The sequence below is a fragment of the Spea bombifrons genome, chromosome 4 (genome assembly GCF_027358695.1).
Source record: "Spea bombifrons isolate aSpeBom1 chromosome 4, aSpeBom1.2.pri, whole genome shotgun sequence".
Classification (NCBI taxonomy): Eukaryota; Metazoa; Chordata; class Amphibia; order Anura; family Pelobatidae; genus Spea; species Spea bombifrons.
The window spans coordinates 82889920-83034098 of NC_071090.1; the positions used below are offsets into that span (position 1 = coordinate 82889920).

The 144179-nt window shown below is 38.8% G+C and overlaps 5 protein-coding genes across 5 annotated transcripts in view; 1 reads left to right on the forward strand and 4 right to left on the reverse strand.

Moving 5' to 3' along the window:
- Positions 1-15467: 15467 nt before the first annotated feature.
- On the reverse strand, positions 15468-40541 carry CEP152 (centrosomal protein 152). The gene is made up of 28 exons (XM_053465508.1): positions 40441-40541; positions 39880-40008; positions 38847-38953; positions 38485-38554; positions 38083-38397; positions 37468-37636; positions 37254-37394; positions 36853-36992; positions 36538-36738; positions 35307-35454; positions 34786-34877; positions 34477-34631; positions 33701-33911; positions 33395-33523; positions 32169-32299; positions 31195-31323; positions 30543-30678; positions 30094-30285; positions 29612-29863; positions 29266-29397; positions 27957-28568; positions 27575-27680; positions 26999-27190; positions 25644-25725; positions 23685-23788; positions 22597-22753; positions 22400-22503; positions 15468-16577 (listed from the first exon to the last, which is right to left on the reverse strand). The coding sequence occupies exons 2-28, from the start codon at positions 39970-39972 to the stop codon at positions 15694-15696; spliced, it is 5184 nt and encodes a 1727-aa protein (XP_053321483.1). The 5' UTR covers positions 39973-40008; positions 40441-40541; the 3' UTR covers positions 15468-15693.
- Positions 40542-44895: 4354 nt separating this feature from the next.
- Positions 44896-71988, reverse strand: SHC4 (SHC adaptor protein 4). Its single transcript, XM_053465509.1, has 12 exons — positions 70929-71988; positions 64170-64240; positions 60791-60854; positions 58548-58667; positions 57538-57591; positions 55991-56042; positions 53914-54037; positions 51560-51725; positions 50842-50902; positions 49003-49134; positions 47963-48195; positions 44896-45083 (listed from the first exon to the last, which is right to left on the reverse strand). Exons 1-12 carry the CDS (start codon positions 71478-71480, stop codon positions 44952-44954), a joined length of 1761 nt encoding a protein of 586 aa, XP_053321484.1. The 5' UTR covers positions 71481-71988; the 3' UTR covers positions 44896-44951.
- Positions 71989-84929: 12941 nt separating this feature from the next.
- On the reverse strand, positions 84930-101163 carry SECISBP2L (SECIS binding protein 2 like). Its single transcript, XM_053463217.1, has 18 exons — positions 100896-101163; positions 95217-95395; positions 94380-94698; positions 93482-93620; positions 92508-92728; positions 92217-92241; positions 91953-92068; positions 91301-91435; positions 91120-91200; positions 90810-90977; positions 90424-90565; positions 89943-90112; positions 88693-88825; positions 88228-88390; positions 87719-87939; positions 87356-87510; positions 86742-86961; positions 84930-86024 (listed from the first exon to the last, which is right to left on the reverse strand). The coding sequence occupies exons 1-18, from the start codon at positions 100911-100913 to the stop codon at positions 85378-85380; spliced, it is 3252 nt and encodes a 1083-aa protein (XP_053319192.1). The 5' UTR covers positions 100914-101163; the 3' UTR covers positions 84930-85377.
- An 8125-nt stretch (positions 101164-109288) lies between these two features.
- Positions 109289-124484, reverse strand: COPS2 (COP9 signalosome subunit 2). The gene is made up of 13 exons (XM_053462300.1): positions 124336-124484; positions 120985-121098; positions 120074-120151; positions 119514-119639; positions 119035-119124; positions 118411-118488; positions 117395-117569; positions 114104-114282; positions 113971-114023; positions 113465-113562; positions 112750-112832; positions 111829-111887; positions 109289-110106 (listed from the first exon to the last, which is right to left on the reverse strand). Exons 1-13 carry the CDS (start codon positions 124387-124389, stop codon positions 109962-109964), a joined length of 1332 nt encoding a protein of 443 aa, XP_053318275.1. The 5' UTR covers positions 124390-124484; the 3' UTR covers positions 109289-109961.
- Positions 124485-125433: 949 nt separating this feature from the next.
- The window catches only part of GALK2 (galactokinase 2), a 60505-nt gene continuing 41759 nt past the window's right edge, over positions 125434-144179 (forward strand). The window contains exons 1-4 of the mRNA XM_053465144.1: positions 125434-125568; positions 135239-135327; positions 135863-135986; positions 139894-139984. Coding sequence (XP_053321119.1) covers positions 125519-125568; positions 135239-135327; positions 135863-135986; positions 139894-139984 — 354 coding nt within the window. The 5' untranslated portion in view covers positions 125434-125518. The remainder of the gene's footprint in view (positions 125569-135238; positions 135328-135862; positions 135987-139893; positions 139985-144179) is intronic.

A 144179-nucleotide genomic window follows, 5' to 3' on the forward strand; every position in this document is an offset into this window, starting at 1 on the left:
TAAATGTTTTATATAGTATATTTTATTATATTTGTTTGGTTTAAATTTTGTTGTTCTCATTCCACAATCTCCCCTAGTTAGTTGCAAGAATGTTTTAACATTTTTATTATGTAAACAGCCAAGCATTGTTTATGAACGTGTGCTTATTTTACTATAAACACACCTAAAGTGTGTTAGAACCTGGACATAATGTACATTGTACATCTAAGCTTATCTCATTAGTACAGAAATCTTCAGTCAGAAGGGCAGGGCTGATTTTCTATATGGTATAAGCAGAGGTTCCCTACTTGCTAATTTGCTTGCAACTGTTACCAGGTTGTCCATGAAAGGAATTTCAGTAATGCCAAGTGCTGCCATATTGCCCTTGTTCACTCGAATCTAAATTGCCCCCGAATTTTCAACCAAAACAAATGAGCAGGGATTGAAATTCTTTGCTTGAAAACAAATGGGCCAAAAAAATAACTGAAACATTTGTCCAAATCCTTTTTTGGCCCATTTGCACATGTCTGTTGCTTAACACATGTGAAAATAAAGAGAACCAATGACTTTCTTCTCCAACCAACTCAGCTGTCCCTCTGACTCAACTGACTCAACATCAACTGTGATCTGACTGATTCTTTATTGGTGATAACTTCTCATGGTCAGTGATGTATTCATGGGTGGTGTAGCCCTAGGCAGCTCTCACGCCTCCTTCAGCTCTCTCTCTAGCTACCCTATATCAGTTATTTATAGAGGGGTCTTCTCTAGCATCTATTCCTTGCACTGTGTGTCCTCTTTGTGTAGGAAAGGCAGGATATGATAACATAATCTATACTCTGATTTATAAAGTTGTTTGCCCAAGAGAGGGAGACTATGGAAGTCTGTACCTCCTAAAGCAGACATCAGCAATGGTCCAATACAAAGGAGATCCACAAGCAGCCCACTGGGAGCTTGATTGGCCAACACAGAGATCTACCCAGGATAGAGTGAAACAGATGCTGCCACATATATTATCAAGATGCCCAAGATAAATTACAAGCCAATATAGTTACTAACACATGTAGTTACAATGGTGATTGTGGAGTAGGAGCAGAATTACGGTTATTTCTGTTTTACATACATAGTCCTAATTTGCAAACGTTGACTCAGAGCTATAGATATGCCACAACTATATGCAGAGAATCCTTCATAATAAGAGAAACATCGACCAGAATGTTTGTTAAAGACAACTTCCATGTTCAAATGTTACATTTTTCAAGAATTCTTGCCTGACCCATTTTTCATTGGGATTTTGGATGTCAGAATTCCCTGAGGGCTTAATATTCCTTTCTTTTTTGGTGTCTTGTCATCGCTCCCTATTTTCCCTGCAGCATGATCATCTTATCATAAAATTGTACTTGAAGTAAATTATGATCATTGTGCTATGTAGATAAAACTTTAAAGATCTGTATAACTAGGTCAGCTTGATATTGCATTTGTACATCCTATACAGCTTCTAATGGGCTACAGATGTCAGGAAAGAGAGGATTTGGCAAACCCTCGGGCCTACGGTTTAGATAAATTAACCCAGTTCAAAGAAGCAAAAGAGTGCAGTAGTTAGTTAATTTATAGTTCTCTTTTAATATCTTGCGTTCTTTGTGTATTACTCTGCACATATTTCTTGCACTCCAGTCAGTTAGAAAGAGCAGATTCTCATCCATTCTCAGATTCAGCTTCTTTGTACAATAAGTATTGTAGATTTAAAATTAAAAAAATAGGCAAATAATCATATATAGTTTTATTTGCAGGAACAATCTGAAATTGTTTGATCTAGGAGAATCCATTGGATCTCATTGCATTATAGTCCTTTGTTTGGTTTTGTGGAGAGAGGGTCGAACAAGATGACCTCACAAAGCTCAGTGTTTATGGCAGGGTACAATCTGCCTTTAGGGACAGCCTGGTGAGGAGTTGCCATTGAAGGACATCATATGTTGAAAAAGGATTTAAAGTCCACCAGCCTCAATCATTCCAAGAACCCAAATCTGTTGACCCAGAAGAAAAAAGAAAATCCAAAGAGATATTTATTCATGAGCATTCCCTTCAATACAACCAAGAAATATTCCTCAGCATGCCTTAGACCTTAGTTAAAGAAACTTAGCCTATGCAGCACTGACCATTTGTCAAGATTTGGTTAACCTGGTAAATTTAAGCAATAAACACCGTAGCCCAGCTTTTTTCCCCATGTGATATTAGCAGCATCATACACCTTGCGGCAGACGGCCAACAGAACCTCATTGTACTGCTCAATTGCATTTTTTTTGTTTGCTGCTAAAACAATGTTAACACTTTGTGGTACAGTATAATGGAAGTAATTAAAAGAAATATCCTTACTTAAATGCTCTGATCCTAAAGTGACCTAAAGTGATTTAAACTTTTATCCTCGATTCCACCCTTGTTTATACAATTGCATCATTAGATATAAGGGATTGAGATATATGGGTGTGTATTTTACATCTTGCAGAATATATCATTTTTGTGTTGCTAACTCAAGTAAGGGAGGAAACCTTTCTCCCTTGACACAATGAATTCCCATGTACAGTGAACTGCAACAAACAGATGTTCGCTGTAGGGAAAAGGACCATATTCTAAAATAATGACCTCCCATAAAATACTATAATGTGTGTGTGTCTTTAAAAGAAACATTTACAAAGCAAAATATTTTTACTTATATGCAAAATGTGTTTTGCACACATATGCCAGGCATTCAAGTAGTTAAAAAATTGATTGTTATTGGAAAAAGCTGTACGATAGAAAAAAATATGATAAAAAAAGGAAAGCAGCCACTAAATGATGATGCCCTTGGTCCATGGCAGTTGTCACTTGGGCTCCCTCACCAACCACTGTAGCGCTAAATTGGAGATTTGTGCAGTCCTCGATACAGACCTCAGCTCCTCTTTGGAGTCCTGCAGACCACCATCAGCAGGTGGAGAAAGGGATAGTGGAGAGGTCTATGCAGGTAGCATCCCTGGGGCCCAAGGGACAATCTTGTTCCAAGCTCCTTTGTGTTTAAACACAACTCGTTGTGGCACAGGCATAGAGAAAGATGGCTATTTATTTATGCCAGGTCATTCAGATGTTTCCACTGGGAGTCTTTATCGTCCCGTGGATATTTTATAAAGGAACATGAGTAGATTGTAGTTACTTCAATGGTCATCCCTGGTGACCTTTCAGACATATACCGTACCTGATTATAAGACAACCCCCCAAATCTGAATATTAATTTAGGAAGAAAGAAAAAGCCTGAATATAAGACTACCCTATAGGAAAAAAGTTTTACCAGTAAATGTTAATTCATGCAAACTATTTTTTAATAAAAGCTATGATTGAGAAAAATATTTTGGTTTTATTTCCTTCTATTTTCCAACCTGCCCCCCAGTTATGCACATCTGCCCCAGAAACGCCTTATACCTCCTATATGCCACTGTGCCCCATGATATGCCTTTTAACCCTCTAAATGCCACTGTGCCCCATGATATGCCTTTTAACCCCCTATATGCCACTGTGCCCCAGAAATGCCTTATACCCCCTATATGCCCCTGTGCCCCATGATATGCCTTTTAACCCTCTAAATGCCACTGTGCCCCATGATATGCCTTTTAACCCCCTATGTGCCACTCTGCCTCCAGAAATGCCTTATACCCCTATGTGGCATTAAGGGGGTTAAAAGGCATATTATGGGGCAGAGTGGCATATCCCCGGCTGTCAGAGATCAGAGTTCCCTGCACCGGTGCCGGGGAATTCTGATCTCTGACAGCCGGGGAAGGTCTGCGCGATGGACGCAGACAACCTCCGCTGCTAGCCACACCTCCTTCCGGCTGCAGCGTAAGTTGTCTACGCGAATTGCGTAGACATCTACACGCTGCCCCGGTTCCACACCAGGGACTCAGAAGCACTGGTAAGTGGGGCGGGGGGAGGGAGACAGGAGGATCCAAGTCTCCTGCAGCTGCGAGGGATCTGGATCTTAGTCATCTCATAGTCAGACCTATTTGAGGTCTGATTATAAGACGACCCCGATTATAAGACGAGGGGTATTTTTCAGAGCATTTGCTCTGAAAAAACCTTGTCTTATAATCGAGCAAATACGGTAAGATTCTGTGTTTTCATGACCTAGTACAAATTCCCATCTATATCTAGTCTAGACCAAAAAATTCAAGCAACCAACACAGTGATTATAACGCAAAGACAAGAGGTTCATCAGCGGTGCTAGAATCTTGTAAAGGTTATACATAAACATATGTACATTTTGCTGAAAACACAATGCATCGAATGAGTTATTTGAGCAAAATAACGTTCTGATAAACCCTTACTGGACCCACAGCAAACTGATCTAGAAAACTATAAGCAGGAGATTGTTTAGACACATGTATCATTGTAAGAAGGGGGTTTACAGAAAATCTAACACAATATTTTAATCTCCAGTAACAAACATGTTAATGTGGTCTGCTTAGCAGATGGAGAACGTTGATTTGCCAACAATTGTTACTCATTTGGAAGCAATGCAACAGTTCATTCCAAAACTTAAAACTGAACAAAATATTTCCACCAAATTCTTAGTTGTGACACTTTTCAGAAAAAACAAATCTTAGATAAAGGTTTTTAGTGCAATACAATAAACCTGTCTCTAGCAGCCATTCAGTTATTTATTGAATAATTGTTTTGGCAAGGTTAGACTTTGTTGTGTAATATTCATAATACTAATAAGTTAAAATCAAAAGTATAGTCTTATTAAATATCAGCAGAGTACATAATGTGTCATCTCTCATTTCTCTAACACTAACTGAAAACTTCAGTTCTCATCTTTTTGTACCATATCTAAATGATTTTATTTTTTTCTGTACATGTGTTATTGTCTTAATTCAGTGCAGTAAAAAATCACGGAATGCTATATATTATGCTTATACAAAAATGCCATGCTGGTATTTTTATTGTTTTCCCCCTATAGAAAATAGGTTGGAATTGGAGTACAAAGAAGAATAGATGAATACCTGGGAACGTCACAGAATAGGCTACCTGAAGCTCTCCTTCTTCTAGGGAAGGGACTTTACATAAAGACAGTGCCAGCTCAAGAAAGCCTTGAGTGGGGAAAGAAGCAGGTGAAAGCAGATGGGAATGGTGGAGAAAAATGAAGCTGACCCAGAGACCCAGGAAGGGAAAGTATAAAACTAAGCAAAGAGCATACATCATTGCCCCTAATACATTCTATTAATCATTTCTGTGTCCCAGATAAAAGAAAGAGAAAAAAAATAAAATATGCGAGTGTGTGCTGTTATATTGTGTTAGAGGAAATTAGTGTGTTAGAATGTGTGTTAGCCTGTGTGCAAGTCTGTCCTAGGCACCCCCGGGCCAAAAGATGCAAGCCCTATGTAAACCTATGTTTTCTTAGATTTAGATGTGGAAATACATTATATGTGTGGAGTAACGTTATATTATATATTATAGCCTTGCACACCTATAGGTAGGGGACACCTAAGTAATCCGGCACCCAGGCACCAGTAACTTTAGGCTCACCGCAGGTCACTCTGAGCTTCCACTTAGCTCTTGTATAATAAGATCCATAAACTAATCTTATTAGCTACCATAGATAGATTTAGTTTTGGTATACAATAGCAATTGACCACATTGCTTTTCAAGATTCCCTCACTTTCCAAGGTCTGTCAAGCAACATCATTATACAACCTCCATAAAGTCTGAATTTCTTAGAGAACCACCCCTTTTGGGCCAAAATGAAATTATCTTGCTTGCACACACATTGTATCCTCGGGATTAGTTGAACCTTGTCATTTTTCCTTGTCATCATTTGTTTCAACTCTCATTCTGCTGGATGAACTCTTGGACAACTCAATCTGTCAAACAATTTCTCCATTCCCCTAAAATACACAACTGAGATGCTGTATAGAAGGAATTCTGCCCACATTACGACATCACGTCACCAAGTGAAAAGATAATCTCCCTGCTCAAAGGAACTCTTAGATACTTTCAGTCTGGAGGGTAGGGACATAAAGGTATGCTTTTTCATGTTTATTGAGACCATATAATCTCTTGGTCTGATTATAGCAAAAGCAGAAAAGATCAATATCATTTTGAAAATTTACACTCTTAGGGAAGTATTCAGTCTTTGAGGTCTAGAACTGGTCCGAAACTGAATTCCGCCTTGTTCCAGAATCGAAGTTAAAATAGAATCTGTCTCCTACCTGATCTAGATACAAAGTTACCCATATCTTCACTTGATACCAAGTGTAAACTGCTTGTTGCAATGCCTCACGTTTTAAAAAGGCTCTGTATTGTCGTGTCATAAAACATGCTTACACGTTTTCTCATTTTAATGCTGACCCAGACATCTTGTGTCGGCTATTCCTATTGATGATGTAAATAATTCGGTCTTCCTCATAAATAAACTTTTTGCCATCAGCATATTCTTCTGGAGAATGATTGTCTGTATTTTCCCTATGAACTAAACTTCTGGCCTCTATAGATGTCAAAAGAAGTCTTATACCCTGATGTCTCAGATCCATATTCAGACAAAAAAGGTCACCAGATTCAACTTGGACTTTTTGTTGCATACGATAACCCTTATTATTATCTCAATAAATTTTGAAAAAGGATACCAGTATTATTGCTGAAGACAGGAACAGCTTACACTGGCCACAAGCTGCATTAGCTATCCAGCTTCCAATCCATGAGATCTTTAAGAGCTCAAGAATCCTCCACTGGTATTGTGGTATTTCAAGAACAACTTGCCATAGATCTACCTTAGGAGTGTGTTTCTGGGTATGTTTGTGAGTGTGGGGAGGGGTATTTTTTTGTGTGAACATGAGTATTTGGGTGTGGGTGTGTGGGTGTGTGGGTGTGTGGGTGTGTGGGTGTGTGTGTGTGGGTGTGTGGGTGTGTGTGTAGGTATGCGGCCCATGAACACATACATTCTTGATGAAGTGTCACATTGCAGAGAAAACGTGGACATCCCTGGCATACTGTATCTGAATGTTGGACCCTCAAGGGGCAGACAGCAGAGAGGACAACAGCATAGAAGTAAGGGGTAGGTGTAATGGTGCGCTGTGTCCAGCCTAGGATAATCCCCAAATAAAATATCCCACTGTTTGACCATTTCAACTCATTAACTGTATTAGTCATCATGAAGGACTAACCCCAGTGAGCGTCTCCAGTGAGCAAGAAGGGATGAGCTGTAAGATTTGTAAGACAGCTTTCAAGGAATTTTACCACATTAACACAGGACCATCTTGGAACTTTTTGAAGGAGAACCTCACAGGCTTTGGCCTTTCATGAAGTATAGTGAAGTCAGGGAATTGAAATGCTTCAGACATGCTTTTCCCTGCATCATGGGCAGCTGTATCTTGCTGTTCTTGACATAACGTTCTATAGTGTGACAAATAGGATTGTACTGGTAGCTTCACAGAGGCATAATGTAACAACAGAACAGAAAGAAAGCATTACCTAATAAGCTGGACCAGTGAGAAATACTAAGAAGTACAAACATGAGAAACAATCTCACACCAAAGGAATAGTAGCAAGACAGGCACCACCAGCAATATTATCAATGTGAACATTTTTATAAAGGTATCCAGACTGGATTTCTTCTCAAACACATGGAAAAGTGTATGGAGGAAAAGAGGGGAATTGCATAACACAATACTGTCTAATACATTCAAAACATTTTATTTATTAAAATGCAAATGACAAACAAAATGTGCAAGAGAGACCAACTCTCATATATGTGGGTTGCCAGTCACGGTGCTGCAGCAGCAGCAACAAGAGGGAAAACACCCTCCAAAAACTCCAGAGTGGAAAGCTAGGTAACAGCCGCCGGTGAACAGTCTATCTGATGGGCTCAATATCCACAGAATTAGTAACAACAATAAATAGCAATTCATCACTCATGCCCTATGCGTTTCATCCCAATACCCTGACTTCTTCAGCGGACATGCATTAGCATAGACATCAGCGCAGTCCCAGGGCTGGGGTTTCCGGTAGGCCAGTCCGGCCCTGCTGGGAAGTAAATTCTCTGTTGTTAGTAAATGTAAAACATTATGCTGTGGAAGGCTTTAAATTCCAAAACACATTATATTATCAAGTAAAGTATGTCTGCTCCATCAGTGAATCTATATTGGTTCAGTGCTAAATATTAGAGTACTGTAAGCCATATGTAAAAGAAAACCATATATAGCTATATTTCTTGAACAAGCAGAATCTACCTGGCAAAACTGTCTTCCCTTTCATCTAATTCTTCATATGTATTCTTGTTTTGGTATACTTAATAATGGAGAAGGTTTACATACATACTTCTTTAATTGTAAAATTTAAGGACATAGCGTACATATTACTTCTATCTTGCCCATCCTTGGGAAAGGAAAATACCCAATAGGAAGAGGATACATCTAATTTACACCATACATTGATTAACCTCCTACTAACAGTTACAGTATTAAATGGAAGCTACAGCTAAACTATTTCTAATCACCTATGACCTATAGCAAGGAGCACATGGCAGTTTCAGCACACAGGTTTAGATTTAAGATGTAATACTCACTAAAGTGTGGAGTGCTAAAGGTGTCTATGGCAGCCACCCGCATCTGGATGAAATGTAGAATGGTTTACATCTTAAAGTTTATGGAAGGTATGAAAATATTTACCTTGCATGTCAAGGTTACAAAATTCTCTTTCATGTAGGGTTCATTTTTTATTTCCATTTTAGCAGCTCTGTCACATTTTATTTACAACATATATCAAAATCATGGGCAGAGACAAAGCAGAGATGGAGTTTCAAATATCTAAGTGTATTTTTCAAGAAAGCAGTTTATGCCACACTGAAAGCAGTATTTCTGCAAAGTGTCCGCCATATGCAATATTTTGGGGGACCCAAGAAGTCACTTGAGAAAATGTACCCAATGTGTAAAAGTTAGTCTGGTGGCTGACAGTGGTGTAATGGAAGCCTTCACAATGTGTGGACAATGTGCACAAGAGATCATTGCTTATTCTGGTATTCTAAGTGCATAAAAATACATCAATTATCATTCATTAATGATCAATGTGGTCTGTGAATAGCAATAGCTTTTTATAGCAGTTTTTACCTGTTTATACCAGTGTATTTTGATGAGAACAGGCCAAGGTGGCAAAAGTTTGAGATATAAAAACTGGCCACAGTGGAAGACTACACAAATCACACACTTTAGCTTTGTTAAACCCACACATGCACTTTATGGACAAAAGTATCGGGACACCTGACCATTACACCAATAGTGACTTGCAGTATATGACATTGCATTCTTAATAGACAGACATTGATATGTAGTTGGTCCTCCCTTTGCAGCTATTACAGCTTCCACTCTTCTGGCAAGTCTTTCCCCTCTTCAAGCTTAGGAGGCCATTGGGACTCGCATCTCTGCATCATTGAGGAAGGTAAGGGAGCTGGGAGCATGAAATCGTCAGACCTTTATCTAGATATATATCTATCTATCTATCTATCTATCTATCTATCTATATATATATATATATATATATATATATAATACACATAAATCCCAAAACGATTGTTGACGGAAGCAAACGTCACTCTGTAAATGTGGGCTCTGCATAAAAACATTGCTTATAACTCAATAAATTGTAAACACCCAGGAGCAGGGCCCTCCTCTCATATGTCTTCTGGTCAGTATGTTTTAACACGTGTTAAAGTTTTTGACAAGTTTGTTAAATATTTTCACTGCTCTACATTGTAGCACTACGGAATCTGTCAACGCTATGTAAATAAACGTAATGAACCTATGTCTAATTCATTAACCGATCACATTGAGAATCACCTGAGGCTTCTAATATACACATTGTATATTCCATGCCTACAAACACATGTATCATGCCATGTACAAACTGAACAGATGGAGACTACAACCAACTGAGCTATAGCATCGCACATAGAAGTTGGACAGAAGTATGTACGTGAATAAATATTTATAAAACCAATTAACCCCTTTCCTGCTGCAGGAATTTCAAATAGATTACAGAGCAGATTTAGAGAATAATTCCAGAAATGTAAAGAAGATTAGTCAGTCTGATGCCGTAGTAAACCGTGTCTTGTGATTCATACCGTATTAGGGATGTGGAGAAGACCCCTCCTGCTCTGATCTGTAGGTTTGATTCCAGAAAAGTATTAAGACCATACATTCGGGCCCCTCCTGCTGCAGCACAATCATTGCCAAGTGCAAGGTTAGCCAGTTATCCAGATGCTAAGGCGTGGGAAATTTCTTTGCAATGACAAAATGCAGCCTTACTTAATAATCATTGGGCATCTGTGAAATAAACAATCACATTTAAGTGTAAGAAAACGCATATGGCTATAGTTTGTCTTTTTAAAAATAAAAAAGTCAGCATACTTTAACCTAAAAAGAGAGAATTCCCTTGAACACTTGTCTTTAAATTTGCATTTAATGTAGGTAACAACATTTTGATTGACAGCATACATCACATTCAAAGACATTGTTACAACTTATTTAAGGAGTATGCTACATATAGACATGCCTGGAATTCCCGGGGTTAGCAACTCTTATCTTAACCTTAATAGGCTTGAGACAATGGCTCATCTAGACCTTAATTGTCTTTAACAGCAGTGAATACAACATGGTTTGCAATAGCCTGTCTAAAATGTAATTCTTAGAATCTAGGCAATGGCCACTAAAAATATGCTACGATTAAGCTATTGAATGGATTCCATGGAAAAAGGTGCATGTTAAAAATTTCAGTAATTTTATGTAACTTGTAACTCGTTTCACCAGGGACCTCCTTACCTTTTTTGTTTTTAAGTCCAAATTGCTTAGTCCTGTTTTCTCATTGTACAGAGCTACAGAATATGATGGTGCTGTGTTAATCAATATTATCACATTAGTATTTGTTATTTATGTAATATGAACAGGTAACCCTCATAAGCATCACTTGTGAAAATAGACATGTTGGCAATTGTTTTTTTTTTATTTTTAAATATGACAAAAGCCATTACCATGCATGAATGCTGATACATAGACCAAATTTCTTAGTGGTATTTACTAATACTAATTACATTTTTAAGTAATCACTAAAGCACAATGTTTACCTTTACTGTGCACCACTACTAGCTCAAAATCACATCTGCACACAAAACACAAACTTGCATATAATATAATATAATGGGCCAAATTAAGTTTTTGACAAAGCAAGCAGTTGGGAAAGGCTATGGTTGGAAGCAGTGTTGTATTAATCTTCAGCAATGTCCTAGGCCTGACCTAGGGCAGCACCCCAAGCCACACCTTTTTCACAAAAACCGCTCTTACCGCTCGACGTTGAGATATGATGTCACATACCACCGCGGCACACATTAAGGACGTGCAGTGCCTGGGAACAATATACTATGGAGATTATACCAGCTAGGCACAGTCCTCCATAGCATAAATGGGCTAGTTTCGGGAGATCAGAGATTTCTCTTGAAAACAGTTGATTAAGCAGCAGCTACCAAATAGGGCAGGGGCGTCCAACCTGCGGCCCTCCAGCTGCTGTAGGACTACATCTCCCATAATGCTCTATCAGCTAAGGGGCTGGCTGAGGAGGATGGGAGATTTAGTCCTGCAGCAGCTGGAGGGCCGCAGGTTGGACGCCCCTGAAATAAGTCAACATGTCCTCAAGTTTAGTGACAGAGGGGCTGCTACCCTCCCAGACCTGCCACGATTGGCCTATTTGGCAAAATAAGTCACCGGTTTCAGACACAACATTAATGCCCTTCATATCTTGATTGACTGATTTAATCACGGTCTATAACCTGCACAAAACTGAGACAGCCTTCATTTGGTTTTCTTCGTATTAATAGCTGGTTTAACACTCGATTTGTTCAGTATAATTATATACATATTTTTATTCTAAAAGTTACCGTTGCTAACTGATCGCTTGCATTATTTACAGAATATACCAAAGTTCCACACCCAACTGGAATCACAGTATATACATAAACTGGGCAAAACAGCAACCCTGGAATTTGCGTCTAGGTTTCCAGTGTTAAAAGCTGGAAAAAGGGTTGGGTGGAGTCTAAATTACGAGCAATTGTTCCTTGTTTATGACAGAAGTGTGTACAGGCCAGGGAACACAAAGCTGCAAGATCCAAATGATGTAGGAAAATGATAAAAGTATTGCATGGACCGCATAAACCCTGAACTAAGAATACTGCCAACTTAATGTAGTCCAAACATCAAGTCCTCATTTAACCTTTCATATTATAGCGGTCAGATGTCCCTTTTAGCTTATAAAAATGCAGGAGAACAAGTCAACGCTGTGGTGTATATTTTTCATGTAAACTCACTTTACCCTATGCTGCATTTTAAGTATCAGGATAGCACATGATCTGCCACTTTACCCCCCCCCCCAAACCTCTTTATTAAACACAAAGCATGTAACAAAACACCACCACTACATATTCGGGGACTCTATTGAAAGCATTTCCCACAACATTCTGCCACCTTTAATTGGGGTAAAAAGTCACATATACAATATCTTATCCTCGGATCACCAAGTGCTGAACCGATTCTCTTTTAAACAAGCCTTGTGAACGGAATAAAGTGTTATTCATCAGCGCATGTAGGTGCCAACAAGCTGAGTTTGGGTTAAAATCTTTTGTAATTAGGCGCTGCCCTCGCATCGGGCTGTCCCATAGGACCGGGGTGGGGTCTGTAACATTGACAGCTCAGGGCCATGCAATTATCGTATCCCTTTCCCACTTGGGTGGAGAACCTTCAAACACAGGGCGAGAATTCTTCTCTAGGCTTTATCTACGTAAATGCAAACAGCTGGAAAACCCTGTGTCTGTACTCCTTAGCGAATAAAGAAACATTACATATGACTGTGCTAGTGATTAACTTTGTCCCACACATAGGGCAGGAACTCCTATTACTAAAGAAGGGATTTGGGCTTTACTGGTTGTCTAGTTAATTGTATGAAAAGTAGCATCTGCTTACAAACAACCCCTTGAAAATAACCAACTGTATTGCAGTGATTCTGAACATTCAGATGGGGTCCAAAAGGACTCAAAGACTAATGTGAATAGAGAGGAACCCAAAAATAATGGTTAATTTGATCTACCCACTAGTCCTACAATGAAATGGCTGTTAGAGGAATTGATAGTCTGGCATTTCGCAGAAGGAAAATTATGTCACAATTGTGTTTACCTGGGTGTTGATGGATGGAGACATAAACCGCCTGTGCTGTGGATAAGTGAAAATCTCACTGTGAGCCCTTTTCAGTAGACTGTTCTGGATGGAAGTTGGAACCAGCTGGAGTGCAAGTCCTTCTCGAACAGCCAATTGGCTCCATAATGTGAATGACTCAGAATGGCACTGAGGGACTGCCACCTGTCCACCAGAAAGCCTGAAGTTATTTCATCAAAATCCTCTTTTCATGAAGCAGGCATCATATTATACCTCAATTATATTCAGTGACCAGTGAATATGCGAGACCAGTAGATGTTTTTATTTCCTACTGTAATCTCAACAGAACCGCTTTGTAATTATAGACTTGCAGCAAATTGAACCGGTAATAGCTGGCAATACCAAATACTGCATTTAGAAAATGATATTACACTTGCATTAATCGATGATTGCGTAACAGGTTTTTGTGTCAGAAATACAAAATGCCAAAGAACTCCGTCCACACAGAAGCAGAGTTTATACCAAGACAAAAAAGTTAACGGAACTTCTCCAATAACACTGGCAAACGTTGACGACTCCAAAGTTACTTTTACAGGACACAGAATTAAGGTGTGCAGTTTAAAATTAACAGGCTGCTTTCTCTGGGCCACCACCACCTGATGCTTACAGTTTGGGATCTTTTCATGCGACTTGCATTGACCGACATCAGAAGAAAACGGATATGACCGCAAACATTGCTTTAGCTGGACTACAACTCATATCACTACTGCATAGGATCAGAGGTCAGCTGAGCATTATGGGAGTCATAGTTCACAACGAACTGAAGTGCTGCAGTTAGTACATCACCCCATTCTCTCCACATTTTTTTTCCAACTGTGCAGACAGCATTCAGAAAGTTTTCTGCCAGCAGCTCACCAGGAGAAAATTCAGTCAGTCATGATTCATCCAACAAGTCTAACTTTTCTCTTCTATACAAGTTCTGCTTAAGAATGTGCTTGCCAAAATTTCTGCAAATAAAAAAAAAGGACATTTTAATTAACACATGTGCAGATTAGAGGGACATGGAATGAACATTTTTGCATTCAAAAAAAAATAAATAAAAAAAAAAAAAAATCACTGTTTCTTTTTTTCCTGATTAAGGGCTTATCTATTTAATTGTAATGAAAGCAAAGCGTAACTGGCAAAGATTAACGCATCTAAAGAAGAGGCTGGATGAAATAACATTAGGAAGCAGTAAGGAAAAAAGCCTGGGAAAACCTTCTGCTGGAAAATTCTGATTTCAGCCTTCTGGCTGTACCTCAATGTTCTGCCTTTGGCGGACCCTTTGTTTAAACCTCCACCAGGGCCAACTCTAAGTCTGTTTTACCCTAAACCGAAAACTCAATTTAATGTGCAATGTCAGGGTATTTAAACCAGCTCCCCTCCATAACTTTTTTCATGCTAGCATAAAATGTGGACGGCATATTCAGAAGTACCCAACATTAACAACAAAATAAAATGCAAAAGTACCAAGTGGGCTATATAAGGGGCTGGCAACAACAACAAAAAAAAAAAACTTCCATTGGATTTTTTTTTTTTTTTTTTTTGAGCATGTTCTCAAATTGAGAGAGAAGGCAGAAAGCTTACATTACTTCAAGCTGCTTATGCCCTGGTTATGTAAAGAAAGAACTAGATGTATATTCTGGTGTTTTAAGACACAGAGGGGTAGCTTAAGTTGTAATTGTTACATTAGGGCAATGCTTTCGTTATAACTTAAAAGATTATAATGAATGTGTTAAAGACACACACATGCACTAGAGAAAAAAAAAAAAAAAAAAAGTATAAAAAGCATGAGACTTGCCACTAATATATGCGACATCTGTGGGCACCCACTGTCTGCTTCATATTCCTGAACATTATCAGTACAGTGCTAAACAATTTACTAGCAAAACAATGAGTTGCGCAAATTGCATTAATTGAGCAAATATAGCATTCTCTAAAAGAAACCGACAGGCCAGTCCGGGTCAGGGAATAATTTGATAACAATTTTCAGCTCACTGCTAATCAACGCTCGTTTAACGTAAAAAAAAAAAAAAACACATTAGAAAGGCCATGGATTGCTGCCGAACAAGGCATAAAAGACTACTGAAATGTATGTTTAATTATTGCAAGTGAAAAAAAATGCAATTTAACACAATTACGAGTGCAATGCTAGTGTGCTGAAGTCGAAGAACTAGCTGAGTAGTCAAAGTAAATGAAAAAGACTGAAAAGGCTGCATCCAACAAAGTGGACTAAACTAAATTTATAACAAATCTTTAATAAAAAAATCTATAAATAAAAACAATCATAAATATACATATAAAAATAAGTCTTAACACACAGATCATACACATACAGGTAGAGGAAAAGTTTCTTCATAACAAATATGTCACACAATATTAATGTTATAAATATTCTGTTCGTTTTGATAGCTACACAGTTTTTAAAGCCCAACTCGGCAGAAATGAACTTGCCACAGTGAAATTCCATTTATTCGTTGAAGCTATCAAAGTTAGTAAATGGGCTATCAAATCCACTGTCCTGTTGAGGAGATGCAAAATTCTTCAGGAGTTTCCTTGAAAGTAGTTTACTGCCACGACCTACATCCAAATATAGCTTAGATTCTGGACAGTTCTCAACAGATGGAAGATGGAGTCCCACGTTAATAGAATGCTGTGTACCAGGATTTTGATCTTTTCTTTTTACTGTGCGTGCAGAGTAATGCTGACCTTCATATTCCCTGCCAACTGGATCATGAATTCCCTGCACAAGAGAACATAAACCTGATGCGGTAAAATTCTCAAGAGTATTAGAGATATGCGGCGGCACATTAAAGCTATTTAACGAACACTGTGCAGACTGTGACGGAATCGGCCCTTTACTGCTGACACAGCTCCATTCGTTACTTGCATTTTCATCTCGCACAGGGGTTTCCTGAAGGTCAAACCTTTGTTTATCCAATTTAGTCTTTGGTTCATCACAAAAGCGATAATCTTTAACGTCTTGTAAAAAAGATGGTTCGCCGTGACCATGATATGTTCCCTGAACGCACTGTGCTTTGGAATCAGAACAGCTAAAAACGTGTGCTTTTTCTGAAGATGTTTGATTGGGGAACGGAGAAGCCACAGAATGTAAGACACCCATGTGGAGATTTTTGGGGTCTGGGTGATCCATATCAAGCTTCCTTGAAGCATTGTCGTTTTTGGTGGCAGGTGGTTCCTCAGCATCATTGACATCGCCCCCACTGGTCTTCTCTCTGGCATGCTTTTTGATTAACTCGTTCATTGTGTTTTGCTCTATATGTTGGTCTTTTCGTCTGTGGTTTGTCCAGCCTTGAACACTTTTCAGCGAATCATCTTTTTCTTGCTCCAATGCTAACAAAATACATAAAATATATTCAGTAGAAGATTTTGTTGCATAAACATCATAAACTAATCAACATTAGGTAGACGCATCATTACATCCAGAGATTTTCTTCTTAAGCCACATCACCTCTTATGCAGTTAGATTAGAACTTGTCAAACGTGGCACACAAGAAAAACACTCACAATATAATTAATCTGTGCAAAGCTGATGCTGAATTAGACCATATATGTCTGCAAAGGCGAGTGCATCAAACCCCCTAACGCTTCATGTATATAAAAAAATACATATAAAAAGGGCCAACACGTTTTCTGAAATGTTATGTATATGCCAGGAGAATTCTTTATTTTGTAAATATATGTTTATTGTTTTATCAGAACAACAGAACAGGAGATAAGTGGGGAGGGAAGACAAAAGAAAAAAGGGATGGGGAGAGGGGTCCATAAGTCCACAGAGCACAGGCAGAAATAAAGCCCAACGCAGTGGGCCAGCATTGTCGAGCACAGGGCATGCACAGCGGCAAAAATAATGCAGGAAATATAACACATTGCATACCAAAAGTAAAGCAATATATGCGTACATGGGCAATAAAATCGCGGCAGCATACATCCACCCTGGCATAAACAATAGGCCGAATAGAGGGCCTCAGGGGCCAATCAAAATAGGACAAGATGGAGGAAAGCGAGGGGGCGCAGAGATGTAACATCCCTGACAAAACAAGGGAAGGACACGGGGAAGGATGGCACACAAAAAGGGAGACGAGAAGGTAAACAGGAAAGAGAGAGAGAAGAGAGAAGAAGAAGAGAAAAAAAAAAAAAAAAAAAAAAAAAAAGGGGGGGGGTAGGGGGGGAAGGGTGCTCCCAGAAACCAGCACAGCGCCCCACCCCGGAAACGACCCCTCACTCATGCAACAGGGCTCGAACGTCGGAGCTCCCAACATATTCCAGCCAATAATACCACGTCTTCCGATACCTCTCACTTTGATCATCAGAGGACATGGCTAACTCCTCCAGAGACCTCATATGCTCCACCTTCAGGACCCACTCCCGAAACGAAGGTGGCAGAGGATCCTTCCAGTGAAGCGGGATTAAGGCTTTCGCTGCGTTTAAAAGGTGAGGCACTATCGACTTCCTATAGCTAGAGACCGATTGGTCAGTATGATGCAAAAGGAAAAAGGCTGGCGAAAACGGCACCTGACGGTCCGTGAACCGGGGCATGAGCGAATGGATCTGACGCCAGAATGGAACAATCCTCGGGCACTCCCACCATAAATGAAAAAGTGTCCCTACCGCGGAGCCACACCTCCAACACGTATCAGGTACATCCGGGAAGGCAGCATGGAGAACATCAGGGGACCTATACCAGCGTGTCAGGAGCTTGTACGAGGTTTCTTGCAACTTAGTACTACGTGAGCTCTTATGGGTAAGGAGAAAAATCTTGTCCCAGTCATTCGGGCTTAGAGAGACTTGCAGTAGCTGCTCCCAGAAGCCTTGAAAGCGCAGCGGGACAATGAGTTGCGTCCGCAAAAGAAGTTGATATAACAACGAAACACCATGCGGAGGGAGGGAGGAGCCAGTGCACAGGAGCTCAAAATTAGTAAGAGCACGCGTCATGGTATGTTTGCGAGCCGATTTAGTGAAGAAACTCAGCAATTGACAGTAGTGAAATTTATCGAGAGTGGAGGGCAACCTGCCCGGTATGATCGCATCCAACGGCCTCAACCTGCCATCAAGTAAGAAGTCGGAAATAGGAGCCCTGTCCGTCAACGTGGTAGACAAAAAAGGGCCAGCAGCCTGTCCCTGCGGGAAGTCAGGATTATTTCTAATGGGCGTCAGGGGTGAGGGATACGTCGTCAGAGAGTGTGATAAATGCAGCGAGTGTAACGTGAGAAGCGTAGCTTTCACAAACGGGTGGGTGCGGGCAAAAGCTCGGGAATGATGGCGCGGCAACCACAGGAGATGATGCAGGGGCACAGAAATTGCCTGGGCCTCAATGCCAACCCACAACTTGTGTGCAGGACGGTGGGACCACTCCAGGGCCCGCAAGAGGTGGCAAGCCTGAAAGTACAGGCGGGGGTCCGGCAGACCCGCGCCTCCACTCAACTTAGGCCTGCACAAGGTCGCAAACTGGATACGAGGGCGCCCACGAGACCATATGAAACGCAAAAACAGGGAACGTACCGAAGCAAAAAAGGCCCGGGGGATCTCTATCGGGAGAGACTGAAATAAAAACAAAAGCTTAGGCAGGATAGTCATTTTGAGCGTATTAATCCTCCCAAACCATGAAATATGTTGAGGAGACCATGCGTCGAGGTCCTTCTGAATAGTAGACAACAAGGGAGGGAAATTATGGCGATAAAGCTCTGACAGGTCTCGCGTAAGCCAGACCCCCAAATACCTCAGCTTTTCCCCACACCATTTGAAGGGGAAGCTCGAACGCAAATGCAGAGCGTCATGCGTAGCCACATTAAGATTCAGGATCTCAGATTTCGAAGTATTAATTTTGAGATTAGCCAAGTCCCCGTATTCCCTGAACTCACGGAGGATAACCGGGAGCGTGAGCCGCGGCTGCGTGATAACAAATAGTAAGTCATCGGCGTAACCCAGGACCTTGTGCATGACGTTACCAACTAATAGGCCCCGAATATCCCCGTTCTGCCGGACGGACTCCATGAAAGGTTCCAAAGAAAGAATAAACAGTAAGGGGGAGAGCGGACAGCCCTGCCTGGTCCCATTCGTGATAGAGAAGGAGTCAGTTAACACTCCATTAACGCGCACCCGGGCCGAGGGGCGGGAATAAAGGGAGGAGACCCAGCGCTGCATATTTGGACCAAACCCCATATGATCCAAGACCGCAAACATAAAGGACCAATCCAACCTGTCAAAGGCTTTTTCAGCATCTGTTGACAGGAGGATGGTTTCAGTCCTGGAGGAGATTGCGTAATGCATTAAATTCACCGCCCTAAGCGTACTATCCCGGGATTCGCGTCCCGGAGTGAAACCCGTCTGATCAGGATGGACCAGGTACGGGATAAACCGTTGCATACGCGTGGCCAAAATTTTGGAAAACAATTTAAGGTCTGCGTTAAGCAGGGAAATGGGGCGGAAACTACTGCATTGTTCCAAATCCTTGCCCTCTTTGGGGATCAGGGAGATGTTAGCCATCAAGGTGTGCGGATGAATATCCCTCCCCTCCAAGATAGAATTAAAGGAGCACACCATCTGCGGCCCCAGGACATCTAACAGCTTCCGGTAGTAAAGCAAAGGGAGCCCGTCTGGGCCAGGGCACTTCCCAAGCTTGGACGCCTTAACCGCCACCCCCAGTTCAGCTATAGTGATAGGGGCTTCTATACTATCCGCCTGTTCCCCCGACAACTTCCTCCTCAGCGTTCTAGAAAGATAAGCACGTATCGCAGCAGACCGGGCAGCCTGATCAGCAGACGAACGGGAACCAGACAGATTATAGAGATTAGAATAATAGTCCTTAAAGGCGGACATAATCTCATTGGGAAGCCTGCGGTGGGAACCATCTGCCGAACGTATCTTAGGGACATAACATGGCCGGCAGCGAGTTTTCAGGGCTCTAGCCAAATATTTACCCGGTTTATCCCCGTGCTCATAATAAAGGGCCCTCAGCTTCAGAAAAGAGCGGCGTGCTTTAGAGACCAACAACGAAGAGAGGTCCCTTCGCAAAAGAACCAATTGCTGAAAGGCCTCATCAGTAAGAGAATCTTTATGGGCCTGTTCCAAAGTCGCAATGTCGCGGTAGAGCTTCCCCATGGCCGACTCAGCAGCTTTCTTGCGCTCAGATCCGACCTTTATTAAATGACCGCGCACCACGCATTTATGAGCCTCCCACACAGTAAGAGGAGATACGTCCGGGGTAGCGTTGTCCGCGAAATAGTCAGTCAGGAGGGAATGCGTGTCAGTCTGTACTATCGGGTCCGTAAAAAGTGATTCGTTAAGGCGCCACGTCGCCGCTGCAGGACGGGTCAGCGCCGAGGACAGAGACAAAATCAACGGAGCATGATCCGACCAGGTAATCAGACCATAACGGGCAGACAGCAATTTGGGGAGATGGTAGTACGGCAGAAAGAGATAATCAAGTCGAGTATAAAGTCTCCTGGCCGTAGAAAAAAAACTGTAGTCCCTATCGCAGGGGTGAAGCGCTCTCCAACAATCCACAAGCTGAAGATCATGAAGCAGAGCCTTCATTTTGTGGGAGACATGCGGGGGAGTGCAGGAGTGCCCTTCGGAAGTATCCAACCTGGGCTCAAGAGCCACATTAAAATCGCCGCCCAGGATCAAGAGACCCTCTTGGAAGGAGCGTAATAGACGCAGAATCTTAGAAAGGCAACGGTGTTGCTGCCTATTAGGGAGATACACATTAGCAAAAGTATAAACAGAATCCGCGATAGTGCCCTTGACAAAAAGAAACCGACCATTAGGGTCAGACATATGAGCCTTCTCGAGAAATGGTGTATGTTTATCAAAAAGAACCGCGACGCCTCTAGATTTAGACCCCTCATAATTACTGAAAAACCCCATCGGATAATGGGCATTAAGTAAGGTAGGTGCATTGGGCGACCGAAAGTGAGTCTCCTGAAGATAGACAACAGACGCCCTATGGTATTTCAGATCCCGCAACAAATGCGAGCGTTTTTCTGGAACGTTAAGGCCCTTCACGTTATAGGAGACGACAGTAAGGGCATGACGTACACAAGGGGGGCGCTGCGCCTGCACAGGAGCCATAGAGGAGGGAAGTATAAAATAGAGAGAGAGTACCGGAAAGAAGAGAGAGAGAAAGGAAAAAAAAAAAAAAAAAAAAAAAAAAAAAAAGGAAACCCCAAAGGAGGGGAAAGGGGGAGGGGGGGGGACGACGAAGGTTACAAGGAAAGGGGAGGGGAGGGACGGGGGAAAAGAACAGACAACACTTGGAGTGAGTACCGGGCAGGAAACGGGCCACCCCACGGAATGTAGGACAGCGACCGCGACCACCCCAATAGTATGGGACACTCCCGATGCAGGGGGGAAGTACCAACCGCCCAAGGGCGGACCGAAGAAGTCAAAAGAACAATGAGCAGGGGGATCCCGCCGCCACCCATAACCTGCCGAGCGAGAAGTAGATCCCGCACAGGTAGATGAAGAAACAAAAGGGAAAACAATGTGAACAGAACGTGACACAGTAGCATTTACTGGCAAGAGATAGGACACAACCCAGGTAACAAGGTAAATGAACATATAACAGGAGGCGAGGCCTCTTGGCGAATCACCTAACCGACCAAACGGATGACCAGAGAATTGCTTCGCAGGAGCAGAGAGAGAGGGAGGAGAGGCAGCAAAAGGGGGGACACAAAAAAAAAAAAAAAAAAAAAAAAAAAAAGGGGGGGGGGGGGGACAATAATCACTGAATGCACTCTCCCCCGTCCCTCTCAGCACCACAGGAGGAAAGAGGCAATCACACATGTGGTGTAGAAACCGGAGCACAAGGCCCCTAGCGAGCAGAGGCGACCAAAGGTCCCATGAACGTGAAAAAAGAAAATAAACCCCCCCCAAAACAACCCCCCCAAAAAATGTGTAAATGTAAGTGCATGAACCACAGGAGGAACGAGGCAATCACACATGTGGTGTAGAAACCGGAGCACAATGCCAGGAGAATTCTGATATTAGCCCAGCTGAACTGTAACAAACAAAAGGTTTATGGATATAAGGCTCTCATTTGAAATAAATTATAAACCGTAATAGAAAAAAAATATTATAATAGTAATGTAATTATATTATATTAAAACATTTACTCTGGAAAGCACTTATTCAGGAAGTGAAGCTGCTTGTACCTGTTCGCAAGTTTTTACTTTGGCATTTTTGAGAGATCGGGGTTTCTAGAACTTTGGCCATTGTTGCAAGTTTGCTTGCGGCATTCATTATTTTCTTTTCAGCACTGTAAATAAATAAACATTGCTAGTAAAAACAATATACTTTATATTAGTATTCCATTTAAAGCAATACATCTGTTTTCACATGAAGGTCTTACCCTTCATTCTTCCCATCATCCTTCAGGAGTTGTTGTAGGCAGGTCAAGTAATATTTGCGCATTTTGCGAGCAGTTTCTTGGCGCTCTCTTAAAACCTCAGATTTCAACAACTCTGCTGCTCTCACCTTACTTTCGTGAATGTAACGAAGCATATCATCTGTTGGTCAAAAGAAAAAAAAAAAGTCAAAAAGGTGTATTCCCCAAGCAAAAAAAACCCCACAAAAAACTACCTATATTATGTGTGGTGCAAGTGAAAAAAGTCATGCATAGTATAACACTAGAACATTTAACATTTTCAGAGTGTGTGTGTGTGTGTGTGTGTGTGTGAATAAATACATGAACTGGTATACAGTCACAAGATTTTTTTTATAGTGTGTTGCTGATCTCTAATAATGAAGACTGGAGATCTTCACACAAAAACTCAGGTTTTCAAAATCTATTATGCGCACAGTTATTTGATTAATGCTGAGGTCATGTGATCAAAAGGAATTTTTCCATCAGGAACAAGAAACTAATTTAAGGAGTGCAAAAAAAAAAAAAAAAAAAAAAAAAAAAAAGCTTACTAAAAAAAATATATATTCAGTTTGATATTTGGTAGAATCCAACAACCTAATGCAGCTGTTCTTTATAAAAGTTGTTTTTCTGCCTTGATGAAGACCCATTATATTGTACCAAAATGCTATAAACAATTCAATTTAAAAGGAGCTCTCACACACATTGTGCTTTTCTAATTTGTAAATATTTCATAATTAAATTTATTGTACCAAGCTGTAACTTAGGACCCGGAAAAGGCAGGTACATTTTAAACACAAACTGGCAAAAAACAACATTAATTCCCTTATGTTACATGACTACAACATAGAATGAAGCAGTCCATAAGAAACACACATCTGTGGGCAGAATTTGTTCATCCAAACGTAGGTAATATTTCTAATATCATAGACACATATATAGGCGTTTTTATTCGGCACAGAAGGTTGACATGCACAAGAAAGACAAATAAAGCTGTACATAACAAAATCCAGACAACACAGTGGCAGTAAGGCTAGGAGTGTTGCAAATGTACCAACCAAGGTCCTTGTACTCACTTTTAATTTTGTCTACAGCTTTAATGTACTGAGCTCGCATTTCTTCTAAGGCGTTTCCTCTGCAGAAAGCACAGCTGTTTTCAGAGCCTCCTTCTGGCGGCAAGCTAGATTACACCCAAAAAGATACACTATTATTAAGACATTCCAGCGCATGCTATATCAGTGTAGAGCTGAAACAACGAATCGATAAAATCGATAATAATCGATAACGGAAATCATCGATAACGATTTCCGTTATCGATTAATCGAGTGATCAATTCGTTGTTGGAGCACTCGGCTCCTTTTACTTACCTCCGCGAGCGTTCCCCGCTTCTGCTACACGCTCTGCAGTCTCCGCCTTCTAGCTACGTGACGGATGTGACGCGTTCCGGAGGTAAGTATTCTTCATGTCTATGTGCACGGATCGCACAGAGCCACTCGCACAGAGCGAATCGCTCTGTGCGAATGGAGCCACTCGCACAGAGCGGTTCGCTCTGTGCGAGTGGCTCCACTCGCACAGAGCGGTTCGCTCTGTGCGAGTGGCTCCACTCGCACAGAGCGGTTCGCTCTGTGCGAGTGGCTCCACTCGCACAGAGCGGTTCGCTCTGTGCGAGTGGCTCCACTCGCACAGAGCGGTTCGCTCTGTGCGAGTGGCTCCATTCGCACAGAGCGGTTCGCTCTGTGCGAGTGGCTCCATTCGCACAGAGCGGTTCGCTCTGTGCGAGTGGCTCCATTCGCACAGAGCGGTTCGCTCTGTGCGAGTGGCTCCATTCGCACAGAGCGGTTCGCTCTGTGCGAGTGGCTCCATTCGCACAGAGCGGTTCGCTCTGTGCGAGTGGCTCCATTCGCACAGAGCGAACCGCTCTGTGCGAGTGGCTCCATTCGCACAGAGCGAACCGCTCTGTGCGAGTGGCTCCATTCGCACAGAGCGGTTCGTGAGTGTGGGTGCAGGGCAGAGTGGGGGTGGGGGTGCAGGGCAGAGTGGGGGTGGGGGTGCAGGGCAGAGTGGGGGTGGGGGTGCAGGGCAGAGTGGGGGTGGGGGGTGCAGGGCAGGAGACTGGGTGCAGGGCAGAGTGGGGGTGGGGATGCAGGGTGTGAGTGTGGGTGCAGAGCAGAGTGGGAGACTGGGTGCAGGGCAGAGTGGGGGTGGGGATGCAGGGCAGGGTGTGAGTGTGGGTGCAGGGCAGAGTGGGTGCAGGGCAGAGTGTGAGTGTGGGGGCAGGGCAGAATGTGGGGGCAGGGCTGGGTGCAGGGCAGAGTTAGAGACTGGGTGCAGGGGCACAGTGCAAAGTGCTGGGTGCAAAGTGCCAGTGCTGGGTGCAAAGTGCCAGGGCTGGGTGCAAAGTGCTGGGTGCAAAGTGCCAGGGCTGGGTGCAAAGTGCAAAGTGCTGGTGCAAAGTGCTGAATGCTGGGTGCAAAGTGCTGGATGCAAAGTGCCAGGGCTGGGTGCAAAGTGCAAAGTGCTGGTGCAAAGTGCTGAATGCTGGGTGCAAAGTGCTGGATGCAAAGTGCCAGGGCTGGGGCAAAGTGCTGGGTGCAAAGTGCTGGGTGCAAAGTGCCAGGGCTGGGTGCAAAGTGCTGGGTGCAAAGTGCTGGGTGCAAAGTGCTGGGTGCAAAGTGCAAAGTGCTGGGGCAAAGTTTCTTGAACAGTAATAGTCCACCTCTTTTCAGAATGTTTGGGGTTATTTTGTTTCATAAATATTGTGTTTGGGTTCTTGTACTTTGAAAATATTGTTTTTTATTACATCATAACAAAATAAGAATGTTAATGTAAATTTTAAGTTGTTTTTTAACATCCAGTTCATTAAATTCTTTTAAATAAACGAAAAATTTGCATATTGTTTTTTTTTATCCGATTAATCGATTAATCGAAAAAATAATCGGCCGATTAATCGATTATTAAAATAATCGTTAGTTGCAGCCCTATATCAGTGCATCACAAACATATCACCATTAGTATAATACATTACTTAGAATTACCTTTTCTGAATTTGGATGGATTTTATTTCTTCAAGCAGCTCATCTTTTTCTTGTCTTAGCTTCTTCATATTGGCTTCATTTTCTGAAGGAAAAAAAAGTCATACACACATTATGTACAACATACATACTGTATTACACACCTTTTAGGATTGTGGTTAACCAGACATTTCAGAACTAGAGCAAAAATCTAAAGATCTGGAAAAACACTTCATATGAAACAATAAGAGAAATATCTACAGAATGCAACCAAAAACTATAACCCTCAAAAACAAAGATCTAATTTTCAATATATGTTTTTCAGAATAATGGAATAAACCACTGAAAATGTTTAACATTAGAAATCCAGCTATCCACATATACACAAAATAAATGGTTGGAAATTATGCCATAAAAGTACATGGAAGAAGCATACCGTCCCACATTGGCGAATATTGTCAACTTTTTTTCTTAAGCAAATGTGCATGTTATTTTATCAATTTTGATGTACACACCATGGCTTAAGACATAACTACAGAAATACTCTGCATAAAAGGGATAACTACCAAAAATGACGTGTGAAACTGATAAAACTAGCATTTTTAGTAAGTTGTGTACTAAATGTCTGGGTTCTAATAAATTTAAAAGACAGAAGTTGCAATAAAATGTATCTCCACGCTTTACTAGTGGAGAAAAGATTTTTGAACCTATTTTCTTACCAGGATCACAATGTAAAGAGATGTTTTATAGCCCGTTATCTGTGTGCCAGACTGTTAGTGGTATTAACATGAATGAAAAGGGATAACTGCTTAAAACGGGGACCCATTGTGTCCGTGCTCATTCACTTTGTAACAAAGCTGGTTTGAGCTCCCTATTAAAGGTTAAATGGGGTTAAATGAGGGATATCTCATGGCAAATGCTTGGCTTGGAAGCCTTACCATATTTTAGTTTTAGGACTCTCCTAATGGGGTAACCTTGATGTGGCAGGTGAGCATATGTGTTTTGTTAAAAATACAAAGTATAATTATATGTATATACCCAGATTTGGATTTGAACATTCTAAGCTTTGGTCAGAAGCTGCAAATGCAAAAAAAAATACAGAAGGGAACACGCTTATTTTGTGTTTGTATATTCAGGTTCTGAACAGACCTTTAAGTTTAGCACCCCATCTGCCACACAGGCGCCTCATTACAGGTGCCCAAAGTGGGCTTTAAATTGCAGGAGTCTCAGTGTGTAGATAGCAGCACAGTCCCACTGATTAAGCTCCATGGAAAGCAAGACAGCCATGAAAAATTAGATATGAAACAGTGCCGTGTCCTAACATTACCCAGTGTCAGGGTGGAAAAGCCTGCTGGTGACATTTGAGAAGACTCACCAACCTTTAAATTGCTCTGCCTTGAGCTTATGCTCCTTTACAGCATGTTGAAGATGCCGACACGCCTTGTCCAGTTTGCTCCGCAGTTCATAACACTCTTTTTTGGACTTGTCAATTTGTCTTGAGCAAAGCTCACAGCATTTATATTCATGGCTGTCCTCTTTTCTTTCAACATTTGCCAAAGTGTGAGAGCTTCCTGCAAAATTCAAAATTCCATCATTAATGCTCTTAACATGGCTAAGGTGTCAATAATCCACCATAACACAACGTACTAATCAAACTTTTTCCCCACATATAAACTCAATTAACAGGAGACTGGAATACCATAAATAGCAGCAGGGATTTCATTGCACTTTATTCATACAAAGCCAGCAAATCCCATAGAGTCATTACAAAATGGAATGGACACGAATCAATTGACAATACAAAAAAAAAGCCAACATTGACAAATCAGCCAGCCTGTTAAGAGACTTATGTCATCTGCACTCATAATATCTGGAGCAAATCTAATTTTTTATGATGTAATGTTTGTTGGACGATTAAAAACATTTGTATATACAACATATACATTATATATTACCATTGCTTAGCCTCTCCAAATGGCTCTTTGTCATCCTTTGATTGCTTTTGTTCTCTGCAGAAGATCTTTCCTGCTCACTTGGTGCCACATTATGCTCGCGATTTGTCTGACAAACAGAACACTGGTTATAGCAAAACCCTATCAACCAAAACCAGCATCTGCGTTATGTCAGTACTTGGTTGCAAAATTATTTAATCATGATTTAGGATTAGTGACTTATAAACAAATTTATAGACACAATTTTGGATACAAACCCTCTTTGAGTTATTCAGTTTGTTACAAAGGTGAAATTACTCGACGATAACACCGCCAGTAGAAAATGTATTCAACATAAAATATTTTAGTGACTTTCCTACCAAGGTTTGATGTTATAGGTAATTACCTGAATCCATTCAAGCTTGGCCTTTGTCAGAACTTTGGAAACAATATCTTTTATGGCTTTCTGAAGGCAACTTCTCAGCTTCTCAAGGAATTTTGAGTCTAAAGTACTTGACACGCTGAATCTCTCGTTCACACGTTTCTCAACCAATTCATCGTGGATTTCACCCAAAATAAGATCCGTTTCAGATAAAATATTAGCCTCTTGGTCACGTAATCGCTGTGTTGCTTCAGAGGACCATTTTTTAAAGCTTTGATTTAATCGATCTGTCATTTCAGCCTCTTTTTGCGCTACCAGCTTGTTATTCTGTTTCTCATAATCTTCTTTGGCTGACAGAAGAACTTCATTGATTTTAGTCTGATGCGTGTCTAAAAATGCACGATAATGTGCTTCATTTTTGGCCTGGATTTTTTGAATGTCCTCATGTTTTTCTTTGTCCCACTGGGCATGTGCTTTTGCAAGCTCAGCGTTTAACATCACCTGGTATTCCTTGCTTTTCTGCTCAAGTTCCCTTTCCATAAGTGTCATCTTCTCCTCAAATTCCTTCTGCTTTAGGTTATCATTATCACCCCTAATTCTCCAGTTTTCTTCAGCTGATGTAATAGCTTCAGATATCTAAGAAAGATGCATACATTATGTATTAAAGAATGACAAACCTTCTACATAGAGACAATATACACACACCGTATGTTTAGTTAACATCTAAAATTCCTGCGTATAGACAAATAACGTTATATCTTGTCGATGCGTTTTTCTTAAAAAGGAAAACTTTGTGTTGTCTTTCGAAACGCATGGGGATATTCTGCAGAATCCCCCAATTTCCAACCACATCTCCCTGAATGTGATATACGCACACCCAGTGCTGGCTTTGCAAACACTGCAAGCGCAGAAACTCCCCCGTTATTTCAATGGATGCATATTCCTGTCACCTATTGGATGCTTCAAGAGCTGGACCTTCTACTACAGCTAGGTGTTTTTCCCAGTTTTGTAAAAATGCATAATAAAATACTCAGTCTAAATGAGTCATTAAAATCCACCCTATGCTTTTACACACTATGCAGTGCGTGGTATCTGCAGTGGAGGTTCAGGATTGAACCTAGTGGCACCACGTTGAGGCAAAAGCATGGCCATCTAGGTTAGGGTTGTTAAAGCAGAAAAAGAGGGAGAATGACTGCAGAATGCTGTGCCATGTGCAAGAATCCAAGAGGCTTAGGGGGATCTCAAAAGGAGACATAAAACCGAATTAGTAAACCGCACATTGGCTCTTGCATGACCAAAACAGACAGCATTACCGACTTGAAGTCTAAAGTACCTGCTTTTTTACATCAAGTTCCTTCTGTTTTTCCCATTTTTCATATTCAAGTTTCACATTTGCCTTGTATTCAGACAAGCTTGTCATTTCGTGCACCCATCGAGTACGAGCTTTTGTTAGAGCCAACTCTACCTATGAAATGGCAAGAAAAAATAAAAATTCTAAACAAGATTTTCAATAGAAAATCTGAAACATCTCACCAAGATCTGCAAGATCTTCACAATCGTGCATGGAAAAAATGTTTAGCTTAAGTTTGAAGCTAATCTGTTTCAATGGATGTGTCCATGATAGCTCAGATACTTCAAACTGATCAACTTGCGGAAGCAAGTGTAGTCTCACCAAATACCTGCTTAGCAATATCCTCACGATGCTGCATTTCAAGTTCCCTTCGGACCTCCCGAACAGCTCTTTCTTTGTCTTGAAAAGCATCTTGGAGTTTAGACTTCAGTTCCGCAGTCAGATCTCCATTCAGGATCTCATCTGTCTGAACAGCCTGGTTGTCTAGATCTTGCACCACTTTAGCTTTGATATCTTCTAAAGCTTTATCAAGCTTTTGCCTCCACTGATTTTCGACATCTTGTACAGTTTTTTCAGTGATCTATAAAACAAAACAGTAGAGATGCTGACATAAATAGGAAATTATGAATAATTCTTATGAAATAAACAGGAAAAAAAAACACATACAATTACTATCCGATATAACAATACAATTGATGGTTCTACTGTTCCCAATTTGACAATGCCTTAAGATAAAGCCACAAACAGCACCAAGTAGAATCTTTGTATAAGTCAACACAGAAGTCAGTGAAAAGGCAAACCGTTCTGTACCTGCTGCTGCTCCTTACTCCAGTTTTCTTTTGACAACACCATTTGAGCCTCAACACGTTGCTTCAGCTCTATTTCTTTTTCGCTCTGCCATTGAGCCTTTGCTTCTGACAGAGTTGATTGGTATTTGTCCTCAAGCTCTGTTTTTAGGGTTTCCAAAGACTTTTCAGACTCCTTTAGTATTCTATCTCTGAGCTAAAAGCAAACAAATCTTTATTGAAAAAAAGCTAATCACATAACTGCATAGCACTGAAATATTTTCTTTTTAACTATGTGAAACTATACCCTGTGCTGTTGAGCTGGAACAGGCATTCTTACTGTAGAGAGTTCTTATAATGGCAGTGCTTAGTTTGGTATAAGCCAAGCATGGCACCCCAGGTCCCAAACTACATATCTTTCAGAAAACAGATCGCCGCACGGCACTGCTCATATGTCAACTGCACAAACAGTACCTTTTCTTCATTTACTTGAAGGTCTCTCTTTAGATTCTCTCGTATAGTATCTTCCAAAGTATCCTTCTCTTTACAAACTGCTATGTAGCACTCCTGCACGGCTGTCATCTCAAGGGTCATATCATTAATCTGGGCTCTAGTTGGGTATGAAAAATCAAATCACCATCATCGAAATACAGAATGTGAATATTTAAACAGTCATGAAGGAAAAATGTAAATGTACTCTATATTTGATGCATCCAATCATCCTTTTCCAGAATAAAAAAAATAATAAAAATAAATATATATATATATATATATACATACATACACACACACACACACACACACACACACACACACTCATACCCTTTATGACTGGTTTTCACACATTCCAAGCAATCTTTTAACAGGTCTTTTAAGAACCCTGCTATAGCACTTATGGTAAAACGTGCCTGTAAGTGACAAAGAGCAATGAGCTCAGTGGCACATTCTAAACTAACACCACATAAGGTTTAGAGAGGCTCCTTTGGTGTTGCTTGCAAACAATGTCTGAGACACTTACTTATTTCAGTTCGCTCATCACATTGTATAATGCTTAAGCAGGCATGCGTGTCACTTAGGAACATTGTGCTGGATTTTTTTCAACATATATCAACAAATAGCCCCTTACTGTAACTGGGATATTCTCTCTTCATAGTGCTGGCACAACTGTTGCTTCTCCAAAGAAAATCCCTCTGAAAGCTCCACTTCTAAATGTTTCTTAATATCTTCATGGTGCTGTTCATATGTCCTCTCACACCTGTAATAATGTGTAAACACTTCTGATGTCACGCTTGTTTGGAGTGTTTTAATATTGCCAACAAAGACAAACTGTATAGGTTAGTGAATTGAACTTTTTATAAACTTGTTTAACTCAACATGCTGATGTGTGGAACAAAAAAAAAACAAAAAAAAAAAACTTTCCTAATGTGAGGCTTTCACCAAAATGCAGCATGTTTTCTTTGAGCAAGTTGCAGTTGTTTGCGATGTTTGCAATATGCAAGGTCAGCTGTACTTTTTTTGAGAATTGATATACTATTTACTCCTGATTAGAAGCTTACTCAAGAGCTTTTAAAGGAGGAGGGTTAGCTGGACACCGATACATACTGGCAAAAGAACAGCAAGTGGAAATATTTTACACCAAATATTAAAAACTATGTATTTTTTGTTAACCTGCTATATCAGATTTGTGTTTGTTGTGCTGTCTTGATTGACACAGCGATGATGATAGAGCAGACGATAAAGGGTCAGCAACTGAAAGCTGCAGGAGAGGTAATGCAGTCACGATCAGGGGTGAGCGTTTGAAAAATTGATTTAGACGGTACAGTGCTGCTTTCTGAACCAGAACAGCGAGGGAATTATTATACTGGCTGTCAAGAAAGGTAGACCCGTCTGTGCCTCCTGGCCAGAAAGCACACATTATATTGACGGTACACATGAGATGGAGAAGCTGAGGCAGTATTACCGATTGTACCCATTTGAGTATTTCTTATGTTTCACAAGCTTAGAATTTAAACAGTTTGTTTTAAAAGCAAATAGGTTTGGAAACGGAATAATTTAGACAAAATACAATTTGCTTCTATTATAAAAAAAATGTAAGCTGACCTCTGTATGGCTTCCTGTTTATCTCTGTCAAAGTCCTGTATCATTCCTCTCATTTCATTGCAAAGTTCTTGGTTTGCCATTTTCATTTTCTCTTCATTTTCTCTAAGTCCTTTAATACACAGTAAATGCTTCTGGAATAACAAAAGTACAAGTGAAGAAAATGTAAGTAAAATATTTCCTGAAGTTATATCCTGTAACATCAAGCAGACTTACAGTGTGGGAATATAGGCTACCCTAAAGAAAAAAACAATCACATTATGGGGGGGGGAAGAGACAAGTTTTCCAAACCCCAACAGGCAAATGTAGCAGACATTAACAGGTTAGCTAACATGTCATCTAACAGTTTTCGCATTCAACCAGCTCTCCAGCTTCATGGATTACCACTTTCACAGAAAGATTATTTATTTTATCTATTTATTTAACGCCAACACTCCACAGTTCATACAATAAGTGTATTCAATGGGTAAGACAACTAGGGTAAACCAAGACAAACTGATGCATAAAGAGGGCCCTGCTCGCAAGCTTACAGACTAGAGGGAATGATGTGAGGAGATGCATGGTATGGAGAAGGAGAGAGATTACATGGGGGTTGTATTTGTTGCCACAAAGATGGTATGCTTTTCTGAAGTGGGTTTTGAGATTTTTCTGAAGTATTGGGAGGGAGCGTGAGGGAGAGTTCGAGGAGGTATGGGACAGCATGAGTCTTGTAAGCCAGAAAAGGAAGGGGTGATAAATGAGGAAAAGAATGTAAAGAGAGTAGGGGAGTGAGTTGCAGATTAATTGTAGCCATGTGGGAAAAAGTTTCACACTTATATTAGTGATAAATGTTAAAAAGGTACAAGTAGACCTGCATAAAGAGCTTTAACTAAGTTACAAATACACCAGTGACAGGATTCCTTCCTCACCCCAAAGCCAGGTTCCACAGAGGTTAAGACAAGGGTAACAAATGGCCCTTTCGTAAAATAAATTGAGCAGCAGGATAAAGAATACATAAATTGCTTTGCAAATATTTACTTGTGCCCTTTCAGGTTTTCTGTCGTCTTAACCATTACTCAAGCGACCACTTCCGGTTAGTTAATAAGCCCAGTCCTGCTATATCAGTGACGTTTATAGTGATATATAGTGATAGTACGTGTATTTTTAAAGAATTAAACCAGTAAACACTCCATTGTGGAGAAAATACTTGTTAGGGTAGCTGTACAAAATACAAAGTGCAAGCATCATACCTCAACTTCTTGTTGCAATAGCTGCTTCTCATTTTGAAGTTTCTGAATTTCCTCTTTAAGTGCTTCACTTGATGCCTGACCATATGGGAATTCTGGATCAAATTGCTTTTCCAAGCTACCTGTTCTGATCTGAAAGCCAATAGGAAAGCAGGTCACTACACAACGCACCTGAAGCCAACCATAATTCAAGTACTCCATGGTGCCTTAACCAATAACAGTATAAAGACCTTATACATTTAGGACATCTCAGGACAAACAAACCAGCAGTGTTAGAGGCTAGACAGTGGTGGCCAACAACAATCTTACCTCACAATCTCTAGCTTTTTTCTCTGCTCTTGCCAATGACTTCTCCAGTTCCTCGGTCTTTAAATGGCATGTCTTCAAATCAGACTGTAGCTGAATAATTTGCTGGCGTTTGGATTTATTGCTATTTAAGCAACGTTCAAGCTCACTTTTAAGTTCATTAATTGTCCCATCCCCAGTGAGATCCTTCTTAGTTCCATTATTGTGCATTACTCTGCAGAGTCAAAATATCAGATCTCACTACACATGATCCATATTACATCGCACTGATTTTGATAACCGTTCAGAACTTAAACAAACATACTCATAAATAACATTTAACTGTGTAATGTTTTCTGGAATGAAACAAGATAAAAAATGAACGTAATGAGTTTACATAGGAACATCAAGACATTTATACTCAAGTAGTTTTTGGGAGTAACAACTATTCTACAGCTCTAATACGTCTAGTTTTTTATTTTGTTGTTTTTTTTTTTTTAGAACATTTGGCAAGATGTTAAAAAGGTGTCCATCAGAATAAAAAAGGTTGTACAATTAAATGTTTTTTCTGATAAATTGTTTTGGCCATAACCAGTAATTTTACTTTAAAATGGCAACATGTGAGCAATACAAGTCTGGCTTAAATAAACTCTGATCAGATAGGTATTGACACATTTGGCTTCACTTTTGGCAAAGCAAGTTTGATTAACACACAGTGTACACACAAAAAAAAAAAAAAAAAAAAAAAAAAAAATTGTCAAGAAGATGAAGAAAAATGCTTACGCATGAGTAACAAATACCTGTGGAAACGAGATTTTTGCCAGTTCACTTTTTTAATTCCCAGATCAACATACGAGTCAGACAGTTCTTCTTGTTCTACACTGTTGATGAAAACGCCCATATTCGCAGCAGATTCATACATTGTAATTTGTTCCTTCAGTTCAATTATTTCATCCTGAAGGAGATGATTGGAGGTAAAAAAAAGCTAAATAATATCCAGTCAGGTTTATCCCAGACCATCCAGTTTATTTCAATAGCACAAGCCATAAGGCAAAAACAATTACTGGGGAAAAATAAAAAAAAAAAAAATAAATAAATAACTCACTGACCTGCAATGCTTTATTCATGCCATCGCTTATGGCTTTTGAAGATTGTATCTGTTGAAGCTGCAACCGTAACTGTGTTGCTTCCTGTAGAGAGCCTAAAGCAAATTTAATTACAATTTTTTTATTTATTTATTTACTGCTTCAATAATAAACAGCATTTCCTAAACAGCCACAAGCCCCCCCTAAAAGAAAAAAAAGTAAAAACACAAAATACCAGTGAATTAACTCAACCATAATCAAGCTATTTAAGGCACTACCATGGTCATATCAGCAATGTTTGGTTTTTTTTAAATTAATTTAACCTGAAGGATGTCGTTACAAAACTATATTTTAGTTTGGGACAGGAAAAGAACACAGCCTGTAGCTTTTATATGCCCTTGAACAACAATTCCCATTATCCTCCAGCTGGCACGAATATGGGAGACTCAGACTCATAATTAGTGTAATCAAAGGAATGAAAACCTGTATGTAAAGTTATCAGATAGCTTGAAGAGTCTTAGTTGTACAATAGTAAATAGTGTTACCTGTCTGTAAAAGATTAGCGCACTGCTTCTGACTTTCCTCTAAGCTCCTAGACAGCCGGTTTATTATTTCAGTCTTTTCCAGTTTGCTTTCTTCCTGTTTTCGCTCAGCCTGCTTCACTTGAGTCTCTAATCTGGAGCATAATTCTTTCTGTGGATAACAAGAAAATTAGTACTTAATTTATAAGCTAGAATAAGAAAAACTTTTGCACTCACAAAGACATGTATTCTCTTTTCAGACACATTTATTCCTAGCAAACTACCACTCTGATTTGCATGCAGTATCGTGGAAGGTTACCTCCACAATGTGTCTCCCATAAACGCACATTCGCTAGAAATACATGAAGGGAAGAGACCTCTATAGAGTTTAGGACTAAAAAGAAGTAAATATATTAATCATATAACAAAAGGCACATTTCTTGAAAAACTGGAGGCTGTAGTTGTAGTGGACCATTTGGTCGCTTGGATAATGAACGGTGGTCTAAGGCCCCGCTGACAAATGAAGCAAACATTTAATGTATTGCAGCCAGTTTTCTGACTTGCTGGCTAACTGGAGGTCATATAAGCAAACATTAAGCACTGTTTTAAATCGCTTTACCTTGCAGAATTGTTTATAGGTAATGCCACAGCAACATAATTTAATTGTTTTTTTCTTTGCGACCCAGGATAATATTTTGTATGTATGAATATTTTTATAAACAATTCCATTGCTCACGCCCAGTGAAAAAGTAAAGTATATGGAACACTCTCTCAATGTGCCACTAGGAAGATAAAACGGGATACTATGATGTCTGTAATGTGCAATAACTATGTGCAACCATAAGGATCAGCAGCAATGGAGGCCATATATAATCCAATATTTTGGGCTTTACAGGCCAACAAAAATTTAGGGTTTGTTTCAAATAAGACACAAAATTGAACACTGCACAAATATACCGCTAATATATCCACAAATTATCTGAACATACACAAAAGATGTGTGCATCCTTGTTAACATCCATATAAGTGTATGCAAATAATGCTGACAATTGCACCTCAAAGGTTTAATACTAATACGCAATCTAATTTGCACTGGAATTGAGCTCATTTATTCACAATGCTGCCCTAGTCTAGAATTTAAAATACAATAAGGTTCTAGGCTAGCTAGCAGAAACCTTAACACATGCTGTTAGATAACTATTTTAATATCTAGTAATACAAAAATGTTAAGCACAGACAGCCATGGCTTCCAAACCTGTTGTAGAAGGGCAGCGTTAACATTATCCAGCTTCTGTTGGAGACTGAACACTTGCTCTTCATGCTTTTTTGTAAGCACTGACACAACCGCTTCATGTTGGTCTCTCGCTCGTTGTATTGAATCAGAACGACACATGTCCAGGACCTGCTGCTGCATGCTCTCCATTGCTACCTTGGCGACTTTTAATTCCTTTCTCAGCTATGGGACAAACAATGACATATACTGAACAATAAGCAAAGTGACAAAATCCTTTCCGTTTTCAAACATGTGCATATATGTAACCAACATTTAAAACCTAATGAAACCACTGACCTGATCATCATTCAATGTTAAACTCTCAACGGTTTTCTCCAGAGCAGTCATCTGCCCTTTTAACTGGACTTCCATTTCCTTGCCATTCTGAATTAGTGTCTGAGACTCCTGCAGGCTGATTGCCAAACCGTCCTTCTCATCTGAATAAGATAAACATGTTATGCAGTTACATGCACAAATATATAAAAACACAACACATTTATGATATGAAACTTAGATCTTACTATAATTAAATGTGTTAGATTTAGTATAGATACATTGTATACACAAGGGACAATTTTACATTGGTTAATATTTAATATTTGTCAGAGCCAACATAATATCCTGACCAAGTACATCTTATGCATGTTTTTCTTCAAATACTGCATGTGCTCTCAAAATAAACACAAAAATGGTACTACCTTTAATTATTGCAAGCTGATGATTCAGATATCTTATTTGCTGCTGACTTTCTTCCAGCTTCTCGCTTAGTTCTTGAAGCTGTCTACCTCTTGCTTTGTACAGCACTTGAAGTTGTACATACTGCATATTGGCTGCAGAACCTCAAAAAGAAAAGAAAATAAATCAGATTTGAATCATAGCGTTAAAAATAAAATACGACAAAGCAATATTTACTTTCACCAGTATCAAGGAACTCTCTTTGCAGGTCATCAAAGCGATCATCTCGCCTTCCTGGATCTAGTTTTAACAAATCTTTCCGTGTCACATTCAACTGGTATGGATTGTACGAAACTTGAATAGACTCAGTAGGTTGGTTGTTTATTCCTTCAGGGGTCACAAATCTCTGCAAAACAACTAATATTAGCCACATTTTGCAAAAAGCACATCACAGACACTCAAAATTATTAAATTATAACAACCAACGTCTGCTGATTTTATCTGCAATTGAGCTGACCGTGCATAACGCATAGGCCTATTAGTATGCCGGATTTCAAGAAACCACTGATTTCAATATGCATTGTTCAGGTTCATGTGAGCTATTCTTTGAGCAGAAGCTCTAAGGATTTAACCCTTTAATAATGTAAAGTGAACTCAGAGATGAAACCGCAACTCTGCTGCCAAGCATCTATTTAGGAAATAATTGAAATATATATATATATATATATATATATATATATATTTGTGCCCAAAATCTTAAGTCCATTCATAAGTCCATTCATTTGAATAAGCAATAACACTGTTCTCAAATAGTATTCTAATAAATATCAATTATCAATTGTAGCAACAAACCTGGAAAGCTTCTTTATTGTGGTCAGGAAAACTTTCACCCTGCTGACCATTAGTGTATGGTTTGAAGTCCTCTGGAAGATGGTACAAGTCACTATTTGAACAAGGGTCTGGCGCATCAAAACGATTTTCCGTATGACAATCCTCTCCAGCAGACTGATCATTTGCACAGCCCTTTGAATAATTGTATTTTTCTCCATACATGGTCTCTTCATCATCATCATCATTGTGAGTATGCCATCCATTAGGAATCTGGTCTCCACCTTGTTTGCCCACATAATCTGAGCAATACTGGTTAGCGGGATAAACATTGCTATACTGTTGACAGAAGATAGATTTTTAGTTCTTTGGGTCCTATATAAAATTTAATTTAGTTCTGATTTTTTTTTAGCACTTGACACTTACAGGCAACTTTTGTGGATTGGGAATTTCTTCAGCAGGACCCCAGCTAGTATCAGGACGCCAATGGGGATTTCTTGAGGAAAAACAAAAACAGTTAACATAAGTAAGCTAATTTAAAAAAGAAACACTTAAAAAATTTGTTTCTAATCCACATTCACACATTTTGATCTGTGATGCACTCTTTGAGGCAAAACAGATCTATTGAAGAGATGGAACTGTAGAGAAATTTCAATACGTTTACATAATATTGTTTTGGCGAGTCGACAACAGCAAATGATTACTTTAGCATTTAGCTCTAATTAGCGAAAATTGGGTCTTTAAGATGCGTACATTCATTTTTAACAAACTCAATAAAGAATCCTTACTGTTCGGATATTTCATGGCCACTGCAGTCGCTGTAGTTGGGCTCAGGAGAAGATGATAAACTGTCATCAAGCAGGTCATGGGGCAGATCAGTTAACAGCTGTTGTAGCTGACACAAAGACAAAATATAACCCGTCAACATCCAAACACATGGCTGGTTATTTAAAGCACTATGACTGACAGCCCCCACAGGCATTTGTTCTCTGCCATGTGTATACAATGTATCACTAATAACCCATATTCTTTAACGAGCACTCTACAGTGAAAAAATTGGATAGTTAATTCGTACTTAACAAAACACACGAATAATAAACAAGAGTTGAGGACCATCCCTGTGAGATTATAACCTAGTCGTATAGCACTTTCATACAAAGTTCCTACCAAGAACGTTGGCAGATGAGGGCCCCATTAATACGTTTACATTATGAGTTAGAGATACATCATGGGTAAAAGAGGCAAAAGATAATTCAAAGTTTATGTGAAACTATGGAGTGAGTTAAGGCAGACAGTAATATTAGTGAATATGTCAGGATGGCAAATTACAACTTAAAATAGGACATAAACTTGGCTACCCTAATACCCGGTACTTATCGGATGATTTACTGGGCAACCCAGCAAAGTTTAAACTGATAACACAGCCCAAGAATATGGCAAATCCTATAATAAATTCCAATACATGTACACCATTTCATTATTATATTGCAAACGTAATGCATGGCTTGTCGAGAAGATTTCATTCTGAAACATATGCTGTAGAATAAAAAATGTTTAAAAAAAAAAAATCACATCGCAGGAAGATTTTGTTATGTGTGATAGCCTTTGTAGAGATAAAGAATCCATATACTATACATTTATATAAAAAAATATGTGGCAGATGGTACATTAATCCCTCATGTGGTTTTACAGAAAGGCGAGAACAGACACACGATACCCTTTCCTTTTGCTCATAACCTACAATTTACAATCTGAGCAGATTGCATAGCCTCTAGCGAGTTAAGAACACATTACAAACTCAATTCTTTAGCATTTGCTCACCTCCTGCTCTCTGGCATAATCCTCTTTATCATATTCCTCATCGTCATCATCATGTTGAGTCTGTAAGGCTCCGCTATCAAAATCGATAGACATTTTATGTCATACGGCAAAATATTTGCAGGGTCTTATCTGCAAGACAAGAAAAAACAAAAACACTTACGTTAAACTTTGTTATGTAAAATTCCAACACCCTGTGAATGCGTACAGAACATTATAGTACATTAATATGTAAAGATCATGCAATATTCACACGCTTTTCTCAGCACTTAAGCCTTTCTATAACTCATAAACAGCTAGTAATTAAAAGCACTGAAAACTATTAGATCATTTAGACAATAGCATGGAGTATGGGCTGGGGTGACGTTTATGCTTTAAAAACCTCGGGGGGGGGTTAAGTACAGTTGCCCACTTTGTCTTAACGATAAGGTTGGGTTACAAACAACATACACCGAAGACCCCGTACAGGAAGAAAGATACGGCTCCTAAATAAACCTCCATAACAAGAAATCTGCCATTAAATAAGCCCACGCGGCCGGTTACTCCAAACTAGCACACACTCACCAGAACAACCGACAGCTACGGCTCTTTCAATAGCTTCATATAAAACTGCGTGCGCCGCCAGCTCACGGTGCCTCAAACATCAATACAACTACTTCCCTCTCAACAGTCAAACTTGGAACCCGCCCTCTCAATCGTTAGATTGATAGAAGTCTTACCCAATGAAAACTCACATTTCTCGTGCGTCGCGCTCTTTGCGTGATCTGACTGGCTGTAGGGCGGGGCTAACACACTGCCTTTGCTTCGGTTAGTCGGCGCTGAGGAAGTGAAATTACACAGAGCGACCAACAGTCCTCAGTAAATATCAGGATGGGCGGAGCAGTGGCGGGAGAGGCGGCGGGAAGGCAATACTGAGGGAGTCCGTTAAAGAGGCGTGGCTTCTCTGAAATGCTGTAACTTGGTTGTAAATAGTGTCTAAAGTCACCGGTCTGGTCATATTTGAATAAAACATTCAGCTGGATACGTTGTACAATATTTAAGTAATTAATGTGAGGTAACAATACCGTCATTATATTTGGAGAGCTGAAAATCAGTTATCTATGCAGTAAAGTAAGAATGCTTAAAAAATAATTTAAAAAAAGACAGGTTAATAGTTTATTTTTACAATTTAACAAAATACAAAGTGAATGGACTGAAGAAAATTTTAAAATCAGTATTTGGTGTGACCGCCCTTTGCCATCAAAACAGTGTCAATACTTCTAGGAACGCTTACAGAACGTGAGGGTAGCAAATATAGTTTGGTATAATTTTTTTTAATTGTGCACCTAACATATGCTAATGATCAGCAATTTAATATGTAGGTTAAAACATAATCATTACCTGAAAGAGAAACAGCTGTGTACCAGGAATCAAACTGGATGAGGAACAGTAAAACTAGTGAGGGGAGGTTGCTGAAGACCGTGTATTGTCCATAGTAATTCATCATGGCAAGACTGAGCACAGCAACAAGACACACGGTAGTTATACTGCTTCTGTCTCTTCCAGGCAGACAGGGGTTTCCAGATGTTCTGCCCAATCTCTTTTGAAAGGAGCACAAGGAAACGGGTAATGTTAAGGACCGTAGATGCTGTAGTCAGCCAAGGAAGTACAAGAGATGAAAGACACATAATGCATACTTCTCTACAGAATCAAAAGATATCCAGCAGTGCCATCAGCTCACAGTGGGACCTTGGTATACCCATCTACTGTCCTTAGAAGTCTGGTCAGAAGTGGTCTTCTTAGAAGACTTCCAGCCGAAAAGCCATACATTAAGAACCATCAGGCTTACATCAAGAACAAGAGTCCTGGAAGTGATGGTACGGCCCCATAGAGCCCTGATCTCAAATTGAGTATGTCTGGGATTATATGAAGAGAGAAGCAACTGAGGCAGCCTAAATCCACAGAGTATTTTAAGATGGATGTGAAGATATGCTATTTATTGAGATTCTTTTATCTGATATATTTGTAAAGATCCAGTTTTAATCATGGTGTCTTAATTTGCTGAAGTATACTTATACCAATCTTTTTTATTATTATGTACATCTGGTAAGGATACATATTATATTTAATTACAAGTGTATTGTATAATTTTAGGTGTGTCTTATGTCCAGATATTTACCTGTACTATTTTAAGATGGACAGTGTATGTTGAATTTTGATCCATATATTGTATGAATGTGCTATCACTACCATTTCATTTAGATGAACTTATTTGTTATATTTATATATTAGATTAGATGGGTTGGGGGGAGCCCTTAACCGATTCTCGCACCGGGGCCCTGAGGTTTCTAGTTACGCCCCTGCTCCTCGGCGAGTTGAGTTGATGCCAAATAGCTTGATTTTGGTCTCATGTGACCACAACACTTTCACCCAGTTCTCCTCTGAATTATTCAGATGTTCATTGGCAAACTTCAGATGGGCCTGTACATGTGCTTTCTTGTGCAGGGGGACCTTGCGGGCGCTGCAGGATTTCAGTCCTTGGCGGCATAGTGTGTTACCAACTGTTTTCTTGGTGACTATGGTCCCAGCTGCCTCATGATCATTGATAAGATCCTCCTTTGTAGCTCTGGACTGATTCCTCACCATTCTCATGATCATTGAAACTCCATGAGGTGAGATCTTGCATGGAGCCCCAGACCAAGGGGGATTAACAGTTCTTCCATCTGCGAATAATCGCACCAATTGTTGTCACCTTCTAACCAAACTGCTTGGCGATGGTCTTGTAGCCCATTCCAGCCTTGTGTAGGTCTACAATCTTGTCCCTGACACCCCTGGACAGCTCTTTGGTCTTGGCCATGGTGGAGAGTTTGGAATCTGATTGATTGATTGATTGCTTCTGTGGACAGGTGTCTTTTATAGAGGTAACAAAATGAGATTAGGAGCACTCCCTTTAAGAGAATGCTCCTAATCTCAGTGTGTTACCTGTCTGAAAGACACCTGGGAGCCAGACATCTTGCTGATTGATAGGGGATCAAGTACCTATTTCACCGAGTAAAATGCAAATCAATGTATTACTTATTTGAAATGCGTTATTCTGGATTTTTTGTTGTCATTCTGTCTCTCACTGTTCAAATAAACCTACCATTAAAATTATAGACTGCTCATGTCTATGTAAGTGGGCAAATGTACAAAATCAGAAGGGGATCAAATATTTTCTTCCTTCAAGGTATATACCGTATTTGCTCGATTATAAGACGACCCTGATTATAAGATGACCCCCCCAAATCTGAATATTAATTTAGGAAAAAAAGAAAAAGCCCGAATATAAGACAACCCTATAGGAAAAAGGTTTTACCAGTAAATGTTAATTCATCTAAACATTTTTTTTAAAAATAAAAGCTATGATTGAGAAAAATATTTTGGTTTTATTTCCTTCAATTTTCCAACCTGCCCCCCCAATTATGCACATCTGCCCCAGAAATGCCTTATACCCCCTATATGCCACTGTGCCCCATGATATGCCTTTTAACCCTCTAAATGCCACTGTGCCCCATGATATGCCTTTTAACCCTATATGCCACTGTGCCCCATGATATGCATTTTGACCCCCTATGTGCCACTCTGCCTCCAGAAATGCCTTATACCCCTATATGCCACTCTCGCATTTAGAGGGTAAAAGGCATATTATGGGGAAGAGTGGCATATAGGGAGGTTTAAGGCATTCAGGAGGCAGAGTGTTGTATAAATGGTTAAAAAGGCATTTCTGGAGGCAGAGTGGCATTAAGGGGGTTAAAAGGCATTTCACAGAGCACTCTGCCTCCAGAAATGCCTTATGCCCCCCATTTAACACGTTAGGGGATCTGTGTGGTTGCTGTGGTGATAAGATCACTTTTCCTACATAGCCCCTGGCCTTGCAATTTCTTTACTGCAGGACTAAAATATTTGCTGTACAGTTAATTCTGTGATCTTGAATTGAAATATATATTTTTTTTAATATTAAATCTTAGTTTGACTAAGGTTGACCGAAGGTTGGTCAGTGACACATCATATATTTTCACAGGCTGATATTGCGAAGGGACTTGTTAGACACTGTGTTAAAGTATTCATTGACTTTTTTCCTTAGAAAATATGTTTATTGAAAATAATGAGACTTTTCCAAACTAAGAACAATGTGTTTCATGTGAATACAGGATAAATATACATTCTAATCTGTAATTATTTTATATATCCTGTATTATTTCTATATTTACAGGATACGTGAAAAATACTCTGAACCTATTTGGAAAAACATGTCATGTATTAACTCTGCAATAAAAAAAGATAATTTTACACCTAGAAATGCTATGTTAACGTAAATTATCTTCCAATTATTGGTACACTTTCTATTTATTAACATTAGAACAAAAAAAATGCTCAGTGAAATATTTTGATAAAGTGCTGTAAAGTTGTACAAATGACAGTGTGGTTTTCCATTCTGAGAGTTGCTTGTAACGGGATGTTTTAGAAAACATTTCAGCTTTAATTGACAAGGATGGAGACATTTCTACAATGCTGTATCTTAACAACACTGGCAGATCAACTCTCTGATGTGGTGACATTCAAGTCGTGTACACAAAAAATGGAACACACATGCCTTACTCAATAAACGATTGTTTCTTTATATTGGCTGATAATCTATATAGAGCGTGTTAAAAAGATATGCTTCTTCACACCATCACAACAGAACTTACCAAGATATTCATAGTATGTACAAACATTTAAAAAATCTGGTTTCCTGAACCCAAGGCACATAACATTCATTCAAATGGATTGTTGTGCTTTCAAGTACACAATTGCATGCATTTTTTATTATAGCTATTAACAATTTATTGGTTGTTGGTGGCTAGAATGCAAAAGTCCAATATTTTGAAGATCTTATTGTCTAAAATGATCTTACAGCATATATTTGTGTTTTACATTGGTCCAAGTATATATCATATTATCTCCATTTTCAAAGATCCACCTGCATCTATTTTCTGTATAAAAAAAATCAAGAGGAATGCAGCCAGATCCATTTAATGGTATGCTGTTTAGTTTAGATTTGAATCCTTTAATTTTCATATTTCCTGTATTTCCACTGGATGCCTGAGACACAGTTCACTTCCAGATGAAATGATTGGTACTTTATTTTCCACATGGTACTTAATGAGATGGCTCACACTTTCGAACATGTGGTCTTTAGTCCTCACCTAAAAGAGCAAATGACTTGAATTAAAAGGAAAGACAGATATACATCAAGATTTGTGTTCAGCAATTAATTAATGCTTAATCAATTAATTCCACCAATGCTCCATTAATGTCTGTCTCATATCACTCCTCATCTGCTTCTCTACTTTGGGAAGCCTTAAAAATAAAATTCTAAATATATATATATATATATATATTAGGGCTGCAACAACTAATCGATAAAATCGATAATAATCGATAATGAAATTCGTTGGCAACGAATTTCATTATCGATTAGTTGAATCGATTATTATCGATTATAAAATGAGGGTTTTTTCAGAGCAAACGCTCTGAAAAATCCCCCTCATTATATAATCCGTTTAGTCTGACTCACCGTCTCACAGCAGCAGCTCCTACTTACTCCCCCTCCCTGTAATCACTGTGACAACTGGCCCCGCCCCTTCCTTCTCCAGGCCAGAACCACATGGCTGTGACACTCATCTAACTGTAAGTATATATATATATATGTATGTATGTGTATGTGTGTGTATATAAATATATATATTAATATATATATATATATATATATATATTTGGGCTACTGAAGTTATAGTTATGGTTAGTGGGGTGTTTAGGGTTAATTTAGGGGCAGTTATGGAGTTATGGTTAATTGGGTGTTTAGGGTTAATTTAGGGGCAGTTATGTTAATAGGGTGTTTAGGGTTAATTTAGGAGCAGCTGTGGTTAATGGGGTGTTTGGGGTTAATTTGAGGCAGTTGTGGTCAATGGTGTGTTTAGGGTTAATTTAGGGGATGCTGTGGTTGATGGGGTCTTTAGGGTTAATTTAGGGGATGCTGTGGTTAAGGGGGTGTTAAGGGTTAATTTAGGGGCAGTTATGGTTAATGGGGAGTTTAGGGTTAATTTAGGGGAATCTAAATCCTGGGGGCAGTGAAGTGACATATCTGGGGGTATAAGGCTTATACAGTATATAAGGCATATGTGGGGAGGGCAGTGTGGCATGTCTGGGGAGGACGGAGTGGTGTATCAGGGTGTATAAGGCATATCTGGGGGTAGAGAAGTGGCATGTCTGGGAGGCAGGGTGGCATGTCTGGGGAGGATGGAGTGGGGTATCAGGGGATATAAGGCGTATCAGGCACAGTGGCAGATGTGGGAGGCAGCGTGGAGTGGCAGATGTGGGAGGCAGCGTGGCATATGTGGGAGGCATTGTGGAGTGGCTGATGTGGGAGGCAGCATGGCGTGGCATATGTGGGGAGGGCAGGGTGGCATGTCTGGGGAGGATGGAGTGGTGTTTCAGGGGGTATAAGGCGTATCAGGCACAGTGGCATGTGGGGGGTAGAGTGGAGTGGCAGATGTGGGAGGCAGCGTGGCGTGGCAGATGTGGGAGGCAGCGTGGCGTGGCAGATGTGGGAGGCAGCGTGGCGTGGCAGATGTGGGAGGCAGCGTGGAGTGGCAGATGTGGGAGGCAGCGTGGAGTGCTGTGGTAGGCAGCGTGGCATATGTGGGGGGGCAGCATGGCATGTCTGGGAGGCAGCGTAGCAAGCCTGGGCTCAAATGTGCATATATTGGGGGGCTGGTTGGGAAATAAAGACAAGAAATGTATTATCAAAGTTTTTTTATTCTGCTGTTTGTATTTAACCCCTTAATGACAAAGCACGTACATGTACGGGCTCAAAATGCATTGTTTTCAATGGGTTTAGGGACCGCCCATTGTCCTTAAGGGGTTAACACATTTGTTTAGTAAATTATTTTAAATAAATGAAAAATTTACATTTATTTTTTTTATCCGATTAATCGATTAATCGAAAAAATAATCGGCCAACTAATCGATTATTAAAATAATCGTTAGTTGCAGCCCTAATATATATATATTATACATACGCACAATTTGAAAATCACCCGTTCAAAGATACTTTCAACTTATTTGAATAGTATGCATCCATTACTGCATTTATATAATTCTGCCTGTCACCCATCTTTTTTTATATGTATCCTTATTTATTCGACCTGTCTGCCTCTTTAATATCAATCTTATAGTTCTACTACACCCAACTACCTCTTGAATGTAGGTTTGTGTACCGGGCCTTTGTTGCCTTTGTATTGGTTTGTCTCTGCTAGTTTAGGTATGTCAAACCCCAGGAGATACGTAGAGATCCGTGTATATTGTTGGCAATATACAAATAAATGACATTACATTATAGCCGCTCCTTATTCCATGATATAAATCAATAGTTGTGCAATTTTATCTTTTATCTCAAATATCAAAAATATATTGTGAAAAAAGCAAAGTAGAATGTTATCTACATTACCTATATTGATATTGACAGAGCCCCATATAGCACGAAAGCCTTAAAATCTGCACCCAAAATTATTTGACAATAAGTAAGAACCGTTTGGTCCATCTAGCTTGCCCGTTTTAACTGCTGTAAAAACCCAAACTTTAACCAGTCCTTGGTCTCATCTTAGATTATTAGAGCATTATGTCTATCCCATTCACAATGACGTATTCGATGTTGTCCTTAGATGTAGATGTTGGGATATGGTATAATGTTTTACCAATCTGGTACAGAACTATCTGTATTGTACATACAAGATAAAGCAGCCAAATCCTGATACAGTGGAGACAGCGTTGGATGAGGCTCAAAATAATCATAAAATACAAAATGTCTCTACTTGTTCTGGTCAAAAATGGCTTGAAAAACAATATCAAGCTGGAACTTTCCACCAAATCATGAATTAGACCAAATGTACATTAATACTGTCAGTAACTTTTTTTGTGTTATGAAACGTTACAAAAAAAGTGCTCTGCTTCAGTCAATACAATTCTTTTTTAAAAAAAAATTCAGCCTACATGTTATAATTTGTAGATCATATATCACTTGTACCTTGCCCTCTGGGTCCACCAGTAGCAGGTGCTTGGGTTGCCCTCCATGGAGTCCACTCAATACATACTGAGAAGCGGATGATGTACTTTCCCGAACTAGGAAGTCACCATCAGTAATCAGCAGGCTCTCTGCAACTTTCCGACTCATTTTGCCATGATACCATCTTTCTTTTTGCATGGAGCTGCAATGAGCTGTTTTGCTTCCTTGGAATTTTCTGCCAGGATCTTGAACCACTAAGGGAAAAATAACACCAAAATTTCAATTCAGGATCTATCATCTCTACCAATATTTAGCAAAATATTTCAGAAAGAGTTTTCCAGACACTGTTGCTACCAGATCACAATTTATAAACTGTAGCATGGACTAAGATTTGAAGTTTTATTGTAAAGGACACCAATGTGAAGCGTATCATTTTGTTTTCTGGACTGAAGGGAGCTATAAAAAATGAAAAATGCTTGAAGGCTACATCCTGCTTATATAAAACACCAGGAGGGCACTAATGGACTGGTCACTATGTCTCTCTAGTTCAGCTAAGTATGGATTTTGTTGTCGAGATCAGTAAAGCAAAGGGCATTCTTCACTACAGAGAGAGTTGTCAGGACAGATTGCAGGAGCGTTGCGTTCCTTGACTTAACTATACATTAAGAAGGGCTAACTCCTGTGAGCTTCTGCTGCAGCAAGAGCTTGGTTGGCACAGTTCATTGTATAATTAAGTTGGTGAGATTTCTTTAGTCTTCTTAGATTGTAAGCTCGTTTGAGCAGGGCCCTCTTCACCTGTTGTTCGGTAAATCCATGTGTTATGTTATATACTACTTGTTATCTCCTGTCTAACCATTGTAAAGCTCTGCAGAATATGATGGGGACAATTCTACAGCCAACCCCCTCTTTTGTTAAATAATCCCCAGACTGTGACTGCTTCACCGATACCTGTCAGTCAGTGATTTCTCACACTGTTTGTGCACAGGTAATATATAATTGGTAAAAGCATACACATTTGACAAAGTATTACATTTATTACAAGTGAATAAAGTGAAACATACATGATTTTAAGCTGTGGTTTCCAGATGTCTGATCAGGGATTTCTTTTTTCGACACAGTGTTGATATAACATGGGTCATCAAAAAGCTCATGCTTTTCACCAAATGTATTCAATCCACGCCGAGGAGAAGAGCCTGTGGAAAATATAACATTTACAATATTGCCATTTTAGTTAAAAGGGACATTTTGGCCATAATTGGTTAGCTTATATCAACTTACATGTATAGTTGTTTTTTTAAAAGAACTTTTGTTTTATCAAAATGGCTACAATTGTAAACATTTGGTGAAGGCGCTACAAAGAACATACATACAATCAGTCAATAGTAGTAAAACCCAACTCCTATGCTTATCACTCAATAGCCATGAGCTCAAGACCCATGACCAAATTACTCATTTGCTCCATTGACTCTTGGGTTTTTTTTAAATTGAAAGAACTTCTTCCAGTGTCGGGAGAAGTGGACTTCCACCTTCCAGCTATTGCCAATTTAACCAATAGAAGAAAATTAATCACTAGGTGCATTTGTGATTTAACCCCTTCAGGACCGGTTCTTTTTCATACCCTTAGGACCAGAGGTGTTCTTATTTATTTGTTGTAATTTTTATCATATGTTTAAGTCATGATTGCCCTTTTCCATACTTGATGAACCCGTACAAATTATACATAATTTTTGTTCAGGAAAAGTAGGGTTTTCTGATAAAATTATAGAATACAAAAACATAATTATTAGTGATAATCAGTTAAAAAATCCTATTTTTGCATATTTCCTTAAAATTCCATCTATACTGCAGATGCCTCTCATAAATATATTTTTTATGTTCAAAAGAGCCACATCCTTTACATATTACACTATATTTTTTTATTAATGCCATTGGTTTAAGGGGTTCGGGGTAGTGATTTAATAATATACGTGTACTGGTAGGGAACATCATTGGCAAGCGCTGTGGGGTCAAGTACCACCTAGTGACTATTTTTATGTGTTGTTTGATGTGATTAGCTCAGAATGTAACTCCCTACATGCATTTATTCACCTTAAACCATTGAGAGAAGACTGTTTCCCTAGCTTGCATTCCCAGGACCATATTGTTTGTGATGTTAGGAGATTATATTATTATTAATCACCATTTGCGCAAGAGTTTTGTAATTCACTATTTTGGCAAACTCTCATCAACCATCTTAGAGTGCAACAACTGTTGTATCTGTAGATACTTATAAAACTCAATGTGTGGGAGCTCCTATCTCCTAAGCAAGTCCTCAAATAAAAGGAGAAGTCCCTTTGAGAAGAGCTGATTCATTTTTAATATTTCTCCTTGGGACCAAGGGGCTTATTTTCGTAAAATCTTGCATAGCAGGTTGAAGTGATCTAAAGTACTGGACAGAAAACTTCTATGAGACTGCCATTTTCATAGCAGCTTTTGTAATGAAACATGACAGCTATTTTTAATCCATCCCACTAGATCCTCTCTTAAACCTGGCCTGAAGATCCTTCACTAGCCTAATACCTAGGTAGCCGATATGTCCTTTCAGAGGTCAAAAGAATTCTGAGAACATATCTTGCTAACTTCACCACTAGGCAAATTTTTACTAACAGTCACCCCACCATATTCCCTGACTAAGTGCATCAAAGAAGGGACAGGACAGCAAGGATTTGTCAGGATTACCAGTATATCATCTGGGAAAATCTGGAATTTTTATGTCAATATGACAGAAGATAGAAAGTTAATTCTCAGCGGAGCAGAGTTTATTTTTGTCTTGTGCGTTGTTCACCAATCTTCCGAATCGTATGGGAATTATTTAATACAACATAGGAATCCTTGCCAAATAAAGAGAAGTAACAACTTACCTAAAGTGTTGGGATTCTCTATACAGTTTTCATATATGTTTGTGTTTTTATAGTAACCCATCTAAAATGAATACAAAATGAACATATTGTAATTAAAAAAGTATTGTAACTTGCAACCACAAAACACACACCCTAGTATCCACATACACTGTATGTCTAACCAAAAACAAGCCCTGCTTTTAGTTTCTTTGTGTCACTACACTATTGCTTTAACACTTAATTGTATCACTGGACATCTGGGGCACATGTTCACCAAGTTAAAACTTCCTTTTATTACATCCTTCAGAAATGAATCATAATGAGTCTAAAAACAGGTTTTTGTAAACAAGGAAGCATCAACACAAAACAACAGAAAACTGATTTTTTTCATTAGACTCAAGTACCCACACTTCAGTTCATTCTGATCTTCAAAATGGAGATGAAGCCCTCATCTGCCGTCTATCGCTGATTCCCAGGGCAAATATTGCATTATTTCATAAATCACATTTGCTGAATAAAATGTGACAGTTTAGGTTCCAAATAAAATCAGTTTTTTGTACAATAAGCTTGAGGGTTTAATGTTCCCAAGTATAGGAGTTTTAGAAGAATTAGCCTATTATGTATTATTGTTGTGAAAACGTATTTGCCCAGTCTGGAGTAGCGTTACTTATTATTTCTATGTATCTGTGCCATTAATAAATCCTCTCTGTTTACCTCTTTGAGATAAAGTGGTTCTTACCAGAGAGCATTGTTCATCCCCAACAAGCAGAGACTGCAGGGTCTCCCTTGTTCTTCTGTCAAGAACGTTGTCAGCAGGGGGCATCTTTCTTGGTAACTCATTGTAGTAATCAGGGGCATCCTTATGTTCCAATTTGTCGGATGTATTACTGAGATTTAATATTTCACTAAATACAAAGATATAAAGTCAACAATATCATCCACAACATTACTGAAACCATTAGGGTCACATCTCAACATTATGTAAGCAACATCATGTACATACAGATATTCACACTGGACCCTGCCACAACCTGTCTGGCACTCTGGTTCTGCTACACAGGCTAGTGGACCATAACCCTGAGAAGGGCAGGTTTAAGACATCCTAAAAGACATTCTTGGTCTGGGGTAGACTTTATTATTTCTAAATTGGGTAAAAAAAAATACATGACAGTTCCTTAAAAGCCTACTTAATTAGGAAAAATAAGGATTTTGCAAAGTGGTAATCCTAGTTCCTTTTTTAAGATATCAAAATCAAGAAAACTGAATTAGAATAAGAATATAGTTACATAGTTATATATATCAACAGAGGCGTATCTAGGGTATGGCACCTATGGCTCTTGCCATAGGCGCCATTTGAAAGGGGCACCAGTGAGCGGCTTTCAAACGCCGTCTTTTATTTTTTATTTTTTTTTGATGCGGAGGAGAGAGAGGGGCGCCTAGCAACCGCTCGGCGCCCCTCATTCTCCTCCACGAGGCCTCTGCCTCCGTCCCGGTGCCGGCACCAGCGAGTGGCTTTTAAACGCTGTCTTTTTTTTTTTTTTTTTATGCAAAGGAGAAAGAGGGGCTCGCTGGTGCCCGCTGCTTCAGTGCTGAGCGCCGAAATATGACGTCATATTAAGGCGCTCAGCAGTGAAGCAGCAGGCACTGCAGCAGTGCAAGAAGGCAGAAGCCTCGTGCTCCCGTCGCTGGACCTCAAGGTGAGAACTACAAAGGGGGAAGAGGGGTTAGGGAGTGATAAGGGAGGGAGAGGGGTTAGGGAGTGATAAGGGAAGGAGAGGGGTTAGAGAGTGATAAAGGAAGGAGAGGGGTTAGAGAGTGATAAGGGAGGTAGAGGGATTAGAAAGTGATAAGGGAGGGAGAGGGGTTAGAAAGTGATATAAGTAAAGAGTGGATTAATGTGCGCATGCATTGAGTGAATGAGGGAGAGCATGAGTTAATGTGTGGATGAATTGTCTGAATGAGGGAGAGCATGAGTTAATGTGTGGATGAATTGTCTGAATGAGGGAGAGCATGAGTTAATGTGTGGATGAGTTGCCTGAATGAGGGAGAGCATGAGTTAATGTGTGGATGAGTTGTCTGAATGAAAGTGTGAATTAGTGAGTGACTGTAAAAGTGTTTGTGTGTATCATAGATGTATAATTGTGGAAGGGAAAAGATGGCACTAGCAGGAGGTTTGAGCCTTGGGGACCAAGATGGCACAGGCAGGGTGTATATGGGACAAAGATGGCAAAGGCCGGACTGTTTGGGGACAAAGCTGACTTGTGCTGGGCTATTTGGGGACAAAGATGGCAAATCTTATGTGTGTTATCTGGGTGCTGGTCAGGTTCTATGTGGGCAGTGTGGACGCCAGGGCTGGCTTTGGGGTGTGCAACCTGTGATCTATGTCTCTAATTTAGGGGGTTTTAAATATACCTTTTAATGCCGTGTTTTTATGTGAATTCCAATTGATCTATACCTGCAAAGCTGGGTTTTTGTGTTATTCTGTAGATCCATATCTGCTATGCTATGTTTCCATACATTATTTATGTATACCTGCAAATACAGGGTTAATAGGTCTTATTCAGTTGATTAATACTTGCAATGCTGTTTCCATGTTTTTATTTGATCTATACCTGCGATGCTACATTTCATATATTATTATTGTATACCTGCAAATATAGAATTTGTATGTCTGATTCTGTTTATTTGATATCTACCTTCAGTGCTGAGATCACAAGTGAATTTCAATTGATCTGGGTTTGTGTGTTGATCCATACCTGCTATCGGCAGCAGGGTTTAATATTTATATATATATATATTTATATATATCGGCAGCAGGGACTAGTATTTATATATCTATATGGGCAGCAGGGGCTAATATTTATATATATATATATATATGGGCAGCAGGGGCTAATAAATGGGTTTTAGATATTTGGACTGGGGCGCAATTTCAGTGCTTGCCATAGGCGCTATTTTCGGTAGATACGCCTCTGTATATCAATTATAGTTTCTAAACAGCAGTTACTATAACGTTCACATACATTCGTTCGAACATTGTTTTCTTAATATTGCAGAGATTTCAAAATCTAAACAGGTATAACAGACTCTTACGTGTCATTGGACTCAGTGAAAGAAGGGTTTCTTAGGTACTGTTTGAAACGCAGTTCAAAAGCTTGTCCAATTGAGCTGATTACTTCCTGAGCTTTGGTGTTTGAACATTCCAATATGTGGCATGCTAAAATAATACAACAAGTTATTAATTCATGAGAAAATATCCAAAATTATGTTCAGTCAACAGAACATATTTTAATGTTTTCCAATAATTTCAACACACCTTAAAACTATTTTTTATATTATAGTTTATCAAGTGTACAGTTCTTCACCAGCAGATGGCAATGTGGCAAAGTCTGCATCCTTTGCAAAAAACTAAAGTTATAAAATTTGCTATTATGTTTTGTTTATATATTTCAAAAGGGATGTGCAATGAGATAGCAAACTAAGATTTATTGGGGGAAAAAACAGTGTTACTTGGTCTTAAGAAAGCAAGTTGAATTGTAGGTTACAAGCTTATTGGAAGTTCCTTGAAAATTATAAATTGGTCCAGGACTTTCAAATATGCTTTCACCAATTCGCCTACTCTTACAAATGCAAATAAATGCAAATGTATGGCTATAGTTTTGCTAGAGAAATCAGTAAGGAATGAAAGGTTTAAGTTGCCCATTTTAGCAACTCTTGTGTTTAAGATATATATATATATATATATATATATATATATATATATATATATATATATATATATATATATATATATATATATATATATATATATATATACACACTCACTGGCCACTTTATTAGGTACACCTGTTTAATTGCTTGTTAACAAAAATAACCAGTCAGCCAATCACACGGCAGCAACTCAGTGCATCAAGACAACATGCTGAAGTTCAAACCAGGCATCCGAATGGGGAAGTTGATTTAAGTAACTTTGATTGTGGCATGGTTGTTGGTGCCAGACGGGCTCATCTGAATATTTCAGAAACTGCTGATCTACTGGGATTTTCACGTACAACCATCTCTAGGGTTTACAGAGGATGGTCCAAAAAGGAGAAAATATGCAGTGAGTGGCAGTTGTGTGGACAGAAATGCCTTGTTGATGTAGAGGAGAATGGGCAGACTGGTTCAAGATGACAGAAAGGCAACAGTAACTCAAATAACCACTCGTTACAACCAAGATATGCAGAATACCATCTCTGAAAGCATGACACGTTAAACCTTGAAGCAGATGGGCTACGGCAGCAGAAGACCACACCGGGTGCCACTCCTGTCAGCTAAGAACAGGAAACTGAGGTTACAATTCGCACAGGCTCAGTAAAATTTAACAATGGAAGACTGAAAGAACGTTGCCTGGTCTGATGAGTCTCGATTCCAGCTGTGACATTCAGATGGCAGGGTCATGTTCTTGAACATGACAATAAGTTCACTGTACTCCAATGGCCTCCACATGCATCAGATCTCAGTCCTATAGAGCACCTTTGGGATGTGGTAGAAAGGGATATTTGCATAATGGATGTGCAGCCGACAAATCTGCAGCAACTGCGTGATGTCATCATGTCCATATGGACCGAAATCTCTGGAATGTTTCCAGCACATTGTAGAAAGTATGCCATGAAGAATAAGGGCAGTTCTGAAGGCAAAAAGTGGGTCCAACCCATTACTAGCAAGGTGTACCTAATAAAGTGGCCAGTGAGTATATATATATATATAAACATATTTACTGTTCACACACAACTATTTTTATAATATAACTCTAGATTTGAACTCTAGACCATTAATTGCATACAAGTGTTGATCATTTAAAATGGTCAACCAAATTACCAGCAGGCAGACTGGTAATTTTAAACCAAGATGGCTGGCCCATCTGGTTTGCCCATTTATAAATTCACCCAAGAAATGATTACATACATACTGGCCACTCTTGTTCTGCACAAGTAGGTAGTCAGCAAAAAGTTTCAAATGTCCACATAAGATTCAATCACTTTAAAAATGCTGCCCATATCATACTCTAATCCCACTGGCCATTTATAGAACAATAAAAATTATTTCTATCAGTCCTGTTATCAGCACTGCCAGGCACTCCAAGATGAAATCACTTAAATCACAATTGACCACCTGTAAACAATCCTACCTCTTTGGTTAACTGGATCCTTGGCAACATATGCAACATAGTCTGTTGTATCCTAAAAAAGAAAATTGATTATTAATTTATATAAGTTGAGTTAAATTACTAGTATTTTAAATACTGTGGGATGTCTAGTTTTAAAAAATATATGGTTATGAATTATTAAATTAAATTGAATTGGTCGGCTTCAACGATGTCCCAAACAGGACATGGGGCAGAATTACCAGATTTGGAAAAAAATAGTTTTGAAATAGCAAAATGCTACTTGTACTTATTGCTTTGTAGATGAGTGAAATATTTTTTAAATAAAAGTCAGAAAAGGTGCTTTTCTTAAATTTTTCCATCCAAAGAAAGCCTGTCTTGTCTTGAAAACCAACAACATATAACTCCTGTGCGTTCACTAAAGGTGATAAGATTACAGCTAAGCACGAGCACTGCTAAATGTTAAAACAGCCTCGCTCATGAAGGGCACAAAACAGAAAAAACAACTCTGTCCTTAATTGGTTAAAATACGCAAATCTAGAGAGAGGAAAATTTGAGGCAGCCTAAATCCACAGAAGAACTGTGGTTAGTTTTCCAGGATGTTTGTTATAACCTACCTGACAGGTTCCTTTAAAAAAAAACTGTGTGCTAGTATATCTAGAAGAATAGATACTGTTTTGAAGGCAAAGTGTGGTCACAACAAATATTGATTTGATGTAGATTTTTCTTCTGTTCTCTCACTTTACATTTTGTTAAATGATTACAATAAATTATTAACATGTTCATTTTGAAAGCATTCTTACTATACAGCATTTACCACATCTGCTTAAAACTTTTGAACAGTAATGTTTATGTTAACCCCTGTTGTACTTATTATACCTAATAGAAGGTACAGTGGGGACAAATTATTACAGTGTTCTGTATTTTATTGTTCATGTATGGAGCTCTATAAAAATGAATGGCATTACGATGTCAACATTATTGCTGGCATTGAGAAGAGTAGCTCACTGGTCACTATTTTTCAGAAAAATGTTTTTTGAGCCTATTGCAGCCGGATCTCTTTTTCGTTACTTAATACATACTGGTCTGATAAGAGGTGTGATAGGCCAGAACAATTAAACTTTAATACATGCAGTATGATACATTCATATCAAAATAGTCATATATTATTTTAAAAGATGAATATAGCAATTTAAGTATCTTTTTTTAATCAGAAAGCATAGAAACAATTTTATAGACAGGGTACCGTTGCTTCTTTTTTCTAATCCGCAATGGCTCATTTATTGTATGTCTACACTCCACAATGGATTATGGAGAGAATGCAGTGAGTCACAACATGACTCATATCAAAGGAGCCCCAAGCTATAGCTCTAGGGTAAATAATACAATTGGGCAACTTTTAATTTAACCACTTCATTTAATGCAAAAATGAATTCAATGCCGATTATGTCATACTACATGAGAATTATGCTTCTATCATTATTATACAATGATGGACAATATAAGAAATTGCAATATTAAATGAACATGAAAATTACATTATAAGTATATATCTATATATTTATACTCACTGGGTCCCCACCAGAAGCAAATGAAATTGACTGCATGTGATGATTTGCAATTACCTAGAAGATATATCATACATAGACATATTAGACTTTTATTTTAGGGTCAAGAACAACTATTGTACTATTGAATAGACTGTTGACCAAACTTTGCATCAGAATTGTCCTTTATACGGTATTAACTAGAACAGAGCCAAAATGGCACGTTTTTCCAATTGAATTACCTTTTCTCATTCGTACTACTTGCATAGTGTTCATATTTATGAATACCCAGAATAAATAAGGTATTTTTTAAAAAGGTTGAACTCAATGAGCAGGTACATTTGTGTAAGATATAATTCCAGAAAAGTAATTTAATGGTGTAATAGGGATAATTAATACATTTTTTAAAAAAATGTAAAATTAAAAGTTCCACTAATCTTATAGGAGAGCATACCAATAAAGCAGCTTTTGTATTCGAGGAGAATGTGCTGTGTCAGCAGTAGCTGAGTCAGCACATTGCTTTATATGCATCCTTAAGAACAATACCATCTATGAGTGGGACTGGAAGCAAGCAGGGAGCAGGAAGGGGCAGAATGGGGTAGAGTATAAGATTCATAATCCTGCTTGGAGATGAAGAATGAAGAAGGAAGGCTTCAGGTAGCTTCACCTGGGAAGTTCCCAAGTATGGATATAACTATGCATTATGAAGGGCAAACCTCAGTGAGCAGCTCCTGCAGGAAGGGTAGAGCTGGCCCTGTGTAACACAAGTTAAAATAGTAAGGATGGTTTTAAATACTGTTCAACATTACCAATGCATTGTACAGGGCCAACTCAGATTGTTTTGCAGTAAAGTTCACTGCGTGTTTGCCTTTTAAAATACATGGTTATACCAGGGAATAAAAGTTTAGAACTCTCATGCAACCCTCCCTCGTATAAAACTATCCAACACTCACTGATCGTGTGGTGCCTTTACACATGGGGAGAAATAATCATTCAGAAACTTCATCTGAGCTCATAAGTACCTGATGACCTACCTGCTTGGTATCGGCATTTGTCAGAGTTAGGCAGTTTGTTGAGATTGTTAATATAACATTTATGCCTGAAAACTGCAAGTTGCTTTTCCCCAGTACAGAGTACAGGAATTTCAGTGGTGGCTAAAAAGAAAAAGAAACAATTACACTCTGTGTCTGTACAGTAGATGTTTTATTAACAAGGCTCTCCATTGGGTGGCTTGCACCTGAAAGCCACAATCCATGTATATCATCTAACAAATGCAGAACATTAATCCACATAAAAGATTACATTAAACAATATTAACTTGAAAAACAACATATAAGAATAATCTGTTTGAAATATATGCTTTATCCCTAAAACGGCACCTTCTCAGTACTTTTTTACAATATCCTTCATTAGTCTTCGTTAAACAAGGTTAGGGGCACCTGCCCAAAACTCTCGTTTCTAAGAATGTATTGCGGCGTAGATGCATATAGATTTTTATCAAAAGATGTCACACAAGGTAATAACTTTTTTGCTGAATGGGTTGTCTCACTGTGCTATAAACTAAAACAGTAAGTTAGTTATCAACAGGACACATCATGTGGGCACTTTTAGTCAAAGGAGACATAGAGAAGGAAAACAGTGCATATATTCTTGGCAATATGATATGTTTAAAAAAAATTAGTATTACCCTTTTATTTTTAATAGAAGTCGGGGTATTATAAGTGTGACCAAACATAAATGATTTGCATGCTTTCTTTCTAAACCATTAAACTTACACAGAAGGCCAGTGATGGGTTCTCATTCTTTGATCCTCTGGGCAGATATTACACAGGTATCCCCAACAATACTTCAAACTAATTATAAGATATGTATGGTCAGTGACCTTGGTAGTGGGGCAGCACAAAGACAGCCTGAGCTGAAGAACCTGAACACTACTCACCTAGCTCTACATGAGCCAAGCCAGAAGAGCTTCTGCACAAGAGCATGGAGCCACTAAATAAGGGACGAGCCCAACGCAAGCCCACACGGATTCTATTCCTCTATTAAAGAGGAGGCACGGGTAAGATGGTGAACTCATGAGCAGTGAGAAATGTTTTATGTGAAGAAAACTCGTAATTAAATCTTAGGTCAAAAATAATTCGACTTCGTGGACTGTACTTGGAGGAACATGCATATCTCAATGTTTGAGGTCCTGTGGATTTTCTGAATAAAAAAAAATCTATCAGGCCCAGATTCTTGGCTCACTTAGTATCATCGATTTGCTATGGTCTACGAAATGTACTGCTTTAATTCCAAAACCAGACAGATCTCTTGAATGTTGAGTTACATGCCAATTAAGACTGCTTAATGTTTCTTCCGTCATTGTGGTCATATGGAGGATAATTTTTCAAACATGCTTACAGATCACGTGTAAGATATCATGTGGTTTTTTTCTTTCTGTAAAATTAATAATTTTCAAATTGACCTTAGTTGAACTTTGGTGAGATGCATTAGGACATTGTTTTTGTGTTCAGTTAGAAAAATGCCTAACTTTAGTTTAAAGGATGTCACGCTCGGCCCTCAACAAGCATAATCCGGCAAGAGTTGTATGAATTATCTAATTTAACATAGAAGTAAAACATACACATTAGTGTATTCCGGATCTGTTTGTTACATTATTTTCCTAAAACTGTGACCTTGGGAAAAAGTTTAACATTTATCTGTGTTACTTATTTTGTTGAAACAAGTGTAGCCCACAACCTAAGAAGCATAAAAGGCATAAATCAGCAAAGAGTCTGCAGTAAGTACACCAAGGCACAGTGTTTTATAAAGCCTTAGATGTTGAAAACAAGTATTACCTAGTCGTAAAATTGCCAACAAAAGAATCTGAGGCCTCTGCTTAAATCTTAATACATCTAAAACACAAATGCCAAGTTAAAGAACATTCTTCTTCAGCTATCCAGTTTGCTATTAAATCACAAAAAAAAAATCCTCAAACCCAACAAATTACTTTGAATTCAATATTTATTGATATAGAAAGGCTCACAGATCAGGATCTTTGGGTTTTAACAAATGAAGGCAGCAAAGTAGCTATTCTCCGTGTCCTCCGATAAACACAGAGCTTTTAGGCATGCAGCAAATGATATTATACTTCTGTGTGGATGGGAACTGACAAGGTGTTAGGCTTGTTGGTTAGTCTGCTTTGGGATTTGTGATAAAATATGTTTTAACACACTATGTTATAAGTTGTTGCTAGACATTTATTGTACAGAAAATCATTTCATTTTTTTATAATTACCTTTCGCGTTTTAGTGGCTCCTTTTGCATTCGGAACAGCTTCACACAGCCGACTTATTGCTTCTCTGCAAGAAAAGTAAGATTCTAAAAGTAAAGTATTACATCTGGTTTTACAGAGCTTTTTTTATTGAATGCTGGATTAGGGGTTTACATATTCACACAGATTCCTGTGTACATGAGTGTAGGAACCCCCAAAATGGTTTGGATAAGGATTTTTACATATCCCACAAGACGGTGGGCACTTTGCTACTACTGCTTCTCTCTAAAGTAATCTAGACTCCCTCTTATTACCAGAGGCATCTATACACACACAATTACACATAGCCAAATTATGAAAAGTATACAAAATGATAGTATACATAACTTAATAACATCAAATAGTTGATGATACAACAATACTATATTATATGTATGTAATTGATTATGTTGGTTCCATTTTCGGAATAGTCCAGTAGTCATGTTTCATCTGATTTGGCAGAATAATATTGGTGTTATGAAAAAAAATTCTCTCCAATATTGATCAGTGGATCATTCTGCTAGTTGCTATTGTGAGAAACCCTCTATTCAAAGCTTGAACCAAAACTACCACTTTTATCATAACCCAAAACTTGAGGGTGGCATAAATACAACCAGCGTGACCCTAATCTTCTTCCTCAACATTGCATGAGTATAACTGCATTAAGTTGAATCTCCCATAACAAGGGAAATTCCAGAGTTCCAACCATTGTGGTCCCAGGTTAAAAGACAGAAATAAGTGAGTTGCCCAAATATAATAAAGATACTAGTAATAAATTGGATTTTTAATTCTTATACCCGCAAATTATTGAATTCTATGGAGGCCAAACAATTCAAGGGTGACTAACAGTGTAATTGTTCTCAAGTAGACTTATGTAGCTTAAAAATGTATTATGTGTTTTAGTGCACAATGATTTTTTTGTACACTACTGAGTTTTCTATCTCCTTTCTTTTGCCCACTCAATAATCACAATAACACTGGCTCCCTTTGTTCATTGTAACTCTTAAATAAGAAAGATGATATAAGAAGCAAAGAATGTTAGTAGAAAAAAATGGTTAAAAAGCGCAAAATCTCTGCAGCGACCACATAACAGAAAGTGTTTTTGTTCTGACAGAACGGAAACAACTCATCTGAACAAAGATAGTTATTTAGCAACTATCTGTCCAACGTAAAACACAGCCATATTAAAAAAAGACATTATTGTTTAGTTCTTTAAATGAGCGTAGCCTAAGAGATATCTGTGAGAAAATTACTTCTGTTCTTCAATTTTCTTTGGATGTTTCACGCAAGAGCCAAATTACAGTAAAATTTAAGGGAAATTGCTGTATAGTACGGGAAATCTAGGTCAGGAGTTTAATTAAGTACTTTCAATGGGGCATGAAACAGAGTATAGTAATATATATATATATATATATATTTATATTTATATTAATACTATAAATAATTAAAGCTAGATACACCCTTGATTATTTCATTTATGAAAATGTATGCACAAACTAAAAGTCTGTGAAACCAAATCTGCTCTGGGTCAAATCCATAGAGAAGGCGCATTTTCATGGTAAGATTTATCTGTGTGTTTGGGAAAACTGTTAGTTTTTATGTGGTTTTAAACAATTATTTAATATTTTGTATATATATGTACACCACTTTATATAGTGTGATTGTGTGCCTTTTGTTCACATATCTACTTTTTGGAGAGACTGTCACATTTCATAAAATTTTGGTTTTGGGTATTTTTTATATCATTTATTAACCTTTAAGGTCCGTTTGTGCAACTCTATTGGTTGCCGGCAGGGAGCTCCTTTGACATCAATCAATGAAGGGCAGCTTCAATAAACAATTCTACTTAATAATTTACTAAGTTATTAGCGTCTCATAAAGGAGAATGATGGGTGTGGAGGAGGCTGAGAGAATAAAATGGAGAAGAAGAAGGAAAAAAGTCAAGATTGAGATTATCTCTGGCAGAATTAATGGGGGTGTCACGGAGCTGGCTAGTCCGACCGACTACCTCTGCTGACTTGTGCTCCCTTAGCCTGGGACAAAACACTTTTCACGGTTCCCCAGTCAATAGACGAAGACTGATTTATTTCTCACACAGGGCTGGATATATCCAGCAAAATGCACATTAACATAAATCAAGATATTGGGATACAAACCACCCCCTTAATCTGCCTCCCAGAGACAACAGAGGCAGTAACGGGATTTACAATACAATAGGGTCCCAACCTCCACTATCTATTGCTGGCCAAAACCAGTTCCAGGGATGGCTGGGGTAAATGTGTGTAGTAGTGGAACTGGGGGGCAACATAATGCACCATGGGGTGGGGTCTGATATTAAATTAAAACAATGGCGGTCACTCCCTGCTTGCAGATCCTGGCTGTCTGCCAGAGATAATCCCCTCAGCAAGTAATGAAATGATATACTGCTGGGGGTAGCCACAGAAATCTTTACAAAGCCAGGGCCCATAGTCAATAGGGAGGAGGCTGGCAGTCAGGACTCTTCAGTGGCTCCAGTGATGGAGGGTTCCGTCACAGGGGGAATGGTGTAAAATTGCAGAAAAAGAGATAAAGCATGTGTACAGGAATCAGAGACAGAAAGGGAGATCAAAAGAAAAAGACTGCAAGGAGGCGGCAGTGTTGAGAATTGTTGCATGTTAGTGTTGAGTGCCTGGTTGTGTTGGTGTGAGTGATTGGGTGTGTTAGTGTGGCTAGTGTGTTTGTGCGTGTTAAAGTAAATGTCCCGGTGTGTCTATTAGTGTAGTTGTCTGTGTGTCTGCATATGTTAGTGTGTGTGTCTATGTACATGTGTGGTAGTATACAGTAAGTGTTCAGGTGTGTGTAAATGTGGGTGTTATTGTCTGTGTGTCGGTGTTTAGTGCCTGTTGTTGGTGTCACTGTCTGTGTGCATGTGAGTTGATGTGTTTGTGCAAGGTGGCAAACTGGGGCTCCAAATTCAAACTCTGTAGTAAAAGGCTTGGTCACATAATCTGCATATAATCACAGGTCTCTGCATGTCCAAAACATACCAAATAGATTTACTATTTAATTGTTTTATGGAAACACAAGTTTACTTGGTGAGAGAAATCTGTTGGACATTTGCAAGCTATCAAAAACGGGCCCATCTTCACATTTAGAATGTCTGCGTAAAAGCAAGGATTATCAGTCATAAGGTAAATGTGACTTAAATTATGGAAATTAGTTAGCATTTCTCTGAAATAGAAGAAAAAAGAAACTACTTGGAAGCTTTGCTACTGGAAATGTAATCATTAGATTATGTATAAATGTGGGAGCATATATGTAAATGCAGTTAAACATTTACTTCTGAGCCTGTATAAATTGGCCATTTCCTAGAAAACTGCATTACCTTGTAACTTGTGTTCTTGTACCAAAGTCGAGAGATCTCATTGACTGCAGCACTTCTATACAGCCCATGTACTGCAAAATAAATACAGAAACATAACCCTTCATTGTATTGCCAAATTATTACTTAATCTTAATTGTGTCTAATAAAGAAACAATAGAAAAGTAAGTTTGTCCATCCTTGGTAAAGTAATGGTATCATTCAGAATAAAGAGAGTATGCTTTTCACCATAGTCTTGATGCAAAAAACTAATGACATATAAAAAAGGCTGGTGAGATATAATCTTAATGGATAATTTTCGCTAAAGCAGGTGTATATTTACTACTGTATGATGCAAGTTGGAGCAAGAGACAGCTCACATGTCCTCCCCTGCAGTTCCCAAAATATAAAAAAATGTTTACATTTTGAAATAAAAAGAAGTTGTTTTAAAAATGGGGGTCCCCAACAAGATCCTCAATGGGAACAATTTCCACATTTGACTGCCCTCACTCCTCATGTAATTCCCCAGAGGATTTGATTGATAAATGAAAAATGCATTGCCAATGGGAGGTGCAGAACCCACTCATGCCTTCCCCTTGCCCCACTGCTCCCTGTGGGATAGGGGTTTAAAGATAATTCAACCCTTTGGTCATGCCTGGAGTCCATCATTGCGTCTCCCCTTCTTTTTATCCCATGCGGATTCAGGAATGGCCACTCACAACATAAATAAATACGCAATTAAATAACATTTAAAAGTGCATCACCTCTAAGTCAACTATGTACAGGGTGAGGTCCATCCAGTACAACGTTTGGGTGCCAAATCTTGATTCTATATGTTGCACATGCCAACAGGAGTGTCAGGAGGGTGGACATTTCACTACTCACCCTTTTGGCACCTGGAGGTGCAACACGTAAAATCAAGTAAACATTTTTTTTAAAAAACCACTGCAAAAAATTTAAATCATCTATGCGTGTCTTTTATTAAGCATATAATATATATATATATATATATATATATATATATATCTATATATATATATATAAATATATTGTGCAGAGGTGTTGTAATCTAACTAAAGCCTTCATTTAACACCCTCCGCTCCCTCCTCTGCAACCAGGGAGTTTAAGCAATGTCTCATTTTTAACTACAATAAAGAAAGAATACATGCCTTGTTTTTCCTTACAAAATATATTCCAATATGCGTTTAACATGGGAATCAGGCTGAGGCGGCCCATTACGTAACTAGATAATATAGGATTTATAGTGAGATTTGTGACGCAATGACTTATTCTCTGTCATTCCCAGGTTGTAACATTAATAAGATACACTCAATTGTAAACGCATGTTTCATATTTGTTCTCCTATTTTCTGTTGTGAAAGCGAGTATTTTAGATTTTGCTAAATTGTATTTCTAGCCAAAGAATATGCCTTGCGCAGATCTTCATTATGTATGCTAACAGTATTAGCTGCAGACGCTCTTAGCTAGCACCTCTCTAGTGTCATTGACAAAATGAAGTGTTCAGAGGAGTAGGTGAGTCACGCTCTGAGATCATATGATGATGGGTGAGGGCACACTTGCATCTTTGGCCTGTGCGTGGGAAGCTACTCTAAATTAAGATGAGAGAATCAATATAACACATGCCCAGAAGAGTATAGCTGATTTTATTTAAAGGGCTAGCTTTATTCCTACAATTTTAATAGGCCTTTAATCCGTGCCAAAGACAATAATTCTGTAGTAGTGATGGGTAAAATTCTAACCATTAGAACCCTAGTTTGACATCAGCTTCTCCTTGTAACTGACCTGACCTTTTTCTAAAGCCCACATGATTGAATATAAATGTTGAACTTTAGTTTTAGGTAAGTGAAACATATTTTCTTTCCAAATTAATGGGTTTTTTTTCATCTGAACACATACCTTCAATGCATAATCTCTCTATCTTTCTTTTAAGTTCCTTCATTAATGAAGAGATTGTTCTGTGTTTCAGTGGAAATAGTTATTATATGGTCAGGCCTGGGCTGGCCATCTGGCACAGCAGGAGAATTGCTGGTGGGCCGGTGGCCAACAGCGCAACATACATCCACGGCTGGTTAGGCCCTACTGCAAACTATGTGAGCAGAGAAACATAGCCTGCGGGTACACATATCCAGTCATCAGCCACACCTACGTCTTTAGGAGCCACTGGATTTAATGTGCCAGAGCTGCCCCACCAGAGCCAGTCCAGCCCTGCATATGGTAAATCTGTTGATGTATTGGGCTTAGTGAATGCAAGCTGTTATGATGTGTTTATAGCAATAATAAACTCTGGGAAGTGTGTTCATAAAAGGGTTTCTTAAATTAAATTAATGGGTTTCTTAAGTTAAACACTACCCAGTGTCAGCTTAACAAAGGTGTCTGTAAAACCTTTGGTCTGCCTTGAGTTACACATTGCCCATGATGAGTGCAATGTCTATATGATCATTAAATTATTTTAAAATAAGGACACAAACACAGAGGTATGGGGATAAAATCAAATATTGGGGTACTTGAGGGTAATAACATGGGTGCAGCACTGGCGTAACATCTCTTGCACAGTGGATATATTGCTTTCCACTCAGCAAGGACCAGCCCAGGGGTAGGTCCTCCATTTAGCTACTTGTGCTAGGGCCACCCGAATTAGCCATACCTCAGACAGCTACGTTCCACACTTATGCCAGACCATAGGAACCCCTGCCAGCACTGATTATCTTGACTGCAACAAAGAAAAAATGTAGGTCAAATCCTTGTGGCAGGCCGGAAGTCTGTGTAATTTCAACTGCCCGATCCACACTAGCCTGAACCCTGGACGCTGTATATGTTAATGATATTCCATTCCTAGTCAAGCGTTCCTTTCATTAATGCTGAATCATAGGGTTGCTATCTATACCCCAGAGCCAAAAACACCCCTGTCCTGAACCAATAACTCTGTATCCTAATTAATTCCCACGTACGCAAGCAGACCTATTAGTGTTAATGGTCTGCACTGGTCAGTAACTATCAAAAGTGGTCCAAGGAAGCAAAAGTGGTGAACTGGCAACAGGGTCATGGGTGGCCGAGGCTCATTGATGCACGAGGAGGATGAAGTCTTGTCCATGTGGTCAAATCCAACAGATGAGCTACTGTAGGTCAAATAAAAAAATATACAAGCAAAGGGGGGATACTTCCCTTCTTAGTGGATACACAGCTGCAACCCTGTAAAACACTCTCCAGGTGTTAAACTTTACAAACAGATTCCACTTAGGTGTGCTCGTGTTAAGCGACCATGAAAAAATCAAAAACACAAAAAAAGTATGCGTGGTATTCAAATCAGGACTCCTTAGGGTCTGTATGCAGGCTGAGTCTCACAATAAATTAAATGATTGATTAACTTTTTGATGAAATAAGATCGGTGATTCCACTTGGAAACACCAGAGATACCAGTGGAACAGTCATAAGGACCGGGGGACCAGATCGTGAAGCTGTGGACACACATCATACAGCAACCATCCCTTGAGATACATCCGAGTTACAATGTACTTTATATTGTAGCAGAGTGTCATTTCTGCAGTGTTGTCACATGAAACTATATAATAAAATATTTGCAAAAATGTGAGGGGTGTACTCACTTTTGTGAGTATCTGTGTATCCTGACAGCTCCTTTGTGAAGCTGTCCTCATGACCATCTGACGACAGAGCAGCAATTAAAAACATGTGATGTGTCAGCATGATGGCAGGTCTCACGTACACCACAACACAAAGATAGGAGAGGCATTCTTGTATTAATACTTAGAATTTCTATATAAAATGTATAAATCCTGAGAACCCATTGTACACCACTGGCGCTATATACATTGTAACATAGTAATGTAAGTTGAAAAAAGACACAAGTCCATCACAAGTTGTTTTGAACAAGCTAGAACTAATCTCGTCCTTATAACCAATGATATCCCTGTATATTCTTCTTTTTGCAAAAAAAATTATCTAGCCCATATTTTAAGACATCTATTGCATTCAATAAATACCGGTAATAATAATGTGTCGGGTCCTTTTTAAGAGGGCATCAACATCTTCTATATCTCAGGCTTAAATCAGAGGACAAATCTCTGGAAGTACCGTATGATTCATTAATGAGACTGGACCACACATGACTCATTCACGTTAATTCCACTTCCTATGAAGCTGGCCTGTTTTTTTATTTAATGGTAAAGATAAGCACCAGAAATATTGGATATCTGCGCAGCTTCCTGGTGACTCATGTTCAATCCACATGGCAGTGCAATGCATGTTTGCCCAGCATTTTATATCAATTTATCATCAGATGTTATGTATAATATTGTTACCGTGTCACTTCTATCATCTACCATCACCTCCTGGAAAAAAATACACGTAATTCTACTAGGAAAAGAGAACGTGTATTAATCTACGGTATACATCTGTTATTTGAATTACTGTCATTTATAGTAAAGATTTTGTAAACATGCAAAGAGCGTATCTTTGTTTAATGCATTTAATGTCATTTTTTGCTCTGGGGAATGCAAACAATCCATTCTCTTCTCGATATATATGCTAGAAATGTATGCATGTTTATGTACAAACAGATCGGTCATAACAATACCGAATTTAAGGCCAGACACAAAAAAAGGCATAACTTTCTTTAATCCTCTGCTGTGGTAGCTGACGTCTACACTAGAACCCAGGAAGAAATACAGCTCACTGTACTGGGAGTTGGTAGCAGAGTTTGCAGCAGGGGAGTTGCAGTTTCAGCTCACCAACTTCACTATACATTATTATCATACCTGGAAACTCACATGGTTTGAGCCAGAGTCTCCAGATGAAGTGCGGATTACCTGGGTCTCCTGGTCGCTCTCCTCTTTCTCCATGCCCACTTCCCACCGGGTTCCTTCTCACTTACAACATGTTTAACCCCTTCATACCTACTATCACTAATACTTTCATGTACACTCCTTAAAAATGTTATGTGCCAGCGCTGGCTTGGTTTAACCTACCCTGACAGTGACCTCTTACAAACAACCTGGGAAACTATATTTATCCTTTCATGTAGCCTGGTTGGAGGCTCTATAATTAGGCAAGGCGTCTAGCCCCACATAATTCTGACGTGTGTAACACAAAAATCAAGCAGCTGATACCTTTTGTGATTGAAAATGATCAATACAGGCATAGTTTGGGAGCATACATATATATTCTCTTTCATGTTCCTGTTTATGGCACTGCCATGTTAGCCTATGTAACAGGCTCAAAAGCCATCATTAGGGAAAGGGCCCTAGTCAGGTAGAACACTTTATGCCATGTGGATAGAAAAAATAAAATCCTATATAAAAAGGGAATGTTCTTTTAAGCCACAATCATACGAAGAAACAATTTACACCAAATGTACATTCTGTGTGTGTGTATATAGTATACTATAGATCATTGTGCTTACAGATCTGTGCGTTAATGTGGGTGCCGTACCTTGCCACATGAGCCCTTTTGAAAACCCTTTGTGATGCAGGATGATACTTTGATGCCAGTGACGAGGATGGATATGAAATGACGCCAACCAGGATTTACACATAAATGCTGCTCAAATTTCTGATTGCAGAGCAAACTTGGTTTTTCTCACTGAGCTTTAAAAAAATAGGGATGTCTGTACCTTTAAGGAAGCGTTCAACAACCTGTCCCACACCAATTATTTGACTACAATCCTGATCACCTCCATCAGCAGTAGGTAAAGTGTTCATAACCGGACTCTGGTGTCCATGACAAGCCTTTGGGAAATCACTGGTGTCTAGGAAGCATTTTCTGAAACGTCTGCAACACATTTTTATGTTGCCAACTTCAGTAACCATGTAGCTGCCAAAACCAACTAGGGGTATACATGTCATTCAACCCTACCTTTAACACTGAAGCATAGCACTTAGTGGTTTTGGCCCATTTGGTTTCCCCGCTGTAAAACCTTATTCAGTCCTTGGTCTTGTTTTTTATTAGGGATAGCTTGACCCATGTAGGTTTAATTTCCCTCATATTAAACTCTACCACTTCTGCTGGAAGACTGTTCCACTAATCTATCACCTCAAGTGAAGTAAAAATGCCTTAAATATATTATATATAAGCCTCATGCTCTTTAACTGTAGTCTATGAGTTCTTGTTCTCCTTTAAAACAAACTTTTCTTTTATATTTTGCTGAATCCCTTTATGTATTTCAATGTTTCTATCACGTCTCTCTCTCCTTTCTCTCCTTTCTCTGTTCTCCCCTTCAAGCCATATATGTTGAGATAATTTAGTCATTCCTGATAATTTTTATCCTGCAAACCATGAATCATTTTAGTAGCCATTGTCTGTACCCTCTACAGAATGTGAATCTCAGTACTGTACACGATACGGTACACCCTGTTTTCATTTTCTATCAATTTCTTCCATCGGCTGGCAGCCTTTAAGTCCTCAGAAATTATTTCTCCCAAGTCCCTCTACTCTGACCTGACAGTCACCATATTTCATGATTACCAACACTGAACACAACTCAAATCATTAGCCGTTTGGCTTATTCCATCTGAAATGGCTACCCTGTTGTAGACATTTGTATCACCTGCCAAAAGACCATTCCTTTCAGATCTTTTATAATATCATCAATAAAAATATTAAAGATAATGAGTCCCACTACAGATCCCGGAGGTACCCTACTAGTAACAAGACCTTCTTCCAAATATTCACCATTAAGTACAACCTTCTGTCTCCTGTCACTCAACCACTGCCTTATCCATTTAAGTGTTTAAAATCTCAGGGTACTTACTATGACGTAGTAGGAGATGCCTTTCCCCATATTGTTGTGACTGTCTTGCTGAGTGTGACTCTGCTTCCTAACATGCAACGTCTCGGTCTCCAGTAGAAGACAATCATTCTGGATCTTTGCGTTTACATCCGCATCCTGTCTTGAATTAGAAACTTGTAAGTGGCTGCTTTTTGCAGATGTTGTGCTGCTCGGTGCAGCGTGACTTTCTGTCAGCTTTGTTCTTGGTACTTCTTTAGTCCCAAGGGAGAAATGCTTGAAACCCAGAAGACTGCTGGGACTAGACAACTTAAAGTGAGACATTTTTGGTATCAAAGTGCATAGTGTCGTCGAACTGTCCTGAGTCACCAAGGTGATATTTTCAATGGGTAAAGGAGACGTTGCGGAATTGCAAGCGCTGACACAACCTTTGGCATTTGATGATATGCTCTGCGGCCCATCTTCTGTTGAGGTTAAGGAGTCATTCCTAAATCGACTGTACTTTGCTCGCTGAAGCATTACTGGGAGGAAGGTTTCATGCAGTATGTCCCCACTAAACAAGTTGCGTTCTCTCATAGCCTTCTCAAAGCTGTTGTAAGAATCCAGCTATATCCAACATAAGAAGAAAACTATTCAAACTCACTATGTCCTGTGAGATATGATACGTTAAGGACATTGTTGAAGAACATAAAAATTTCATGCAATTGTTTGCTTGTGATTATAAGCCTACGCATACAGTCATTACGCAACTAGAAAAGAAATCTTAAAAGAATGTTAATATATCTGTAAATATATTTACCAATCTAGCTGTCTCTAGTCTCTTTCCAGTGATAGATTGGAGTTTTTAGTCATTTTTTTTTCATGTATCTGAATAAATATCATGTTACAAAAAAATGCAAGTCTATATTAAAATGTATCTGAGCCAGGCACCTGCAAAAATAAAGCAACAGGATTTTCAACGAAGCGCTTATTCAGGAATATGAGACTCCAACTATCCTCTGTAGATGACAGTCCTTCTTCATCTTCTGCGTTAGGCATGGCACAGTGGCAGCATTCTGTAGTTGAAGAGTTTGGGGGCGTTGCAGTTTTCCATGAATGAACTTCACTGAATGAATTGTTCCCTATGTTTGCAGGCTATAAATCTCTGAATGGAGCTAAGAATGGCTGTAATTGACTCACAATCCCAAGGGTGTTCGGCGATCCTCCAATAGCAGAGAGGCAGAATGACTCATGCCCCACGTACACACGCTACTAGCTGTTTCTTTTCAGAAATACTGTATGTATCCACCTATTTGTATACTCCAGCTGTGCAGCTATGTTTATACACACAAATACATAGGACTGTACCTTAAATCAGAAATGCTTCATGTTTTAATAGAATTTCATAATATTGGACATACATCCCGGCTAACAAATTAATAATACAGAGATTTATAAAATTAGATTTTGGAATGACCATACACCATGCAGCCAGACACTAGTAGAATAAAACCCATTTCTAAAGTGCTTTGAGGAAGGGGTTGGCATCCACTGATCTAGAAAACCTTGCATCGTGCAGAAGGTAGGAGGTTTAATTCGCTAATTGCCTCCCCCAATGAGCATTAGGCTAAGGGTTTACTGTTTACAACTTGCCTTCCCCACCCAGGGGTATATTTACCTAGGGCAGCACCCCAGTCACCTCTATCTCTGTGGTCGGATCTCAGGTAAACTAAGAAACAGGGCTCCGGGATATCACACCATATACTGTTGCGCCGTATTCTAGAGGCACAGTCTACATAGTATAAATAGACTGGTTGGGGAAATCTCCCTTTTAACTGATCTATTGTTCGTTGGGACACCGTGCCTCCCTGGACCTCTCTGGGGCTGGGATACATCACAGTCATGATTCGCACCGCAGATTGGCTGCTTGAAGAAATGCTCCCACTGAAATTAATTAGAAGAGCTTCTCGTTCATCTGCATTGAACGGTCTCATTAGACCAATGCCAGCCCTCCAAAGCCAACACTGGAGATGACTGGCAGTAAGTATACCACTTATCAGGAGATACGTTTGGCCAAACACAGCAATGGGGGAGGGGAATGCATATGGGGGAATCCTATGTGTCTTTTCAAGGCGACGTGCCATGTCATGTGTTAAAGTGCATACAATGGCTGGTATGTCCCTTTAAACAGTACACACATCATACATTTCTCACACTGCTACAATATGTATATTATATATGGGTTTGTTGATTATATGCTTTTCTATCAAAGACAGACTTAAGCAGGGCGGTATGAATGTACAGAGGCTGGCAATATATATGTATATATAGGTATTTTGCATATCAATGCACTGGATCACCCGCCAGGAACCGTAAGTGACCCGTGCCATCCAGAGCTCTTTGTTAAAGGGACACGCTGTTTACATATATTTTTTGTCTTTATATCTAATTTCACTAGGGTTAGATAATAGTTGAAATTGTAAGTGCATCTCTTGTTAATAACAAAAGGATAATCCCCTATACAAATAAAAAAAGATCGAGCCTATAAAGAACTTTCATCAACCAAGAAATAGTCATTTATTTGCAAAACTTCATTGCCGAAGGAAGATCTGATCACCGCACCGGAGTTATCTTTATTTATTTTTATTGACTTTGTTCCGTATCTGGTTTCTAACAACATCCTGAGCCTATTAAATGAAATTTCCACTGTCTGTGTGCCGACGAGCTCCAGTCCTGGCATCGTGCAAAGCCTTTGAAATCCCAGCCTTCCAGCAGCGAGTCGGTTAAGAGATTATTAAAACTGCACGAAGCTCCGCTCACAGGAAGCCGGTATCTGAGTAGGCGGAAGAATAATTCAATTCTGTTTCGTTGATTCAGCTCCAAAAATTTCTTGAATGATAAAAAGGTATCGTCTCATATGAATACTTTAATAGCTGTCAATCATCTCGGGGAAATAAAGAACAATGACTTTCTAAAGCAAACCGGAGTGATTGCTTAAGGCCGGGGAAAACATTCACTAGGATACTTTTAGGTTTCAGAAAAATCATCCAGACGTATTAAATAAATGAGATTAGAAACAGCAATGTGACTCATCTACCGCTTTTTATTTTAAATGACTGTTCTCAGGTGTGTGAAAGAGCAGCACTGTTATCCACAGGACCCCCTGTCAATGCCCATTTTGGGGGGAAATTACTAAATATTCCCTCAACGGAGGGCATGCAGAACAAAAGCGACCCGAGTGCCACCTGAATTAGCCGGACCTTAGACAGGTAAGTCCCACACTGATGCCAGTGAGGTGCAGTGCTGATCATATTGAAAAAATGGTGAAGTCCTTATTTCAGATTTACCTACAGAGGTTGGATGTCTAACCCCTGACTCCCTATCCCCTTTCTTCTGCCGAATTTACACTGACCTGAACCCTGGGCCCTGTGTATGTTAATGATAATCCATTCCCTTTAAAGCAGCTACCTCATTAGCAGTGAATTGTGTGTTGCTATCTCTAGAGTCCCAATATACCTACCTTGAACTTATAACGCTATATCTTAATTCCCATGTACTAAAGCATACCTTTTAATGCGATTTCATGGCTGTTAAACACAACAAGCTCTGTCTAACCTGATACATTCATTTTACATGCAGCAGGGGAGTGCTTTCTTAATGCTACGTTTACCAGCCCATCCATTCTACCTACAGTTACCACTTTTTACCATCCTTTTCCTGGACAACCATTGAAGGGTTGCACCCGCGGATGTGACCAGGGTGTGGTCAGGGGTGTAGTTTTATATTTCAGAGGGAAAGGAGATCAAAAAAGAAAGATGAGAGAAAGGAGATCAAAAAAGAAAGATGTTGGTGTTTGGTGTACAATAAAAGAGATTCTTACGTGTTCAAGCCTAAGACCGTGTCTGTGATTTGGGGACAAGGGACACTTCATAGTGGAGTGTAACTACTTGGTTACTGGAAGTCTGGAGTATACCGAGGGGACCAAAGGAGATCGCTGGAACTATTGACGGCACAGAACATCCGTCTCTACAGGGTCCGTCACAGAAGAGATAACAAAAGATAGAAAGGACAGGAGAAGAGCACATAAAGTGGAGAGGAAAAAGACAAAACAGGAAGATATGAGGAATGAAAGGAAATGGAAGAGACAAGAAATAAAATAGAAAAGGGGAGAATGGAGAAGAGAAACAGGAGAGGGGAGGGGATCAGTGGCGACTCTAGAAACAATATATAGGGGGGGCACACAAGATAACACAGTCAAACTGGGGGGGCATTAATAATTTCCACCATTAAATCATACCACTGAAAAAACACATATATGTATATATATATATATATATATATATATATATTGCCAAAAGTAATGTGCTATGGAATGATACTTTTGTTATTGGACAATACAATACTTGATCATTCAACATGGGAAGCCTGAAGCCACAATTTAGTAAGACTAATCCTTAAAATCCTTTAAACAACACAATACCTTAACTTTTGCACTAAATGATTTAAGGGCCTAATATTAGATCCTGCTGCTGATATATATATATATTAGCCCCTGCTGCCCAAATATATTAATATTAGCCCCAGTTGCCGATATATATATTAATATTAGTCCCTGCTGCCGATATATATATAAATATTAGATCCTGCTGCTGATAGCAGGTATAGATCAACACATTAACACACAAACCCAGCTTTGCATGTATAGATCAATTGAAATTCACTTGTGATCTCAGCACTGAAGGTATATATCAAATAAACAGAATCAGACATACAAATCCTGTATTTGCAGGTATACAATAATACTATATGAAACGTAGCATCGCAGGTATAGATCAAATAAATACATGGAAACAGCATTGCAGGTATTAATCAACTGAACAAGACATACAAACCCTGTATTTGCAGGTATACATAAATAATGTATGGAAACATAGCATAGCAGATATGGATCTACAGAATAACACAAAAACCCAGCTTTGCAGGTATAGATCAATTGGAATTCACATAAAAACACGGCATTAATGGTATATTTAAAACCCCCTAAATTACAGGGATAGATCACAGGTTGCACACCCAGATAACACACATACGATTTGCCATCTTTGTCCCATATACATCCTGCCTGTGCCATCTTGGTCCCCAAGGCTCAAACATCCTGCTAGTGCCATCTTTGCCCTTCCACAATTATACATCTATGATACGCACAATCACATCAACTCATGCTCTCCCTCATTCAGACAAATCATCCACATATTAACGCATGCTCTTCCTCATTCAGACAATTCACCCACATATTAACTCATGCTTTCCCTCATTCAGACAATTCATCCACATATTAACTCATGCTCTCCCTCATTCAGACAATTCATCCACATATTAACTCATGCTCTCCCTCATTCAGACAATTCATCCACATATTACCTCATGCTCTCCCTCATTCAGACAATTCATCCACATATTAACTCATGCTCTCCCTCATTCAGACAATTCATCCATTTTAAGAAACTACACCCCTTGGAGCTTCAAATGAGGGGCTACATGTATTTCTAGGACAAAAGTTGAGTGCACAAATAATGATGGAATATGTCGCTTTCTATCCATAGCGACATGTTCATTTGTGTCTTGCGCACTCCAGGTTTGTACTAGAAACACATGCAGCCCCTCATTTGATGCGCCAAGGGATGTCGTTTTTGCAAATGTGTACTTTTTGTGCCATAATTTAACTTCCTACGTGAGCAGTAATGCCACGTCAAGGCTTCAACCCTAATTACTGACCATTCACACGCCTTTCATATCTCCATTCACTCGCAGAAGCACACACCATACTTTAAATACATTCACTCACAGAAGCACACACTATTCTTTCCCCTTACAATCCCAAAGAAATGATGGTAAAGGGAGAAAAAAAAATCACTTTTACAGCAAAAATAAGTTTTGCAGTAAAAATGCAAGGCGCTCCAGGGATGATATGGTTACTCACGTACCGCACAGGCTAAATGGCTGATTTTAATAATATTTGCAGTTCATCAGGATTTCAAAAATTGCCTCCCTCTACCGTTGGCTAAATTTAACCCCATGATCAAAGGGATCATAGGATTAAAAATTAGTATCGGCCATTTTTAAAAAGGGAATGTGACTTTTTATAGCTATATGATCGCTGTGGTAACATTGGCTACCACAGTGATCATTTAGCTAGAATACTTAAAACTTTTTTTTTTTTTTAAAGTTAAACTACTTTGTTTAAATAATTTAATTTGGGGGTCTCTAGGCAATTTTGATCTTTTTTATCTGCCTTTAGAGACCCCCAAATAATTTTTTTTTGCATTTTTATTTTTTTAACTGAATATGTTTTATTATTTTTTTACAAGCTATATACCGTTGGAAAGGCGAGGCGATTACCTTTCCAATGGTATATGTTGGGGGTATGTAGCTGCTTAGATGCCTGAGATACAGGCATCTAAGCAGCATGCCCCCATACCTCTTTAACTGACAATTGTCAGTTGTTAATAAAGTTGCGCGGTGACGTCATCGCGTCATTGCGCGAGACGTCACCGGGCAGATTGGGTGGCTCCGGTGATGCCCTTCAGTTTGAGGGGCAGATCGCCGGGGTAGGTGGTGATGGAGGTCCACAGACCTCCATCAAGGTAAGGGAGTGCTAGTGACGGCATGGTGCCGTCGTTAGCACCTGACTGGGACTGCTAGCGACGGCATCATGCCGTCGTTAGCAGTCAAGGGGTTACAAATTCGGCGGGGGGGCAACAGGGGGGGCAAGGAATAACCTAGGGGGGGCAATTGCCCCCCCTTGCCCCCCTGTAGCGACGCCACTGGAGGGGATTGATGATAGAAAATACAGAAATGAAGTTAGAAAGACAGAACAAAGAAGGCTTAAAGTAAGGAGAAGTAAAAACACACTCACTCTAACACACACCCCTACACTACGGCAATGATGGGGCCAGCAGCCTCCTGATGACAATGACACACATACAGACACACATACTTCAGTAAAGCCTCAGGAATATTCCAATGCAGCTTGCACACAAACTTTTATTGAAGTAAGCTAGTAAGCCATACTTACCTTGACCTAAAACTAATATTTATATATATAAATAGTTATATATATTTAACAACCATTCCAAACACCACCATGCAGCCCTTGCATTTTAACATTTAATGACCAGGTAGTATTGTGGCAGTTTGCGTAAGTCCTGGTTCTGTACAAGGGAAGAGTGTGTCTGTGCATGTGTTAGTGTGTGTTGTTAGAGAGTGTGTGTAGAGTCAGAGCATCTCCACTGGTCAACACTAGTGGGGTGTTCCTAGTCTGCACTGGTCAAAAGTGCTCCAAGGAAGGAAAAGGGGTGAACCGGCGATAGGGTCATGGGAGGCCAAGGCTCATTGATGCACTTGGAGGGCGAAGTCTGGCCTGTGTGGTCAAATCCAACTGATGAGCTACTGTAGCTCAAATTACTGAAAAAGTTAATGCTGGTTCTGATAGAAAGGTGTCAGAACACTCTGCCTACAATGGGCACATAAGCATAGGAATTGGAATTTACATCAGGTAGATGGCCGGGTGCATGTGGTTGGCTTACCTGGAGACCACATGGCACCAGGATGCATCCATGTAGGCTCCACCTAGTAACTTACATGACTTAAAGGACCTGCTGCTAAGATCTTGGTGTCAGATACCACAGCACACCTTCAGAGGTTTAGTGGAGTCCATACCTCGTCGAGTCAGGGCTGTTTTGGCGGCAAAAGGAGGACCTGTACAATATTCGGCAGCTGGTATTAATGTCACGGCTGATCGGTGTACGTGTGTATATATATATATATATATACATATATATATATATATATATATATACACACACATCAAAAAGTAGGCATCCTTGCTTCTGAAAGGAGGGTACTTACAGCACTCTAAAGAGTCATTGAAGAAAATGAGAGAAGTGGATATCAGCCATGAGTATGCGTGAAACTGAAAAGCAATGTTAAGACAGCAAGTAGCCCAAAAGGCACAATGTAGGATCCTGCAATGCTGGCATACACTGCTAATGACTACTGACTCCTAAGTGTAAAATGTGAACTTTCTTTAGGGTGACCAAATGGCCTTAATCAGGGCTGCCTATGAAAATCACCCTGTGCTGGGAAGTCATGCAGCATAGATTTCCCACAAGCATGTCCTGTGATTTGGTCATGCTAACATTGTGCACCATTATGTAACTCCACGTGAGAATAGATCTCACATGCATACAATGACACCACTGTAGCCAACGGGATTCTTTCTTATTGTCATCTAGCTACCATTCCCAAAGTTATCAACAAACATAGAATAATTGTTCTACAGCTTGCCTGGGGGGGGGGGAGTTGTAGTACCTGTTTTTAAACCGAATTCTGGCTTTAGGGTTATGGTATTTAAATGGCTGGTTGCTCATTATAAGGTATATAAAAGTATAGAGGATTTCTCTACATAGTAACACCAAAAAAAAAGTTGCATGCGGTCTGAAAAAGGATTGTCACATGGCTTTGCTGTGTCTTACACCCCCGGATGCATTGAAAGGGTTACTGGCACCTGCACTATGTATGACTCATTAACCGAGAGTGTTGCGTGAAGCTTGGAGACCTACATTCACATTTCATAACCTCCTTGAGGATGTTTTCATACATGGTGGTTGATTGCTCCTGTCGTCGGGCTATTTATCAGTCTGCAAGTGGAACACACTATTGATTATTTCACAGGGAGCTTACATAAGAAAAACAAAGATTTTAGTTAATAATATTACAGAAGGGTATGACCTTTGTTTCCGGAAATAGCTGCTGTCCTGCTTTTTTGGTAGAAAAAAAGATCAACCTTGTAGTTGAAGAAGGAGACAGAAAAGCCTATATTAAAGTAGTTTCCAATGATGTCTCAAAAAATGGGAAGACAATTTTTCCCGACCCCAAAATGGTTGATTGAAAATCTGATTTCCCACTGGATCAAGCTATAATAAATCAATTTTATGTTTTGGATCCCTGTATAATCTGCTTTGCTAAAAAGCATTCAGCCCATCAGTTGAATTTGATAGTACAAACTCCGTAGTGAATTCCACATCATTATTGTTCTTGCTTACAGTAACCTAAAGCTGCTCAATGGGTGACCAGACGTAAGTAGGGCAAGTCTGACGAAACCTGGTAGAGAATTCTAAAGGAAAAGTAAAGCACAGGTAAAATCCTGGCTACACAAACTTGAAAAAGTGATAACCGTTTAAGAGAGGTGCAAGTTGTGGGAAGAGCAAATCGTTCTATAGGTCAGGAGTTTAAATTTAATTCTGGGGGATACGGGGGACTAGTGGAGGGACTGGCTTAGTGGGCAGCAGATAAAGAGCGATGGGAAAAGAAAAGTGTAAAGAAGGTGTTCAGAGCCCTGACCTCAACCCCATCAGACACCTTTGGGATGAACTAGAACAGAGATTGCAAGCCAGACCTTCTCATACAACATCAGTGCCTGACCTCACAAATGCTCTACTGGATGAACGGGCCCAAAAATCCAACAGAAAGCCTTCCCAGAAAATTGAAAGGTGTTATAGCTGGGGGGGGGGGCAACTTCATATTAACGCCTATGTGTTTAGAATGTTATGTCATAAACATCCCTGTTGGTGTAATGGGCAGGTGTCCCAATACTTTTGTCCACAGAGCTTCTCCTCTCCTGCTCCTTATACGTGTCAGGAAGGAGTGTGCGGCTGAGACATCCAGCCCAAGTTAGACTGGGTAGGGAGCAGGCGACTGAACTTCCCATGGAGTGAGCATATCCAGAGTGAAGATACTAATCCACAGACTCCAGGTAGTGTCAAGAGGACACTTACCTCCGACATGTCAACTCACTATGCTAAGTGCTGGGATATGATGCCATGTCTGGTGCGTTCCATGCAGAGACCTGAGTGACTAACGACTGATACTGTTCAATGCCTATTCTTTTTGATATCAGACTTTTTGAATGAGATAACCTGGGGTCATTGGGGTCTGGGTTGTCTACTTTCCCATGTCCCTTTGGAGTAGTTTTGGAATTTTGCTCATTCTTTCTATAGTATGGGACACCATACTCTACAGGCACCAGACACTCTCTTGCCTACTGCCTATACCTGTGTAGTTAACTATTTGACAACACCCACAATGACTGGGATTTGCATGTGAAAACGTGTGCTAACATTTAAGATTCAACAATTCATTACAATTTCTTATTTAGATGAACTTGCAATCAAATTAACTGTGTTTACATCTTACTAGGACACTGCCCTCATTGGTGGTTAATAGCTTACAGTCTAATCAATATAACAACCATATGTGTACATATCATTCATAAGCATTTGCTGCTTTTTTCTGACCTTCTCTTAGCATGCAATGAACATATCCACACTAATTGGGACACTAATTATCATGATGCCAATTAAATCCAGATTGATTACACCCTTATCCGTTTTATTACAGAGGCATCAGTGTGCCATCTACTGATCTTACCTAGACAATTCTCAATGACAAGCCAACATACCAACGTGGACATGTCTAAGACATGCATACAGTATAAGAACACATTGCATGTCTCTTTTTGATCCCTTACTCCTTTGGTTGATGTTTTAGACTGCTTGTAGTAAAGCACAAAGTGAAATATTTGTACACGAGTACCCTTTCCAGCATTAATTACTGTTGACCATCCATAATGCTTTGTGTGAAGGAGTCATGATCGTTAAAGAACAATAAGTAAGGGGGATTTATGTTGATCCAAACAAAGAGCTGGAACTAAAAACTTTTTCAAAGCATCCGATAAGTATACATCCATGAACATTTCTACAATCATTCATTTATTATTAGGTAAGCAAGAAATTTCACTAGTATTTACATAGTGCAAAAAGCAGTTATTACTCAGAAATAACGGTAAAAATAGAATTATCCTTCATACACAAAAACCCTTCATGTCATTTTGGGAATGAAATATTTTGTTCCTATACATGGAATAGACTTCAATAATAAAACGATTTCATTAGAACAGCATTAAAAAAAAAAAAAAAAAAAAGAGAAAGAAAATGCACACGTATACATAAAGTAGTAGTATATATGTTAAAACAAAGTATTTTGGTACTCAGAATTAAATATTTCCAAACAAGGATCTAGACATCATTCAAAACACATAATGATGCAGGATGAAATAATAGTTTGCGTGTGTGAGACATGTATGTTTCTGTTAAGCTGTGTGCATATTTCATATGATACGAGCGGGTATGGCAAGTTGGCACTTTACATAAAATACTTTGTAGGGTTATCTTTGCTGAGCAGTGAACAATACTACTGATAATAGGCATAAATCATAGGATAAAGCTTGATATAAGCCAGGATGAACAGATACTACCTGTGATCAAAGTCTAAAATGGTATCCTCTCAAATCCCTTGTCTAAACACTCAGTATTAGTTATAAAAAGAGCCAATTTTGAGAATTCTTACACATTTAAAAATACTTTCCAAAGGGCAATCCAAGCCATTCTCGGAGCACAACCTCATTGGCGTCAGCCCTTTACAATGTAAAGAAACTCAATTATCAGTCAATTATCTCAGTGAATAAACCCCATGTCTCTATAGGATCTTGGGAAGGAGCTGCTTGGGATTTGAGACTCTTAAAAGTCACAGGTCAGACTGGTTCATCGGTTCAGCATATCTGAGTTACCTACTCCACTCTAAACGGTGAGCTGCAGCTTGGATAAAAGACCTCACGTAATCAGACATTACGCAGGGAAAACTCACTTAATGCACGGATAACACGGTCAGATCCTTTACGCTTAGTGTAGTGAACTCCAAAGTCATGAAACGTTCACTGATAACTTAGATGTGGCAAATCTGAATGTAATATTCTCCTCTGAAAATACCATTTAGTCCTCTTTTCAGAAATTCATATTCATTGTGTTTGCCATTTTGCTGTTATTTGCTTAACCACAATTAAACAAAAAACAAAACCCTATTTGGGAGAATAATCACAAAACTATATACAAGGTAAAGCTTAAACATAATTTTGAAACACAACAAAATTGTTATTGATTATGCGATTTTTATGGGACACCAGACCGCATGTAGCAAACGGAAGTCCCCTATGTTAATTTGACATTTTGTTAGAAGTTCATAGGGTGTTTTATAGCCATATTTAGATCTCCAAAGATTTGTCTTCCATTATGGCTCCAAAAAAGAAATATATAGCAAACACAAGATAAAAATAATATTCTCCAGTTATTACATGGATGTCCAACACTTAAACATCAAATAAAATCATAATCACGCAACACATGTACATTTCTAAAACATTAATAATCCCACATGTCATGCCTAAGTATTTGTGAATTACTAGAGACATTTTTCCCATTCTATTAAACACCGACCAAAATATAACATTAAGTGCTAGACATACAATATTAGGAACCGTGGTTACATGGATCCTGAGATTTGTCCAGCCTTACACTAAATAAAAGAAGCAAATTAACCAATGCACATAGCCAAAGAAGAAAGGTGATACGTTAAGTCACATCTTAAAAAAACATGAATTACCTAAATATTGCATATGTCTTCTAGATCAGGAATTGTTGGAATTCCATCATTTCCGCATACAAGACAAGATTTAAGAGAGGCCAAGATCTGTCAAGTAACTGCAAGGATTAATAAGACCTCATTCCTTCCCCTTTATATTATCCAGACCAATCTACAGATCAATAAGTAAAGCTATGTAAAGAAACTTTACAGATAAGTTTTTTCTTTAAAAAAAAAAGTAACCAATACAAAAGCTCTGATCTGGATTAACGGATTACCAAACACAGATTTAAAGGTAAACCGTAACATTTTCATAAATTAAGTGACTTGAATACAAACAGCACTGAATATGAAAATGTAAATACAATTATTTTAGAAAAAACATCAGTTAAAAGATTATCACAGATTTCATTGTATTCATTGTACAATATTTACAACAAAAGATGTATTTAGACCACAGATTTCGAAGCACCGGGCTGATCATCCCTAGTCATTAGTCATTAGCCACCGAATATACACCGCTGCCTGCCGTCAGAGACGTTTTTAAGCAATAAGTTAACGTTAAGGATATTACTGCGGAAATAAGCAGGAGGGGGGGGACTTAACTACTAGACAGAAATCTCACTTAGATGACCATCTTTTAAATGCTTTGTAAACACCAACAGTGTTTTCCAATTAACTATATTTATTGTGAGTAATCAAATTTACAGTTTCTCCTGTAATAAGGGCTGTAATGTACAAAGCATAGTTGTACCAGCGAGATCATATTGAAGGATATTGCCAGTTGGAAATGTTAGTCCGTGAGCTTTAATCGCAGTCCATCTAGCGTCCCTCAAAACGTGATCCTAGGGTTTCAAGCCCTTTGTGCCAATGGTCACAGAACCTCATCGGATGACTTGTAGTTTACTCCTGCATACATTATATGCAAACACTTGTTTGCCTATGGATTGGCTAATTCAGAAATTAGCAGCCATTCGCAAGTTAAGCTTGTTTCAGTATCCAGCTATACCATGTTAAATGCTCCTACACAACGTGTTAGTAGACCGTCCGCCTGGTTGTGGTTTGGTGCTATTTCACCCCTACTACAGAATTTCAGATGAGTAAATGAGTCCAAGCCCCCCATAAAGGGACGAGAGCTGTGCAGTAGAACAGATGTCACATTTTCCAACAACACAATTATACCTCCCATGTATTGTAGCATAGCCCTTTCTGGCAACATAACTGGTAGTTAAAACACTGGAGATTTAGCCAAAATATGGCTTAAATCTAATTAATTGTGTACAAAGGAGATTACGTTTCACACTACTGTCTGCAACACAATTCAAGCAGACAAAGAATAAACAGAGTTGGAAAAAGCTTGTGTTGAGAATCACAATAATATTTGTCTCAATACTTAATAGTAACATAACCGGAAAGTTATTTTTCCTCTCTGAAATACAATATTGAGTACAAATCAAGTGCATTCTGTCATTACGTTAATTTATAATGAATGCATTATACATAATTGGAATATATTGTATGTACGGGGGTGGGTTTAATTAAAACTCAAGCATAACGTGTAAACATATCGGTTTTAAGACTGAGAATGACAAGAAAACGCCATATATCAAATGGAAACCATACAGGTGAATGTAAATATCATATTCTCCCCATCAGCTAGCGCCTTACAATAGTATGTATGCCCTTCTACAGAGAAACTGCAGAATATCACGTACAGTAATCACAGGGCTAGGTTACAACGCAAAAGCTAGGACATTCAGTGAAACAGTCAGTGCTTGACTAAAGAATAATCAACAAAGATTTTAAGAAACGGGTAACAACAAATAACAATTTGCATGGGAATTAAATATAGGTTAAACATACAAACAGTGCAAAACAACGAGATGAAAACGCACGGGAATGCTACCACTTTCCCAATAGTTATGTTTTGTGTAAGCGGACCAATTCCTGAGTTTTTGTTTTAAATAAAACTGGGGTTAGAGCTATCTTTTGATGAAGATCTTTTACCATCCTTGGGTCCATTTCTAGCAGGCTTTTCACATGTCCTTTCGTCACAGTCAACAACAGGCTCAACCTGCTCAGAAGACTCTATTTCATCTTCGCTTTGTTCAAGGTTATCTTCCTCTGGGCTGTTAAGTGAATTCACAAGCTGGAGAGTTTCCATAGTTCTTTGTGTTTCTGAAACCCAAGATTCAATTCTGCTCACAGAAATGGGTTCCTGGTGATATTCGTCATCTTCCTCCTCTTCCTCCTCCTCATCATCCTCCTCAAGCATTTCTGGTACCAATGTGCTGGTTGTACTGGTCATGGAAGAATTGAGAACATCCCTACCGCTACCGTCCCAAGACCCAGTTTCAGTACTTTGCTGAGATGCCCATTCCAAATTGTCATCTGGTTTTGCATCTTCTTTGTCAACTGGAGTCAACTTCCCAGGGCTAGCGACTGAGGTAGTACTTGCCACTTTCAAGGATGGATGTTTATGGATGATGGCTTTATCAGATGGAGCAGTAGGATTTTGTTCAGAAGCAGAGGTTCTAACAGAACACTCCTCGTTTTCGGACGTCTCAAGTCCATCTGATGTTTCCACCATACTTCTCCAATTGGTTTCTGTTGCAAAAACAAAGCAATGCAATATGGTAACTGTTGGCACATCCTTTATTAGTAACGTGTGTAATATACAGTCCATACTACAGTTTAGAACACTCATGCATACGCACCAACACAATCATATCTATGAAGGGCCTGACAAATATTTGCAGGGTTTAGACGAATCTTCTATTGACTCACGATAGCGTTATCCCATGTATGTTGAAATTCCCTAACTGTATTAACATCTAGCACTCCTGATGGGAGGCTGTTCCACTTATCTAACACCACCTTCTCAATAAGGTAAAAAACTTCCTTACATTACATTTAAACCTCTCAATATGTCTGTGCATATCTTAAACTAAACAGATGTAACACAAACAAAATAGTTTTCCTGCCTCCTCCAGGAGACAATGGAGACAAACAAGCGTGACACCCATTGCCCCCTTTGGTACACCTGGTCGTGTGGACTACATCACCAGTGATCCTAATCCTCAGTCTGGTTAAGGGCTACGGGAACCTTTACCTACAAAACCTCCTCTGCCCATTTGCTTTATTTACCACTTACTAGTATTTTTTAGAAATATTTTTCATATGTAATAATTCCACAACCGTCCCTGCTTAGATATGAGCACTTCATCCTATTTAAATGAAGCTTATCCTAGGTGAAAAAACACACGAATTGTGAAACAATCCTAGCAGAATCTGGAAACGTGGTACATAAGAAAAAAGTCTTACCATAGTCCTTTTCATTGACCTCTGAGATGGGCTCAGAGATAACACTGCAGAAAGAGATAGCGCTCGTAGAAGAAGGGTTACGAGAATGCCCCATATGGTGAGGAACCTTCTTAACATTCTTCAAGGCTTCTTCAGCTTGTTCTTGCTCCATTGATGCCACCATATCTTTGTATGCCTTTCTAGCCTCTTCAGTTAGTGATACCAGATTGTTAAATAATTTCTATGGAGAATTAAAATGATGTATATTTAAGTGGACAGCATTTATATCGTGGTCAGCTTGCTAATCATAATAACCAGTCTTTTTCTAATAAATTACTACTTTGTGTTCGCTCTAAAAGAAAAAAAATACTGTTTTTTCCAGTCATATACATGAGTGCTGCTTTTGGCACTCCAATTAATGCTGTCTCTGTAGAGCCTGCTTCCTCTGTCCCGGTATTATTTGCTTGGCATGGTGGTAGCATGATTTAAGACATGCCAACAACTGTCATCATTCGGAGTCTAATGACTGCCAGAATGACACGGGAAGACGTATGCATATGTAACACCTTTATAGAATGGAGCCCAAAGCACAGCATTCACACAATCTACAAAAAAAAAAAAACACAACATCTTACCTCAGCACCAGAGTAGCTAAAAATACCAACTACACTGACAGGTACCAATTTATTTACACAGCGACCAAGAGCTTTCCTCCCGAGGGCAAACACAAAGGGGATTTCTTGCTCCCTAGCCATGGCTATGACATTATAGAGTGCTTCATCCAGACCACCTGCAACATAAAAGACCAAAAAAATTACATTCTTGTTAATCCCTAGTTTAAATCCCATGTATTTTTGGGTCCTGCCAATTGGACTCATTCCACCAGGATAATGGCCCAAGCCCCCGACTCAAAGAAGGGGCGTTTAAGGAAGGCTTATAAAGCACACATGCACTTACAGAAAAAAAAAAAACTCAAGAAGCATTCAATACCTACATACCTTTTGACTGAATTTTCTCACAGTTCGGTGATATAATAACACACTTGATCTTATTTAACTTCATGTGTTTTGTAACTTCTCGCAAACCCATGACCAGCCTTCTCTTTGATTTTGCCTTCATTGGGTCTTTTTGGTAAACCCGTTCTTGGAAGCTCACAAGTTCTTGGAGTAATACAGTTACACATTCGTCTATTTCTTTACTTAGAACTTGATTGCAGTACCTGATAATGAAAAAGTTTGGTTTCAAAACTATACTTTGACTAGTTTTAACATTTAGTGCAAAGTTTGAAAAGCTGTCTTATCACCACCTCAACCAATAAAATGGCAATATGTAGCACTTAAAATGCAGTCAGAATAAATTAGTGGCATTTTTCTTAAGCAAGCATGTTTCACATGGAATTGATATTCGATCAATAAAAAGGGCCAAGGTAACACCTATTCCTAAAACATTATTTCATGGCAGTGCAGAACATCTCTGACTTATAAAGCATTTCATGATAATTACTTACTCTCTAAATCTTTTGCTGTGAATCTTGGTGATTGCAGAGGAAGCCATAGGGCTGCCGATGCCAGAACTGGCTGGTGAACCCTGTGACACCGGAGTCATGCAGTATGGAGAATTCTGACTTGCTGGAGAAAGCGAGGTGTCACTTTGGGCACTCAGAGCGGCATCTAATGGGAGTTAAAAACAAGAAAAGTGAACACCTGCATCTGCCTGCTCCACTGTGGGGTTATACTAAGGTTTTTGTGGAAAGAACATGTTAGATTCCCTATCTGGAGGTTAACCAATAAACAGAATCCGAGGATCTCAACACAGAAAAAAAACATAAGCAACAAAAACGAATCAAATTCAAAATATTAAAAAAAAAAAAAAAAAAAAAAAAAACTTAACCTTGGGTCATCTGAACAAAAAAAAAAATAAAATAAAAATCTAAAAATGATACAAGAAATTAAATTTAAATTCATGACGTTACCTTCTTGTGACACCAACTCTTCAGACTGATCATCAGTAAAACTTAATGAAAGATCTTTCTGTTCATCAGACACCGAAATATTTTGATCCACTGACAAACGTCCCTTTTTTTCTTCTCTTTCTTTTAGGATAATCTGCAAAAAAGCCACATTTCAGCCAACAAATCATATCTGCCGTGATGTGGCAGGTGAGCTTTGGCCAATATGTACTACTAAAGCCACACTTTTCTTGAAAGTATTAACCTGCTGGTTTGGTTTTGAGCATATATATATACCGTATTGGCCCGAATATAGGCCGCACTTTTTTCCCCCACTTTAAGTCTTTAAAGTGGGGGTGTGGCCTATATTCGGGGTCTAGCGCCCGACGCCCGGGACATGCAGTCCCGGGCGCCGGGCAGGCAGCGGGGTTAGGATACAGATCCCCCGCAGCGGTGCAGGGACCTGTATCCTGCTCTCAGATGCGCTCAGACAGCCTCCCCTGCCGGCACTTTCCACGGGGGGGGGGGAGTACCGGCACGGGAGGTTGTCTAAGCGCATCGCACGGACGTTCACCGGCAGCGGTGATGCGCCACTGCCGGTGAACGTGCGCACGATGCATTCTAACCCCCCCGACTTACCAGGGCAGACTCCCTGGTGTCTTGCAGGGCCGGCGGAAGACATCTACGCAATACGCGTATACAACTTCCGGTGCCGGCACTTCCGCTGAGTGCCGGTACCGGGAGTTGTATACACGATGTGCATAGATGTCCCCCTCCGGCCCCGTAAGACACCCGGGAGTCTGCTCTGGTAAGTCGGGGGGGGGGAGGACAGAGTGGCAGCATATCGCGGGGAGGACAGAGTGGCAGCGTATCTCGGGGAGGGGGAGAGGACAGAGTGGCAGCATATCTCGGGGAGGGGGAGAGGACAGAGTGGCAGCATATCTCGGAGGGGGAGGACAGAGTGGCAGCGTATCTCGGGGAGGGGGAGAGGACAGAGTGGCAGCGTATCTCGGAGGGGGAGGACAGAGTGGGAGCGTATCTCGGGGGGGGGAGAGGACAGAGTGGCAGCATGTTTTTTGGTGCTTTTTTTAAAGAAAAAAACTTTTTCTTTAAAAAAGCACCAAACTTTTAGGGTGCGGCCTATATCCGAGCCAATACGGTATATATATATATATATATATATATATATATATATATATATATATATATATATATATTATATATATAATATATATATATATATATATAGCATTCGCTGATGGAATCTACATCACCTTTTTAAGTGCTGTTGGGCGTTTTAGTTTTGAAACCTCCTTTTCTTTTCCTCTTTTGACTCGCGGAGCAGTGGAATCCAATGGGTTAGGAGAACACATCGGCGACTGGGCCTTACCGAACACGTTACGGTTTGTATGGTCTTTGGCGTGAAACGGGGCAGCACTTCCAACTGAAAAGAGAACAACTTGTTCTCAACTAGATAACCAATAACTGTTCAGAAAGCCGACTAGAACACATATTCATAATTCTTTTTTATTATTACTTATTTAAACTGAAATATTTCTTATTTAAACTGAAATATTTTGGGAACATCTTGCCTAAAAAGCTACAAAGACTATTATTCAATCTCAGTTGTACATTTTATTTCACAATAAGTCAACAAACCAACTTTACTACAAGTATATATTTCGCTGGTGGAACAATCACATAACACACACTAGCAGACATCCAAAACCTATTTTTGTAGTTGTTAATTCTCACCTGTGTAAGATAAAGGCCTGGTGTTGGTGATCTGACGGGCTTTCATTGCTTGTTGCTGCCTCTCGAGTTCTGCCAGCATGTCTCCCAGGTCCAGCTGGACAGGAGTCTTGCTCTTCTTTCCGGACGCCTTGGATAAGGCTTCCTGTGGTGGGAGAAAACTGGTTGTAGTTTTACAAAGAATATCCATACTTCAATATAAAAGGTAACCTACTGTTTAGGGCAACATGAGACAAAGACTAATTTGTAATGCTGAAAGCCAAGGAACTAAAGCAATCAAAAGAGACAGGACAAAGGTCTTTGTCTAGAAGCGGGCACCTCTGTAGATCCCAGTTAGCAGCAGATTAAGTGAATATGAAGATTTTTGTTATTATAGGCACATGACCAACCTGAAGCTTCTTCTGTTCCATGCTGATTTCAGAATATTCCTGTGCAGTGGCCAGTGCTGCCGCAAGTGCTTTTTTCTTCTGACTCTTAGCTCGCTTTGGTACCGACGTGGTGATGGGAATCGGAGTTTGGACTATATTTATTGGCGAGTTTTCAGGCAAACCATCCAACTGAAATCAGAAAGTTGTGACAGCACATACTGGGTTAACCGATCACACTTTTCTGATTGTACAATTAATCCATAACAAAACCAATCCATGTTGGTGAAACATAAACCAACACAGTATCTTCACAAAAGGAGTTTGCACATACCATTTTAGGAGATATCTTTGGTTGAGCGTTTTCATTTCTGGCATGTCCACTGCTGTTCAGTTCAGGAAATTCATCCTCATCCTAAACAAAGACAAATGGAAACCTTTTAATGCTTAATCGGGCTGGTACTCAACTTATCGCTATCTGTACGTGCCGCTGCTGCAGCAGAAGGCCATCTTACCTCAAAATAAAGATGTTCTGGGTTTTGCTCAGTCTTGGCCATTTGGACAGTTGTCCCAGTCTTATTCTCTTGCTTCCTCTGTATATTCTGTCTTCTTTCGGATGATGTGCTCTGCCCTCTCAAACGATATCCAAGCTGCGGTCATAAAAAAACATGCTGCTTTTTTAGAAATTGCAATTACCTACAACTGCAACATATCACTGTTGCAAACAACAATACACCAAGTTTTTTTCAAGAATTAACAAAAACATAGAAACAAATAAACCGAGCGTCCTCCCAAGAATAGCACTACAGAATCTACTAGCGCACTCTAAATAAAATGTAACGAAAAAATAAATCCCAACAATAGAAGTTGGCAAGGCCAGTTAACTAAACCATTACGCACCGGATACCGTAACAGACAGATCACTAAAAAGATAACGTAAAACCCAGATAGCACCCTTACCTGTACCCAAACAGGGATATGGCACATGGTTAACAAAGACTAGTTTTTTTATGTATTACAAAGAAGCTTTTCCCCCCCGACAGTGAACCATATGCAGTGTAGGAGTTAACAATGCCCAAGAAAGCTGAACATTCAGTTGTTTATTAGGTTATGTTTGTACTGTGATTGCAGGTTTTAGGCATTGTTTAATCATTCATGTAAATATACCTGCGTGATACTTCTTAATTCAGCTGGCCTTCCTCCTCTGGAAAAAGCTTGACCTTTGTCGTTCCAAGGTCTCTTCTGGGTAGCCTGGGAAGCCACACTGGCCCACGTGCCCCCAGCTTCAGGATAAAAAGCAGAAAAGCAATTAATGCAAGGGGAATTGAAGTAAAATAGACAACTATTAAAAGGTTTCTCCCAACACCAACAGATCTAAGAGTGCAAGAGCTAGGAGTTAAAAACCATAATAAAAAGTAATGAACACAATACCTGCTGATACTGCTGGATCTGCAATCTGTAAAAATAGGAAATCCGATTAAAATTGTCTATCAAGATACACACACAAAAATATGACCATTTTTGGCATTTGTAGTTATGGTGATGCATCTTAGGATCTTAATGATCTGTACACACACATTCACCTTTGCTAAGTACATACAGTTAAGACAATGTATGGTGGATGGAGCATAAACCATGCATTAACAGCTATAAAGCAAATATTTAGGGATTCAAATTTGCGGAGTCGTTCTTGTTAGCAGAAAGAGCCCGAAATATACATACATTGGGTGCGCTGCAATCCGTGTGCCTCGAACACATAGCCGATTGGCAATGCTTCGGACTGCAGTAGCCACTGTCGCTGTCGATGTCCGCTTCACTTGCCCCTTGCTCACTCGATGACTCGCCAGCAGCGTGGGAGGACCGCCTGCGCCTGGGTTTTGGCTTCCAAGCTGCCGGACCCATGCTTTCACACAGAGACTTATTTGCTATTTCACTGGGAAAATCTAGAAGAAAGGTTTGGGAACCACAACATAACATAAACATGAATATTACAAAAAGAAAAAGTTCTGTCAACCGGTGTATGTGTTCTAAATAACTGGCTTAACGGAAGTGAACGGTACAGCACGGCTAGAAGAATTCTTAAAGAATCCGGCTGTTCACATATCTCACAAAAATCACTTATCTTACAACAGATTCAGATTTATAACTGAAAAGCAAAAAAATCCAAAGGTGACAATAAGCCAACCGAAACAGGAACATGATGGACTTCGCACACTAAGGGGCAGTGCTAGGCTGAACCGACGTCCCAAGTGCTGTATGTCAAGCCAGAGTATGTTATTTTTCACAATACATGGCTTATGTAAGGAGATTTGATGCCGTTTGCTGAATAAATATTTATGTGATTACATCACATGCTTTGTCGTGCGTTTATGCAATGGGTGCAGCGTTACAATCGCCAAGAGGCTTCCAGGTTGCGAGAACTAGCTTCTCAAATAGCAGAGGACTATGGTAGGTCAGTACTCGTGGAATATAGAAACACATGACATTTATGTGACTTTTTACAAAAAGCTTTATATACTTATACCCTTGCAACCACAGGATAAAAGCAAAACTATGAAGTATTAAAGGGAGACTGCCACCATAGCAAATTCCTATTTTTGTATGGCTGGCAGCAAGAAAAACAAAACATCTCCCTACAGAAAAATACATTAAAAAAAGCTGGATTTATATTAGACTTTGAAGTGATCACTTCTCACCAGTTTGTTGACAGGCGTCCACAAGGAGAACAATTTTTGGTCGTGAGTCGGGGCCGGATGCATACGTTTCCTTCTGTACCGCCACACTTTTCATCGGAGGCCTCTTGCACTTTATTTGTGGCAATGATGGTTGTGGTTGCTGTGTGAGGTGGAGGACACAAAAGTGACTTCTTGCAAACTTTTTCCACAGTTTTCAGATAACAGCGATTATACTGTGTAAGCTTATTAATGCACACATCGATGCACCCCAAACACTGTCAAACAACACGTCTCATCTAGAGCAGAGGTTCCCAAGCTTTATTAGCTTACTGTGTCACTTTTCATGAACAAAAATGACTTAGGGCCCCCTGGAAATCTGCCTGGATCGTTCCAGCGCCCCCCAGGGGCACTAATGCCCTTATCTTCTCTTCTTTTTGCTTCCAGCGGCCCCTAATTTTTATTCAATGCCCCCCCATTGCACCAGAGGCTACTACCACCCCCCATGGATTATTTCAGAACCCCCCTGGGGTGCGGTATTGCCCACTTTGGGAAGCATGGATCTGGAGCAACAGCATACCCCTTTTGCAGGCTTCCAAAGCTTTACCTAACATATTTTTTTCATTTCAATCAGTAGATATTTGGTCTCAAAAACAAAAACCACAAATCTCAGTAAGATCACCATGAAAACTGTCCGAATAATTCTCTATAATCTTCTTAAGGTGCAGTAATGTTTTGTTTGTTTGAGAATTTTATTTACATACAACAAAAGTGAAATCTTAAGCAACTGTGAGTCACCGACGACCCTTTGTCTGTACGCATTTATATGTAGAACAAACATTTCCATGTGAGCACAATCATAACTATTAAGGACAAATATTATAAATATGTGTAAGAGAGAATGATAGCCTCACATACATACCTTTTGTATAAATGGTCCTCTTGTGCTATTTCGGATCCTTTGAGTGGATAACATGTTGATCTGAGCCTGCTGGCCGGTCCGGTCAGTGGACTCGACAGCATTCGCAGCATTTGCCGCTTGGAGCGGGGTAGGGTAAGTAGTGGGGAAAGGGTGATAAAATCCCATAACCTGGGCGCAGGGTGCTGGCATGAATGGATAGTACATATATTCCGTGGAGACAGGAGGCTGAGTGGGAATTATAGGGTAAGCAAGGTAGGATCCAGCTGGACTTGGGTTTGAGGGTTGCCATCTTACATCATTATTGTAAATAGGAAATTGTCTGAAAAGAAATAAGAACGTAGTTGAGCCTTCCTGGAACTACGTGAAGCGTTATAATTCACTAGATCAAAGCTGAACACTATGAGAACCTTGGTTTCTCAGCCCTTCTTCAATACCATATCTCACACATCCAGTGTGACCCGCAATTCTACGGTAATCATTTCAAAGGTCTTATAATAGTACTACATGTATCAACTAGTAGTTTTATGTATCAAGTGAATATGGAGGTCAACAAGTTATGGAATTTTTCTCAATCGACACAAATCAAAATACTTCTCATTCTTCTGATATGGTGATTTAGCAAAGACAACCGCTCTGAAACGTTAAAAGACGAGTTAAATATTTACAAAGCATAGAAAAGCAAAGTCCACGCATTGCGATTCTGAGCTTTAAATGACGCATCTATGCCTGATAACAGTAACACGTTCTAATAAAAGAAACAATCACTAAACTGTTAACAGAATGACATCTCAAAATTTGCATGCGGTCATACGTATGCGAGGAAGGAAGGCAAATCACCTATTGGATTGGTTTTCCTGTACAAACGGATAACACGTTATAAGGTAGCTTGGGATGGGTGTAGCTTCCAATCCACTCACGCCTCCACCGTCACCGGGGACTGCCATGGGGAGAGCTACCGATTCTGTCCCCTTCTTCTGAGGAACAAACGGTTCGACTTCAGCAGACAATCTTCCGTTCTGCAACATAAAAAGTATTTCCTTATTGTCCAAACAGTTCTGGCACAGACCCATTAACATGAATGCATTTTCCGCACAATGTGTCCTCTCGTCAAATAACCAATTCACTTAAATGTAGCTTAGTCAAGAAAAAAAAATAGGAAAACCAAGAATTCCAGATTTTTGTCCATGCATCATCTACTTATCTGCTCAAGTAAAAGGGGAACAGTCACCACTACCGCTTACAACACAATTAAATGTATTTATTAAAACTGCCCATATTGTGTGATCTTTGTCAGTCTTTTCTAGAGATATTTAGTTTAATATTTTATCTCATGAAGGTGACATCTGTAGCTGAGTGTGGTAAAGCCAACATTTTCTAAACCGGTTTCCTGAAGTTCTCTTCCTTCTCCTCACCTACATTACAAAGACAGCCTGGACTAATCAGCACCGTATGTTCTGCAGGGTAGGCTTTTAACCTGGAAACAAAGTTTAATGAGTTTAATTCGTGTCCAGGACTGTAAAACCGGGAAAGTGAAAGATCCACTTTAATTACTTAAAAGAGTCTTTAGAGCTTCATAACATGTAGGGAACTAAAGTACAAATGTCTGCTGAGATCATATCTGTGGTATTTTGCATACGAACCAAAACAAAAGATTATATTTAATAGAACCACACAAAAAGATTCTCAATTTCCAAATTACATTTTCACTTCAGTAGGCAATTGTTTTAATTGTTTAAAACTATTATATTGGAGAACAGAGTCATTGTGACTGCTTAAGAATCATTACAGAAGAAAAATGTGGACAACATGGTTTTAGACAATGTCAAAGCCGTCAACCTTTCTACACTGCCTAGGACAGCACAACTTTAAGCTATAGAATGGGGAGATTGGGTTGCCAACATGTCATAAGGTCACATATAGTTATCGGAAAACCTCTTTGCCCCAGCCCAAGTGACATCATACAAGGCATGACATAATCCAAAAACTAATCTTAGCAGATCAAAAAGCACTATTTGCTGTTTGCCTCTCAGTCTCAGTGACTGTTTGGACCACCTTGAATGTAGTTGCACCTCTGGCACATGATATGACACAGCTTCCACAATCACCTGAGTAGATCCCAGTTAGTATGTCTATATATTATATTATATTATAATATATAACACACACCTAATATATATCACTAGCAAAGCTACTCATTGTTTCCCAAAATATGTGTCACTGGAGATTACTGTTAACCGTGGCTTTCAGAGCTGAATATTTTGCTAACTTTCTGGCAGCAGTGTAGCCAAAGTTTACTTTCCCTCCAGTTCCAATCTAAATCCTAACTTAATAGAACGTCCATGAGACAGAAGCTACGCAAACTAAAGGTGTTATGGGGAGGGACAGGAAAGTGGTGTCCTAAACTACTGTAACATGCAGTCATGGTGACTGCGGGATCCGACTGCACGGCTCGTGTGTATATTAGTCCACAGCATGCCAATAAAAACCCTCAAGACTGCAAGCCAATCAGCAAAGAGTAAGCTACAGCCAATCAGAAGGAGGGTGCATGTTGATCTACTGAATCATACTTTTATATGTTCAACACAGACTAATCTTTTGAAACGGCTAGAAGGGCATTATAGAGGGCAGTGAGCACAAGTTTATTACCCTTGTTAGTAAAGGCACAGTGCTATCAGCAAATATATTCTTCCATGTGAAATGTGTTAAATACACACTGGCACAATCACAGTCCCACATTAAATCGGGCAGAATTAAATGCTATCACTAGCACCACTGCATGTGATCCCTTTTATTCCAGCTTAGTGCCGCGCAAAATGCCACTATTTCACCGTGATCAGGAAACCACGGCTTTTGCTTTCAAGCACTTGCCTTGAAATAGTTTATTTCCCACAAGGGGCCATGTAGAAAACCAATTCTGGTACAAATATTGAAAAAAGGGGTTATCACCATACCAACCAACAGGAAAGCTCTTGCTGATTGGTTGCTATGTGATAAGTGTAGAGCAGGAGCCTGTTGACCTCAGGCATTTATGGGAAACTACCCAAGATTCAACACCTTTACATGACAATATACGTTTTACATGTATTTGTGAATCATTCAATATTTTAAATAACACGCCACAAAACTCTAACATCTACTGCCAGAGCACACAGATTACACCGTATGTATACAGAACATGTACTGGTGATCACGTCAACAGAGCCGTGTCAAACACGCTTAACTGCTTACTGTATATTCCATATCACGAAACACTTTACTGCCAGGCCCTAACTTTGGTTATTTTACATTGAGATCAATTGGTGGACCTCAACTACAATCAAGTGGGCTAGTAAGTGTTGCAATCTGGCTCCTTAATATTACAAATATGTCCACCCCGGTAAATAAAGCATAAATTAGTATAAAAAAAACTAAAAGGCCTTTGTCTTCTTGTAAAAAGCAGCTAATGTCCCCGCAAACAGCTGTGTGGGGAGGATGACACTGACAGGAACAGACTGGCTAGATCCATCAGCGGCCCGGGCCCTGTAGATGGCAATGCTTTTGTCTATTGTCACATTAAAGCACACTGCACAAGCCTTTACACGAAGGGGCATTAAACTTTCCTTTATTACACTTAAGAAAACTTTTAAGCAGACTTTACTTGGGAGCCGAGAAGAAAAAAGCCCTCAACTCAGCTGCCGACTGACTCCACTTATTATCACTCGGCGTTCATCGCACAAGCCGGTCTCTGACAGTACAGGAGCCTGCTGCGTCCAAAAAGCAAATGTCAAATACACGCAGCTATGGTATATTTTAAAACGATACCCACAATTTACAAGTACACTGCAGGAAAAAAAAAATACACTAAAGTATCCTGTATCTGGATTTATATTCTAAGTACCTAAAATACTGAGGACAAGTGTTATGTATGTGTATATATATATATATATATTACACACACATATACATACCACAAATATAAAAATATGCAGAATTAATAGACACGGTGAAATTCTATTTTTAGTATTTCTATATGACCCGTACTGAATAAAGGACAGCAATGCAGTCAAACCGGAAAGAGTCCGGAATTAAACCGAACTGGAAATTCGTCTTTTAACTATTTGGTGCATCTAAACAATTTCCTTATCAAGAGAAAGAAAGAAAATAAGGAGCAGGAGCGTTATTTGGCGTGGATCGTGTACAAGGTACGTTCCACGGGTTGGACACTGCGAAAGCGCTCTGCTCCTGAAATATTCTTTAGCATATAACCCGCCATACGAACAAGCCAAGGGTCAAAGACACGATAACACACTTATTATATTACAAGAACACATCTAACAAAAAGAAAAGACCAATTAGTCAAAAAGTAGCCAATTATACTTGCACAGGAATAATAATAAATAAATATTCAACAGGAGTTATATAATAAAGTGAGAGTTATGAAATAATGTTAGCTCTCAGTTCACTATTAACATACATTTAGTGTTTATAAAACATCCACAACGTAAAATATTTAAAATATTTAATGTAAAATGCACTGGAATTAAATAAAGGTTTACGGAATATTTTGCAGCCAAACCACAACAATATACCATTTTAATATAAGGATAAAAAGTTGCCTCAACTCTATCTTTTATTATTATTTAAAGTGCTAATGGCGTATATAGAACATTATTCTTCATGGGGTTTGTGCAGTATGCAAAATGAAGCTGTTTGCCCTCGTTTAAATGGAGTACATAAAGGTGATCATGTGACGCGTGTGACCCTTGCCCGGTAAGTGGAAACGTTAGCATTCTACAGCTCTATAGTTTAAACAGACATTGACGTTGAACTCGTGATCTGAATGTTTTTAGACCGCCGTTCACAAATGGTTACAAATCACACCTTCCTGCGATGATTTGCACGTTTATTTTAACATCACCTTATATCTGTCTATACATCTAAAACATATAAAAAGAAAATACATATAAAAGAATATAAGATGCCCCCTAATCATCTGCTCTTATTGACTATCACTAAAGCGCGTGCACATGTACACATTATATATATATATATATATATATATATATATATATATATATATATATATATACATACATACATACATATATACATACATACACACACAATAACATTCAAAAGTTTGGGGTAACTTAGAAATATCCTTGTTGTTTAAAGAAACGCAATTTAACATATGAAATGGGTCAGAAAAACAGTGTAGACTTCGTTAATGTTGTAAATGACTATTGTAGCTGGAAACAGCTGATTTTTAATGAAATATCTTCATAGGTGTACAGAGGCTCTTTATCACTCCCATCACTCCTAGGTTTCAATGCCACGTTGTGTTCGCTAATCCAAGTCTAAAAGGCTAATCGATTAATAGAAAACCCTTTTGTAATTGTATTAGCACAGCTACAAATCCCTATATATATATATATATATATATATATATATATATATATATATATATATATATATATATATATGTGTGTGTGTGTGTCAATATTTTATTAACATATGGAAACTTCATTAGACAACACCCCCAGTGAATCAATGTAGTTTTCTGTAAATATTCCCAACTGGAGTTCAAATTGGGGTTTATTCACTAAAGCACGAGTGGCGGTTTAGACTCTTATGAAGGGCCAACACTAGTAAGTTTCTAGCCAAGGTTGATCTGGCCCTGCATAACGCACAAATCAACATGCAAGGAGATTGAAGTAATCTCACTGATCTAACTATACATTATACCAGGTTATTCAAGCTCTCCCAGCTTTAGAAGTTCACTTCATAATGTATACGGAAGCTGAAACGAAACAACTCTCTGTCAAGTTAATAAACCCCTGTGTGTGATTTTGATGCCTGCACCCATTGAACCAAAACATAGACTTGACAAGTCATTCACACGGGACACGCTAAGAAAATATCCCAGCCAATCAGCAAACACACAAAAGCTTTAACAACTGTCATATATGTGTATTTTAAAGCTATTCACTCAGAAGGCATTAAGAGGTTATTCAATAATCAGATTCCTCTAGCAACTTAACATCTTATACTAGTGTAAAAGAAAAATATTAATACTGCGCTAGAAATACTTAATATTTAAGTTATACATAAATCCATGTGTTTGGAAATCCATTTCCTTAACATCCTTAGAACTGCAGGGTATTTTGGTATTTTATATACTACTTGTTATGTCCTGTCTAGCCATTGTACAGCGCTACGGAATATGATGGCGCTATGTCAAATAATAACTGCTAGCATTGTGCTGTGTAAGAGACATGAAGGGAGAATCCAAGTCATTGGTATCCTCTGAGAGGTATTAACCCATGCAGAATACCCAGCAACGAGTACTAGGCAAAGACTGGGGGAACACTGAGGCCCTCCTATTCTCTAACCTGCAACTCTCATCACCCTCAGATAACGTATAGTAACGTATAGTCTGTGGATGACAGTTGTGCCCCAACAGCAGCGAATGGTCCACGGTTATTAAGCCGTAGTAATTACGCTGAGCGACCCCCTAGGGTGCCAGAGCCGGTTTACCTGCTCGTTGATCTCCATGGTGCCCGGGCCTAACTCGAAGGAGTTGCCGCAAACTGTACGCCTGTAAGAGCTGCTCTTTTACTCGGGGTTTGAGGGAGAAATCCCGGCTACGGTTTCGTCCATCTTTCTTCTCCGTCTCTTCTTTCCTTCGCTCGGTTTGGCTTCCCCACCTCGGCCTCTATCCACACCCCTTCCCGAGCCGCCCAACTACGTAACAGCCGCCGCATCCGCGACTCTACAAGGAGAGGCCAGATCTGTGACAGGCAGTCAGCTGCGACGGAAGCCTCGAGTGGCCATACTTAATGCAAACGCGCAAAGTGTTGTCATACGGGGAAAACATGGAAGGCTCTTGGAAGGCTTCCTTGATGCGAAAGATTCTATGTATGATCAGACATGTTATTTCCATGCTATGCTTCATTCCTGCTCTAGTGATTACTTCTAAAAACATGGTTGTATAGATTTATTTTTATTATTATATTTATTCGTGCATTGTTACTTTCACATTAGCACAAGATAATCCCCGAGTAATGCTCTGCAGTTTTATTTGGGGACCGGAACGGTATTTGAAACTTCTACTTGCCCCCTCAATCCGGGGGCTGCAGATCCAGAGAGGAGGTTTCCAAAAAAATGTAATACCGCTTTGGGGCGGGGCTACACGGGAGCTTTATGTTTGGGGGCGGGGTTTCGTTACTACAAACCCTCTGGACATTTTCCAGCTGGAATATTTAAATGGTTAAAGAAATAAAAGTAAATGAAATTGAGATGGTCGGTGAGAATTGAAATCTTTGGACAGTTCAATGCTGAGGTCATCAGATGTCTTAAGCTGTCCATGCGCTTATATCTGTGTAACATAAAGTGTCTTCTCCTGAGCTTGAGTTTCAGTTTCTTATCTTTGGAGGCCACATGTTCTTCAAGTAGGGTGACTTGGTCACTCATGTCTTCCAGGCACTGATAACTGCCTGGAGCATTTTGACCTCCCGAGAAAGGCAATGGTCCTTTTTTCAGCCAGTTTAAAAACATTTAGAGAATTCTTTTGCTATAAGCCCTGAGGTCATTTGATTCCATCTCCAGTGTCTTGGTGGCTCATTGTCATACGTCTGCTTCTTCTATTCATCTTCTGGTTTATGTTTTCTTCCAGACTTGATATTCTGTCTATAAGATGGGACGTGGACCGCCTGTGCTCCATCTAGAACATTGAGTTGTGAATGTCGACCAAAGAACCCTGGATTCGTGTTGGTTTGTTTGAGAATCTCCTTTTTCATTTTTGTATTGTTTGTAATATGATAGAGAGAACTATGAAAGCTTCAATGTACACAAGGCACACCCCTTTGCTCAGCTATACATCCCGTTGTGCTTTGCACATGTACATTCCCTGCTAGATCTTCCCATGTCCGTTGTAAGTGCTATTATTGGAAGTGGAAGCATCTAGCAGTGACAGCTCAGCCATGAAGCTGAAGACCACGCTCACTCATAGAGCAGGGCCGCTGAGTGCTGAAGCACGTAGTGTGTAAAAATCACCTGTCCTCTGTAGCGTCACTCATAACAGTTCCAAAGGAAGCAACATCAGCACAAGCACTGTGTGTCAGGAGCTTCATGAAATGGGTTTCCATGGCCGAGCAGATCACTATACACAACACCAAGTGTCAGGTGGAGTAGTGTAAAGCACACCGCCAATGGACTTTGAATCTTCGCTAGCTGGAAATCTTTGAGTTTTCCAGGAGAACTCTACATTTCCAGAATGCATAGTACCTACTCTGAAGTTTGGTGGGGGAGCATTAATGGTCTGGGGCTGTTTCTCAGGGTTTGGGCTATGGCCCTTTAGTTCCACTGAAGTGTAATGTGAATGCTACAGTATACAAATACTTTTTAGATTAGTGTATGCTCCCAACTTTGTGGAAACTGTTTGGGGAAGGCCCTTTCCCGTTCCATAATGACTGGGTCCCTGTGCGCAAGCAAGGTCCGTAAAATCATGGTCCTCACACACTCCAAAATCTTGTGGAAAGCCTTTGGAGAACAGTAGAGGCTGTTATAGCCTCAAATGTGTGTTTGTGTGTGTGTGTGGGGGGGGGATATCCAAGCTCATATACGCGTGATGGTCAGGTGTCCATATAATTTTGGTCATATAGTATACTAACAATAGGACACTTGTGGATCACATATAACCCCAGTAACCAGTTGGAATACGCTAGAAGATTAACCAGAAGTGTTCATGCTGCCAGTATTTTTGGAGGACGCAGAACAAAGGTTTTTCATACACTAAAGAACAGTGCTATTTGCCACTTTAACTGGCATCACTGAAATCCCAATAACTAGAAACTAAAACATTTCTATTACTAATTTTCAGGTATTCTCTCATTTTTAAGGATGGGGACACTATTTAAAATAGGAACAATGTCTCAGACCTTCATTAAGGAAGTGATTTATTGATTGATATAGCACTATCATATTCCGCAGCACTGTACAACAGATGATTACCATGTGTATATTTAAGCAGAAAAGCGTTCATTATCTAAACAAACTAAAAGGATCTCTCCTGTTTCCCAAAATCCGACTTTTTAGTTTGATACTCAAAATAAACCTATTTAATTGAAAAAGCAATATATATCTGTATTAAAATCCCACCCAATGTGCATGCCATGGGAAAGGTATTTTAACACCCTATATTAAAATCAGGATTACAAACACATGAAAGCACCCTGGAGTTATTTTAATATATCACCTTTGCATTTGTTTTGCCTGCATTTATGTACGTATGTGTAATATGTAAAATAGTTTTAACCCCTTCTTGCAAAAATCACAAGGCGGCGAGAAGAGATGTATATGTTCGGTTTAGGAGACAAAAAATGTTTATGCGTTCCTTTTTTAAGATTCATTGTATTTGTTTTGGTTTTAGAAAGGGAATGAACAACCAGAATACTAAATACTAAAGAGGTGGTAAAAGAAAATGTTTAACCCTTAAGGGTTTGTTTTTACTCTACCTAAACAGTACAAGGAAAAAGTAGAGCTTCCTTTTAAAAACGTTCCTACAAACGTAAACTTCATTTTGTTATTAAACAAAAAAAACATAAAAAGTGGAGAAAAGTGAATTATTTCTGGGAAAAGGTCATTCCATAATATTAGGAATGATATTTTGAATGTAAATGGTTACAAAGGGTTAGTAGTGGGTGAAACAGACCTGTACAGCCGTGACAAGCGTCTTTTGGGAATAAGAGATGGGGAAAGATAGAGGGGATGGTGCTAGCGAGCTATTTAAATGAAGTCTCGATTAATTGATGACCCATGAAATACTGATTTGATTTTTCTTCTGTGAAAGCAATCTTACTTTACAGCATTTTCAAATATATATCTCCTGCCTTGTCATATGGTCCTATGACATGCAATGTTTATTAGTCTTCGTAAACAGAATGCCTATCACACCAGGCCGTACCTTATCAACCTAGAAAAGGTTAATTATGTTTAACTGCATCGAATATTGACTTTTGCAAAATGACAGCAATAAAGGTATTTTACACTCTCTAAAGCCTGTACTTATGTACACAATGTGAGATTTTTTTTTATGGGGAAAAAACGTAAAGGTTACAGAGCAGTATTTCCAAATTAGGGACAAAACGGTTACATTAAAATGCCCGTATCCTGACAAAACACTGTGGCCTAGCAGCACGCTTTGGTGTTGCTAAATTCAGTCTTAATTCACAATTGTCAATGTGCTGTATATAACAAACCTATGTATGTTTTTACAGGTTACATTTTTTTGTATGTACATAGTAGAAACCAATTGTATGTGCATCCCAGTGATGAGTTAAGAAAATCAAATTAGTTATGTGACCGTTTGTCCCATAAACAGTTGCTTTTCCTTAATAAAGGTCATTGGCAACTGGTAACAGTTTACCGTCCCGGACAGCCCCACTTAAGAAGGCGGCGTATTAAAGTACTTATATATTACTATTCTCGACACAAATTGGCTACTTGAAGCATTGTAGCCTAATAGACCCCCACCTGCAATTACAAAGTATTGGGACAGCTGACCATTACACCAACAGGGACGTTCATGACATTGTAAATGCATAGACATTAATATGAAGTTTGTTCCCCTTTTGCAGACATTACAGCTTCCACTCTTCCGGGAAGTCTTTCCTCAAGAATTTGGAGTGTTTCTTTAGAATTTTTCTCCATTCATCCAGTAGAGCATTTGTGAGGTCAGGCACTCATGTTGGATGAGAAGGCCTGGCTCCCAATCGCCATTCCCGTTCACACCAAACATGTGTTATAGGGTTGAGGTCGGGGCTCTGTGCGGCCAGTCAAGTTCTTCCACCCGAAACTCAACAAACCATGTATTTATGGAGCTTGCTTTATGCACTGGGGCACAGTCATGCTGGAATAGAAAATGTTCTTCCCCAAACTGTTCCCACAAAGTTGTCTTAAATGTCTTGGTATGCCGAACCATTAAGATTTCCCTTCACTGGAAATAAGGGGCCAAGCCCTGAAAAACAGCCCCATTCCATTATCCCTCCTCCACCAAACCTTACTGTTGGCCCAACGTAATCAGGCAAGTAACCAAGGCAAAAAAACACTCTTGGTCTTAAATTTCAATAACTATATTTAATGACGCTGAAAGGCTGTGTGGAACGCAGAAGCACTGGAAAGCACCAAGTTTTGCATGGGTGTCCGCCAGTTCCCGTTTTTTCCCAGTCTGATTTACAGGCAGCAAATCTAGCTTTCTTACAGCTGTCTTTCCTAGCCCCACACGGGACTAATGGCAGCATGAGCCCGAGCTAATATCAGAAGTGCCGCAGAATATTGTCGCAAATAAAAACTTTTTGTCACACCGCGTGGCTTGCATAAGGATGTTTGAGGCCATTTGCGGCACAAATATTGAATTAAGTTGCACACTGCTTCACTTGTGACACAATTGGTGCTTCCGAGTAGTGATAACCAGCTTCACAAATAGCACAAGATCATCTGTAGGCAATTACTTGCTTGAAACATAGAAATAAATCATAAGTTACCATTTACAAGACTTTTTGCAACAAATATTACATATATCCCTAACAACCGTAGAACCTCCACTAAAGGATATAAACGTATGGTGGAATATAATAATAAATCTGTGAGCATTTAAAACACAATACTACTAACCTTTTAGTTACAATAGTTTAACAACACATTTAGTGCAAAAACTGAACTTTATTCTTGACAGAGTTCAGTGAAAGTCACGGTCAGTGGGAGAACTTAATGTAGACTCTGAAATCTATAGCTCATTGTTCAGTTTTATGAAACAACCGAGCCTTTGTTATTTAATACAGAATGGATTTTAAGGAATGTCGTTGAGCTTATTCTAAATTCTACATCAAATGCTAATCTATGTGTTTTGACATTGTGTAGGACACAGGTCTTCTAAAATGTCGCTAGTAATTCTAAAGTTTTTTTTTTTTTTTTTTTTTTTTTAAGATCACGGAAAAAAGGCAAACTATTACTTAGTAAAAGGTACTAAAGGGGAATTCCCATTGAAAAATAATCATTGAGCATAAAATACAATGCAGTATACAGAGATGTAGGTTAGCACTGATAAAAACTTGGTGGTATCTCATTTTGCTTTAATAAATGTCTTTCATAAATGGGCTTATATATATATAAAAAATAAAACACATAATACTAGTAATAAAAATTTTTTTAACAAAATTGCTGGATGTTTCTCTTGAACCCTTGGAGTGGTGGGGGTTGATGCTCATTTACCCATGTGGGAGACTAGGACAATTTTCTGAATTTTTATAGTTAAATTAAGGTGATTAATATTAAAGAATTTACACTTTACCAATGGAAATAGCTATGTATTTTTTGATTCAAGATATTAAGACAAACTGTATGTGCAATTTATATTATATTATATATATATATATATATATATAAATAAATATAATTGAGCTGATTCTACAGTTCCCCTTTTATTTCTCGACACGTTCCAAAAAATAGTAAAAAGCAATGACAAATAATGGTCTCAAAAAGCTCCCAACCACCTTAGTAAATTTACCATATATATGTATTACATAGATGTAGATCGTAAACAGAATCAATGTATACACAATCCATAGTTGGGTAAATAAGAGGTTCAATTGCAGACATAAATTATAGGTAAAAAAATATAAATGCTCAAATAATTTTTGAATCCTTGGTGCCCACTTTTGCAGTCCCATCTACCTCATCAGCATTCTCAGAGATCAATATATATATATATATATATATATATAAAGCGTGATTTAAAAAAAAAAACGTAGAAAAATGATTGGAGGAAGGGGCAGACAAGAATTCTCATCCCCCCAGAGCCAGCTTAATTGTAAACATTCAGATTTCCTCTTTAACAGAAGCTTTGTGCATACTCTTAGCCACACAAAGCTTCCACTGGGACCTGGTGAGATGGAGGTCGGGGAGCTCCGCAGCAGAACCACAGACTCCTCGACACTACAGGAACATTTCCTCTATGTGGTCTACATGGTCAGCTCCTGGGGTTCCCTTTGCCAACCATGTATCACATACCGAGTAGAGTAGTTTGCTTAATATAGCAATGAAGTGTAATATTAACTTAGATGTCGGTTTGATAATACTGTAGTTTATTGCATTACCAAAATTATATAATAAAGTGTCAAAGCATCCATAGAACATTCACGCATGGCCTGTATAAGCAGAGGGAGCCAACTATAGTCAAAACACTAAACACAACAACTCAACACATGTGCGCGTGCTATTTTTGTCTTTTTAATGAATAACTGTGCGGATAGTCATCTCAGAAATGCCAGCAGCTTCATAATTGCAGATTTCAAATGCAATAACAAGAGTCTCCTTGATATTTAGTAGTATCTTTTTACATGACTGGTGCTAATATATATAGATGTTCTCTAGCCCTCCTATGTTGGACTGCCAAGGACATGCCATTTCTAAACATGTTAGCGTATTTCATGGACTAACACATAGGTCTCCACTGGGTTCCATCATAAACCCACCTAAGGCTCAATGTATATTTGCCTATGAGATGAAATCTGCTTAACATCAGAAGGCAGCTGCTAGAAAAAGACAACTTTCATGTAAAACAGGGGTTTTTTTTTTTACTGAAAAATACTTCCTCAGGAGTAAACCTTCAGCATATTTATAGAAAGAACATACCTACCATTTGATGTGTCACTTGTTCCGGTAATCTACCATGCATAACCTTACAGCGCTTCTCAACATTTACTTCAAATATTATTTCCTTATTGTTTTTTCACAGTTAAGAGTTTTTTTTTTTCATAATGGGTGTTTTCTGGCTTTTCTATTTGTGGTTCAGAAAGGCAATTTAAAATACCGGCTGTTGGAAGCTAAAATGTAGACACCCACCACGTTATACTGCTAGCTTTGTGCATTCAGATACTAAATTCTATGATTTGCAATTAAAATGTGCCCACAGCGCTATTTCTACGTTTTCCCACTTTCCTCTGGATCGTTTAAGGCTGCAAAACGTCTGTAAATAAGAGCTTTGTATTCAAAACAATTGGCTTATTTCTTGCCCCTGTTACAATGTTGTATTATAGCTAGCCTGTTATACATGGAACCAAAGACTTTTCTCTTAAAAGCCACTGACATTTTAAGAAATCAAACTTCCTTTTTATAGTCTTAAAAGAAAAAATACACCACTGCGTGCACATTATTCCAGTATACAGAATCCAATTTGGTAATATATTTTAAAAAGCAGGCATGCCCTAAAGGGTGATGACCAGCAATGTTTATCTTATCAACTTACTTTAAGTATAAAATACACTGATGAGCTGTTGCTGTGGGTTTATAACATTCCTTTATAAAGACAGTAAAAAAAAAACACCAATAAGGCCATTAAAATATGTTTTCAGCAGAAAAAAAATGACACTGTCCATTAACTAAAAAGAAAAAATAACCAATCTTTTATTTGAAATATGCAGCGGTGGGGAGTTTCCTATTCATCTGTACCAAGTAGTAATGGCAACCATCCTTGTGATAAACAAAAATCTTTACAAAATGTAATAAAAACAACCAAAGTGGGCTCATCAAGAGAACCCCCCCAACAATATTCTGAAGTGAGCGGTGAGTATTAGGGGTCCAATTGTATCTCTATGCATTTTAGCATTGATAGATACATAACATATGATCCGAGTGCAGTAAGACTACTCTTTCCTATGTACTGGGCTATGATGCAATATGATGTAACAGATTCTGATTTAAGAACCTTCCGTACATCCATGGTTGAGATCATTTTCACCCCCCCCCCAAGGTAAGTGTTTAGGGATCTAACCCAAAAGTGAATGCTCGTGGATACAACAGAAAATACCAGCTTGCACACAAAACTACGAAATATCCCTTTCTGATGCAAAAAACACGCAGGAAAGCAAATGGTCATTTCTGAGCTGCACTGTTTATTTTGCTGCTTTCACCCAAGTGACAGTATGCCACTGTAAGTACGGGCTCTTTCCTAAATGTTTTACTACACTGCAGGTACAGAAATATATAGATTTATATATATATACGGACACATTTTCGGGGGGGGGGGTGTTGACAATTTGCAAAATGCAGCTAATGTATCAGTTTATACATGAGAAAAGGAAGTGTTCCAAAGATATGCCTTTTCAAGTTATTGCAGGATATTTCAGGAGACATTTTCTGCAGGTAAAATAGGTTGAAATTGAACCAACAGTAACATGTCAGTGTATATATTTAAAATCATGACAAAATCTCCCTCTCATGGCCACGGTTTGCCGTTGGCAAAATTTACTAGGATGCCGCATGTTTAGGGAAGGATGACAACACAGCATTTCCCATTATATTTTGGTTATCTTCCGGAGGTTAAAGCTGTTTTGATTTTTTTTTTTCTCGGGATAAACGCAGCAGAGAAACACAAACCGGCTGATCACAAAGCGGTTCTGCCAAGCGCTCCAATATATATATATTTTTTTTTCAGAGCACACTAGCGAGCAGTAGTTTTGCCATTTCCAGTTCACGTTAAGGGTTACATCACTGCACTGCTGCCTTAAGTACTTTAGTTTCTAATTTGTAAAAGCTCGGTCCTTGTTAAGCAAGCTTGCTGACTACAGCCTGGTTGAGAGAATTGAGCTGGTTGGTCCATTTATCTAATGCAGTGTATCGTGCGCCTCCTCTCTTCTGATGGTCCAGTTCAAGGAGCTGGTTCACTTGATCGATCCGGCCATGAATAGTGCTGCGGGGGGAAAAGAAAAAAAAGAAGATATTGAAGGAAGTGTAGATTGAACGGTTTATTAAGATAAGTGGTCTGTACAATGTAAGGAATGAATCATCAGCTCCTGACTTCAATTGAAAGTTGAATATACAATGGATGAGGTTTGATAGTCCTCAAAATAATACAATACACAAAGGTATTTACACAAGGTGGAATTGCAGGTGAGTTGAGTAAAGAAGAATCAGGTCATCTAGACAACTTAACTCTGCCTTATGAAGAGTCACCCTCAGTGAGCATTCCCTGCAAGAAGGGCCAATAATGTTCTGATAATTCCAAGTCAGAGAGATTTGTTGAAAGCCATCTCACTGAATCAGAAGCTGGTTATCCTTCACGGCAGAGAAGACTCTCTGGATTACACCATTCATAAGGCATATTTAAGTAAACGAAATGTTTAAAAAAATAAAATTTCACCTCCTAACTCCTGGTTTAGTGAATAAGCTGCAAAGCCGTGTTCCCAAGACCACTCTCTACTGATGATCCATGAAACTTAATTATGCATGCATTAGGATATAATGTAAATGAAATGCAGGCCCTGGTATAGATAACTGACATTCTTACAGCGCTGACTAGATAAAGTATATGAAATTGGCTGTACTCAAATCTCATTTCACTGCAGACTGTAATACTCTCTCACCATGCATCACTCTTAAAATGTATCTCCGCTAACAACTGCGCTCCTGGAACCAAGGCTTCAACTTTCTGAAACCTTTGCATGGCGCAGGAGATATTTCTGTCTGTGTACCTTTACCAGAAAACAATCAAGACTTAAACCTTGGTGATTCATTTGGTGGGTATCTATACGATTGTAATGTGAGTTGTCTAATAGACTTTCCAGTAATCCATGACTTTCCCAATAAATCACTGATAACATGAAGGCATGCTGGTCCTTTTATCACGACACTACTCTGCTGCATACACGGAAGATCATATGACCGGCAGATGATCAAAGTCTTAAAGCCTCACACTAGTACTGCGTGCTTTTATTCACATCAGCAAGTTATGTAAATGCACCTAATACACGAGTCTTCGAACATGGACCAGGATCCAATACTGGATCCTATCAGGGATCTCACTGTCCTTACTGTACAGTACAACAGCCTTTAACACTAATTAGAATGATTTCCAGTAATGAAATAAATGACCAAATTCTTCCAAATATGTTTAAGCACCGTTATTTTATTTGGCTGGGCTTGCCCCATGGGCCAAAGGATACTCACCCTCCTCTGTAAGCAGTACACAAATGCCTCATATGCCGTTGTTTGGGTTTTTTTTGTGTTTTTTTTTTTTTTTTTTAAAGAAAACAGCATTTTTAATCTGATATTTGTAATGAAAATATGGCAGTACCTGCTTGTGACACGACAATAATGTGTTCCCAGAAAAAGTGTGAGAGACAAGTTGTTACTAAATTGAAAAGTGGATTTTAGGAAAAGTCTGGCCATTCAGCAACATCAATGGAACACTACCTTTAACTGGAGATATGCATGAAAAATGTATAACACAGCATAGATTATAAATCCTGCTGCCCTGTATGAATCATACTTAAACCAAACCCTCTAACTACTACTGGACTACTGACCAGAGTAGATGGCAACCATGCCAGAAATGGCATTACACAATCAGCACTGCTAGTACAAAAATGCAGTACTTTCTTTGTAAACACATAGTATACATAGTATGACATACTTATCCAGTATGCACTGCACCAGCAAACTCTCAACATCAGCCACGTCTATGTTTAGTTCCTGGAGAAAAGAAGAAAAACATACGGTCAAGATTTAGAGAGAGTGAAGAGTAATTCTGCAGGTCAGTGATTACACATTCTGGTATTAAAGGGAATTCGGGTAGTTTGTTTATTTCCTTCTCCCTCGGGTATCAGGGAAGCATTTGCTTTCTTTAAACAAGATATTAACATATTAATAAAGATATTAACATATTAATAAAACATTGAGTAAAGCTCTCTAATGGTAATAGGACATAACCAAGTTACCCTTTGTGGCCTCCCTCCAAAACAGAGGATTTTATAACCAAAATGAAGCAGAGGAGTCAAAGAGTTGGTTGAGATGATTCTCAAAGCCAGGACTTCTGGTGGACCCTTGGGAGACATTGTGAAAGCCTATATAGGTTTGTATAGCATTACACATTAAGAAGCTATACATAAAACACTATATAATAAATGGAAGAATGCAAGACCTAATGACATGCAAACAAGAGTATCTCCTGAATACAATTTACAATATATCCCGAACGGCGGGGCTTTAGACAGTAACACTAGACAGTAACACTTTAACCCCTTCAAGACCGGGACGTACCTGGTACTTCCTGGTCATAGGTCACCGCCAGACCGGGACGTACCAGGTACGTAATCGATGATGCGCGATCCAGCGTCGCTATGAACACTGGGATCGCAAGGCGGCTGCTACTGACCGCTGGATGTCCCCAGCGATCCGTAGCAGCCACTCCCCCTCAATTCCGTGCACGTGATCGCTTTGAAGCGAATCACGAATTAAAATATTTTTTTTTAAAACTGCGGTCTTCAAGGGAAGACACAGTACGCAAACGCCGGTCCTGAAGGGGTTAAATTATAGTGTGAACGCATGCTCTCACCTTTGAAATGAAAGGAATATGTATTCTCGTATAAGGCTTAATTAGTTTAATAAGGACTTGTGTTCTGATATTCCGCAAAAGTTCTGCAATGAAAAAAAAAAACACATGAAAATGTTATTACTAAGGTAAGTAATAATACAATGCACAACTTCATGGTGTAACCAGAGATAATAACTTGAAAAGGTGTCTAGTGATAGCTTGGGGCTCTGTGCTACAGATCTCTCTCATTCTGTCTCTTCTCGTCCGATGCACTTAATGGAGATTTACAGCACCAGCCTATGCTGCCGTGACCTGGTGATCACATTCGTTTCACACCAAGATCTATAGGTGGCAAGGCAGATTGAAGCACAGATCTCCCTGCTTCCTACCAGATCACCACAGGGAAATGCACAATTACTCTTCAGACTGCCCAGTCCCAACATAGGTACATAATAATGAAAAAAACACAACCTGTTTATAAATAAACTATTGTAAACTATATCTGGAAGGCATATTTTCCCCAAACTGACTGCTGTAAGGTGGAAAATGCTTAATTTCCAAAGTGAAGGTTAATCTTTCAGACACTGTACAGACCAAGCTAAATGTAGAAAAAAAGAAACAGACAATACATTTGACAGACCCACCAGGATTACGGGGCAGGGCACTACCTTTATCCTTTTAAAATGTAAAACGTATTAAATAGCCTTTTAGATTTTCACACACACATATACCGTACCTTCAATGTGTTCCCTTATAAAGGGATCATCCATTATGTTGCTGTGATTTGTTTTCAGAATTTTCTCAAACTCAGTGATGTCATTATTCTGATAGGCACTGTATAAAAGAAAGAAGAGACAATTAATCACCACATAACCAAATAGTATGATCATCGGCCTGCAGCAAACAAGTAACGAAAGTAATAATACACAAGGCAATTACACAATAGATTTAATCTGGGTGATGTCACTGTTGAATACAGGGCTGGACAAATCATTGTAGAATTTTGAGCCAGAACAAATAATATATATATATATAACAGGGGATGCATCCATAGGGCCTGATATAAGAGATAGGTGCAAACACTGCTAAAAGTTTAAGATCTTACAAGCTGTGTCTACCTAGTCTGTAGATCTGTCCCGCTTTGAGTATACATAAAAAATATGCATTTAATATTTCCTCTATTCATTGTTACGAGTACTTGAAAATGTATCCACAAGGTAAAAAACAAAAATAAACGCTTACCTTACTAAATTTGTCATAGCTAAAATTTCTGGATCGTTTTTGTAGGGTTTAGCCTAAAAAAAATTTGAGACATTAGAATATCTGTTGAGCAGCTTTACAGAACAAAATTGCGAGCACTAACTAAAGTCTATACCTCCTGAGAGTCAAAAGGATTTATTCCGGACTTCATAAGCATGTTTGCCAGGACCAGATACTTCAGACACGTTGTTCTCCTTGGACTCCCAGATTCGTCATAGTTTTTAAAGGCTTCAAAGAAATCTGTGTGCGCCTTTTCAAACTCTCCTTCTCTCAAGTGCATTTTTCCTCCACATTCTGAAAAATATACACAAAATTAGTAAAGTATCTTTTTTGTCACAGTTAAACGGATGTTACTGTCACATGTCAACAGTTGCGCAGGACGTGAGAATTACCCTTCTTCACTGCCTTCTGTTATACATTCTGCTTTCCATTACTGAATATATTATTTGGTATTGTCTGTACCACCCTAATATCTACCCGGGTACTAATAAGTAAAAAACATTTTTGCTCAAATTATTAGCTTGCCAGAAAAAATATTTAACACCTATAACAAAAAAAAAAAAAACAACAAAACCTTAATAATTATTTCAAAAGTAATCCTTTGTTGATCGCTTCTTGCCACCTGCTTTCTCATTCATGATTGGGCAAACCTTACTTTTCTTGTAAGAGTTAACATCTTCAATATCAAGGCACTCTTGCATTAAACTAGTAAATAGTTTATAAGAAATGCTGCAGCGAGGTGAGCCTACTATGCATTAGGACTCATTTGGCCTTGCTTTTAAGAGAAACACTGGTCTTTTTCCCCATATGCATTTCAACTGCAGAGAGAGTAATGGACAGTTAATGTTGTCAAAAATAGTAAGTTATGATAACCAAAAAAATAAAAACCGCAAAATCACTACAAATATGCATGCCAATATTAACAGGTCTAATACACGCACATATGCTATGTCCCTTTACGTCATTAGATCACAGCATACGGCTGGAAATGCAATAGCCTGAGCTTTCCAACTATTGCAAGGTTTCCAACAATGTACTGCAATATGATTTCAAAGATCCAAACATTTTACTTTAAACATCAGCTCCCTCAACTGTACTAAATACTAAAACGGCAGGCATCTTCTCCAGGCTATCATTCCTCGCCGCCAAGTCATAATTTGTATGAAACTGATAAAGTAATAATCACCCGCTAACTAGCTGCTTGCATCATATAATGGGAAGGGGAAAATGGATTTCTGAACTGCTGGCTAACTGTTTAAAGTGGATCTGCGACTCTTCCCAAACGCTACATTGTATAGTTCTATCTTAAACTCAACTGGAAGTGTGCTACTGGCAAGGGTATCTTATCGTCTTTTTTTCTCTCCCCTACTGTTAAGTTGCTGCTTGTTGTTGACCGGCTCAGGCTGTCAAAGAAGAGAGACCTTCTGGGCAGAAAATTAAATTAAATATGCACAAGCATTGATTGTTTTGAATCAATTTAAACTAGAACATTTCAAGTGGACATGTCACTATTTTAGAAATACCTACAGTGGTTATTGTGAGGAGTCCCCCCCACCAAAGATTTAAGTTTGTTTTGCAATTGAATTGTTCACGTTATAGGTCAACATTAAAGGTGGAAAAATTTCTGACATGATTTATCTTTGTCTCATTCTTTAACATCACAAGAACCTGGCATCTTAACAGGGGTGTGTAGACTTTTCATCTCCACTGTATGGGACACATGCTCCCAGTAGGCAATGCACAATATTGGATTTAGAGACCAGCTACTATATGCCGGTCACTGGAAGCGGCATTAGAGAAAAATTAAGCAGCTTAAGCACACATCCCTCTTATATAATGTGGCCATGGTCTTACATCTTCTCATCTGGATCCATTGATCACTGCCGAGAGATCCGAGTGTTGGCAGCTAAAGCCTCCAGCATGGAGATCTAGAGGTTCAAGCTGCAGCTTGACAGTTTACACAAGGGTGACTTCATCACAGACCAAGCTGTTTACTCTTGTTACGTCAGGGACCGGGGCTGCACATTCGTATAAATGTTTAAAAATACCCGCTTTAATGGCACAGTATCAGCAGACATACAACCGCTGCTGACGTACATAGGAAGGTATTTAAGATGTAGTTACAGACACACTGGGAAGGGTTTATTTGCTGATGGTTATGCAAATGTTATTACAGTTACTAAGCAACTTACACACCTTCTGTATACATTCATATAATTGACAGGAATACCGATGATATCAGGATCTCTCTGTGAACTATTCAGATCTATTAAGTACTTTTAATTGTATCTTAACCCACAGTCACTTGTTATAAAAACTAATTGTGTATACAAAGCATACTTTAATGCAAATACATGTGCCCTATACATACTTTAAATTTCATATCCACTAAATATAAACTTCAGAACATTTAGGGAACATTTAGGGAAACAAAAAAAGATTATTTCCTGAAGATATATGGACCTTTTCCCTCTAATTGCAGTTAACAATTACAGTGGCAGATAGATAACCAATCACTGCACCCAGAGGACAGATTTTTCCCACTGGAGCACACCCAAGACACCACATATACTGCCCTCAAAAGCAGAGATATGCACCTTGTATGCAACTCAAAGAAAAGATAAAATGTCACAACCTAAAAATAGAGGGTCAGATGTTAATATGTAATGTAAAGAAGTTTTACTAGGAGGCTTAAATACAGTCATGTGAAATAGAAAGTACACCATCTTTGAATTCTATGGTTTTACATAGAAAAAAGAAAGTCAAAATGGAGAAGCCATGTGTGAAAAACTAAGTACATCCTTACTGCTTCCATAGGAATTAAGATGCTAAGTAGCAGACAGACAAGTGCTGCTGATCAAATGCCCTTGATTAATCGATCATCAGCAAGTGTGACCACCTCCATAAAATATATGTAAGTGGAACAGCTTCCCATTAGATGTAGTAGAGGTTAAGCAAACATATCCCATAGAATGGGATAGGTTTGAGTCTTTAGAGTAGAAAAAAAGAGGCAAATTAGATGGGTAAAATAGTCCTTACTTGCTGTCAAATTCAATGTTAAATTATAAGATGGTAAATAGTTTCTGTATAAGGGTTTTAAAGCCAATAGAGCAGATTGGCCCTGTACATGATGGCACAGAAACAATGTGTACTAAAACCAACATGAACCCTGCAAGCACAGGTAGTGTGCCCTCAGCTGTGCAGAGAGAAGTAGTTTAATATATGCCCTCACTGACTCGCTACCAAGAAGAAGAAAAAAAAAAACTTCATAGCTGCACTGTCTGAAAACTAAGCAAGAAACGATTCTCTTTTGAAAAGAAAAAAAATCAGATATATCATAAGAACAACCACTACCATGGCAAGCAGTTTAACAAAATGATAAATGTATTCACCTCCAAAACCTTACCTCGAATGACTCCCATGATAAGAGGGTGAGGGATTGCAGATTTGATGTGTAATGACTGTTCATACAATGCTTTGAGCTTTTTGTTATTTTTCTGAGCTGTGTACATTTGAATCTCTAATGCATAGATTTCCAGTAGTTGTGTGCCTTTCTTCAGGTCATCCTCTCCATCATCAGTCTAAATATATTAAAATTACATAAAAAGAATAAATCACCAATGCTTGTGTAACTTACATAAAAAAAATTGTTAAACTAATAGCCAAGACTCCAATTGCAAAGCTGTGTCAATTTCCAGCAATTCCAACGACTTGTAGATAGAATATAAAAATTGTACTACCTGTGGCATGAGCCCCCATCCACATCGTGACCCTTCTTACTACCTGTTCACCCGGTGGAAGCATCCACTCTTAACATGTCAAAGCAGAGAATTCTGCTTATTTAAAGAATAAGAAGTTCTTTTGAGTATAGCTTCAAACGGCCTGTATTTAGTACAATGTTGGCTTCTATTGTATTACTTGAATTATGTAATTGTATCATATTTGAAAAGCCAATTGTTTGTCTAGAATTGCATGCAGTTATAAACACAGCCTTATGTGGCATATGAGACAAAAATATAGTTTTTTTTTAGATGGTTGAAGATGTTTTATTGTACAGGATATCCCAATTGAATCTGCATTATACAAATTAGCAAACACAATGGTTTAATCTAATAACCTCTGGCAATTGGAGAATGTCTTAGTGATCCATCTAAATGAGAAAATATATGTAACGAGTGGTGCAGCACGAGTCATCACCTGACTGTAATTACAACTGGATGCAACTTTAAAAAAAGAGAAGTATGGTGGAGTTTTTATTTTAATGATAGCTCAATAATGACTTAAAAATTTACTAAGGTCATAATGTCAAAGTTTAATGTGATAATGTCATTTCCATTCAACTGTGGTTAACCTTGGCTATCAAAAAAAGAAATGCATAGTCAGATCAAATTTGTTATTTACAGCGTAGAAGCAATGAAATACCTGACATGATTGATGAAGCTGACGTAGAATTTTCTGTAATTTCCCAAACTCTTCTCGTTCCAGGTATAATTTACCAAGCTGCAAAATACAAAAAAACAACTGCATTAAGCTTTTTGGCCAAATTATTTAGGTTATTATTGTCATCAATGCAAAAAAAACACAAGCAACTAGAAACATTTTGTCTTTGTAACAGTCAGAACAAAATATTTTCTTAATTGTAATAATTTCTGATAAAGACAAAGCAATTGGCATTACTAATACCTTCCCAAAAAATAACGTAATGTGAACGTTATGTGTTTTATCAAAGAACGCGCTGCTAGTTTCCCACATCATCTAGAGCAGGAGATACTCCTAATTGTGATTTTGATGAATTTGGATGGATATAAAAATAAAAAAAGCACTCTCTGCCATTTAAAAAAAATAAAGAGTTTATTGAAATATGCGGGAAAACGTGTTTTCAGGGTTTGAAAATAGCCATTTTCTTCTTTAAGACTGGAGAGTGCCAGCGCATATACACACACACACATATATATATATATATATATATATATATGTATATATATATATTGCTATTCGTCAAAAACATGTGTATTTACATCCTCCCCCACTGACTTAAGTGATTACCTTTGTGTTTGTTTTGAACCACAAACGGTCATTCTTGGCATCTTTCAGAGCTTCAAGAGTCGTTTCATAAAATTCTTGCAAGAGATCCATCTTATGGAAAGACAGACAACAAACAGATTTAAATGTTACAACATTTAAAAAACACTAGTGATAGAGTACTAATTTCTTAATAATGTCCACTTTCAGGACACCAGAGTCGTGTATACAATTAGCTCCTTTATATCCAAGTGATTTACCTGCGTACATTAAAATGCATTTCAAAATTGTGTGCAACGTTGCAGAATTATATATATATACACACACACACACAATATGGAGGGCTGAACCCAGCAAGCTGTTTCAGTAAAAAGAACTGGCCCTGCATAATGCAAAGGTAAAGCTATTTCTTGATCAACATTTCACCCATATATGTATTTTCTAAAACACAGAAACAAGCTGTGCATGAGAGGTAAACGTTAATGTCACTCCCAACAACCAACCTGTTTGGATGTGGAGATATAGTCCAGGATAGAGTTTATTGATTTTTCAGAGTAATTTCTTGTGACAGCACTACGGATATAAGTCAACAGCTGCTTATATCTGTTCATCATTTCAGGATAGTTAGTCTGTTGTGGGGGGAAAAAAAAACAACACCACCTTATATATTTTCTCATTAAACAAAAAAAAAATATTTAAACCTTTAAAATGTGAACATGTTATACATATGCTCCTTATATTACTTTGACAAGTACTATATAAAGAGGGAAAAAAGACATTTATGTAACTAAACACTGATATAGTAAGATCAGAAGGTAGTGTATTATAAACATATAAAATACAAAGCTTTTCTAAGTTAGCTATTCAGAGGCAGAATGAACCGAGATCGGGAATAGCCAAAGCTAGTCTGAATATTACAGCCTTAACGTCATAGAAATGTGTAATTATCCAAAAGCAGGGGCAGAGAAATATAAATATAAATCACATGCTTTAAATAATGCCAAACTAATCTATAAACAAGCCCTACAAGAACATCAAGCTATTATAACCACATTGATTTTACCAGCTTGAAGTTTATTTTGATCATCTGTTTTAGTGCTTTGAATCCCCATTCTCCCTTTTCTCCTTCAAGTTCCAAAACCTAAAAAAAACAAACAAAAAATTAAAGAATTTAACACATAAGAGAATACACTCTACCAAATTTCAGAGGATAGCTTATTTCTCATGTTTCTTTGTGCAAGAAAGCTTAATAATAATAATAATAATAATAATAATAATAATAGACACAAAATTACAAGGTTAGCCAGAGGGGTCGGTGGAAAAACCAAAGCTTTAAAATTACATATCTGTTAGATATACAAATTTTGGATGCAGAACATAGAAATAACCAGAAAAAGGTCATCTTTAAACTAATGTTGTTGACCTAATTTTGTCATTAGGAACAATTAGAGACGACGGCTGTACCTCTTACAGTTCTCGATTATACTATTCTAGAATAAGCAAGGATACTTTGTTAATTGTAAGGCTTTTAAGAGACAAGTAGTAGGACAACACATTGACATTCTGGCTAGACTTAAATCTGAACATCCATAGTTTGTGTGTTTAGACGGTAATAATAGTGTTATAAATAATCCGATTTAAATTAGTTCCAGTAGGTACAGAAAACAGGTTCCATAAATTATATGGAAATTGTAGAACCAAAGCTGAAAGACACATTTTATTTATTTCTGTATCAAGGAACTGCTGATGTACGGCACGATGTTACTATTATTAGCACGTAATTCATTCATGTCATGCATTAGTAATACAGGATATTAATAAAGCCTGGCTGCTTGTATCTCTACACCATTGTGCAATAAATACAGTATCCGGACCCTGCCGAGAGATAGAGATTATATATATATATATATATATATATACACACACACACAGTATATATCATACTATATAATGCTTCTATATGGCACTGCTAACCTTCTGGAAACTGCAGAGTGCCGCCTTTGGATCATCTTCCTTCAAAGCCTTGGAGTTATAGTACTGATTTTCCAGATCAACATTTGGCTCAGAGTTGCTGTCTTCTGAATATTCCTGCATTTAGGGCAAAGATAAAAACATGGATCCATAAGGAGAATACAGTAAAACTGCCTACAATTTTACAATGATTCCCTTACTACACACTGCAGTGACAGCAAACACAACTAGGCACCATGCTCATGTCACAGAAATTGTACAATTCTCTAAAAGCCCTTTATCCCTAGACTATTTTTTTGAAACAGTATACATTAGACTTGTGCAAATGGAACAAAAACGATTTGGACAAATGTTTGGTTTCATTCTTAGTCCATTCATTTTCAGACAACATTTTTTGTTTTGGATGAGATTTAGAGACATTTTTCCATTCAGAAACTAAATCTGTTGTCACCCTCATGCGCTCTCACACACTATCTCTCTCAATGTCTCCCTGCCTTCTCCATCAATCACTTCCGTGTCTGTCTCCTTTCCCACAGCATCGCTTCTTCTCTTGCCTCTTCTTATTCTTCTACCTTCTTTCTTCGTCTTGCCTCTCCGCGAACCTGGCTTCTCAGTGAACTTCCGCAAAAGGGCAGAGCCTCCAGACACACCCTGGCGCTCCATTGATTGGAAGAACAGGGAGAGGGTGTGCCCAGAGGCTCCGCCCTTTTGTGGGCATCGGGAGGCCAGAATATGAAAACAGATTTGTATTGAAAAAGAAGCATTTCTGCACCTTTTTTCTCAGCGAATCTATCTGCATTAATCTGTTTTTCCACATGGACAGGCTCCCCCCTTCATCCTTTTTGCGGAAGTTCACAGAGAGTCCTGGTTCACCGAGAAATGTACGAAGAAAGAAGACAGGAGAACAAGAAGGGTCAACAGACAGGAGAACCAGAAGGGTCAACAAGGAGAACCAGACATGCAAAAACGAGAAAGGGACACGGAAGCAGTCAGTGGAGAAGGCAGGGAGACATTGAGAGAGTGTGAGAGAGAGAGAGTAAGAGTGAGCGAGTGAAAAACCAACAAAATTGAAACGGAAATTCGGGGGCCCTTTGCTTTGTTCCCATATTTTCGGACATTCGTATGAATTCCTGAAATTGGCACATTTTGTTAAAATTCAACTCTGTATAAATCCGAATGCACAAACACAAGCATCCCTACTGAATCCCCTCTCTATGCGCAAATCCTTATTAATGGGTATTTATTTCACTGCTAGTACCTAATAAACAATATCAACTTGGCTCCTTAACCCCTTCTTTACTGAGGATGTTTCCTTAACCATGGTTCTTTTTTGTGCACCCACACAAATTACATATTGTCTAGGACAGATAGAGCTTTATTCTGATACCATTTTTAGATGTATAGTCCAACATTTACCATGAAGAATACATTAATAATGAAAATATTAATAAACAAAAACTTCCCCCCTGATATTTTACTATGAAAATGGTCCCCAAACTAGTTTAGTTGAACAAAATCCCACCACAAAAGGATATATAAGGATATAAAAGGATTCTATTTCGCTAGAAGCATTTGGACACATATCAATAGGGTAAGGCAGAGACACAGAAAATAAAGTGTATAATACCATATACACAGTTTAAATTAAAGAATATACATTTTTACAAGTATGACAGCCTTTTGCTTCTTGTGCAGCCGCTTTTGTGGACCACTACTCCCACCACCCTTGTCAACTTGGCTGAGGGAGATGAAAGTAATTCACCTGCTTTCATGCGCAAGATCAGACCCCCCCACCCACAAATAAAATCAATTAAATAAATCACAAAATGCTTTTCTGGGGGTGCTGGTTAGTCTCTGGCTGATCACAATACATGAATGGAGCGTCACCTTTACTGAGCAGACGAGGCATCCATTCCAAAAAAACAGCGATCCAGCCTACTGCTGGATATCTTATTTTATTACTTTTTTTTTAAAGTTTTTTTTTTTTTTTAAACTCCACTGAGGCTGCATGATTGCGTAAGACTTCCAGCGAGGGGAGGGCTAATGGCGGTTCAATGCAATCCCCTGCACCGGGAGCAGGCGGGTACAACTTTCTTCATGACATTTCATACCGTCCCCATAGGTTTTTGGCCCACCGTTTCCATGACAGCATGGAACGTCACGAAGGTTTTAAAAGGTTTAATATCTTCTAAATCCTGAAATGCACTGCATTCTATGGATATACAGACACGGAGCCCTTTGCCCCAAACAATGTATCCAATAAACTGGTTTTAGTTTTCTACGGACAGAGCAACAGAGACTTGTAAGAATAAACCAACAAATAGCTGACAGCTTCATATCGAGCCCTGGCATCCATTACTCTTACTCCAAATTCATTCTTAACCACATAAGAAAGCTTTGCCACCTTCCATGCCAACGTAGTAGATATTTAAGCGGTGGATAGGTAGGGGTTCATTTTAAGGCCCCAAAATTTGCTTCCCATGGGGTTTATTTACTAAAGGGAGAGCTGACAGGAGAGTTTGCAAGAGTTGTGACTTCAACTAATTCACTATTCATTATGAATGGGCAACAAGGGCAGATTTCCCCGGCGTGAAGGGCCGAGCAGGCCCCGCATAACGCATCATTCAGAAGACATCATGCTGACTTAAACTATACATTATACAGGGCCAGCCAATCACTTGCTGCAGAAGCTCGCTGGGGATAGACCTTCATAACGCATAGTGAAGTCAAGGAGCTGAAACTCAACTCTCCTGACGAGACTCCACTTAGTGAATAAGCCCCTTTATTTCATTTCGGGGTCACACATTACTTTCCAAAAGCCTCTAAAAACATATATACCCGTTTACACGTGGATTGTGTAGATACAATGAGGTGCAGTCACGGGCTCATCGCGTCAGGTGTATCCAAATGACTATCGGGGAGAGGCTTTTTTGTGCTTGTAACAAGATACACATTTAGCAGGTGTTACGCACAAGAGACTTATTACTTTCCGCTGGCGGGGACACCATACACATTTATGCGGAGTTAGAAAAATACTCCGGGGCCTGCAGGCAGCTGCCACGAAATAAGTCAGCACTGGGGCGTACGGGGTCCATATAAAAGCCGCAGTCGCCATCTTTATTATGCTCACAAAGATAAACGTACAGCAGCAGCGCAGAGGGACGACTGGAAGGGACACTCCGTTGTGTCTGCTTTGGCTTGAGGGACACTCGGTAAGAAAGGGGGTGGGGTGTAGCGAGTGTCCCGCCATGGGTGCGCTTTCCTCTACTCGGCAGCGGGTGGATGTGGTAAACCTAGCTAACCACTCGGACAGCTCCGACACATCCCTGCACCTCTCCGGTCTGCATAACCTACCAGATCATAATCTTCCTCATCATCGCACATAAAGTCGTCTTCCATGTCAGACATCTTGACCGGGGAGCTGGAGCCGAGGGCCTCCCAGAATGCTCTGCGTCCGTTGGAATTATTTGCTAGCCTGGAACTGCCAGCTCGCTGCTTTGCGCGCCCGGAGGAGACATTTCACTGTGACAACGAGCACAGAGGAAGGAAGCTGCTGATTCTTCGAAATAGATTTCCCTGGCAACCAGCTTAGCAACGCTTTCATTTTCAAGTAAAGGTTGGAAAATTTGGCAATGCCGAACGGTTTTGCCAGCTGACGAAGGCAAATTGAATATATTCGAATATATATATATTAGTATAAAATGCACCTTAAAGTAATATACAAATTGATTAGATGTTCTCTAATCCATCCTAATAAGCTTGGAATATCACGCTTAAGTACGCATACAATTAAATTATATTATACAGTAAGAATATGTGTATAGAATTATGTTCATTTTAAACCACAAATGCTCAACCAATAGGGGTGCTTCCTTTGCATTAGGAGGGACTTCTCTATTCGATCCTCAAATCCATTCCAAATGTCCCTCTTTTCCAGGAGCCCAAGTCAGAAGTCAGTATGACAGTCCCAAAGTCACAATAATGCGTATAGAAGGAGCAGAAAATAGTAAATTAGCAGCAACTGGAAAGCTGGCGAAACCCCTGCCCTCAGCACCTATATCCAAACTAAATAGATCTAAGTGTTCAATTGTTTTAAATGAGATAGGTTCGATTTACTTTAATATGCTCTATATATCTTATATATGCCGTTTACTGACAGGTAAGATCATACACGTGCAGACCCTGCTAGGTCCATCCTCCAGAAGCGTATTTATTTGGATCAGAATGAATGGATGGCTATTTCTAACAAATTAAAGTAGTAGGATATACATGTTAACCGATTCAGCGCCATCACAAGCTGTAGATGAAAATCAGAGAAGACCAATGTTTTGACTGTTAGCAGTCAAGCGTGTTTATTTCGTTTTCATACTACGAACAATAGGGTATTTACATTCGGAAAACGCGTGATCGCCATGCAGCTTTATGTTCTGCATCTCAATCCACTCAACAGGATTTCCGTGAGGTGACTCCACCCGGAAGGTGCTGCTCGGGTTGAAGCAGCTGACTCGGACCTCAGTGCTGGGCTCAGTCTGCAGACATGACAACCGGTGCTTCTCCGCCTACGGTTCGCGCCCCGATCACTGACAGGTAACCCACCGCGGCCTGCCTGCTGGGAAACGGGTACGGTGTTTATATGGGGCGAGAAGTCACGTGTATCAGGGAGATTATTCAGCAAGTGGCTGCTTTATCAGTAATACCTGAAGTGATTATTATATGTGGTTCACTCGTTTAAAATGTTAAATCGGGTAGAATATATATATATATATATATATATATATATATATATATATATATATATATATATATATATATATATATAGTGGCACTTTAACAATTGGTTCTAAATTATTTTCTCAAATATATATACTCTTTAATTTGTGTATTAGAATACAGTTACATGTTATGTACTGTGATAAAATGTTTAGATATCCGGGGAGGTTACTTTTAATGGCTATATCTGATATCAATTATATTACCATATTTTTATATAGACAAACATAGCTGATGGGGAGTTGTAGAGGTGGAAGAGAATGTCACATGACTGACGTCACATGACTGACGCCTGAAAGGCTCTGTGTGTGCAGGAATCCCCACAGGAGCATGCATTGCACAAGAGAAACACAGTTCTGCATCACATGATCTAGATCACCAACATACAAAAAAAATGCTGAGTAGCAGAGGCTTTGAGTGTACCAAGAGCGTAACAGCCTGGGCTTACTTCACTGTCTACAGCATACTGTATTTATTGTTATTATTTTCTATAAACCATTAGCAAAAACTATGTATTTGTATTGGAAACCTAGTTTATGTGTATTCCACAAACTGAATTTGTTTTTAAGCCGCTACTCATGCACTCTAAGTGAGACACCCAGAAACAGTGACTTTTTACATGCATTGTAGCTGAGATGTCAAAATAATTAACACTTGAAGGACCAGAGATTTTTTACACTACAGGACCAGAGCAATTTTCATATTTTTGCTATATCTTTCTTAGTTTAGTGTACTCACACAAATTATATATCTAGTGATATTTAAAGAAAAACACATGCATATGCAGTTTGATATAAACAGCTTATATAAGAATATATTTTTGGTATTTTCCCCCATTTATACTAGCCAACTAATTTCTCGCTAATTAACCCCCTGTAGAGCCATTGTGTCACGACGTACCTGGTACCTCACAAAGGGTTTGCAGACCAACTTGCTGTGTTGCTATTCATAAGATACATGACTAGTTAAATAATATGTATCCCAATCAAGCTAAATGTAATTTAATGTGAAAAACAAGATGAATGTGCACCCGTGTAGCTGCGCTTTATCATTGATTTATAGAGCTTCCAAATACACTATAAGGTTTATTCACTAAAGGGAAGATTGACAGGAGAGTTTGTGGTTGAGTTGTGTTTCAGCTTCTTGATTTCACTATACATGTTGAAGACCCAAAATACTAAAATATTTTAATATTTCTTTACAACAGTTACCAGATACCGAACGTACCACTATATCTGGTTCTGTTTGTTATTATTAGATCACACTTTATCACAGTTTGGCGTTTATTGAATTTTATATGTAGGAAGGACCATTGACCGGGTGCAGCTGATGTGGGATTTAGGTGCTAGAATTATCACTTTAAGGCTAGGTTTCCACTTGGGTTTTTGTCCGGCGTTTTTTTCTTGATGAAAAACGCCAGGAAAACTGCCAAGAAAACTGCCGCTGCATTTACCTGCGTTTTGGCGTTTTTTCTGCAGTTTTTTCTGGCGTTTTAGCCTTTCTGTGGAAATTGCTTTTTTTGACCTTAGGCAGTTTTTCCAGCCTTTACAAGTTAGACGTTTCACCCAGCTAAAAGGGATTAGGATAAATGGCAAGTATCTGCCCTCTCCTGATGTCATTTACTTGGTAGACCCTTTTGTCTCTTTTCTGTGGTTTGTAAGGCATGCTTTATTTCGAATGTCTGCTCCTCTGGGAAGATTGGCCCCAAATGATGGTGCAAATTGTTTGCTGTTGCTTTTGGCACGCAGGATCCAGTTGATGCGTCGGGTATGTTTGTTTGTAATGGCATGTTTGTTCCAAATGGTGTAAAATTCAATATGAACCAGTCCAGGACTTTGTTTTGTGTGAAACTGTTTGTTTTCAGCCTATGTCTCGTAGGACACACAGATACTGGGTCCATCCTCTGCATTGTAACTGTGGAAAAAACGCCATAAAAAACGCCAAGGCAATAAACCCACATGGCTTTTTCATGGCGTTTTTTCTCTCCCATAGACTTCTATTGGAGGAAAAACGCCAAGATTTCTTGCAAAAAATGCCAGAGTGTGAACATGCTGCGATTTTGAAAAACTGCCACAGAGCCCAAAAAAGCAGAAAAACGCCAAAGAGGACTGGAAAAACGCCAAGTGGAAATGGCATTTTGCTATTTCCTATTGAATTACAGCTAACATCTGGCTGCAGCCGTTTTTCACAAAAAAACCGCCAGGTGGCGCTATTGGCGTTTTTATAGGCGTTTTTAGCAAAAAAAAAACAAATGGAAACCTAGCCTTAGTGATTTTGTGAAATCTCTATTTAAAGCAACCAACAGCTTTGGGCTATGAAGCACTCATTGCTTGAGGAGACTATTGTTTTCTCACTTGGGAAGTCAATCATTTGCAAGTATCCAGAATGCATCTCAGTGTTCCTTTGAATGTGTCATTGGACTTTCGTGTGTTTCGTTTAACCACTGTGTGGTCTTCAAGCTCTTCCTTGTTTGCTGTTTTTAGGCATATGCCGCCCATATTTTTGCTGCGGCATTGTTTGTGGTGCCCGTTCACTTGTCATGCTACCGCATCCATTGCCTACCAAGAGTTTGCTGCACATTAGTTGCTAAGATTGGAGCAAGCATGTGCGTGACATCAGATGTCACAGCATGTGCTCATATGAATCATTGCCTGTCTGCCTAAATTAAGCTATGTGATTTAGCACTGTTTGTAACAATTGTGTGGTCCTTTTTTCTTTGATGGAGATTCATTTTGTTCGTAACATGTGCTTTCATTTAGGTGTACGTTATAAAAATGATGTGAATGTCACTCTGGTTAGAGAAATGATTCATACTAAAGGACAAAGTGAAGTCTCCATAAAACACATGTGAATATGATCTTCGTCATCTGTATCCCTAGTCTGCAGGTTACATATCACGTGCCTTGCCCATCCTCAATGCATCAAATAGTACAGCCACAGAAACAGGAATAGATTGTTGGCAATTACAGCTTGGCCTGTTTGGGCCACTTCACCCATTTGCCCTGTATACTATGACCTCATAACCAGGTAGTTCTTGTTCTTCTTTTTAGATTCCTTAATATATTTTAATTATTCTTTCAAATCCCATTGTCTTTCCATCAAACTATTCAACATGATGTCATAAGAAAATTGGTTTATGTTGTTAAACAAACTGTACGGTTATGATGTCCTCTCTTATAACAGTTATGCATACCTGGTTCATGGTCAGACAGCCACAGTCTTGGTGGAAGACCTTTGGATAAATGTGCTCTTTCGCTTCAATGTATTCCACAAGCCTTGTTGCAGACATTGGTGTCGTTGTACAGACACTTGGCTTACCCCCATGGGTAAACCATAGTTTTAATATTATTAAACAATTAGTTGAAATGATAGGGAATAAGAATGTGTTATTCTTTGTTCTTTGAATAAATATAAATAAACTATAGTTTGACCAGTGATACAGACTCCAAGAATTCTCACTAGTCCACTGCATATTAATAATAATAAATAATATATATATTATATTATTGCCATAAATAATCATCTCAACTGGGAAAGTAACCCAAAATATCACTGGTCTGCAGTTAAAGGACGTTTATGGCTGAAGTCAATAAATTTGGTTTGAATCTAGGAGCAAAAATATTTATGAGCTAACAGTTTTTTCTTCCTCAGTTATGTTTTTATTTTCATACATTACCCCCTGGTCTGGATGTTTGGGACAATAGGACATAAAACACACCTTTCTTCAGTGCTGTACTACTTTTTATGGTACTGCAGTTAACCCCTTAACGGCAAGGGGTGTTTTAGACCCAAGCTTGTATGTGTAACCATTATTCTTACACCCATTAACACCATACACTAAAGGCTGCTTATGATTAAGCACTTCCTCGTGCGAAACGCGTTTAGCGTCTAGCCTGTGTTTCTACCCTGTGCCTGTTTATGTACCTCTTGTTTTGATTTTATGGTCTATGGACTTGATTAAATTTTGATATACCGTATTTGCAATGGATGCTTCCTCTCTATTACTTGGTGTCAGCTGGCAACCTCTGATCCTTTGTACCTAGTGGATCCCACACGCTTCAGCATCCATTGGGAGAGAGATCACTACACTTCAGGTCTGGAGCTACTCCCAAGTTTTTTTTTTTTTTTTTTTTTTTTTTTTTTTTTTTTACTAAAACACCCACTATATGCTCACTTACAGAAACACTTGAACACACTCTTCATATATAAAAACACACATTCTAATACTATGCACACAAACACACTGAATCTGGTGCTACAATACAGTAGACATACTGACTCCGGCACTATACATTTACACACACACTGACACTCGTGTACACATACATACACTACACCCCCTCACCTCGTAGAGACCTGCCACGTCGCTGCCTATCTTCTCCCATTGTGAATCCGGCACCCTATTCTTTCCTCACGGAACCTGCTTCACCGCACCTTCGCGGGAAATTGTAGGTTGCCAGATTCACAATGGTAACTCTGGCCAGTTTTTACCCCCATGTCCCCCGCAAAACCCTCCCTGGCCCGGGGTTTGTCAAGCCTGGTTTATGGGAACAAAATAAAATAAAACCTGGTTTATGGGATAAACCTCTTAGTAACCCACACTGAGCAATTTGTACCTTACACAACAAATTCTGTTGTGTTACTTTGTTGCCATGTTCTGTTGAGATTAAATCAATCGTTATGTTTACTTCTGGACATTTAACTCCTAGAACCAGAGTATCTCATAGAAATAGTTTCCCTTCAATTTACAAATTAAAAAAAAGGAGCTGACAGATCTATTTAATTAATAAATATATATTGTAAAGTGCCACGTTTAGCAGCATAGTGCATAATTTGTCTATTTCACAACAAATCAATAACATCTCAATCAAATAATACAAATACGAAACTTGCTTTTTTTAGATAGCTGAAAGTGTAATTGCAACAAAAAAAACTTTATGAATGAAAGCACTTCAAGGAATCTTTCAATTCTTAGTAAAGCAATAAGTAAATATTTAAATAGTCCTACATACAAGCATAAGGGAATTATAACCGTAACATTTCCGTTTGTCAATGAGTTTCAACATTTTGACAACACTCTTTCCTTGACCTGTCACCCATCACTTTCTATTTGATTAAAATGACTGTAAATAATACTGTTTTTGTTATAAGGCTACAAGAATTCATAGTATTGTTTTGGTCTGACACTACCATCTGGTGGGATAGTTATAGCTTCATAGTATAGATGATTAAAGGCTCCTCCGACCTGTAACTAAAGGACCAATGGCTAATATTCAGCAAAGTTACAGGTAGGGAATTTTCCTGATCCCGCTGCTATAGCTGCTTTCCACATACCGTAATGTTAAGTTATTGCCCATAAGCTTTCAGGAACTCAAATGTCTATACTTCAGATGGGATCTATTTTTCTACACTCCAAAATATTGGATTTGCCCCTACTGGGGATGGACGCTGATATGGTAAATTACTAGAACTTGGGTAAATAAAAGCACTTTAAAAAGTATTAATTTTACTTTTTGACAATTAGTTCTCTACCATAATGTTATTCTTATACTGTGCAGCCTCCACCACAGACACTGGTAAGGCTTCAAAACTGTACTGCCTACCTAGAAATCTAATGCCGACTGTAATAGTAACCTCCGGCTGGCTTAATAGTAGACATATTGTGCTGTAGGCCGAGGGCAGCAGGTCCAAGAGGTGGCCATCCTGCTGCTGCAAGACCGGAGGATTTCCATTAATGGTTTAGGAGATTAGAAATCTCCATTGCAACTGGCCCTTTACGCTATGGAGATCTGTGGCTCAGACTCTATTGCATGCATTATTTGCGCTTCCTAAAGAGGTAAGAGAGTATGGCGGTGTAAGGGTAAGTGTTGATGGCGGATGTAGTGATGCTCTAGGGTGGCCCCCAGGATAAATGCACAACTGGATTTAAACAGGCCTTTTAGTAGTTTCAGGTCTGGATTTACTTTGATTAAAAGTTAATAGCATCACAAACTTCCGCCAGAAAAAAAGTATGTGGGCAGAATACAATGGCGGTTATGTATCAGGGCAATTATGGTGCAAGGTGGTAACAGAGGAAAAAAACATCCAAAAGAAAATCTCACATAAAGATGGTTCTTTAGACATAAGCCTAAATGTGTCAAGTTTATATGTATTTAGTACTATTTTACATTTACAGACTTTCTTGTAACAAGGTCTCATTTTGATTAGGTGCTAAATCCCAATCTATTTTTCACCAAAAAAGAGAATGTTTGTTTCTTAGAGGAGACCATGAGAGAAAACGCACATAAGAGATCATGCCAAAAATAACAAAAAATACAGAACGAATACTATTTAGGTAAGAATAAAACGAGTATTTGCAAGCAAATTTCTGCAATACAATAGTCACATAAAACCTAAATTGTATAGCTAAATACAACTTTTATATTTTAATAGACTTCTTGCTCTTTAACCACAAAATTCTAAAGCAAGTGCATATTGGCTGGAATATAAGCATCCTATTATGTTAAAAGTATTGCTCATAAAACCAATGTGCAGCCATAATAATTGGGTATGTACCAAAAGTGCAGTTAATCAGATTTTTTTTATATTTCAGATGCATGAAAGTTATGAGGTTATGGCCTGTAATGGAAAAAGAGGGCAGTATGGGCCAATATGATACAAAAATAAGCCAAAAAAATGGCGTGTGTCTCCAGGCTCTTTTCATCGTTAATCTTTAAACTGGGCAAACAAAGATAAAGGATAACTTCATAACTATGTATTTATTGATAATAAAACCCTATACGTGGTTCATTAACCAATGCTAACAGTCTATCAGTTGATGCCAGTGTTTTCTTTCTTCTGCATTTTATCTTTTGAAAGACAATTTGTATGTTTTTATTATTTTTCCTCCATTTTAATCTGATTTCCACAATGCCATAGCTGGTAAATTCCTTCTGGCACATAAAAGACAAGGGCATGTTGAATGACGTAAATGGTTGATGCCTCTAAAATCGTTCCCGGAGAACATTCTGCTCAATAACAATATAATGATATCTTTTGTACCCAACCACAGCAGTTTAATTGCTATTTTGCTGTTTGCTCTGAGCGATTGGCAGTCTGGTGCAGTAGTTAAATATGGGGAATTTGAGATTTCAGATTTCTGTGTTTCCTTCCAACCTATTCTCAGAATTAGATTTTTGCCAGTCAGACTATGCCTTATAACATGAACCACAGTGGAGGCAAATTTGGATTCAAGAATGCCATGCAAATCCAGATTGTCCTGAAGATAAATATATTTTGGAAATATGAATGAGGAATGTTACAAAATTATGCCATAGTTTATATCCTGTGTTCTTTTTTTTCCTAACTGTCTACTCAGGCACACAACCCATAGTTACAAATGATCAGCCGTGCGGATGAGAATTGTCTTAGAGTAACAGAATATGGAAACATAATTGGATATTATATTTACATACATCAGGTTTATGTTAGGTTTACTTGATGGCTTCTTTACAGATGAACTGTTACTTCAATAGATTGTTGCTGTTTTGACTGTTACATTTAAGGTAAAAACCCATAACTGAGTCAAGTTCTACAAACTTTCTGCTACTTATAACGTCACATCTGTGTCCACCGATTCCACCAGGTCTATCATGAAAGGGTACCCTACACAGTGCCATGTCAATGTCTAGGGAGTATAGACTGACTAGATGCCAGGAGGCAGCACTAGACTAAAGATCTATTAAGTTGCAGGCAGTAGTAAAATGCATAATTAACTCTTACAGATACCATCTGTACCAGTTAACATCAATGAACAAGTTAATAATGGGGCAGATATAAACTCATTGTGAGGAATCAGCAACCAGACCCAAAGAAAAGGAGGCTAAGATGACTGTTTGATATACATACATACATACATACACACATTCACTGGCCACTGGCCACCTTTGCTTTTTTAACAAGCACAGCTAATCAGCCAATCACATGGCAGCAACTTAATGCATTTAGGCATGTAGACTTGGTCAAGACAACTTGCAAAACTTCAAACCGAGCATCAGAATGGGGAAGAAAGTGGATTTGAACGTGGCATGGTTGTTAGTGCCAGACGGGCTGGTCTGAGTATTTCAGAAACTGCTGGGATTTTCACACGTAACCATCTCTAGGGTTTACAGTGAATGGCCTGAAAAAGAGAAAATATCCTGTGAGAATGCCTTGTTGATGTCAGAGGCCAGAGGAGAACAGGCAGACTGGTTCTAGATGACAGAAAGGTGACAGTAACTCAAATAACTACCCGTTACAACCAAGGTATGCAGAATACCATCTCTGAACACACAACACGTCGAACCTTGAAGCAGATGGGCTACAGCAGCAGAAGACCACACTCTAGTCAGCTAAGAACAGGAAACTGAGGTTACAATTCGCACAGGATCACCAAAATTGGACAACGGAAGACAGGAAGAACATTCCCTGGTCTGATGAGTCTCGATTCCAGCTGCGACATTCAGATGGCAGGGTCAGATTTTGGGTAAACAACATGAAAGCATGGATCCATCCTGCCTTGTATCAACAGTTCAGGCTGGTGGGGGACATGTAATGGTGTGCCAATTGAGCATCGTTTAAACGTGACAGCCTACCTGAGTATTGTTGCTGACCATGTCCATCCCTTTAAGACCACAGTGTACCCATCTTCTGATGGCTACTTCCAGCAGGATAATGCACCATGTCACAAAGCTCACATCATCTCAATCTGTTTTCTTGAACATGACAATGAGTTCACTGCGCTCCAATGGCCTCCACAGTCAGCAGATCTCAATCCAGTCGAGCACCTTTGGGATGTGGTGGAACAGGAGACTCGCATCATGGATGTGCAGCTGACAAATCTGCAGTAACTGCGTGATGCCATCATGTCCATATGGACCAAAATCTCTGAGAAATGTTTCCAGCACCTTGTAGGAGGGGGTGCAACCCGGTACTAGAAAGGTGTACCTAATAAAGTGGCCGAGGTGGGTGTGTGTGTGTGTGTGTGTGTGTATATATATATATATATATATATATATATATATATATATATATATATATATATATATATATATATATATATATATATATATATATCTTATTGTTACCAGTAGACACCATCACAAGCAATTTATTTTTTGGTGAATTGGACTTTGCTGTTTAAATAAAATGCAACAATATCATCTGCTCCTTGATGACATTTTGTGAAATTGGTCCTTTTTGAAGTGACACATTGTTTCAGGATAAAAATAGGTTTCTGCTTGTCATATACTGCCCCCTCCCCACTCTTTGTAACAATGTGCTATGGATCTGGCGTTTCTAATCAGTCACTGTAAGTGCACATACTACAGTAGTTTCCACCAAAACTATATTTCATACATTTTAATCTATGCATTGCTGTGGCTTAACCACTAGTGAAGTATAGCTTGAAAGAGCCATATTCTAGATAATTGTTCTTAAAAAAAAATGGCGTGTTCTTATCATTCAACAGGTTGCTGAAGCTCAAAGAAATTTTTACTTCTAAATATGGATGCGAGCCTTCATTTTACGCTCGTGCACCAGGACGAGTCAATCTAATAGGTAACCCTAATTTTAGTAAATGTTTTGTGTGAATAGAATTGGAAATGGTCCTGCATATGTGTTTGTTGTTATTTGTGGGAGGTTTTCTTTCTCATGCACCACTTAGAAGTTCAAATACATAAATAATTACCAAATATGTGCAATGAAAAACATGTAAAACATTTCTTAAAGTACGCAAGAGTAACACAATTATAATGGATACAGACGTGCAAGGATCCAGAGGCTCTGTGTAAGTGCACCACAGCTCATAAGCATGCATGGGACCATGAGAAGAAGACCATGGGTTGGAAAGCACAATATTGGCTCGCTTGAAGGCTTATGGACAGTTTTTTCTTCGCCTCTCGCCTCCTTTTTTTAGATGTATATATTTAAACAGACAGCAGACCCCCTAGAAGGGTGACCACATTAAATAATCAACATTAGAAAAAAAGACTTATTTTTGAGGCTGAGACAAAAGATACAAAGGACCCAATGAGACCTGTTTTTTTTACTTTGATCTGCTTTTATTTGTAATAGCTAGCATTTCTTCTTACAGGTGAGCACATTGATTACTGTGGATATGCTGTTCTTCCAATGGCGATCGAACAAGACATATTAGCGGCGGTTAAGCCCACCGACTTTGACGTTGTGCACTTGTCCAATACAAATCCCTCGTACCTGTAAGTAATTTTGTTCTGTTCAAACAAATTACTGTTTTTTTCCCTCTATTTCTGCTAGGAAAGAAAGTTCTATTCATATATAAACCTTTAAGTCTGTGTTATGGAAAATATGGGAAATTGGCTTGAAATTTAGATTTGATTTGTTTGATTTCCAGCATATATATAAAAGCTACTCATTGTTTCCAACTGATACTCTTTACAGCACTGTGCAAAATTGAACCATTTTCCACAATGTAACAAGTCTTGACAAACTCAGTTTTTTTTTTTAATCTAAACTAAAGCTACCTTTTTCAAAGGCCAACCTTCAAGAGCTCAAACATATATTGCTTCAAGCTGAGGGTCACAATAATAATTATTTTGTGATCTTAACATAGATACATGAATAGTGAAGACAAGAACCAGTTGGCCCATCTAGTCTCCCCCTTGTTGAATCACTTTTAATTATTTCTTTATGGTAGCTTTATGGACATCCATGGCTTTTTGAATTCCTTTACTGTGGTTACCTGTTCTAAAGGTTAAAAGGAACTGTTCTGCTTTTCCATTTATTTTAGAATTAAATTGATCACGGAAAACATTAAAATGATTTTTGTTATGTTGTACTGGGGAGACCGACAAAAAGATCTTGATTCATGTACCTTATGCTTGTATATGTTGGTACATGCATGGTTAGCTTTCAAGTACGGTGGAAACAAAGTAAGGTCCTGCTGGACCACAAAAGTGGTCTCTAATAAAATCAAACAAAATGTTTGAAAAGAAAAAATAAGCTGCAGCAATCAATTAAACTTTCTTCAATTTTCTTCTGATTGCACACATTAGCAGGTTGTTTAGTTGTGAGATGAACGGCTTGATGTGAAATGCTGGGCATATGGTATGGAGCCACCAAGAGTAGAAACAGTCTACGTCCTCAAATTGAAATTTGTCAGGGTTCCAGATAATTTAGAAGGGCTACAAAACTCTTTGTGTAGGGTATAGTTATCTCTTTGTTTTCCTTTTTTAATCATGTTTTAATGTTATACTGTATCTGATAATAAAAGGCAACAGACACGATCAAGAGAAACATCATCCCAGTTCCTATTAACTCCCTTAATTACACACAGATATCATTTGCTATATGGACAAAAGTATTGGGACACCTAACTATAACGCCAACAAGGACGTTTATGACATTGCATTCTATATACATAGACATTAATGCATAGCATTGTCCAAAATGTCCCCTTCCCCATACCAAGACATTTTGGACAATGCAATGCTCCCAACTTTGTGGGAACCTTTTGGGGAAGGCCCTCTTCTATTCCAGCATGACTGCGCTCAGTGCATGAAGCAACGTCCATGAAGACATGGTTGGGTGTTTGGTGTATAAGACCTTGACTGGCCGCACAGAGCCCTGATCTCAACCCCATCAAACACCTTTGTATTTTGCCCTATGTAAACTTTCCAGGGAATTGCTTAAAGGAACAGTGTTAAGTTAATATGAAAAAACCCATATGTTACTCTTACGTTAATTGATGATTATTTGTAACGTGATACATGTTGGTAGAAAAAAAAACTAGACTTAAATAATTAAGGAAATATACATGGTAAACATGCAGCCTGAAGAAGTGGATGCACCACAACGTGACCAGCTTGTTTGCAATATTTGAACAGAATTACTTCTTTTTGTTAGTACATAGACTTGGAAATCTTTGTAGTTCAGCCTTGCGCATAAGCTTTGCTTAATCCTTTGTCCACCAGGAGAGTTTGCCACACACTTTGTACTGTTCTATGTATATCGTTAGTCTCTCCCTACCTTGTGTTTTCTAAACGAAGAGTTAATTTACTTTCATTACTGAGACCATTACGAAGTCAATAGTCAGTATGCCTTGAAATGACTAAGCCTAGCCGACTAGGCTGCAGTTAGCAGAAATTGTAGCAATGTTCCAATTAACTCAAATATCTCATTATAAAGACGTTTATGATTCATTATGATGAGATAACTGAAACGTCCCTCTAACATAATCCAGATTTCCAGGCTCCGCATATTGTGGATATGTTGTTTTCCATAGAATGATAGACATGAAAAGCTGAATGAAAATGACATGTCATATTAAACTCAGGGCCTGGAGGATTGGAATAGAAGTGAAAAGATGAAAATAATATACCCTAAGGTCATGCTCATTTTCCTCTTTCTCTCTCTCCCTCTCTCTTCTCTCTCTCTCTCTCTCTTTTCTCCTTCTCCTTTCTCCTTCTCTCCTTCTCTTCTCTCTCTCTTTTTCTCTCTCTCTATCGAAGCATTTTGGGTAGACTCATTTATTTCTTTAATGTAAATGTGTTATGATGTATGCACTGCTTAGTTTTTAAAATATGTGATCCCTTACTTCTAGGAAACCATGCATTATTCATAAACAATGATAAATGTTTAAAATATGTACTCTTTGTTCATCCCAACATAACAAAACAAGGTTCACTTTTTTCATGCTTGGAGTTCTGTCAGTTTAATTATTTTTGCATAAAATGTGTTCCATCACAAGCAATAGATCTGATCATTTGAAGCAGGGATGTCTTTTGTTCCATTAGCCAGCAAATGATTTAGACTGCAGGTTAATGATCACCTTAAATACAACTCAGACTCTGCCTTCCAATAAGTACTCATTGGGGAATGGAATTGCAGTGCTGGTGGGCACAGCTGGCATTCAGTGGTATAACACAAAATCCTGGGACCCCCATATCAACCTGAGTTGAGGGGACCCCTTACCGTAAACTGAGATTGTTAACTAAAGAGGGTTTGGCAAGAGAGCTGCAGTTTTATCTCAGTGATTTCACTTAACAGTATGAAGGGTCGACCTCAGTGAAGTTCTGCTCAAAGAATAGTTTGGATGGCCCTGTATAAAGCATATGTAAATCAGTGAGATTTCTTGAAAGTCACCTCACTAATTGAACTACGTATTTTGCAGGGCCAGCCCAGTTATTCTTACAGGTATGTTTGCCAAGGATGGCTCCATATCTCAGAACATGTCATTACAGATGTATTGCTTATATTACAATATTATGGTTTGGGGCAAATAAAGTTAAGGTGCCAGAAATATAGCACTGATGTGACTAAAAAATTACAGAAGCCATTAGCAGTGGATGTCATTTGTGCTGACATCAAGGGGTTAACCTGTGGAACAAAACGTCTTTAAACCTAGATGGCCCCTGCACAACTCTGTTAAACCCCTGCGGACATTAACAAGAAGCAACTATTTTCATGCATATTCCGTTTTGATTCTCCGGAGTGAGGGAGAGGCTCTCCCTGTGGCCCTGCCCTTTTGCGGAAGTACTCAGAGCGGCCAGATTTGCATAGTTATTCTGCAACTACATCTTCATTATCCGGGCCTCTTGGAGTACTTACCCAAAAAGGTGGAGTTATGGGGATAGCCTTTTCCCAGTCAGTGGAAAGTGTGTGCCCTGAGGCCTGGTTCACAGAGAAGCGGACAAAGAAAGAAGACACTGGCAGAAGTGTGACAAAGAATGAAGACACGGAAGCAGTTGGCAAGTGACAGCGAGAATAAGAGTTTGATTGTTTTTACATTTTAAAGTGGGAGGCAGGGGGCCAAATATAGGATCCACCCCAGGTGCCAAACACTATAGGTACGCCACTGCTAAAGGTTGTAGTTTATATATATATATATATATAAGGAGTAAAGTAGTCATGCATTTATTTTGATATATTCATTCATTCTGGCATATAATAGGTATTCACATGTTGATATTAATATATTTTCAATATATGTGTTCAATCACTTGTCAGTTGTGTGCTCAGGAAATTGATTGTAAATAAAGTGTTAACTTATTGTTTTAATGATGCAGTATGCACTTTCACCATTAGGTGGCAGCAGACAGCTTTCAAATACTTTCCCTTCCTAATGGGTTATTTTTGTCTCTGCAGGGACTTCTCTGTGAGTTTTGAGAACATTCAGATTGATAAAACAAAACCTTTGTGGCACAACTACTTTCTGTGTGGACTTAAGGGAATCCAGGTACTATAAACACGTCTGCTAAAGAATAAACACTGTGTTAAATAAGCAGCCTGCTCTTTGAGCGCCACAGCGATGTATGCGCTGGTGGCTCTACCAAATTAGCAGATTAAGCTGCTTGGCCTCAATCTATGCATTTCCCGTTATTAAATGAGAGAAGGATCATGTTCAAGTTTAACTCAAATGTTGTCATGCGTTGATAATGCCTTGTAAACAGGACATGAACATTGTATTGGTTTCCTTAGTTTGTGTCTAATAAGAACCATCACGTGTTACAAATAAGCCCCAAAATCTTTAAGGCTTACAGCCCTTTAAAACCTCAAATATCCTATGTGTATAATAAATATTACATATTCACGTGCTTAAAAGCTTCCTAATCATCAGTACTGGGATTTTTATTTAACGCATCATAGTAAAGAAGAATATTTTAATATTTTCCTTGGATTTGTTTAAAATTTCGAACAAACCTCCAGTAAAAAGCTGATATAAACGTAAAGTCTGTTGCTAGAAGAACTTATTTGACATATTTCTAAACCATCCACTAGGCTGCTAGTCTTCCAAACAGCTGAGACGGACTAATGTCTCTTTCGCGTTTAACTGTTTAGTTACCTTCAAGATAAAAGCAGGTGGACTATATTATTAATAGAATTTGGACCTCCCCGATACCTCACGTCTATGAGGTAGAGTTTTACGTAAGCAAGTCCTCTGTTGTCCGGCACTTGTCATGAATCTTTTATTAATCCCTTTGAACAGACGTTGTTCTGAACAACCGTCCTGTTTTAATATTTGCCAGGCATTCGCCAGGCCCATCTGCAGAAATATCACATCTGTGACATGTGCTTCCTCGTGTGCAGATATATTAAAACCAATTGTTAACCGACGTTCTATGATTAAACAGCAAAAATGACATCATACCTAATAAGAAAATAATTTAGACTGATGAAACAAGCACCAGCAAAATAATTTATATATTTGCTTTAAGAAGATTGGTTCCATTTCCTTCCTTATTTTTTAATAAAGTAGGATTAACCCTTTGATTGTTGGAGAGGTAAACAGCCTATTTCAAAGTACCAACATTTTTCCTCTAATGTGTTCCATTTCTTTTTCCACTAGAGCTGATATCAACAAGAGCAACAGAAAGATTAATAACCACGACACAGATGTAGGAAACTCTTTAGCTTTCTTGATTCATCAAGCAGTGAACTTCTTATGACACTAAGAGGGAAAAATATAGTTTTATGCTGCAGGGATTAATATTTTACTCCGGAATATGAGTTTTCAGAGAAAATTGAAGGACTGTCAACAATCAGTTTTTTGCAACCATATTTAGGGAAAGTGGTTTGAAAATGAGTAACTGGCCAGATATTTATAGTTATTTTCAATTAACTACATTGAATGTAAATATAGCTTTTTACGAAGGCTAGGTTTGCAGATTATATGATTTTGAGGTGCATGTGCTTGCTCGGTCGATGTGTACAAGTCAAGTCCGTCTAGGTGTTGGTGGTAACATGTCTGGTTGGTTCACTAAATGAATGAGTTAATGTCTCTACATTAACTCTGCATTATGAAGGGCCATTTTTGGTAAGCCTCATTGGCGAAACCGACCTGTTACTATGGGCCCGTAGGATATGGTAGCAAGAACAACGAGGAAAACAATGCATAATGACATACCTTCTAAGTAGATCTTCTCTACTTTCTGTGTTCTTTGAAACCCCAAGATATTGTTGATTGATAAGCAATATAAGGTATACATTATAATTGCAGACCACATTCCTGCCCCCCCTTGCGCCCCAATGCCAGGGAGGGACCCCCATGTCCCAGTGGTATACTTTGCATTCTCTACTGACTTGAATAGGTCCTATAAGTGTCTGCGGACCCCATTCCAGTAAATATAGGATGCAATGCTTCTATTCCTATTGAGGGCCACCGGTTCATGAGAGTATATATGCACGTTAATGAATAAGTGAGTTGCTTGACTCTCGTGCAGTTCAGTTTGTTCAAGTTGGGATTGATATTTGGCAACCACTCACAGTATAGTGAATAAACCCCATGGCTGCTGTTGCTTTTTTGTTTGATCAAATTATATCATCAAACATATAAATACAGTATGTGCAGTCAGGAATAATGAATCCTGTTAATTTATAGTTAAATGAAACACATGAAACATGTTGGTTTTTTTTTCCAGGTCACGTAAATTAGAATATTAGATTTTCTTTTTGCTCTACTCTCACAAATATTACGTGACTCAGACTTAATAACCAAGCTGTTATGTTCAGTTAAGTAACATTATGAAGAGCTCTGTTTTCTATGCGTATTTTTTATTTTAAATGTTAATGTCCTCCCAAAAGGGTAATCTGACCTGAAATTAGAAAAGTAACCTTTTGACTACATTCCGGTTACTTAGAAAGGATCTGCTATAAGGAGTGGGAAGCGCATTGGCGTGGAATCAGATGTGACAGGGTTCTGGAATGGAGAGAAGGTGAAGTGGTCTGAAGCTACGTGGGCGTCTGCTGAATGTGAAAATCAGCCAGTGAGTTGAGGTTCAAAAAAAGAACATTCAGCCGTAATCTGGCAAGAAATCTAGCAGTTGGGTATGAAAAGCACCCAGGCAGATCCGAAAGATATATAGCTATAAGATACAGACAAATTCAGTTTGTAGTCTGTGAGCAACCAGTGATCCCCAGACCAGGAGTCTAAAAGCTCTTTGGATTCAACCATCCCAGGGATGAAGGTTTGCTAAATACTGCAGCAGAGTTCTTAGAACTAACTGGAAAAAGGAAAACTATTGTTGAACCCAATGTTTAGTCATCAATGCAACAAAACTAAAGTATCTCCGTCCAGATGTTTCCAAATGCTTTTAATTTGTGTGCTATTGTGCCTTATATATTGAAGTTTATGTATGTAACATATGGATCTTGCCCAATGGTTTCCGCTAAGAAAATATGGCTTTTCGATATTAAACCTACGTAAAGATAATGTAAAGGATCGTTCCCCACCCCCAAAACATGGAAGAACTCTTAAATGCCTTACCTTTTGAATTATAAAAGAATATACATATTTGTTTTCTTTGTTTTCTGCAAATAGAGTAAATCACACTCCATGAGACCATTTGAGACGTTCATTGTTATCCCTCTGTTTTCTTGTTACATACCGGAGATGTTTTAATATTTATATCCAGTGCACTCTAATTGCAATAATCAAGCAGAGTTGTTTACTTTCAACTAATTTTTAATGGTAGACTCTGGTTTGCACCAAGAAACTGCAGGTTAACATCATACCCGCAGACTTGTGCATTATAGAATACTAAACCAGATTAAACAATATGACTCAATGTGCAGGGTTGGCCTGGCTCTGTATAATGCATAACACAATGGGTGAGGGGATTTAACAAAAAACACTATACATTATACAGTGCCAGCCAAACCCTTCCTGCAGGAGAACTGGAGGTGGATCTTCATAATGTATAGCCAAGGAGATGAAACACAATTCTCAAACTCTCCTGTCAACTGTCCGTTTAGTGAATAGACCCCAAAGTGATCCACGTACATCCATTTACATGATGTGTCTTGTCAGTATAGGACTTGTGTATCCATTTCTAGACAATAGAACATTCTAAAAAAATAAAAAATGAATTCAAAGATATTTTAAATGCATTGCTAAAACCTTCCAAATTGTAGACTTTTCTCTTCTGCCATGATTTGATTTTTATATACTTTACACATTTTGAGCTAAAACAAGTGACTCATTAATATAGTGTAAAATATTTTATCTTCTTTAAATCAGAAATGCTATTTCTATAATTTTTATTATCCCAGGAATTTATGAATGTCATTTTATATATTGTTTGTATCTTGTGTTATATAGTACAGATTAGAATATCTGTTTGTGTGTGTGTGTGTGTCACTAATTGAGACAAACATACTTTTTACTTCAAAATGTTAACGTAAATAGTATCTTATTTTATAGATCAGAAATATTTTCTTTTACTTAAATTCAAGATTTTTATTTAAAGAACGGTTTACATAATGACCATGCAAGTATGTGCGTGTGATTTTTACCTTTTTAAAAAGAAATAGACGGAGGACTGTGATGTTGGATTTGGATTCTGCGGCTTAACCTTTCAAATATCAGCCATAAACCAAACTAAAAGATGCAGAGCAAGCGTGATTTGCTTGTTTAACACAAACACAGCTTAAGG

Coding starts and splice junctions, on each gene's coding strand:
- CEP152 (XM_053465508.1), bottom strand. CDS start 39,972: ATGTCTATCGATTTTGATAGCGGAGCCTTACAGACTCAACATGATGAT. Junction 38,398..38,484: donor CCAATCCACAAAAGTTGCCT/GTAAGTGTCAAG, acceptor TTCTGTCAACAG/TATAGCAATGTTTATCCCGC. Junction 34,878..35,306: donor CGCTAATCTTTTACAGACAG/GTAACACTATTT, acceptor AATTTGCTTTAG/GCTCTCTACAGGAAGCAACA.
- SHC4 (XM_053465509.1), bottom strand. CDS start 71,480: ATGAGAGAACGCAACTTGTTTAGTGGGGACATACTGCATGAAACCTTC. Junction 50,903..51,559: donor GGGATGAACAATGCTCTCTG/GTAAGAACCACT, acceptor TATTCATTTTAG/ATGGGTTACTATAAAAACAC. Junction 48,196..49,002: donor AAACCACAGCTTAAAATCAT/GTATGTTTCACT, acceptor TTTTTCCCTTAG/TGGTTCAAGATCCTGGCAGA.
- SECISBP2L (XM_053463217.1), bottom strand. Junction 90,978..91,119: donor CAAAGATATCTCCTAAAATG/GTATGTGCAAAC, acceptor TTCTGATTTCAG/TTGGATGGTTTGCCTGAAAA. Junction 88,391..88,692: donor AGAGTTGGTGTCACAAGAAG/GTAACGTCATGA, acceptor AACTCCCATTAG/ATGCCGCTCTGAGTGCCCAA.
- COPS2 (XM_053462300.1), bottom strand. CDS start 124,389: ATGTCTGACATGGAAGACGACTTTATGTGCGATGATGAGGAAGATTAT. Junction 119,125..119,513: donor ATATCTCCACATCCAAACAG/GTTGGTTGTTGG, acceptor TCTTTCCATAAG/ATGGATCTCTTGCAAGAATT. Junction 113,563..113,970: donor GCTATGACAAATTTAGTAAG/GTAAGCGTTTAT, acceptor TCTTTTATACAG/TGCCTATCAGAATAATGACA.